General features: G+C 42.1%; 1 protein-coding gene and 1 long non-coding RNA gene across 3 annotated transcripts; both read left to right on the top strand.

The window, feature by feature from the left end:
* The first annotated feature begins 24,665 nt into the window (after positions 1–24,665).
* TFAP2C (transcription factor AP-2 gamma) lies at positions 24,666–34,623 on the top strand. 2 transcript variants are annotated; one of them, XM_067554192.1, is made up of 8 exons: positions 24,666–24,791; positions 27,387–27,863; positions 28,269–28,320; positions 29,307–29,345; positions 30,066–30,288; positions 30,981–31,099; positions 32,788–32,929; positions 34,080–34,623. In XM_067554192.1, exons 1-8 carry the CDS (start codon positions 24,744–24,746, stop codon positions 34,363–34,365), a joined length of 1,386 nt encoding a protein of 461 aa, XP_067410293.1. In that variant the 5' UTR covers positions 24,666–24,743; the 3' UTR covers positions 34,366–34,623. The 2 variants fall into 2 exon arrangements, with proteins under 2 accessions (XP_067410293.1, XP_067410294.1); XM_067554193.1 differs by lacking the exon at positions 29,307–29,345.
* A 7,098-nt stretch (positions 34,624–41,721) lies between these two features.
* LOC137157349 (uncharacterized) lies at positions 41,722–87,362 on the top strand. The gene is made up of 3 exons (XR_010921083.1): positions 41,722–41,797; positions 86,041–86,139; positions 87,149–87,362. It is a non-coding gene; the product is annotated as an uncharacterized lncRNA (long non-coding RNA).
* The last annotated feature ends 28,799 nt before the right edge of the window (positions 87,363–116,161 follow it).

The following is a 116,161-nucleotide window of genomic DNA, read 5'->3' as shown; positions in this document are numbered from 1 at the left end:
GGGGAGCTCGGAGCTTCTGCCCTGCAGCAGGGTGGTGGGGCTAAAGGATTCTGCCCAGTGGGGAGGGTGGTCTCAGGGAGTCAGTAAGTTGGCCACCTCTGGTATAGACCTACTGAGACTATTTCAAATCAGCCAGTTTTAGCCTTCCACCTGGTCTGGGAAAAGGTATGGGGAAATAATTTCAGAACGAAGCATGCACTATTCATGTACGTACCTGAAAGCAGAATGAAACCCTTAATGAACATCTGCCTCTAGCTTCTGCAGTGTTACAGAAGTCCATGAAAAGACAAGTGAGAGACAGCCAGACATGTCTCACTATTATGCTTGGGCTTAACGATCCCACAAGTGAGCGGTGGTTGGCCCAGACGCGGAGGATTTCGGCTTACACACAATTTACTTGTGTACTCTCATCTGAAGAGTGTGTGAAGCTGTATTCAGGAGTGAGGACTTGCAGCTGTGCCTGCCCACCCGCCAGGCCCTGTCTGAGCACAGCAGGCCCACTTCTTTCACTGACAAACAACTGATCTCTGGCTGCTCAATGCACATGCCTGCAGCTGCGATTTTTTTCTCTGCCTCCCTTGCTCCTGCCTTGTTCCCAGCTTTGCTCCTGTACTGCCCACTCCACTCCAGCCCTGCCTGGTTCCTTATTATGACTCCTGGTCCCCAACTCCAAGTTCTGACCGTCAGCATATTTCCTGGCCTCTATCTCCAGCTTCGACCACTAGGCATGACCATCTCTGTTCCAACCTCCTCTCACATCCCCATTCATCATGACAAGTGAAACCTATTCTTAGTTTGTGATCTCTTTAGAGCAGGGACCGTGTCTGTGCTTATAACACCCACTACCAGAATGGTGCTGGTTAAGGGTTCTATAACATTCATATATTTCAAACCCTTACTGAAATTAAACAATGTGTATCAGCCTCTCTTGGGTGTAAATATTCAATAGATCACGTTATTTTTGCACAGCTTTCAGCAAATATATTGCCGTGCACATGAGCTGCAGTTGATAACACTCTCCATTTGGTGGCGCCAAAAGTACAGCCCAGAGAAGCACAGTTATGTTCTGGTGCAGTTTTGTAGATGAAATCCTGTCATTTTCAACGTGCAATGAAAGAAGAAAACGTGACAATTGAGGAAACCATCCATAATGCTGGAGCAGAGCATTGCATTGTATAGCATACACGTTAAGGTATATATTTATGAATGAATATAAAAGTGCAAAAGAGAATAATTCTGCTTACTATCAATGCAGTGACAGCCTATTAATAAGCATTTAGTGTATTATCTCTCTGCCCTTGTCTCTTTTCATCCCACCACATCCTGGCCTAGCGCAAGCTACTCGCTCAGCTATTCCCCTTACTCTTCTCCCTACTGTACCCGCTTTAGTGATGACCCACCCCCTATCTCTGGAACTCCCTTCTGGACCAGGTCCACAATACCTTCTCCTTGTCATGTAAATTCTCTCATGTTCAGGCTTACCTAAGTATAGACTATAGCTAAAAGTATGATCAGTAAAGCCTTTGCTTTGTGTCGTCGCCAAAAAAAGTGGACTAACCTTCCATGTGATCATGTAATTAATATTTATTTATTTATTACGGAATTGCCTAGAAATCCATCAGAACTCTATTGCGCTAGCTAGGTCCTGTATAAACACAGAGGAAGACATAATAACTGCAGTGTAGCGTTTACAACTTCATTGTAATGACTCAGCTTCGCTCTACTATCCCTTCTCACGCACATCCCACCCCACACACCCAGCATTTTGGTTCCAGGGGGAATCTGTAGAATGAAAATCCCCTCCAAAAAATTGCTTTGGTATTACTGAATCATTTTGTTTTGACTTGTGTATTACATTATTAAAATATTAAATATGTGATAACATATTAAAAATATTAAATACACAAATCTAAACAAAATGAATCAAAATGCTAAAGTTAAAATGTTTAGACTTTTTCCCATTGAAAATTTTGCTGTACATGGAAACAGTACCACAAAACATTTACATCTTGACAAAAACTGCATTTTCTGATGGAAAACCGTACAGTTGAAAATGTTTCAACCAGCTCTCCTTTCAATTTTCACTTAGGGGTTTTTTTTTTTTTCTATTTTAAATATAAAATAGTGCAGCACTGACAGCCCAAACATTGAAGAGGAGTTAGCTGTTGCATGAAAATCCAAAGGTGAAGTTGAAAAGAAAAATTAAGCAATGGTGAAACTGACAAATCCAGTTGCATTGTTCAAGCAGAGAAAAATTGAAAAATGAATAATGAAAAGCAAATTAGATTTATAAAATTATTTCAGGTTTAATAATGGGATTGTAACATACATAAGGGCTGGGGTTTTAAATTTCAGTTTTAATTTGTCAATGTACCATTAAGTGTGGACCAGGATGAATGGTGCTTTTATGAATTTTCATTTTCATCATCATTAATGTATCAAAAACATAAAACAATTTTTAGAAGATGGCGCAATAATTTGACTTGCTTGGAAACTCAAACCCTGCAAAAGATGTTAGAATGAGGTGTGTGATTTCATACAATCACAGGGGGAAGGGGATTAGAAGGTATTAGTCTTTCCTCTCTTTCTCTTATGCCTTTTCCTCATGATGACTAAATACAATAGAGCCAATAGTAGTACTATCAGGTAGACTTTGCATCAGTGTTCGAATCGAGGATGTCATTGAGCAGGTCAGAGCTCCTGATAGACAGCCTTCTGGTATCTAGCAGCGTGGGAGGACCCTTGAAATCCACTGTATTATGATAGTGTATTATCCCAAAGGAGGCCATCTTGCCATTGACAGCATTATTGTAGATCTGTCAGAGTTATAAAGAAAGAAACCAAAATTGTGACACATGCCACCCTGGTGCTATATGCCTCCGGGAAATCAAAGCTTGTGGCAGTAACTTAAGAAACATCAGCAGCAGGGGAAGGAACTCTGGCTGGGTTATGTAACAATGAGCCTTTTACATCTGGAATAATGATTCAAATCCAGTCCACATCCAAAGTGGCTTAGCTGCTGGCATCTGCTGGCTGGCTGATACCTGTAGTCCTATTCCAGGTACACAGGTATCTTCATCCCAATTGCTACCCCTGTTGGTAGTCAGAACAGAGGCTGAGGATTGACTGTGCAGGGGTCCGTCGTCTTGCCCAGAAGAGCAATATGTGTGTGGGGGGAGGGGGGTAAGCTGGTAAACTGGCACTGCCACTGTCTGTGAAGTAACTGCTCTGTGGATAAACATGCTTTCATTTTCTAGTGTTCTAACCAAGCTGTCCCTTTTATATTCTTGCTGATCTTCTTTTTTTAACCTATACTAATAGTTATTTGGTTACACCAGAACCCCTCAAACATCTGTCGTATCCTTTCAAATGGAGCCTTGGGTTTTGCTGCCTGTAGTGCTAAGGCCTATGGGATTGCCCCCCAGGCAGTCATGTTAACAGCAAAAGCTTTGACATTTAGCTTGCATTGCAAAACTGCCAAGAAACAAACCAGAAGAGAGAGCGACCTCTTGTTTTCTCTGCACCATGTCATTCTCTGATTCAAGTGTTACCTTGAAAATTGCCGCATTCTTATATGTTGATCTTGTTCTCTTTCCTCCAGAACATACTGAAACAGTTTTATCACATGCATTAGGTGCAGAAAGCCATCTACTTAAGGAATGCAGTCCACCTTGCAATGATGGCAGATGGCTTCAGGCTTCATCACTCCTTTAGGTAAATCTATGTCACTAATATTTTTAGCTATTAACTGTTGATTTTTATCTGTTTCTAATCTAAAATTATGACAGGTTTACTTTAATGGGGGGTTGCAGGTGGTTTTATTCTGAGATGAAGATTCAGCGTTTGCCTGTGAAATGGACTTGCTCTGTTCAACTGGCTCTGGATTCAAGATTTGAGACTGTTCGTTTGTCTAGGTCAATTTGTATGATTTCTATGGTCAGTTACATCTCTGGGGCTGGCATCTATTTTCCACAGTAGACATTGTGCTGTAGTCTGCAATGGCTTTGCTCCTCATGGCCAGACATTCATCCCTGAATTTGTATCATGATCACATACAGAATATGTATTTTGTGCTGTAAACATTTGTATTGATATTGCTGTGCTCTGGCTTGGAATCATAGGTAAAAGGAACTCTGTAGGTGAGCTATTAGAATTCCCTATATCAATCATATATACTATACATTATACTACAAAATATTTTCAATATGTTTCTCTAACCTGCCTTCAGTGGGTGAAATCCTGGCCCCACTGAAGCCGATGGGCATTTTGCCATTGATGAGCTAGGATTTCACCCATTGTCTTTAAAGGATGTACCGTAACTCCCTCACTAGACAATCTGCTCCACTCTTACCAAACTCTACTCAATATCTGCATTAAACTTACTCCTTTTTAATCTTTGCCAAGATGAGTTTATTTAAAAAGAGACACAGATTAAAAGGATTAATAAATACTGCTCTAATGAAACAATCATGATCAATTATCTGTTCACATGGGAATATCACAGACTATCACATGTAAATAATCTGTGTTCATTGAACATTAATTAGAGGCAGCACTACATGATGTAAGAATTTCTTGCCTGTATATAGAGCTTTTCATTCATAGATCTTAAAATGCTCTCCAAAGTCAGGTAATCCACTACTATCCCTATTTTAAAGATGAGGAAACTGAGGCAAAAAAAAAAAAAGCGGGGGGGTAGATTTGCCCAACGTCACATAATTGGGAATTAGGTCCCAGGTATCCAGACTCATAGGCCTTTGCTAGTTCATAGCTACCTTTCTTACTGAATTGTTCATTCACAAATATTTCACATCATCCAATCACAATAGCACTCCTCCTTGTTATCAATATTTATCTATACCTTGCTCATCATCATACAATCAATCCCAACGTGAGCGGATGTGAAACCATACTCCCGTCCATGTGAAAGAACTTCTAGTTCTGCCACTATGACTAAAGAGTTGTGGCTGTGAGATGAAACTGGATGGACCGCATTACATTGTATAAATGGAAGCTCTGTTTCTCTTTAGAAAATGCAAAAAAAAAAGTATCAAGCAATCTTTTCTTTTCATACACCAGAAGTCGGTTGGTATCTTTTAATAAGTAACTAAACAAGCACTCAAAGACACATAATCACACGACAACATGTGCGATCACAGCTCTGCATTGTAAGGGATTAAAGAGAATTAGGACTTCTGTAAATTTCTCGTCATCTTTTTGCATAGATAGAACAGAATATTTTTAAAAGAATTTGATTGCAGAACTGTCTGGTAAGAGCCTTTATTCCTAACTGATTTATGTTGTGTGTGTATATCTCATTTTAGCTAATTTTTAAAAATTGGTATTACGAGGCTCTTTAATTTGTATTGCATATAAATCCTACTATGTATGATCTCTACCACATCTCAAGATGCTCTACACTTCTCATGAAGAATGACAATATGTCCCAGATTGGGAAGCAAGGTGTAAAAAAAGGTGTCATTTGCCTGAATGGGTCAATTTTGCAGTATTCTCACTACCTACAAATGAATGACAAACATTTTCTAAGAAGTGTCTGCCGCCCTATACTACATCGTCAAGAACCTAGCTACAACATGCTTGTCTTGTAGTGTAGATGGGACTTCACTGTGTCCTTGACTCATGTTTTAGCCAAGATGTTAGCCTAGTTTGGGAACAGGTCCTATTTAATACTCCATTGCCCAGTTTTACCCATGGTGGAGGGGCCAAGTGAGTCCCCTGACAGGTGAGCCCCCTATCCATCTGTTTCAGTCTACCAGGCTGTAAAATGGATGCAATAATACTTACCTACTTGCAGGTGTATTGAAGTTTTGACAGCTAAACATTTTGAGATCTTTGGACAAAGGATTTATTTTAAAAAATCACGTTTAAGGGTGAGATTTTCAAAAGTGCCCAAGTGGCGTTGGGGCACAAGTCCCATTGAAAGTTTTGAATCTGACTCTTCTCTTTCACTCTCTGGTGCTTTCCTCCATGTTGGCACCTACCCCCACTCTACCTGTAGCCAAAACACAAGCTGTATCCACATGACTCCATATACAATGGTATGAACATTCTGGTAAGCTGCTTTTCACCCAACACCCCTCTCTCCCCCGCCATAAAACCTGCAGCTGGAAGAGGACGTGCTATAGCAGCATTAATAGTTTGGAAGAAATACATATGGAATTTGTAGGGGTAGGGGGAGTTCTTAACGTACTAGTCATCAGGTCAGACCTCTGCTCTCTCACAAATCTGACAAGGTATTTGCTGTGGAATACTCAGTAACGCGTGTATCAAGAGGGGAGGTGGATGGGCCAATGCCCTGCCTGATAGTCAACAACAGGCAACTTCCAGCAGTGAAAAGAGGGAGGGGGATTTTCCAATCCATTTCAGTGCTCATATGTTTTGGTATGGCTCTCTGATGGAGGCTGGTTCCATTGCATTCTTATATATACACTTGAAGTGTTGCTTGTTTGCCACATTCAGTGGTGGTAACCTAAATAGGCTACATGGGGCGACGGGTGGCTATTTTTTTGCTACTTGGGTTTAAGTCAGACAGGGTCCAACAGTTTTAGTTTTAGCTTAAGGCCATACTGAAAAAGTTAATGTATCACTAGCAATATTCTAACTCGGGATAGTTTGCACCTTGCTGCCTCTCTACCTAGGGACACACAACATGGTACTGGGCATATTTACTAACACAGTCATTTGCATTCTAATAGTCTTGTTAAACCTGAAGAGTCACAGCACAGAAATACAGCCACCTCTGGGGTGGAAGGCAGCACCCACCAACATTATACAGCAGGAACAGGAGAAAGTCAAAAATAGTGAGGTGCTAATGCCTAGCCTTTGAAAAAGTTCCAAAGGCTCCTTAGTGTCCATGCAGAACAAGAAGGACTCTGGGTTTTAATCATTTGAGTTAAAATTTGAACAAAGATAGCACTTAAAGAAATGTCGATATCATAATTCTGAATGCCTGCAATGACATTAGTAAATGGATAGCAATACTAACAGAAAGGGTAGAGGTCTTCATTGTTTCATAGAATATAAATCTGATGGAACCCAAAGATTAAAGTCCTGCTATTCTAGCAATTACTCTCTTGAGCCTCTGGTCTTGTCTCCAGTGCAGTATATAAGCAATTTCTCATTGGACAGAAGCTGTGATCTTTACCTGCTGAGAAGAGACTGGTTACACAACAAAACACCTTGCCTTGAGCAACACCTAAAAAGGCAATGATTTTACTCTGGTTCCCCCCCCCCCCCTTTGTTTCTAGAATTTTGCACTGACCGATACTGACCCTGGGGTCAGGAGGTTTCAGTTAAGCAGCCAGGAAATGCCCTCCCCATTGGTCATTATTACCCATTTAACAACTTTAAATATTTCACAATACATTTCAATGACACAAGATGGCTGTTTTGAGGGGTTGTTTTTGCAAAGTGCTCACAGAGTTTGCATTTAAAAGACACCTACAGAGATGGAGAGGGATAGTTGATGCTTTGGTTGGTGCTAATGTCTCATTCTGTCTTGGCTCCAGACTCAGCAAGGTGGCACCTCTAGATCATTTGCTTACACTGGGAAGGAAATTTTCACAACCACAAGGGCTAGAAACATTTTATTTTTAATGAATGTATATCCTACTCACTGTGACAGAATCAAAGTGAGGTCACAAGATTCTGCAAGCAATGAAATATGTGTAAAATAGACCATTCCCTCTCTTTACTACCTGTCACATACAAACAATTAAAAAACAAAACCCCAAATCCTCACCCAATCACTGACCCAAATCAGCATGAAGCTAGGTTAAACAAAAGTCGCTTGCTTTTCTTTGCATAGGCTGGCTTTGACTACTAGTCTTTGACTACTACTAAATATGTCCAGTGGCCTGTGATGGGATGGTAGATGGGGTGGGTTGGGATGGTAGATGGGGTGGGTTCTGAGTTACTACAAAGAATTCTTTCTGGGTGTCTGGATGGTGAGTCTTGCCCATATGCTCAGGGTTTAACTGATCACCATATTTGGGGTCAGAAGGAAATTTTCCCCCAGGGCAGATTGGCAGAGGCCCTGGGGGTTTTTCACCTTCCTCTGCAGCATGGGGCACGGGTCACTGACTGGTGGATTCTCTGTACCTTCAAATCTTTAAATCATTATTTGAGGACTTCAATAACTCAGTCTTAGGCTAGGGGTCTATTACAGGAGTGGGTGGGTGAACTTCTGTGGCCTGTGTTGTGCAGGAGATCAGACTAGATAATCATATTGGTCCCTTCTGACCTTATAGTCTATGAGCCTAGGAAGGAAATTCCACCGCCATGCTCCACTATTCCAGCCTTTGGAACAGATAGTAGCACTGACTATTTCACCCAACTGGTACTGCAGTAAAGGGGTATTGAGAGTAGGGCCAAGGACTCAGGCTATTTTACAGAGATAGTGAAGCAGTTAAAAAGCTGCTACAAAAAGAATGCTATGTTGGGTGTGTCTTAATTGGAGTAAAAGGTTTGTTTTTACCTCCTGTTAACTAGCATGTGATATCCTAGTGAACACAAGGCAGTGTTAGCTGTCACACAGGTTAGCAGAATAAGCTAAAGATTGTTGGGGAGCCTAGGGTTTATCTCAACCAGAGAGGTTTAACAGAAGGGCTTTTTATGATTTAATGTCTCTTTTGGCCTCCCCGCTAAGGCCTTGTCTAAATGGAGGAGTTACTCCAGAATAAAGTAGGGTAAGAATGTAAAGCACAATAGCTATTTAGGAGTAGCTACAGTAGCTGTTCTGGTCAAGTTTCCTGTGTATACAAGCCCTTGGTCAGAGGTTCCTCCCTGCTTGGTGAATCCTGCAAACCCACCTTATGCTTTTGGGCTCAAGATGAAAGTGAAACTTACCGCACGTGTACACTCACAAGCTTTCAAGGACCTTTTGCCTGGAGTCTGGAGAGCTGGAAACAATTTGCTGCACCTTTTGATTCTATCTGTCCAGATTTGGTGTGTTTCATCCTATAGAATCAAAACTTTCAGGAGCCGTTATCTTGTATTTTCCCAAGAGCCTGATAACCATTATGAAAAAGTGCCAGAGACTAAGAGTTTGCCTATCTGGAGAAATTTACCGACATTACTATATCGGTAACAGTATAACTCCCTGTGTGGACACTTATTCCAGAACAAGAATGCCTTTTCCTGGTTTAGTTGATATCAGTTCCAAAGTTTTAAATAACTACTTCTGAATAGTGACATTCCGCTATACAGTTTGGAGTCCATACTGCTGTAATGTTACATTTTATCCCACTCCATAATACATCATATATATATATCATGGGGTGGGGTAAAATGTTGTAGCAGTGCAAGTTTTGGGTGGGCACTCCTGAGTGGTGGAGCCACGAGTGAGTTATGCAGGTCACCCCAACTGAGAATGCTACACAACACTTTTATGTATTCCGTGTATTCATGCCACATGTTACAGGAAAAAATATTTTACGACTGTTTTGTAGTTATAAAATCTTTTACTGACTCTCACTGCACCTGTGAAGCCAGGTGTCTTCATTAACATGTGACCTGCTGTAGAGGGCTCAGAGGGTACCATAAAACCTCTAAAAATGTCCTAAAATAGCTTTTCTAGACACAAAAGCTTTAAAGAATGTTATCTTGGTACCCTGCAGGACTAGAACAAGTGCTGTGTCCCATTGGGAAGCTGGAATCTCCTCTTCCCTGCAGTATAACGCTCCAGTTTCTAGATCTGCCATGATGTGACATTCAAGCTGGGGGTTAAACTCCTGACAATTTTAGGTTTAGGAAAACTTTCACTAGTACAGGAGTAAATCTAACGTCTCCTGGGCCTCTGGCTAGAGTAATTTTGAAGGTAAAATTCCATGCACGGGGTGGAGAGAGAGTTTGGAAGGAGGAAACATTTCTCCAGCAGGTTCATTTTTAAGAAGGCAGCTGTTTTAATCTCTTTCAAAGTTTGGAATGTTAGAATAAGCCCCAGCAAGATGGGTTATGGGGTGGAAGACAGGTGAGGTGTTCAAAAGCAGATGATAAATTGCAGAGCCATGTCATAAATGAATTTAACACCTGGATAGCATGTCCACAACTGGATACACCACATATATCTTCAGATAAAACATTAAGTGTGTGTAATATACATTGATTCCTATTGCTATATTGGTCTATCTATGCTGGGGAATATTTGTATTGCTGGAGCAACACAAAGATCACAAAACACTAGGAGGCATGCAAGTATCATTATCCTTTATCCCCCATGTTACATGTGGATTAATTGGGTCACAGATTGAAAGGATACTGATCAATTTAACAGTCGCACTTATGCCTGGAAAAAAATGTACCAACATTGGTACAAGGAACATCTAAAATGACCATAAGTGAAAAAAGAGACAATTTTTTTTGCTATTTTTTTCAGATTAATTTGTGCATTTGATGGCACTTTGTGTATAGCCAATAGACCCTGTTATTTGGTTGGTCTTTCACACTGCAACACAAGAGAATTTTTTTTAAGCAATTGTAAAACTATGAAAATTAGCGAAGGGATTCGGACAGGTGTAGTTCCTTTAACTCATTTTTTAAACTGTCGAATTTCAAGTTGATAGTGTCCTTTTAAATGATTTGTCCAAGGTCACAGAGAGAATCAGTGGCAGAGCCAAGTACAGAACCCTGGTGTTCTGACGCCCAGACTCCTGCTCTAACCACTAGACCATGTTTCCTTGGACACATAATGATCCTCAGTAAATAGCTGTGTATGCTTGAGAACATTTCCCAGCTATTATTTAAGAAAGCAATTATGAAATATATCTCAAGGTCCTGTAGCAACATGAACTTATGGAACTCACTGCTACATTCAAAAGAATTTGTAAAAAATTCAAAGTAGGTTAGACACATAAGAACAGCATTTGCAATGTTATGAGGTAGTCTAACAATTTACAAGGAGCGCCAGTCTTCACACTTCACATAAACGGATCACCACCTAGACACAGGAAGAAATGCCCTTGTATGATACTGCAGAAGTTTCCTGATATATGTGGGGATAGGGTCTCCTTCCCTAGAAACATCCGCATAATCCACTGGCAGAGGCTCAGCGGAGAACTGATCCTTCTCTCGCCAGCATTGCCTCTATCCCTAAAAACCTTGTCCATATTCTGAATAACTGCAATTCAGAGTGCCAAGGTGGGCGAGGTAATAACTTTTATTGGACCAACTTCTGTTGGGGAGAGAGACAAGTTTTCCAGTTTACACAGAATAACCTGACTAAGACCTATTATTTACCTCACCCACCGGGTCTCTCTAAAATCCTGGAATCCCCCTGGCTACAGCAATGCTGCATGCAATTCAGATTGTGAGCCTCCCCTTTTCCATTAGCTTTGTCCTGCCCAGATAGTGGCTATTTATTTGATATCAAAGGAGACTCTCTATGGTGCACCCTTCCTCTTAATCAAGCGCTAACGTTCAAGCATGGCCTTCTCAATCGCCGCCCACGTTAACCCTTTCACTGCTGTGCAGCATGGTGGAAACATGTAGGTTACCGCTTTCCTTCACTGCGGCTCGAGATACCTGTCACACTCTGACATCCCAGTGACATTTAAAGGGCCATTCCCTTGGAAACGGCCACATTCCAGCAGCAGTGAAAACAGCTGAGAAATTAGACCAGGGTTTTTTTGTTTGTGTTTTTTGTTTTTATTTAGAGGATCCGTGCCAAAGAGAAGAGGTGGCCAGGAGGAGAACGATGCCCTCAGTCTCCAACGGAGGCCAGGACATTGTTCTCTTTCTCAGTGCTGGCTAAATGCTCTGGCAACGTGTTCCAGAGTGAACCGTGGGTGGGGCGCATGTGAGCATAGCAGCCACCTCCATGTGTATCTCTTTGCCCTTGTCTGCCCTAGCACTTATGCAGGCAAAACTCTTGTCGCTCAGCATGTGAAAAAGACTCCCCCTTGAGAGACATAACCTTTGCCGGCATAAGCACTTGTGTGGACAGCGCTATGCCTCCGGGAGACGTTCTCCTGCTGGCATAGCAACCGCCGCTCCTTTAGGTGGTTTTATGATGTCGGCCAGAGAGCTCTCTCCTGTTGACATAACCCAAGCGCTGTTACAGTGGCACCGTGGGCCCGATAAAGCTGTGCCGCTGTAAGGTTTAAGTGTAGACAAGCCCTCTGTCACTTTGTGCCCTTCCCGCACCTGTTGCACCAGCCACTTGTCTCTAAGATGCAGTCCCACCGTGCACAGAGAGTGGCTTGTAGAACAGCTGGGTTTGGGAAGAGACGAGCAGAGCAGAAGTGTGATTTGCCACTGAAGTCCGCTCCCAGCACTCAGCAACTAGCTCCTCCACGTGCTCTGACAGGAAGACACAGAATATCCCGAGAACGCAGAATACTGCTGGGCACAGAAAGCCCATGAGGCCCTAAGCAATTGCAACAGCCACCCTCTTGGCATCACACTTGGGCCTGAATCAGGGTTCACGGACATCCAGAGCTAAAAGCATGAGCTGCCACAGCTTGAGCTAAAGAGCCAAGGCTTCGGGACTGGGGATTGTGACAACACAATGTGCAGCGGCACACCGGGCAAGTGTGCGATTACACAACACAATGTGCACTGGCACACCGGGCAAGTGTGCGATTACACAACACAATGTGCACTGGCATACCGGGCAAGTGTGCGATTACACAACACAATGTGCACTGGCACACCGGGCAAGTGTGCGATTACACAACACAATGTGCACTGGCACACCAAAGATCCTGGAACACACATTCACAGAGCATCGCAGTGGTCTCTGTGCACCCAGTTTTGGGTAAATCCGGTGTGGTCCTTAAGCACAAGATCCCATTCTGGATGCTTCTGCTGACAGATTGGCATTTGGCTAGAACGCAGCCAACTTGAACAGCGAATGCGGTGAGGGTGTGACACCAGTTTCCTTCGCAATTTACCAGCAAAATTTAAACTCTGTTTCTCTGAAGACATTTTTCAGACGTGCTACTCATGGAGGAATGATTGTCCACTGAGGAGGGCCTGGGACTTAGGAGAGCCAGGTTCTGTTCTAGGCTTCACCACAGATTTCCTGTGTGACCTTGGGCAAGTCACTTAGGCTTTGTTTACTTAAAAAGGTTTGCTGATCTAGATATGCTGGTAGAGCTATACTGACAAACCCCTCAAGTGGAGATGTAACTTGTACTGGCAAAGGACTTCTTTTGGCAGTCTAGTTTCAACCAGTTTCTTTAATGGAATAAGATATACTGCCAAGAGTACTTTTTTTAGCAAGTATAATCGCATCTACACTAAAGCTTCTGAGGGGTAGCCGTGTTAGTCTGTATACAGCAAAAACAAAGAGAGTCCTCTAGCACTTTAAAGACTAACAAATTTCTGCAGGAATAAGCTTTCGTGGGCTGCAACCCACTTTGTCAGATGCATGAAATAGAAATCAGATAGGAGGTATTAGGGCGGTGATTACCCCCCATACAACTAACCAACATAGCTATGCCACTAAAACTTTGTAGTGCAGACTACGCCTAAGTGTCTGTGTGCTTCAATTCTCCCATCTGAGAAGGGTGATAATATGATAATAGCACTTCCCTACATCACAGGAGTGTTGTGTGAGGATAAATGCATGATTGTGAGATGCTCAGATACTATGGTAATAGGCGCCAGATACATACCATAGATAGAGGCAGTTTGCCCCACATCAGATTCCAATTTAGCTCACACAAGAGGCAAATGTCATATTTAATTTGTAAGGGTGCTGCTACCACACCCATTGGCAGGGATATCAGCAATTGTCTGTGGTTTAAAAAAAAAAAAAAAGAGGAAGAAGAATCCAAGTTTCTTTCCTGCAGAATCCAAACTTAAATGTCAAGTGCCAAATTTTCAGCCAGCCCCCAACTGGCCTCCTCATTTGCAAAGTACTGATTGTGTCCCTGAAATGAGGCACCCTTCTGTTTTGTACATACAGGATTTGTATTGCCAGGTGCAGATAATTGTGGGCACACAGTGTGTGTGACGAATTCTACAGGCACAACCAACACTGCGCACAAATTTGGACATGGAATTTTGGAGGCTGGGTCCAGAAATGTGGCCTTAAAAATGAAATTCCCAGCCCTCTCCCTTTGTGCAGATAGTGTTATCTATACAAGTCAATGGACTGTTACCCTGCTAGCCCTGCCTTGCAGAAAGCTGTCTCCAGACAAACAATAGTGGTAGCAGTGCAAGTGTGAACACACCTCTCCCTTCCATTCAATTCAGAGTTTCACTGGGACTATTTAAATGCTACCATCATTAAACAGGGCAAGGCCTGTCTCTGGCCAGGTCTACACTACAAACTTGCTTGTACAGTTAGATCAGTCATGGTCATGACTTATGACCAACATAACTGTACTGGGAAAGCCCCTGGTGTGGGCACAGTTGTATTGGCAAAACTGTGGTTTTGTCAGCATAGCTTAATTTGCTCGAGGGGGCTAGAATAAGCAATACTATCAAAAGCACAGATTTGCCTGTATTATTTGTATCCACAGTAGGATTGCTTTGCTGGTGTAGAATATTGGTATAGCTATATTGGCAAAGACCCTTCTCCCCCCGACTTTAGACCTGGCCTAAATCACATCAGGGTTTAGCTACAGCCATGTAGCTACAGCATGCCCTTAGTGTAGATCAGTTCACTGGGGTAAACCATCACTTGCATTGGTGCAACTTGAGCTGGTTTGAAACCACGTCTGCTCTAGGGGTTTGCGCCTATGCAGCTGCACTGTTGTAACGACACTGATGTCTAAAGTCATGTAGGTAAGAAGGCCTAAAGAACAAGATTCAGTGAACTCGATGGCCTCTCTTCTGAGCATCTGGCCTGATTTCTCTCTGCAATGCCTCAGTTTTACAGTGGCGTGAATCACTGGGGTGAAGAATCAGGTTCATTGTCTTCATATATTCTTCAGCTCCTTCTTGCTCCAAGGTGGGTACTTGACTTACAGTTCTCTGAAGCAGGACTTTCCTGCCATGTTGAATAGGAAGAAGTGGCTCTTCATCCTATGTTCTCTCCCTCTGTTGCAATCATAGCGTGGCTCCGGACTTCCATCACAGAACAGCAGCATCTTGCTCTTTCCCGTAATTGCTGCTATGAACATCTTCTCACATTATTTGGCATAGGATACTCTGGGGCAACAAGGTCTACAGACACAGCAGGCACCTCTTGTGGCAGTACTTGGCTTCTTAAACTGTGTACACATGAGCCATTTTCCTCTACCACTATGGTAGGAAATCTAGATAGACAAGATGCTAGTCTGAAGCAGCGTTAGAGAACCCACCTGGTTAAAATGGCAACTGCCCGTCTATAGTAGTGTTCCTGGGATGGCTGCCACAAGTGCATAGCTGCACTGAGGGTGGCAATTTTGGGAAATCTTAAGAGAGGAAAAGACTAGTGTAGACGCAAATGTACAGACCTGCAGAATGTCTGCCTGAATCAAGGTTTGCGTTTGCGTTTGCCTTATGATTTTGAATCAGTTTAATTACTGAAAAGCATATGGGCTAATTTTTCAAAACAAGGAAACTTATTTGTACATCCCAAGTCACGTGCAGCCTTATGCACCTACATTTGTATGCACAAATAGTCTGATTTTTTTATGTAATTAGGGTAGCAGCATAATTGTTTAGAACCTAAATTAACACATGTATTCAAGTGCCTTATTTTTGCATTCAGTCACAATAATTTCGCATGAAATTGTGCACACAATTTTGTATGAAAAAGTGAGCCTCTTACATTAACTATATTTTTATTATTAGCTTTATAATAACAAAGTGATGCAATTGATTGAATCCCTGTCGCTATTTTCAAAAACACCTGCAAAATCAACCGAACCGCTTATTAGAGAATGCAGTGAGAAGCAGGTTTGGAAGAATTGGAGACTTTCTGCTGGGACCTGATAATGTATGATGCTGACAGCACTTCACTGGTGCCTTATTAGTGTGATTATAAATGACAGAGTGTGCTAGATGTAGAGTTTTGATTGATGTAATTTTTGCCAGCAGTGCAAATTTTTTCATATAGCACTGATTCTTCCTGCCATTTTATATAGCGCTATGGTTCAACAGTGGATCGATAACGGTGCAACACACCACAAAGGAGCAGAGCGGTGCCACTGAGAACTGTGCATATTTCCAGAGGATCACAATTAAACAAACACCTGTGCTACTCCATTAAAGGTGACACACAAAGGTAAACAATGTGCTTGTGCTCTTTGTTGCTGCTTTGTTATGCACAAAAAGCCTCAACGGTCTGTGTTTTCTGTGTATGTCTTTAAAGACATTGTCATTCCTGCTTTTTTTTTTTTTAAGTGATACATTTCAGTTTTTGTCTAACTTGTATTCGCTGGATGATTCCATGGATGACTGGAAATCTAGTGGGTTATGAGGTCACAAGAAATTGAAAGTTGTGCAGTTGAGAGAGGAAGTGACTTTTTAGTCCAATAATCTAGAGGAGAAATAATCCATTCAAAAATCACATGTAACCCAGTTGCTTACTACCGAGAACAGTCTTTGTGCTTCATAATCTTTATAAAACCCCAAAAATGAAGAGCAAAGGATGATTTTTAAATTATTATACCCAGTTTTTGGAATCATTTTCATCTTACCAGGTAAAATAGCTACCTATCTAGCTTTAATGCAATGGTTCTCAACCAGGGGCCCTCAAATTTCAGGGGGTCCACCAAAATAAACTACAGAGCAGGGCTGGTGTTAGGTTAGACTCACTGGGGCCCAGGGCAGAAAGTTGAAGTCTGAGCCCCACCAGCCTAGGCTGAAGTCGAAGCAATTTAGCTTCACGGGGCCCTGTGTGGTGTGGGGCCCTGGGCAATTGCCCTGCTTGCTACCTCCTAATGCCGGCCCTGGTTTTTAATCTACTGGATATGCCGAAAAATAGTTGTTGTGGCACAGGTGGGCTGTGGAATTTTATAGCATGTTGGGGGTGGGGACCTCAGAAAGAAAAAGATGGAGAACCCCTGTGGAAGAATGTAAGCTAAACAACCCAGGACAATATACAGCCCCTCAGTGTTCAGTGAAGTCATCATTTAATAGGCGGCTTTTTATGCATTGGCAAGATATGCCTTGAAGGCTGTGGAATTTATAAAGGGGAAATTTAATGAGAAATGTTGTTCCAGGAATAAGTGTAGATTAATCTGGGAAATGTGTAGATTCCCAGTGCTATAAAAGGTTATCTGGGGGAATGGGAGTCGGTAACTGGAGCAGTTATGTTAGCTAAGGCCTGGACTGGGGATAATACTGATTTTTGTGTTCACTTCTGGTCTGATATCTGAATTAGGAAATACTGTTAACTTAGCATATGGAATTCTGTCTTTGTACTGATGTCTGTAGTTAGGACTTTCATCCTGACTGTCATATAAACAAATGAACTGTAGGAATGTATGATCCATCCTGGCTTGATTTTTTAAAATTGCAAATGAGGATGTATCTAGAGTCCATTAGGCTCTTTGCTAATAGCAAGAAGAAAAACTCCCTGCCCCAAAGGATTTATAATCTAAATATTGGAATCCTGATTTCATAATTATTGCCATAGAACTTTCTCAGTGGAATGTGATTTTGACGGGAGCCCGCCTGCTGAGGTAAGCAGCGGAGGAGCTGGGTTATTCGCAGTGCAGTAAGAGCCTCAGAGCAACATTCTGACAATGGCAGAGGGAGTTAATGCAACTACATATTCAGAAGCTGAACCCCTGCTAGCTCGATATAGTGGGCTCGTGGCTTGTGCTCTTGCTACACTGACTGGAATGGGCTAAAAGAATAGACAGTCTCAAAATCTTTAGCACTGTATCTTCAAAGCACTGTAGACACATTAATTAGCCCTCCCTCTTCCTATGAGGTATGACCAGATTATTATCCCAATTTTACAGATGGGGAAACTGAGGTTCAGACAGGTGAAATGACTTGCTCAAAACCATCCAGTGCACCAGTGGCAGAGGCTGAGTGAGAATCCAGGTCTTTCTAACTCCAAGTCCTGTGTTCTGGCCTCTAGACCACAATCACCTCCCTGAGAGGAGAAGTCTGCAATAAATACCTCTTTACACCGTCCTTCCTGGGGTCGCCTCTCTCTCCAGACATTTGCCATGGCACTGTGGGGAGCAAAGCCAAAAAGGGACTCCTCACAGGTAGTTCAAGCAGCTGCATGGCATTCCCTTGTCTCTACATGCCTCAAGCCATTTTACAGTGTCATGTCATGTTATATCTAACCTCCAGGGTGCGATCCTGGTGTCAAGATCTGTGGCTTTATTTTCTCTGTAAAGCCTTATGTGCACATATGGTGCTATATATGCAGGTCAAATTATGACCAGCACCTGAAGTAGAATATGTGCCTTAATGTTGATGAAGATACACTGGATACAGGCAGCGGGGAAGCATTGCTAAGAAGCACTTACTAAGAAAGAATTTCTAGCAAGGGTATACCTTGGGAGGGGGGGACGGGGGCGGGTTGTTATTCCTTCATTATAACTTTTGTGTCCCTGGTTTATAGTTGGATAGTTTGTTTTGAGCTTGAAGCAGTACAAGAACTAACTTCAAATGCAATGGGAAATAGAAAGGATCCTGAGATTCCGGCTACATAACCTGCTCTTATTTTAACCATTCCCCCACCCTCCAATCAAACGGCTCCAAGTCTGTTCTTCACTGGCTTTTTTGTTGTTGCTCAGAAATGCAAACTGTCGATGTAACCAAATAAGTGTAAACAAAACGAGGAGATGTTTAACATCTCTTAATGTGCCGTGTGCCGCTCTGAGCGGTGTGAAATATTGGTGTCAACAGCTAGCGATGGCGGGAGCGTGGATTAAAAAAGATTTTTTTTCAGAGTCGTTTTGGCAAATCGGAACGAGTTGGGCTGCTTTTCGCTGTTTGAATTTAGCGACCGCTGTGGAACAGCGAAGTAAGAGTGGAACCGCTTCATGGGAAATGTGGGGAACTATTTTGAAAGCGGGGCGGGGTGTGTGTGCGGGGAATGGGACAGGTAACTTGCACAATACAAAGCAGAGAACTGGGAGGACGTGATGTGCTTTTTCTGAAGATCAGAAAGAAGTTAAGCATCTTTCAAACCAACAGCCACTTACACCAGAAAAGCTCAGATCCCAGGTCAGTTTGTGCCAATGCAGCTAATTCTCATGCACATGTACACGTTAGTGGGGGAAAGTAATAAAAGAATGAAATTGCTGGCTGGGGAGGAGATCATTATCATTAAAACGTCCTTAAAACCCCTTAAAAATGGCATCAAGCAAACTACTTCGTTCGCTAAGGACACGGAAATTCCCACCTTACACGAGAGAGACTCTCCATTCTCATCTGAACAAATCCTTTCCCACGTGGCTTCTTCTTGTAAACACTGAGGAAACAGATCGAAGTTTATTGCGACATGACACGTTACAAAATAACGCAAAGCTGCCCCGGGTCTGGGCATATTCCTCTGATCTCGCTTTTTTTAATGGGTGAAGAGCGAGGAAGTGCAGGAGGGAACCCCCTGATCTTGGCCAAACTTCCTTAACACTTGCTAAATGACAGCCAGGGAGCGTCTCCCATCGGTGGAGTTAATCCAGCGTGGAAAAAAGAAAACCCCAGACGCTGCCGCCTCCGTGCCTAACTCACACGCGTGTGAACTCGCTTCAGGCCAGCCTGCCCCCCGGCAGATCTCTGGTCTGGATTTGCAGGGCAGGGACGCACGCCTCCTCCTGTCCCCACGCGGGATGTATGAACTCGGGGAGGAGAGTCCGTCTGCCCGGCTGGAGTAAAGACAACCTGTTGCACTGGAAAGAAAATAAAAGCACGCTCCTTCCCTCCCCGGTGACTTGTCACGGCCGTGTCCCGGGGCGGGTGTCTGCACGTGGGCAGCGGACAAGGGGGGTCCCGCAGACAAGCTAAGACAGCGGCGCAGCGAGGGGCGCTGGAGAGGGGCTGCTCAGGTGGGTGCACCTCGCCCAGCCTCTCCGGGGGGGTCATGCAACCCCCTGAGCTGCCGCCGGGCGTGTGACAGCCCCAAAGACCCAGCCCGCGGTGCTCGGGGCTGCAGGCAGGCAGGCAGGGCGATGGAAGCAAGCGGCCGCTGGGTGCACAGCCGCTGGACTGGCTCAGCCCGGCCGGGGCAGAGGCGCGCGCGCGGAGGCAGGGAGCCGGCTCGGAACAGGGCTGGAATGTGTTTCCTTAGGTGACTCGCGGGAGCCGCCCTCCCCTGTGCGCAGGCGCAGAGGGCGCTGGTTCCCCTGCCGCCCGGGCGCCCAGTCCAGGTGTCTCGCTCGCGCTCGGGGGCTGCGGTGGAAGAGGCGAGGCAGCCGCCGGGGACGGGTCCCAGCGCTCCCCCTTCGCTGCCCCCGCCGGGGTGGCTCATGGCTCTGCTGGGGAGGATCGACTGGCAAGTAGGTACCTTCCCGTCCGCCCCCCCCGGTGCGAGGCGATGCCCCCGGTCCTCCCACGCCCGGCTCGCCCAGAAAGTTGGGAGCGCAGCTGCTTGGCACGTTGCAAGCCCCTGGCCCGGCTCCGCCTGCCTGGGAAAGGGGCCAAGCGGGCTCCCTCCAGCACGGCAGCGGCGGGGGGGGAGGAGGGGGGCTTTGCTGCACAGTGCGCGTCTGGGGACGGGGCGGCCCCCTGTGCCCCGAGCCACGCAGACAGACAGACGTGCCCTGGGCCAGCCAGCAGATTAGACGCGAGTCCCAATCACGCCTGAGCTGCGGGGTGGCCAAAAGTCGACTAGGTAATCTGCCCCCCCCCCCCACACACACACGCCTTCCTCTTCAGCAGCGTCACTGCAAGCGCAGCCCTCTGTGTCATAGCGGCACCACTGCACCCCGGGGAGCAGGGTTTTCCTGGGGAGGGAGGAAGGACGCCACACTTACTGGACCCAGCTGCACAAAGTTCCCCTGCAAGTCTCGAGTGGCGTGTGTCGAGGAGCTGCTTCCCACGCGAGAACCCCGGCCCTGCTGGGGTGGGTGTAATCTTTGTTCTGACTGATGCCGCCCGGGGCTTTGATTGCTATGGGGCGGGATTAATGAGACCCCCTCACTCTCTTTACGTTATAGAGGGGATGAAGGAGCTAAATAGGAAAGTTGGAGGCATTAATATCACTGTAAACGAGGCTTTGTCCCCCCTTCCCCCGGGCTTCATACCTGCATCCCCTTAAAAAAAAAAACCTACAGGGAAAGCTACTGTGTACGCATCAGACGTGCCAAAAAAACTGTCCCTGCGTTGCCATCAGTGTGTCTGTCTGTACCATGTAAAACCAAGGGCATGAAACCTACCAGCTAGGAGCCAGGAGCACACCTCTGCGGGGTCTCCTCTCTGTTGGCCTTTCTCTTCTTCCTCGCCTTGTCCTGTCGTCTAACTCACTGCTCGAGCCCTGGACTGCTCTTCACAGGATGAATGACACTTTTTCTCAATCTCCAGCTAAGAGTTCGAGGTTGTCCCGTCACAGCTCCCTCCATCCCAACGCGGACTGGGTGTCATCTTCTACCTGTGTGTCTTAAGCTAGGCTAGTGGAGAACGGATCTTATCTCTTGGTTATTAAAATGTTCGTCTGGACAATGAGGGGTACAATAATTCGTAGATCGAGCGACACCAAAATCAGTTGCAGCTCAATAGAAATGTCTAGCTACCTGTATCTAGAAAGTTACACACCTTTTTTGACGATTGTCAGATTTCTAGGTGTTGTCACATTTGAATTTTTTAAAAAAGGATTTTCCCCTCCTGAAATGAACCGAAAAAGCCCAGAATATCCCACGTGTTTATTTAAGGCGTTCAGTGCTCCCTGTACAAAAGCCCTAGTCATACTTGACGCTTCTGATTTTCATTCAGAAGAACTTGCTGCTGCTGTCACGGTGTGACAAAAGGCAAACGAAGAGCAAACCCAGCTCTGGTCTCGTTCAACCCCCTGTGAAATGGTGTCGAGAAAAACGAAAGGCAATAAAGGAACAGGTGACACAAAAGAAGTCCCTCGCCTGGACTGCTTTAAATCCCACATACAGTGGCCCCGTTGGAGTCGGCGTGCCAGCTGGTTTTCTTTTTAACGGGAGATCTTTTGAGTGGCGAACACCAGATCCAAGCAGCCTTGCATAGGATCCAGTCCCGTGAAACGTTGGTTCTGGTTGTAGAGATGGAGGCAGGTTTGGAGGCATTTGAAAGGCTGCGCTCGTTCCTCCTGAGATTTCCCTCTCTCATTAGATTTCCTTCTGACTTTCTGAAGGACATTTTTTGTTTTGTTCAGTGAATTGATATTTTCCTCTGATCCCTTGTTTTATTTAAAAAAAAAAAGGGGGATCGAAAGTTTGATTGATTGATTGATTTTTGCACCTTGGCTGTCAAGAAAAAAAGTAAACTGTCTGGCCAGGAAACCCCCTCCCCCTCGGACTTCAATGAATTCCGAGTATTAAAGAGCGAGGACATACTCCCAGTCCACCTTCCCATTCAGAGTTGCGCGCACTGGGCAGATTTTTTTTCGCGTAAAGGAATTAAAGTTACCATCAAAATTACCAGCCTCCCCTGAAAATACACAGACTATTGGATCGCCCTGGAGGGATCAGATGAATTGACTCCAAACGTAAATGCTTTGATTTCTGTTGTTAAGGATCCATCTTGTCCCTATAATACAAATGAGCTTTAAGCTCTCCTGGTCTTTTATTATTGAGATTCCTAGTCTTAATGACGCCAAGTGCAGCGCAAGCACACTTGTTCTGATCCTCGCAAGCTGCATTTCAAAGCAGCTGCCCCGAAAACATAGCCTCGTTTAAAATAAATAAATAAAGGCTCCACCAAAGATGGTAATGCGGGTTCCCTGCTGCTGTGGGGTTTAATTCAGCTGATGTGAATCAGCACCTGCGTGCCAGATAGACAGATAACGCCTTCCACAGTTAGTTCCAGCATAATCTTCCCCACTTCATCTTTATCTTCGGATTCTTCACCTGGCCAGTTGAAAGAAAAGAAAAAAGCAGCAGCTATTAACACACCTACATCTTAAACCCGAGTTCCCATTCCAGGCCCTTGACAACACGCAGCAAACGGATGGTTCTCGTGCGCAGAGAGATCCTAAGAGAGCATTGTTCGATGGATGCCACGAGAAACAAACATTTGCTTCTCATGCAAATGAGCAGCGATCCAAATGCACCTTAAGCACTAGGAGAAATAGTTGCTTGAAAACCAATGGTCAGTTTGTCAGGCAAACATAACTGCATAGATCCTATCTGGTTGCAGAGAGGTAACGATTTAACAAGGCTAGATTTTAAATGTTAGATTAAAGCTGGGATTGTTGTCTAAAACCAACGAAGTGTGTCCCACTTGTCACCGGGGCCAAAACCAGATTTTACAGAAGTCAAAGGGACAGGACAGATCGGATTTTCATGAAAAAGTCATTAATATCTTGAACCAGGGGCATAATTCACGCCAGCTAGATTTGAGAGGCTGAATAGATCCTGCTTTTGCCTAAAAGTTATTTAGCCAACTGCAATAATCTTGTGGGATAATTAACTAAATTATACCTTCAACATTGGCAAGTTGTAATCAGTCATTCAAACTCTTGACAATTATGCAAATGGCTTTAATACTGGTGTTAATGCTGCTGCTTTTGCAATAAAGCTTTGTGTTGGCTTTGCAAAATGATTCATCTAAAATTAGGACTTTTTGGTAAATGTTTGGGCTTGAAATCCAGTCACCGCAAGATGTGGCTTGTCAAAATGTTTTTGTTTTTAAACCGAATCTTTGTTGACTAGAGACGTACAACATCCAGCTCTGTTCTGTTGGAGCTGCCAGCACAGCCTTGCCCGTGCACATAATATAGTGCCTAATAGATGGGGATATTCGAGAGAAAGGGTGTGGGAGAACTAGGGATTAGTGGGGAGCATGGCAACGGTGATGCTCTCAGTATTTATTATGCGAAATCCGTTTTACCTCTACTCCAGCCCGTGCCAACGCGAGCTTTCTTTTGGCCACTTGGGGGCTGGAAGAGAACCACAGGAAGGGGCAATAAAGCAGTGTGAAGGGGGAAGAATTGCAACGTTTAGGATTTCCCTTTATCGTGGAGCGCATCATTCCGGGCATTTAAAACCCGTTCCCACCACTCTCGCGCCAGCTGCCCTCTGCCAGTGCCTTTACAACAGGCAGGCAGGTCGGTTCTGCTATCTGCCTCTGGGCTTCCCGCTTGCTTTGAGCGCATCCCATGCTGACTTCGGGGCTGTTGACGTGACTTCCCCCTCGGCACCTGGGCGTGTTGCTCCAGGGCAGCGGGGAGCCTGATGCAGAGAAGCAGCGTTACATCCGCGCCTGGGATCCCGCTGCAACAGCGCTCTGGGCAACTGGCCTCTTCCCAAGCCCAGCCACGCGTGTGCGCGCGCCTTGGCGGCAGGGCAGCCCAGAGCTTCCCCCGGCCAGCCCTCGGTGTGCGCGAGGAGAAGTCGAGCGAGCTGCAGCCTGCGACGTATCCAAGAGGGCGCAGAGAAGGAGTGGCTCGGAGCGGCGGGCTTCAATCCTGAGTGGTTGGCTCGGAGCCGCCCATGATGAAAGCCCAGGCTCCCAATCCATCCCTGGGGAGGAGTTATGATAATACTAGTGCCATTAAGGGCGTCTGGGCAGAGGAAAGCCTCAGTGAGTGACCATCAGAGGGAACAAGGTTAGTCCTGCACCAGTCTTCATGCCTGGCAACTAACCCAGCCCAGCGGGGGGAGAGCTGCTCTTCCCCAGCACCCACTTGGATTTACTGCTTTGGGGGCGGCGGATCTTTCCTGAGCTCTTAGTTTTTTTGGACACTGGACGCCATGTTGTGGAAACTAGCAGATAATGTCAAATACGAAGAGGACTGTGAGGTGAGAGCTAATGGCACGAGCGGAGGGAGGGGGGGTTCGTATCTGGGGGGGGGGGGGGTGTCAGCACATGGACAGACATAGGGCCCGATCCAGCGGCTCTTGCTTCCAAAGGGCGTCAGGATCAGTCCGCTTCTGTTACAGATCTTCCCCCGCTCTCTCGCAGGGGCAGTGGGGGGGGGGGGATCTGACTTTTGGTGTGCTGTTAGCTGATGCGCCCCGGATCATAACATCGCAGAACGCGCCGGTTCTGCTGCTGCGGCTTGATGACTGGAGCGGCTCGCCTTTCGGGAGCCAGGTTAAGGGGAGCGGATCCATTCGCACCTCTGCCCGGAGTAGACAAACGCGCCTCTGCTGCGGGTTTCAGGTCTGGGCTCTTAACCTGTCCTATCCCCCCCCGCATCTCTTCTTTCAAACCCAGGATTGGTTGGGTGGTGCGCGCCTTTCTTGGCCACCCGGGCCAGCTGAGCGCCAAACTTGCTTGGCCTCCTCTCGTGTGTGTGTGGTTCGGCCTCTGAGACCTGGAAGGAAAGGGACAGAAGAAACCCTCCCCGTGCAAAACCGAACCCCGTATCCTCCGCCCACCCCCCGAGTACGTGCCAGGGGAGACTCGTCCTGCTCCTGCCTGTCCCGCAGCGCCGGAGGAAGCAGAGCTGAGTTTTCTTCTCCCCGCACCCGAACGGATGTTATGAATCCGCTCCAGATCGCTCTCCTTCCCCAGATCGATCCGTGCCCCAGTCCCCCCCCAGTTAAGCCCAGTTCGGCCATGTTTGGTGCGTGTGGCGCGGAGCTGAAATCCACCCCCCGACGGGCCCGGCGGGATGGGAAAACAGCGCGGAGCGCACCGGCGAGTGCCCCAGCCTGTCGGACTGGTTTAGAGAGAGCCGGAGTCGGAGCGAGCTGCGCGGGGAAGCCGGGACAGGAAGGGGGGAGCTGGGTCCGGCCGGCAGCCGGGACAATCTGCGGGGCAGCGAGTGGGCGCTCTTGGCAGGGAAACCACTGAGCTGCCCGCCTGATCCTGGAGCACCCGGGAGCCAGCCGGCGCCTCTCCAGAAAGCGGGCTCCCCTCGCCCGGAGGGACGAGCGACTCCCACCCGGCCGCAGCCCTTTGCTTGTGTGCTGGGAAGGTGGATTTTTTTTTCCCCTCCTCATCCCAGATCCGGGGCCGATGAGCGACCCAGTGGGGGTGGGGCCGGGAGGGGGGGGTGCGCTTCCTTTGCAATCCGGATTCAAGTCCTTTCTCTCCTTTTCTTCGCTCTGTGTGACGTGCGGAGCCGAACAGCCTCCTTCTGTCCCAGGGACCCAGTTGTAATGAGCAGCTCAGAGCTCAGGTGCCTGCCGGCTCTGCCTATTCCCACGTTTCCCCACCCAGCCCTTCTTCCTTAGGAAACTTCCCCCCCCCCCCTGCTTTTTGATCTCTTTGAAAGCGGCCGCGTCTCCTTCTTTGCTCCATTGGTCATGGTCTGTGTGTTTGGCTCCTACAGATTAGCTGCCGTCCCCACTTCACGCTCCATGGGGACCCCATTGAGACACCCATTCTCCTCCGATTAACCAGCCCTGTTATTTTAATGACCGTGAAGCCAGAAGCTGCTAAATCCCGGGATCAACTCAATTTAGACATCGCAGCTTTGATTGTTGAGCTTTTAAATCGGGGCGAATTTCAGCGGGGAACGGCTGGAGCCCGAGCCGTTCTCTCCGTTGCCGGGCTCTGATCCGAGCCCTCGCTCCCGTGTGCTCGGTGCGGGCGCCCTAAAAGCAGAGCAAAGAGAGGGGCCGCGGGGGCTTAGGGGGGCTGGAGAACCAGCGGAGAGCGGGGCTGGAAGGGGGATTGAGCGCACTCACTTCAGCCGCTCTTCGTCTCCAGCGCGGCCGAAGTTTTCCAGCACAGCCGCGTTTGCACCCTCTTTGAAAGCAATGCCCAAGGTTTTGTTTTCAACTTGCCCCCCGCTGACCATGGACAGGCTAGTGGGACCGTCCCCTCTAACTCTGAAGCCTGGGCTCTGAAATCAGACGGGACAGAAGGCAAGGAAGGGCGCTCCCCCTCCCGCCCCCACCCTCTGAATTATTTTCTCAACTTCAATGAAAACTCCGCAGCCACAGCAGCCGGAGTTCCGCACTTTCGAGCCGTGACTTTTTTTACGGATCCCTCCCCAGGCTCGAGTCTCAGTTTCTCTTAGGCTGGGACGTTTATTTCTCAGGCCCGGCTCTTCATTACTAGTCCCGGCTCCCGCCCAGGCTGTGGGATGAGTAGTTACGTGGGCCCCTTAGACCAACTGCTGAAGGAGGCTATTCCTAAACTAAACCGAGCTTGTTCGATTTCTTCCCCCCCATTTGAGCCGTGAGAGTCTCCCTGCGAGGCGCAGGGTGTGGGAGCTGGGCGGGCAGTTGTGCTGGGGGGGGGGTCCTGACCCCATTCCACGCGCGGGGAGTTCCGCCGATGACTCCCTCTCCGCCGAGCATTTCCTGCATGTTCATATTCCTACGCCGCACGCGCTGCACCCAGAGCCGAGCGACGGGGCGTGGGGAGCTCCCGCCCCGCACTAACGGGTCTGCCCGCCCCGCACTAACGGGTTTCTATTCTCTCCCTTTGCTCCCCAGGACCGGCACGACGGGAGCAGCAATGGGAACCCCAGGCTCCCCCACCTCTCGGCCGTCAGCCAGCACTTGTACAGCCCGGCGCCGCCGCTCACCCACTCCGGGACGTCTGATTTCCAGCCCCCCTACTTCCCGCCCCCCTACCAGCCTCTGCCCTACTCCCAGTCCGGCGATCCGTACGCCCACCTCGGGGACCCCTTCTCCATTAACCCGCTCCACCAGCCTCCTCCCCCGCCGCCCAGCCAGCAGCAGGCCGCCTGGCCCAGCCGGCAAAGCCAGGATCCCACCGGCTTGGCTCATCACGCCAGGCCTGGCCTGGTCTCTCATCTCTCGGCGCTGGAGAGCGGCTTGGCCGGGGGCAGGAGGGAAACCTACAGGCGCTCCGAGGTCCTCCTGCCCCACGGCCACGGGCTGGACGCTTCCACGCTTGCAGAGAACCTGGGGCTGCACGAGATGGCTCATCAGATGGAGGAGGTGCAGGTAACTCCCCTCGCGGCGGCTCTGGACCGATCGATCCCAGCCAGAGCAGTGACCGGCAGGGCTGGAGAGAAAGCAATTAACTGGGGTCTCTGATCCATTGGAGACATCCTGGAGCGGGTGTGAAGGATCCGGGGACTCCGAGCCCAGCTGGGGAGTGGAGTGGGATGGATGCTACTGGAGGGGCCAGAAACTCTCAGCCCCACGGGCCAGATGCCCCGGTGTGGGTGTGGGTCTTTGTAGCCGCGCTTTGCGGTTTAGCCTCGACGTTTTCCTTGCTTGGGGGAGAACGAATCCCTCCCCCCCCAGTCAAAAGCTCCAGTGGGTGAGGGAGGTGGTGGATCCATGTAGATTTGCAGGATCACTTTCTCTAAAGGAAAACTATACTCCCCCCCCTTCTCTCTCCAGAATGTGGAAGATCAACACTTATTAATGCATGACCAGACAGTCATTAGAAAAGGTCAGTGGATGGCATTACGATTTACTTTACCTTGTCAATAGCTACAGTTTAATTTGTAGATGACACATTGGCTGGTTGATGCATTATTTGGTGCCAGTTCTTTAAGAGGCTCTGTCTGAAGGCAGGAAGCCCGACCTTTATTGCGTGATCTTTATAACTAAAGGAAGACTGGGTTCTCTATACACAGTGAACACGCTCTAAGGTGATATTTAAAGGTGGGGGTGGTCTGGAAACGGCTCTGCTTCTTTTGGTGTCTTGAGTACAAAAAAGTCTCTGTTTGCAAAACTTCCATTTCGATGGGAAGCAAATTACCCGAAATATCACTGGCACCATTTCTGACACCTGGATCTCTTCTTCTGGGGTTTTGTGATATTACCAATAGTCGAAATAGCAAAAGGATGTTGTTGCTTTTATTGCTTTCAATATTAACTAATGTACTTATCCAGGAACGAAATTGAAATGGTGATCAGGCATTTATCTTCACACCGACCCAAATTCCTTGCGTATAAAATGACACCGGAGCTATTTTTTGCTAAGAATGCGAGGCAGCGTTTGCTGTTTCAGGGGTAGCACAATCTCTTGAAAGGAAAGGGCTTGGCTTAAACGGTCTCTGATGGGGGAATTAGCCAAGAGCCGTTTGTAATCAATGGTCCTATAAAGCGGTTAGGCTTTATCTGGGCTGAAATGGTTTGTAACTGTTGTTTAAACAAGCGTAAAACGCGTATCGACTCTCAACTCGGTTTCCAATCTTGGTTTCCTACTTGCAAACAAACTTGAGCTTTAAAAATGAGTGCAAGTTTCTTCTAGAGACTAAAGGGGAACTTCAAATAAATATCTAGTTGAGGAAAAGCAGAAGTGTTTGTCAGAAACTCTGCTGATTGCCGAATTAGCTCATGGGGGAATTATTCTGTCAGATACACCGCTTAAAAATCTTCCTTTCTAGTGAATAAAACCAGCCTTTGCTGTTTAACCCTTTCTTGCATTAGGTGCCAATAGGAATGATTCAGTCTGGCTACATTTCGTTGGTAGGTTGATCTGATAGATTTACAAATGTGCTGGCACTGAGGTTTAATGTTTGTTTTGGAAAGTATGTTGCCCCCACTCCATCAAAACGAAAAAGCCATTCAGGCACAGGATATCTTGCTTTCCGTGTTAACTGTTCTCAGCTGTAGATATTGAAATACTGGAAAGGAATATATTGGAATTTAATTTAAAGGAGAGACTGAGCAGAGACTCCATATTTGTGTAGGCAGAAGATGAAATTCAGTGCTGCTTGTCAGCTCCCCTCCCATCATAGTTGTTCCTGTTCTAAGAACGGGAGACCTTTCTGTGCCTTTAGTTTGAAGGAGTGGTTTTTTTTTTTTTTTTTTTTTTTTTTGTCAATAGCCGAAGGATTTATGTCCTGCCATTATATATGCTTTACCGCCCATTTTTATAAGCCTGAATTTGCTAACTTCCAGGATATTCTATCACTGGTGCATGTTGAGTTTTGACTGCACACTTAGGGGAAAAAGTTATGTTCTTAATTGCATGCAACAACTCTTGAAATTTACTGAGACAACAAAAATAGCCATTCTCCATTATAGTCAGTTGTTTTGAGGCTAACTGTGGCATTGTAGGTCAATTACTCAGGACAAGATCCAATGGAGGATGTTTAACACAAAATGAATGTTTAGCTCCATTTAGACTTGTCTTTTTTTTTTTTTTTTAAATCAACTACCTGCTTTTCCACCTCGCTCCCACAGGTCCCATATCACTAACAAAAAACAGCACGTTGAGTCTACCCTGCCAGAAGGATGGAATAATTGGAGTGGTGATAAACCCCAATGAAGTGTTTTGTTCTGTTCCGGGGAGACTTTCTCTGCTGAGTTCCACATCTAAATATAAAGTGACAGTAGCAGAGGTTCAGAGGAGGCTCTCGCCTCCAGAATGTCTAAATGCCTCTTTGTTAGGAGGAGTACTCAGAAGGTAGGTAGGCTGACTATCCCCCCCCCCCCCCCATGACTTTGGTAATCCTGTTTTTTGTTGTTGATCTTTCTTGTAAGCTTTGTACAAAAAATGAACGTGAATAACTGTTTGTCTAAACCATTTTATGAAACTTAAAAAAAATAACACTGAATTCTAATAGGCTTTGGAAATAAAACTCCTTCTTTGCACCTCTGGCACTTCCCAAAGTGAAGTGCTATAACAGTTCTCACAACAAATTTTCATTCCCTGTTTAAAATCTGATTCCATCGCTGAAAATGCATAAGGAGCATTTTCTTATTTCAGGAACAAATCATCTCTCTGTGGCAGTGTCTTGGTTAGTATCTTGTGATCTTGGTATATTACTTATAAGACATCTTCCATCTCCTTATTTTTGCAAACTGTTTTAATTCATATTATGCCTCATTATTACAGCTGCTACATTTTTATTATGGTATAAACTTAAAGGCAAAACATATATGATTTGATTTCTGCCATATTTTACCCTGACTGGTATGCAGTAGAGCTTTAAAAAAAAGTAGGTCATTGAAAAACAGAAAACCTGCTCTTTTTTATCTTCCCCCTCCAATAGAACCTCATTAAATGTCAGTAACTTGATTTCCCATCTTTTAAAATAAGTGGTGTCCCCCTGAAGCTAAATAAGGGCACATCTCTCTCCTTCTGTCTACTTACAGAGCCAAATCTAAAAATGGTGGCAGATCATTAAGGGAAAAACTGGATAAAATTGGCTTGAATCTTCCAGCTGGTAGAAGGAAAGCTGCAAATGTGACATTATTGACATCTTTGGTGGAAGGTCAGTCTGTGGAGGAGGGGAAAGTGCTTTGGGGTTTTTTTTAATTGATAAAAGGGCTTTTCTGTGTAAGGCTCAGAAACTGTAATTCAAACACTGACAGGATGCTGATCAAGCCTAGAAAACCTATAGACAGAAAAAGCTTTTAAAACAAGTTGCAGATAAACAAACTATGCTGCCTGTTAGCCCTTCCAGCGCTAATATAATGGGATTATTTTTTGGTTTATCCTCACCACAAATCTAGTTGTTTATGCCATCCTTCAGAGCAAATATGGATATCTTACTATATTTATTATATGTTATAAACTTGATCATATCTGAACTGTGACTAGAGAGTTAAACTATTGCATTAACTTCACCATTTTCATTCACAGAAGCTATTCTGTGTAACCTAAGGAATTCTACATAGCCATTTCCATACTGCAGTGAAATTGACAAGTGCGAGAACAACTCCTTTATACAAAGCAGTTCTGAAGTTCCCAGTGGGACCTAGTGTGCTTAGTCTTTGGAGTATGTAGAGAAGGGATGGTGGGGGGGAGAGGAAGCTTTTCCAATTTTGAGGTCATATATTAGTGAGTTTGGTTTCCTATTGGGAGGCTTAAAAGCATAGGAGCCGCTGCCTCCAATGACTGGCCCTTACCTACCTCAAACGCATCCTCAGAAGTTTTCCTAATAAACATGCACATAAAGTGAGATTTACAGCTTTTGACTTCCTTATAGGAAACTGGTGGTCATTTAATATACAGCATGTTATGTGGTCCCTGTATCAATTTAGCTGGGCCAATGTTGCTTTTTTAAAAAGCAGCTTCTTGATATTGCTATAGTTAATGGAAATGGAAACAGCAATTTAAGTGTGAAAAATAATACAAAAAACCCCACCAAAAATCCTGACATTGCTATTTTCAAAGTAATCTACATTATCTCACAATACTGTACCAACTTTTATTTTATTAAATCCTTACAGAAAGGTAGAATTGGAAGACCAAATAAAAGAGCGATAAAGTATATCTAATATATTAGTAAAAACAATTTGTTAGTCTTTAAAGTGCCACAGAACTCTCGTTGTTTTTGCTGTATACAGACTAACACGGCTACCCCTCTGGAACTAATATATTAGTGTCTGTTTGTATATTACACATACGCTACAGATAAGCTACTATTTATTAATTAATGAAAGCTACTTATTCAAACAAAAATCCTGAATTTTATTGCGAACTATAGGTTCTCTCTCTTTATTATCGTATTAAAACTATCATCTGATAAGTTTCCTGAGTGTACAAAGTCTGTTTAACTTCTAAATTTTACTGACGTAAATTGAGATCAGTTGTGTGATCATCAGAAGAATATATGCCTTTTAATCATTTTAAGGTGAAATTCTATCCTTAACTATACAACCTAGTTAGATACAGAGACCCATATGTTGTCCTCTGATACAAAGGCAACCAGAACAATTATTTTTGAAGCACCTGTTATGCAGGTTTTCTCGGTGTGTCTTCCTGAAATTTGGACTATCTATTAATTAGAAAATAACACACAGTATGGGAGAAAAATACAATAGCAATGGCTCTTTCTAAAGTGGGGGGCACATTCTGAAGATTACAAGTTTTTGCCCTTATTTCTCTTTTCTTCTAACAGTGAAGGTCTAATTATTGGCTCTAAAACATTCACCTTATCTCCTGTCCTCATCCCAGGTGAAGCTGTCCATCTTGCTCGTGACTTTGGTTACGTATGTGAGACAGAGTTTCCTTCAAAAGCAGTGGCTGAATATTTAACCAGACCACACTTGGGCCGTAATGAGATGGCTAACAGGAAAAATATGCTTCTTGCTGCAAAGTAAGTATTGAGGAGCAAAAAAAATAAAAAAAAATAAAAATTGGGTGACCAGAAAAATGTGTTTCTGTAAAACACTATTTGATTTTTTTAATTTTAATAAAAAAACCCAACAAAGGTCCATATTTATTTGTAGTACCAGATACCAGAGTCAGCATACACCCTTATGGCATAGTCCTTCAAAATTTATTGGAGTTGAAACCTACATGGTCTATAGAAATAACACTAAACCTCTACAGAGTAAAACAGAAAGTGATCTTTTCTATAGAATTTTTACAATCAATTTTAATATTCTGTAGCAGGGATATAGGTTCTAATACAAAACCCCCTGGGGTCAAGAGAACCACATCAACTTCATTGGACTTTGAATCCGTCCCATAATATCCCTTAAATATAGCACTCCATTGTACTGTACATTAAGAGGTTTTTTTTGTTGTTGTTTTTTTTTTTAAAAGTTCATAAGATTGTATATCATGCTGATTCAGAGAAATTCACTCAGCGTATGTGAAATGAACAAAGTAATTTAAAAAATACATCTGAAACTTAGGTCCCCCCGATCCTGCAAGCACTTATGCATGTGAGTAACTTTGTGCTTGAGTAGTCCCATTGAACATTCACGTGTATTTTTAAACTGTATTGTTACACGTATAAGTGTTTGCAGGATTGGGAGCTTAGGTTTCTGATGAAGAGGGTAAATTAAATGCCCCAGTTCAGCTGCTTTATCCATTGTAAATCACTTACGTACATCTGTGGAAGTTCTCACAGGCACTATCCCTAAATTGATTTAAAAAAAAATAGAGCAAATGAAGCAGAACCAGCCAGACACCAAAGCAGGAAAGATTACACTGTGGGAAGTGTGTGCATGCGTGTGTATGTTTGTATATAAAGCTTGTCAGAAACTGACACTAAAAAACGGCTTTAATTCTATAATTAGACTGAGGAATATTCTTGTAGTGATGTAGATGTAATAGAGTGTAATTGAGTTCTAAGATCCCTTTGTGGTTGCAGCACAGTCTGAATCGCTGGTTATTTCATTTTAAAGGATCCTGTATCTTGCTTTTTCTTAGTGCTAAATCCTGTCACAGAGTGTCTTGCACTTTCCTGCATAAATCCCTGCTCCTGCGTAAAGTATGAACACTTTTATGTCTTACAGGCAGATATGTAAGGAATTCACAGACCTCCTTACTCAGGATAGAACTCCTCTTGGAAACACTAGACCTAGTCCAATCTTGGATCCTGGCATCCAGGGCTGTTTGACTCATTTTAGCCTGATCACGCATGGCTTTGGGAGTGCTGCCATCTGTGCTGCCATGACGTCCGTCCAGAACTACCTAAATGAAGCATTAAAAATAGCAGACAAAACATACATGAACACTGGCGACCAAAGTTCTGCAGAAAGCAACAAAAACATTGATAAAATGGATAAGCACAGGAAATAAAATGAGGAAAACCAGACTTTAAAACTGTTCTTCCTAAACACAGACTGGGATCTTTTTGCCTAGGGGGCATGTAAAATTTTTGTTACTCTCCCTTCCCCCCCCCCCTTTTTAAAAACAACAAAACATCTTATTCAGGATCTTCACTCCCTCTGGATACATAAGACAAGTCTTTCTAAAGCTGCAGTATCTCCTTTAACTGTGGAATTCGTTACCAGAAGATAAGTACTGGTGCAAGTGTATTAAAAGTGGTGCTATAAAGTCTTTGGTGGAAATATACTAAGAGATGCATAGAGTTTTCAAACATCTAAATATCTAGTGGTGACCAGCTACCATGTATATTTTTTTGAGATGTGGACTTTGGATGGGATACTCTTCATTGTCTGGAAAAACTTCAGGTTTTTAGTCTTTAAAGCCAACAATCACTATAATGCAGTATTAAACAACGGTATTTAGATTAATGTACATGATGTGTTTTTTATAAACACATGACAAATACTAAGATCATTCTGTTTTGCTTTATTTTCAGACTACCATAGAAAAAAAGCTGAAATCAGCATAGATGAAAGAGCTATTTGAGGCATTTGACATGCTTATTTTAATTCTTATTTTTTATGGAAACAATTCAGGCTTTTAAAAACTGCAGTTGCCTGCAGTGGATATTGTTTGTGTGTGTGTTTGGTTTTTTTTTGTTTTTTTGTTTTTTTTAAACAAGGAAGAGCTAGTGCAAACTGAAAATAAATGCTTTTAGAAATTCTTTTTCTAAGGATATTGCAGCTTTATTTACATATTTATATCAGGTCTTGTTTTTAAATTGAAAAACTTGAAAAATAGGCACAACTTTTTTTTTTTTTTTTTTTTAAGAAAATATTGTTTGCCTATTTAGGGGGAAAAGAATTCCAGAGAGGCTTTTTTGTGTACTAAGGGAAACAGTGTGTTGAATGTACATATTTATTTATGTGTAATTTAATGGGATTTGTAAATAATGGTGAACTTTTTAATACTTTTTTTTTATAAATGGGTTTCAAATTTTAATTTTGGTAAGTATTTCAAAGGTAATGGGGTAATCTAAATACATCTTTAGGTTTATGCACAAGTATGTTATACAGGGTATTTAAGTATTTCTTTTTTATTTTATTTTAAATTCTCAGTTCTTGCCACTGAAGATTAACTCTAATCTGCGGGGTATGTTCACAAAGCAATAATTTTGTGTAGCGTTCACCTGCTAACTGAGAAGACATGCAAAATGAGTGTGTGAGGTATGATGTGTGTATGTGAATAATGGAGGTTCTGAACTACTCTTTGCATATTTGTATATGTTCCCAATATAATTCTGATGTATATGATAACCTTATAATAAAAGTATTCTGGATAGAAACACTGAACATCTTGTTACCCAAAAAGTTTATTCTTTCCATATTTTGTCAATATGGAACACTAGAGGACGTTGTGTATTGTGTCATAATTACAGCACTTTGTTCAGATTAACAGAACAGAACAGAAATATGCAGTTGTTTGCCAGTAAAACTAATGGTTTCAATTAAATGAGTCATGTATCTCCAAGAACTCTTTTTTTTTTTTTTTTTTTTTCTTAAGCCATCCGTATCATGCCATCTGCCTATTTAAAACTAGAGGCATATATTAAGGTTCCTTTTAATAAAAATCTGACCCAAGCAGCTTTATGTTATATCTGATTAATCAGATCATTATACTCTATACACTTAATGATAAATGCTTGCAAATACCTTGAATGTGAAACTGGATATCTGACTTCCAGTATTAGCCCCATTTTATAGATTGGGGGGGAGGAACTGAGACATGGAGAAGTTTGGCTAAAGTGATTAAGTGACAAAAGAAGTCTGTGGCAGGACTGGGAACAGAACCCTCAACGTCCAGAGTCACAGTGTGGTGGTGCTTTAATCATGAAGCTTTCCTTTTGCAGAAATTGGAATATGTTCATAAAAAATCTTGGAAGCAAATATTCACACATTCCCATAGGTCCTCAGCACTCAGCTAGGATTAATGTATAGCATAGGATTTGGTATGGAATTGTGAGTGAAAGATGACCACACTGGACTTGGGTGACTGCATTCTAACAGCTCAAACTAGAAGGCAAATAAGAACCCAAAATGCATTTTTTACAAAGAAAAGTTCTTTTTTTTTTTTTTTTTTGCGGGGAGGGAAGGTGGCGGAGGGCTGATTCATGAAATTTGCCAACCCCACGTATTGAATCTTTTTTTTCTTCCCTCTCAGAGGGAAGCCAACCAATTGAAGTACAGGCTCCTGGAAAATATGCTTAAACTAATTGTACAGTAGTTCCTTGAGGCTCCAAAGTAGAGGGGGGACCCACTTTGCTAGGTACAAACACAGAGTAAGGATGTCGTCTGCCCTAAAGACTTTACGCTCTAAGTAGACGTGGCAGATGATAGCTGGCAAAGGTGAACTGCTTGAAAGGTCTCTGATATTTTTTTGGGGGGGAGAGGAGGGAAGGTGTGTGTGGGGGGAGGTTGGAATGCCTTTCAATTACATGGATTTTTTTAAAAGATTTTCCATTTCTGTGAAAACTTTGGATATTTTGAAAACTTTGAAACAACCTTCCCCCCCACCCCCCGTTTTATTCTAGTTGGTTGGGGGGACAATCCTACTTTCTCTCATTATTTCACTATGCCTCCCCCTAATACACAGAAGGGGAAAAGTGTGGTGGCTTTCCCCACTTTCCAGTGCAAAAAGAGGGAGGGGAAAGAAGGAAGCACCCCCCACCTCCCATGTTATTTTTTTCTTTTCAAAATCTTTCACAAAATATAGTATCCTTCTCCTACCTTCTTTTTTCTGATCATCTGTAGTAGGATGGGAAACAGAAACTTCCCAAAATGAAATGATTTGTCTTGGGTCATCCAGCCGATCGTTAGCAGAGCTGAGAAAAGAACATATGTCTGTCCCAGTTTCTGTTCAAAGTACAGGGCATTACAGTTTAATTTTTTTCTGCAGAACTGCACTTTCAGCTTACTACATCAGGATACTTTAGATTAGCTTCCAGACAATAGAATCTTGCTTTTTATTAATGCACAAAACCAGGCTCTGAAATAATTGCCCCCTGGGATCGGAAATAAGGATGTTTCCATTTATTCCTGTGTGCATTCAAGCAAAACCAGCCAATTGTCTAGGGGACTGACTAGTGTTCTATTTATATGTCAGAATATTAGGAAAATTGAGTTTCCATTAACTTAATGCCTTAGCTGTACTGTATATTTCAGATATTACATTATTTGAGGCTCAATTATCAAATAAGCAGTCCCCATGATATGATAGAAGCGAACATTGTTCTTGTACTACATTTACTCAACAGAATGGCTAAACTGTGTGACCTGAAGTTCTCTGTCATCCAAAATTATTAGTCCACTGAACTACTGTAAAGTTTTCCCTAACTTTTATGAAAAGCTTGACTCTGCTAAACAACGCTGTCAGAACAGTTAACAAAATACCCTAGAGAATAGCTGACATTCAAACTTCCTCAGAATTTCTCCTGCTGTGGGCACTATATAATATGAATACTCAGAGCTGTTTGAAAAATAGGATTTCCTGTTCCATGGGAAATCCTGAGATTATAAAATTTTATTTCAGCCCAAATCAGGATGAAAATTAGAAATCACAGAATTTTTCACAAAGAAATACTTCAGAAAATTATTTTGACTTTATCAAAAAAGGCAAAACATTTCATTTTGATTTAATTTAAAAATTATAACTATCAAAATGAAATATTTTGACCTTACTGAAATGACCTGGTTTGATAATTTCCCATTGGAAAGTGTGAAGAAAGGATACTTTTCCCACTAAATGCTTTGATTTGGTTAAATCAGCATTTTCTGATTGAGAGAAACATTAGAGCTGGTTGAAACATTTCTGACATTCTCAGCCAGCACCAGCTGCAGGCAAGGACATAGGGAGCAAATCAGGACCTTCCAGCTCCATCTTCAAGATTCAACATGAACAGCCAGCCCAGCTGTCTTCCTTTATCTGCAGCAGCTGGGAGGAGCTCTGACATTTGATGTTAAAGCCCCTAACTCCTGGAGTCATGTGATTATATGAGAATCCAAGCTTTCATTAAAATAAAAAGTTTCTAGCCCTCTGGATTGCAGAGAAAATAATTCCAGAGGGGTAGCCATGTTAGTCTGTATATAGCAAAAACAATGAGAGTTCTGTGGCACTTTAAAGACTAACATTTAATTTTTGTAGGCATAAGCTTTCGTGGGACTCAGCTCACTTCGTCAGATGCAGAGGTAGAAATGAGAAAATAATGAAAATGTGACTCATAAAAACGAGAAGGCAAATAAAAAGAACCCTAAATGCATTAGTTTAAAAACCAAAACCTACCTTTTTAAGCCCAGTCTCGTGTTCGGAAACTTGGAATCTGCCTCTTTCCCCTTCACTTGCTGTACTGCCATTTGTGGTTGGTCCTTCTTCATTCTATCCTTTTTCCACTGCAACACTTAGGCTTCCCAAACTCACACGCTTGCTCACCATCTCTCCAGCTTCTTCACTTTCCTTTCACAACTCTCCTCTCTTACTCAAGCAATCCCTCAAGCTGCCCTAAGATTTTTGTAGCAGAAATAAAACAAATATTTACATGATTATTTGTAAGTAGGACTGACTTTCCCTCTGTTGCAACCCTTTCCTTTTTCTGAGTGGTATGTTTTGAGAGTGTAAATTATTTTGGTGGTGATCTTCCACCTCCTGTGTCTGTTCACAGACTAACGCAAGGGGGCCTGGACCCTGAGTCTGGCCTTTGGGCGCCACTACGATAGAAAGAAACATTCTACAGCAATAATCCAAAATGTTACCTTACAGTAGTGGTACTGCAATGACTGGGGCAAGTTTTGTCAAGTACTTCCTTGATTTTTTTTAATAAGGGATAGGTAATGTCTCAGAACTTCTGTCAGTTCTTTAAAGAACGGCAGGAGAGCGGGGACAATAATACTCTCATCTCACAAAACTCCCAACTCCTTCAGGCATGTTTGCTTTTCAATAACTCAAAGTCACCATAAGGGGCAAAACCCAGAGAACATTTTGGTGAGTCGTTTGTGGACCCTTTGGAAATCTGCCCCTAAGCATGATGGTAGCTGTTGCGTCTGCAGATCTGCATTTGTTCATGCAAACAGGACTTTGCTCATAAACAACGGGTATAATAGGTGCAATGGGTCTGGATGTATTTTGCATTCTGCAGTTTGTACCTCATGAGTCCTACAGAAGCATTGTTAATGATGACTGGCTGTTGTTGTTGCTGCCACTATTATTTAATGACATATTATCACATGTACAAGTGCAAATGACCATCTCTCTGGAAATAACCTTGGGCCAATGCTGGAACGGTATTACTAAGTTGATACTTGCTGTGGGGTCTATCCTGTATCATCTGTTTTCTTTGGTTCCCTCCCTCTTTCATTTTCACTTCCATATAGATAAATAAATTTAGTTTAAGGTTCAGATGTCAAGACGCATTCATTGGATGTACTTACATTTCTTCCAAGGATGTTACAGTTGGTTCCCATGTGCTTCTATTGTGTATGTTCTTAGCCACAAAAATCCCATTTTTCCTTCCCATTGGCAAACGCCCCTCCTTGCTGAGTTCTGGGGAAGGTTCCGTCTGTAGGCTATCCCATGTCACATACTCTAAAATATCTCATCTGATCAACAACACCCTTACTCGTAATCTTAAATCTAACCCACATACCATATACGTACCGTACTAATCTAGTAAGCAATGTGGACATTTCTGTTTACCAATACAGAGGCATGTTTTGAGTTGCATGAAAAATAAAACCCCAGAAAGAACTTGGCTATTTCTGGGAAGTTTTAGAGCCCATATTTTCATAGTATTTTTAATTTTGTTGCAGGCAGCATAGGAGCAGGGGAATAATTGCAGTACAGTTTTTGGTGTATATTTGTTATAAAAAGAGTACTTTTAGACACGCCAATAATACAAATGCCCTGCTCTTATATATAGCACTTTTCATCGGTAGATCTCAAAGCACTTTAGAAAGGAAGTTAGTATCATTATCTTCTTTCACAGACAGGGAAACTGAGGGGAAGGGACTTGCCCAAGCTCACCAAACAGGTTAGTGGTAGCTCCAGGAAAAAGAACCCAGGATGCCTGTGTCTCAGTCTAGTGCTCTATCCACTAGACCACACTGTTCTGAAGAAAAACATGCAGTGCAAGAAAAGCATGCGATGGAAAATTGCTTTATTAAGCATATCGTTGCTATCTGTGCAATGCTATTATTTTGCCCTTGTCCTAATGCTTTGAGTTATTCAGAGGTGATACCATTATTTCTCATAACAATAAGCTGCAGCAAGAGCATTTGAGAAAATATATCCTACGCCTAACTGCAATATCAATATTCTAACAGAACACAAGAATTAGGAACAATGAGGCTATTACTGCAACTCCTTCAATCTCTTTCACGTTTGATCTTCCCCTTTCTCCAGGAGAGGTTGGGCACAGCTTATCATCAACTGGAATACAGTGATCTCAGATGAGATTGGGGCTCCTCTGTACTAACAAACAGTAAGAGACAGTCCCTGCCTCAAAGAGCTTACAATCTACATAGACCAAGAACTGGTCAGTGATGGAAGCAGGGTGGTTTAGTGGTTAGAGCAGGAGGCTATGTCCTACATTTTCAGGAGTGACTGGTGATTCTGGATGGCTGAGATGTTGGGCACCCAACTTGAGATCCTTTAAAAGGGCCCAATTTCCATAAAGTGCTGAGCATTCACCCTCTGAAGATAATACCTTTTTCAGATGTCTGAAGTTGGGCACCCAAAACTCCAGCCCCCTACAGGGCTTAAGCACATGCTTAGGTGTTTTCCTGCATCAGGGCCATAATGGGAAAAGTTCTCAAGCCCTTTTTTTAAGTAGAACTCCAAGTCAGAGGCCCCAGTTATAACATTGTTGAGTGTTGTAGTGTAGATGAGACCTGGCCATGTCCTGATAACAGGTGTAAACCTTTGGGCTGTCCAGAATTTTAACATGGTTATGGAGATACAAATAAGTCCTATAACATTGCATCTTTTAATGATGTGATAACTGGGCACCCTGCCTTAATTAGCAATGTAACATCAATAGGTCATTAATTATAGGTATTTTCTTGCTACACAGCAGAATTTATTGTTTCTCTAATAGTTACATCACATCTGCTCTTCCTAAATGGTCTTACTAAACCTGAGGTCAGGAATTAGCCTTTTATACCTTCCCAGCAGTGGTGGGTGTGGTCAGCTGTGATCTGATGTAAGGACTTTAATTCTACCTCAGACACTCCCCTATATAAATGAGAAGTCAAGCAACAGCTGTTCTTGAGGGTAGGTTTCCTATTCACCTACAATCATAAGCTCAGCTTCCCTCAGGTCTTGCTGTACTACCAGTGTTAGTCTCTTGGCTGAGGTAAGGAAGTGGCCTATATATTCCAGTTTGTCATTGAATCAGGATGTAGCCATCCAATGATATATGTAAGACTCCCTATATGCCATGCATTGCAATTCTGTACCCCTTAGTCCAGAGTTCTGTGAAGTCAGGAATTTCTGTGCTGTAGAGAGGTTACATTGCATATATAGGTATAGTTATTGTTCTGAAGGCTTTGGGTAATGCTGCTGCAGAAAAAAATTGCATGCTTCCAACTAAAACCTAGTGTCTGATAATTAAGGCCTGAAATACTGCTTTATATCTTTTAATAAAACATAGCTAACTGGTGCAATCCTCCTACTGCTCTGGTATACAAACTACTGCACACAATGTTTGTTGATAATTCTCTCTTTGCTTATCTGGAGTAGGATGTAAACAATGTCAAGTTTGCACAGCTCCTACTGGCACTATGAGAAAGAGGCAGTTCCTTAAAGACGAGGGGGGGCTTCTATTTTGAACTCTGGCTGTGGTACTGTTTGGGATCCACACTGGAAAAGAGTGGTTCTGCTTAAATTAGGTGGTGAACTTATTGTGGCTTATGCTAATATTCTTGAAGCAAGAATGGTCTCAGCCTGATATTTCTGAAGAACTTGGAAGATCAAAACAAATGTTAAAGTCATAGGTTAAATGCAATATAAATGTAATGCTGAGAAGTTAAGTCCTCCATTCTGTTTTGAGAGTGAGGGGTATAAGCTGATATACCCTATAATAGCTTTCCTCACCTTTTGAAACAGACAAGCTACTAGGTACAAAGATTTGGCTGAGGGTTAAAAGTCTGTTGAACTGATTACTAAGCTTCTGTGTCCCATGAGTTTTACTGGTGTCTCGCAAGATGTTAGCAAAAAAGGTGAGCTTAAAATTTGGATGTGGGCTCAAACTGCCCCAATTTAAGGATGATCTGAGCTGAAAGTTTGCTTCAGTTCTGCATCCCAATTCAAAATCTTATCCCTCACATCCCTGTCAATGTGCATCAGCCCAGTGTATTTGGTTGGCCATGCTTAGGCACTGCCTCATTGCTGACTCAGATGGACAGGGGCCACCTACTGAATCACCCACACCATTTCCTCTAGCACCTGGGTTCTCCTTGGAGGTCTCCCATCCATGTACCAAGCAGGCCTGAGCTTGTGAGATCTGACAAGATCGGAGCTCGGGGCAATTTGGCCCCAGGCCATAATTTTACATAACTCCTAAAATTGCATAACATTTATTTTATAAGAAGAAAAAACTGATGTCTTACTTTTGTACATTAGGATGAAGAAAGTAGGTGAAAGAGCCTTTCATAATGATATATTGAAACCTCAGCTCTTCCAAAGAGGATCTCTCTCAACAATTTGATGCTTTTTCAAAGGGGATTTTGCTGCATCTGGCTAATGTTGGAAGGAAGGACTTAAATTTGGGACTCTGATGTGGCATGTATGGATTAAAAAGCACCCAGCAGCAGCAGCAAAAGAATAACAAGGGCAAGCATCCCTTTTGAAAGTCTGCACGTTTCCATTTTCTAAATGTCTTCTATCTACATGAAGGGAAACCACTTCTTTGCAGTTAGGATCATGACATGGGATAATCTCCCTGAGCTGTAAAGCATACTCTGGCTTAATAGTACCAAGTCAAAAAAGAAAGCATTCATATTTTCCCTTAATCACAAAGAGTGAAACTACACTAATGCAGATGTCAGCATGCAGCTTCTGTGCTTCTAAAACCAACATACACCCTACTTAGACTGTAAACTCTTTGGAGCTGGGACAACATTTTTGTTTTGTGTTTGTACAGTGCCTAGCACAATGGGGTCCTGGTCCATGACTTGGACTCCTAGGTGCTACTACAATACAAATAATATTTGGAGGGCTGGAACATTGCCAGGTCTTGGGCTGGCATAGAGGTGCATCTCAGGCACAGGCTACAGTGGACACTGGTTTGATAGTCTTTGTTCTATTTATTTGGGCCCCGTGCATATAGCATTCTGCTGCAGGCTCTAGTGTTGTGGAAATGCATTTAGTAAATACGTGGCTATGAGCAAAATGGTCATCGAAAACCACAAAGCCAACCTGGAACTGAGCCTGGGCTCTGAAAGTTGGTGGGTGTGGCCTACTGCAGTCCACATCTCCATGGAACCAGTCAATCTTCTTCCCTGTAGCTGCTCCACCCAGAAACAAATCCAAGAAACCCTCCTCTTTTTTTAGAGAGAGTCCCATAACAAAACTTGGATCTAAACACTCTCAGACTTTGATGGTGTTCAGATACAACTGTGGCCTGCCTGGCTCATGCTCACTTCCCCCAGAGGCTTGTAGTGGATGGTGGATGAACATAGAGATGGGACTTGTAGGGTAGAGGTTGCAAGGAAGAAGGGAAAGAGGAGGTCTTCTGGTAGGGTTCATTTTGGCTAACCCTGCATGTCAAATGGTAGGCTTTGGTTCACTAAATCCTTTGTGGACCACTCCATTAAGGGCTCCTAGAAATGTGGTCTACTGCTCAACTGTGGGCTTGACGTTGATGGCCAAGCTATCTTGCTGTGTGATATAGTACGTGTTCTGAGGGTCAAGAGACGATTGTGTCTCTGGAGGACTGTGATTGAGAGAGAAATGTGTGTGGGTCTTGCAACATCTAGCTGCTTTAGGAGCTGCGGGATTTTGGTTCCTAAGTGCCTAAATCCTTTTTAAAAATGAGATTTAGGATCCCAAATCAATTAGGCATTGCAATGCTAAGCATAGCAACATCTAAATACCTTTAACAATTTGCCTCCCTTTGACTCAGTTCCACATCTGCTCAATGAGGATAACAGCTCTGCCCTATCTCATGGGCTGTAGTGAGGATAAATTCGTAGAATATTGTGATATGCTCAGATACTACAGTGATGAGGGCCAAATAAACACCATAGATAAAGGAAAGCTACCCAGGCAAGAAAGCGTTTCCTACTATAACATGACTTTACTGGCTTTCATTTGGAGCTTCCAAAATATGATTCAAAGTCATTTATAAACATGTGCAAAAGCACCTGGGCAAACTTGTCATGAACTCTTACCAGCCTTCCCTTATACCAGGATGCTGATTAAAAACAGACCACAACAAACCCAAAAAACAAACCAACCAAACAACACCTCTCTCCACCTCCTAGCCCCCAGAAAACTCACTTGTTGAAAGAAATACTTGCCTGGAAGAAGTGGATGACCTGAACTCTGAGCCTGCAGTAATGTGGCTTATTTTAATTTGCAGCCTTTTTTTTTTAACATTAATTTTTGCAGTATCTACATTTCCATCTTTGGAAAGGTATCTCCTTGTGGTTCAACAGGGCAGACTGCACCGCTGTTGACATGAGGATACAAGAAAAGCAGGCTCTTTAGTAGATTCTTCTCTTGTGGTTTCTGTATGCAGCTCCCTGAAACCTGAGACTGGCTTGGATTGGAGAGCTCTCAGGGTGCCACCAGACCTTTCCGGTCAGAAATGTGGAGCGTGCTTATTATATAATACATCAAAGTCTGGCTGTTGTGGAATATCTTCTCTCAGGAATTTAATAAACAGCAGCACAATAACAGGTCAAGCAAGGCAGGCTGTTTTATTCTTGCTGGGTGTGAGCACTGAGCCTGGATCTAAAGTGCCTCTGCCGAAAATCTCTTAGCGGTGCAAAATTTTGTGTTCTGTTCAGATTTCCAGTCTATAAACCAAATACATAGAAGATACTTGCAAAGCCAACTGGGGGAGTGGAGCCTGGCTATCTTCTGGACGCTGTAAATTGTGATTCCTATTTCAGTTGATAACTCAGGAATGAACAAATAATTATCATCAGGGTCTTTGGGGTAGGAATGTGAAAACTCAAAGTCAGGAACTAGCTGAAAAACGAAGAGCAACTCATCATCTTTCTCCATTCTCTTATTCATTGCCTGAATATATTTACTGAAATCTTTCTGGCTGGGGCAATGATGGCTGACTCCTCACAATGCCAGAAGCGAGGAAACAGTGTCAAGGAATCCAATTGGTTTTCCCTCTTCTGGCTTGAAGTCGTCTCCATCCTATACAGGGTTTACCGTTTCATTCAGTGGCTTTCAGCACCCCCCACTATAAAAATTGTCCCAGCGCCACTGACTTATACATGAGGGCTGAGGCCTGGACACTAGCTGTGATAACAGACATCTAGTGGTGGTTCTGCCAGTAGAGTAGCTGGGGAACTGTCCCACTTAAAAAGATGTGACAAATAAACTCACAGCAAAATACATTTGCCTTCATCCCAGGTTGGTGCACCGTTTCCAGGAGAGTTGTTCTTCCAGATGAAGGATTGGTATTAGATCAGCTGCTCCTTCGCCCCAGCTGGGGTTGGGAATTGGGTCCCAATTCAGCAGTAGCAGGACCTCTCTGAATAGTCTAGCAGCCACCGCAGAATGCTCAGGGCGAATTTCAGATGTGCTCCACAACTAGTGAACACATTGGCAGCGATGGTGAGCCAGGGAGCTGCTAAAACTTTGTCTAGAACTGCCACGGGGTTGAAGCCATTTGTATATGTCTGTTTACAGAGGCTATTCCTGCTTCCCTTGGCAGAGCCAATTTGGGGTAACATGACATTGCTGGCTGCCACTATCTGCTCCTTGAGGAGAGGGATTTCCAAGAGTGATGTAAAAATCATGCTGTACCTAGGATTAGGGGTTTATTCAGGCAGTAGTGTTAGTTACCTGCACCAAAGCCAATAGTCTCCATAAACCATTCTGCCATACTGGATTCATTTAGGGTGTTGGGAGGAGGCTCCCTGTCTCCTGAACTAACTCTTAAACCACACTCCCTTTTATTATCACAGGATAGCTTCTTTTAGCACAAAACATAAACTTGCACTCATTATTCTGAGTGCAATCATAGGCATTTGGACATTCCACCTTTTCTGCATCACAAATGCAGCCTCTACCTTACTTTTGGCACCTACATGGGTTGATTAAAGCACAATGGTGCGTCCCGCTTAATTTCCTCTATTTCTCAGTTCTATGTCCTTAGCAAAATGATGGGCTAGTCACTAAAAACGGAGTAGAATGGAAGGAACAAATCCGAATCTGATGCGTTATTCTTTCTTACTCTTCTGGTGCTAGTGAAATTGAGGGCATTGTAATCTCAGAGCCACAATGCTCCAACACTGTTTCTATCCTCCTCTGATTTTTATTTAGTGTCTTTGTTGGGAGACCCCTCCATATGTCCATAAGGCAGGTGTTCTGTCAACAGCCAGACTACTCTCCTTGAAGCACCAGTGGAGTTTCTCATGTGTAATGACTAGGAGCTCATTAACACAGGCCCTGAACAAAATCTGCAGAGACAGAGTGCAGGTTGCCTTGCACAGATTGGTCTGTGTGTGATTATTCCTCCCCCTCCCCCCAATCAAAACAGGCTCTCATTTCCGCATGATCTCCCTCTCCAGCTTTATCACTCAGGGCAGTCTGGATGGACACAGAGAAGAAAGAGAAAGCACAGAGGTTAGCACAAGGGGACTCTTCTTCCTTGCAAACTGTCCTTTGTACGGAGAGGCTGTGGCAAATGAAACAGAGTCTTCACAGTGTGAAGACATCGAATATATGAAAAGCTGCAATCTGCTATCATCTCCTTTCCCCCATAAGAGAGAGTCATTCATTTCAGGGGCTGGATCTTATAGTAATGGTTTCTCAAGGTCACTAAGTCAGCCCTTCATTTACACGATGGCTATGCTTACGCTGCAATTAATGGTGTGACTGCAGTCCAGGTAGGCATATCCCTGCCCAGCTTTCATTTAACTCATATGGGTAATGCAGATGGAGGCAAATAAGCGTCAGCATAGCATAGCCACCTGAATATGTACCCAGGCTTCCTGGATGGTTTGTACTTGAGTGGCCAGCTCATGCTGAAGCTTGTGCCACCATGTCTACACGACTGTTTTACTGGTGCTGCCCAAGCCACCTTTGATCTAGCTATGCCTATCCACGCTACAATCACACCTTCGCTTATAGTGTAGATGTACCCTGTATCGCCTGGCCCCAGAGTGCTTTCATGAGAGAGGTTTCCGGTGTTTGCATCACACACCAGTTTATGGAGCTGCACTAAGATAGCTAATTCAGCAGGAAATTATCCAGGCCTTAGAAATTCCTTCATCAGTAGGTGGGGAATATGGCAGTTGAGGTGTTCTGGACTTTGGGTTCTGGGTTGCATGGGTGATGAGGGAGATCTAATGGGATGCTTGCAAAATGCCCATTTTGTGTGTTGGGATCATTCTTATGCAAGAGAATTATTAGTGGCAGCACAAGGAAGCCAATGGCATTGGGCAGCCCAGACTGCAGAATGGACTTCTGTGCCTAGAGGTGAGTGAATAATTCCCACTGAAGAACTGATGGGAGGAGTTCATGAGTTTTCTGCTCATGGAATATGTGAGTAGATTGCAATTTCCTTAAATGTATTCAGTGCTGTCTTTTTGGACCTATTTACTCTATGGATTGATCACAAATATTCAAAACTTACAATGCGATTCTTGGCTTGATAAGTTGCATGGTGCTGTTTCCGCTTCCTGACTGGATAAGTGCGTGGTCACTTCAGACACATGTATTAGCTTAAAATTCATTCTCCGGTAATACACTTGCATCTTTGAAAATGACTATGTGCATATTTGTGCCAGTAAGCCTCTGTTTGCTTGCTTGGTCACAAATAGTGATATGAGCATCGCAAGAGTGAATTCATTTCCAAACTTAAACCAATATTTATATGCAATCTTTTACAAGTATTTGCCCGGCTCTAGTTGTGAATGTCTTTGCAAGTGATTAGTAGTCTGACCAGGTATGTATCGTGCCCATTTTATAGATGGGGAAAACTAAGGCAGAGAGCTAGTATCACTTGCCTAAGGCCATAGGAGGGAGGACAATTTGGAAATGGAGCTAAGATTTGGGAGTGCTGGCTCCCAGTCCTGTGATCAGGACATCAGTAGTTTGCAACATACTGTTTTTTGCTCATCTGTTGGGTTCTTTCAGCAATGATTGTAGTAGACTGGCATTTCTATAATGCTGACATAGCACTGGTTATTTTCTCAAGTCAACAAGATCCATATGGGGTGCTTTATTGAGTCTCTCAGTTCCAGTGTATCTCAGCAGTTGTTTGTGACTTCTCAGTAATGAGTCATTTTTGCAACAATAAGATAGTTACAAGTTTGATGTTTGTTATAAAACGCTTTGTATGAGCTAAGATGTGGCTAGCTCACATAATAAAGTATATGACAAACCTTTCCCACAAGCCTTTGCAATCAACCACACCCTAAATAAGCACTTCCTCAAATATCTATGACTAACATCTCCAGAAATGTGTGCAATTACCATGACTTGTGGTTCAAATCCACCCCCCAAAAACTGCCATAGTAAATGCAAATGGCCAATTAAACATGGGATTCATACACTTACTAGGGCTCCACATGCTATCGTGATAATTGTGTGTGCAAATGATGCACACGTAGCTCACAGATTTGCACATCCAATTCAGAACATTTGGGCTCATTCCTGAGATAGTCATAACATTCCTTCTCCTCCTTTGGTTTTGCTGTAACTGACAAAGCTGCCTGACTCAAGCAGTTCTGAGAAGCATTGCTGAAATCTGATGCTTAACATTTCACTGTGGATTTTTGGCTTCAAAGTGATTTTGTTATGTCCCCAGAGCCTGGTTAAATCCTTAGTTATAATGATTGCACACTGAAGGGTGCTGTTACATAGAAATGCTGTCCCATAATGGCTTCGTTGCTGTGGAAAATCCGATGTTGTTTGGTCATTCGCTATGAGTTCCCTAAGCCATCAAGACATTTGCCTCAAGGCTACAAACACAAAGCTACAGGCAAAACCCTCTGGACATAATGAGTGGGCATTTATGCAGAACTAAAAACTGGAACAGCTGAGCAGTAGATCTATGAATAGTAAGCATGTCTCTAAGCACAAAAGACATCATTCTGGAACAAGAGGTTTTATAATGGTTCTGACGTCTTGTATGTCAAGATCATGCTACGTTGTTGTAACTTTTTTATGTTTGTTTGTTTGAACCACATTCCTTAAGTAAGATTTAAGCAATTAAAGGGTATGAAGGAAAGCCTATGGCACTGTTAGAAACGAAAATTAGGCAATTGACATTTCTGGCATGATCCATGGTTTTCATCGTAATTGCTATCGAACAAACCTATTGCTTCTGTGCTGTAGGCAAGGATTTTTTTCAGGGGTTCTTTATACCCTAAAAGGATTGATTCTAATGTTAACTGAGAAGTGCCTTCTGATGGAAGGGAAAGGGTAGGATTAACCATAACCCATAAGGTCAGGGAGTCAGGCAATACAAAGGAGGGTAATCAAATTCGGAGTGACTGGGATCAACAGGGAGCTGGAGGAATTCAACACTGAGAAATGTAAGGCAATGGGGCTAGCCGAAAAATCATCCAAATGTACCTCTAATAGCATGGTAAGAGGTCTAGAAGTGGAAGGTGTATCCCGCTCTTAAGCCATTAACATAATGAAAAATGCAGCAGAGAAGGGCAGAGTGAAATAAAGAATCTGTAAAAGGAGCAAAGGGGGGTTGAGGACATGGGGGGAGAGAGTCCGGAGGGGGAGAAGAGATACATTTGCACCATATACTGTGTCTAGCAGCTACTCTTGCTAGTCTAGCCTTTGACAGCCTTTGGCTATCTCAAACACATGGGCTTGCTTTACTTTTAAAAACGGTGACCTGCCTTGGGGTTGGGGGAGGGGAGGGACAATTCTTGATGTGACTGCAAAACTTTTTTGAGTTGGGATAGATATTCCAATCCTTTCAAACTGATTCTGGCATTTCTAAAACCTCAGACACTGGGGTTTGCTCATCTCTACTACAGTGATCCTATCAACTCTGATGAGAAGAAGGCTGGCCCAGTTGTTAGGGGGCTACCCTAGGGCATAGAAGACCTGGGTTCAATTTCATTGTCCACCACAGATTTCCCGTGTGACCTTGACCAAATCAATTAAAACAATGAGAGTCTAAATACTTTTGAGGGGCTGGGTGTTAGTCTCTCTCTGCTTCAGTTCTCTGTCAAATGGGGACAACAGCGCTGCTTGATGATCACGGGGTGCTGTGAGGGTAAATATATTAAAGATTGTGAGGTACTCTGCTATGGCGGTGATGATGGGCCACAGAAGTACCTAAGATAAATAGACACAGGGACTCAAGAACTGCTTCTATTTAAAAAAGGCAGACATCCGATTTCCTGATCCAGCCTTTGTTTCCCCCTGCTTCTTTTACCAATGCACTGCTAGTGTTGTGAGCTCTCTCTGCCTGTGTAGAGGTTGAAATCCCGGGTCCTGGGTAGGGTGATCAAGGTGGCAAAACAGCTAGGGCTGGCCCTTCCTGGGATCCAGTGCTCAGACCACGTAACAGTTCTTCCTTCCCAGGGTGTATAGTGGCTGGCAGTGGAGTCACCTTACAGAGATTAATTACTGGAGCTGGTCGGAAAAACTTAGCTGGAACCATTTTCCATTGGAAAATGCAGTTTCAGTCAAACTCAAAGCTCTTTCTGAAATTATGTTAATTTTGGCAAAATTTCATTTTGGAGGGAAAAAATGGAAAATTATTTTCTTTTGGTGTTGAAGTTACTTTTCATTTCAAAAGCTTAATTTTGTGTTTATATTATGAAAGAAAGCTGGAATCTGAAACATTTTGTTTACCCCAGAAATAATTATTTCTGGAATTTTGCTTTGGAGAACTTTTATTTTTTTTTAGTTTCATTCTGATGTGCAAGTATGTCAAATTTCAAAATCCTTTATGAAATGGAATATTCATGCCCTGCCCAGTTCTACTAATTATACTAAGCGGCTGAAGAAACCTCCTCCGTAGAAGGCAGAAAAAGATAATTCATGCAGCCTCAGTCACTGGTCCCACTCTCCCTGCTCCTGGACAAGTGGGGCCCCAAACTAGCTGAGTGTGTGTGTGTGCTCACAGCTTCCCCGTTTTTACCACCCTCCTCCCAACATGTGTTGTTCTGCTCCATGGCTGTCTGGAGATGGGATTTACTCCATTATACGTAGTGACTGCATCTGCAAGCAAAGGCTTTTATTTTCACCTGGAAAGCGTGTTTTTCTTTCATGTACCACTGTGGGAATGCTCTTGTTTCTTTCCCAGGACTGAACTGTTGGCAGGGCGACTTCAATGGAAGGGCCTCGTCTTTGACATTCACTCCCCACCAGAGTCTGAGCTCTGCAATGTTCAGGATGAGGTGCAAGTCATATCCACTTAATCTGGCATTCGAGCTGGCAGGGGATTTGTTATTGGTTGGTTGAGAAGGGGGAGGGTGATTGGACTAGTAGGATACCTACTGACCAAGAGAAGGGGTGAAGGTTTAGCTGTTTGACCCAGAGAGATTTATTTTTTATTTTTGTATGGGCACCCAGATACTATGTGAAAATGGGGCATATGATAAACTACTTAAACGTGTCAGTAGTGACTTTTGTCTTTGTAAATCATATGATGAGTAGAAACAGAAGACTGGAAGTACCAAAGGTCACAAGTAGTGAGTCCTTCCTTCCTCCTCATCCCATCATAGCAGAAAATTGATCACATATATGTCCACCTGATCCTAATGGATAATTATTACTCATTTCCCAGAGGAAAGGGGAAATGAAAAACCCAAGGGCCTTAGCAAATACAGCTGGAGGAAAATTTCTTTGTCAAACACATGGATGGTATCAGTTCAGTCCTGTGCACATGAGCAAGAGTCACTGTGGTTCAGTTTCTAATCTCACTTAGGCCCTGGGATAGGTATCCAAATAACTGACTCCCTTTTCTTGTCCATTAATGTGGATCCTGACAGGAGTTGTCCCTAGCCTAGAACCTGACCATTCAACTGCTGGGAAGGGTAGTGGATTTAGGGCTTTCCCTTACAAAAGAACTTTAGCAAATGAAGATTTATCCTTTCTGCAAAATACATACCTTATCAAATATATAGTCCACAAACTGCGTAATAACAATGTAGCTTGAAGTACAATTGCAGGCTTATTTTCTTTGTGAATTGTGGTTGGGTTGCTGCAGTCTAGTGTTTACCAATGTAAGGAAATTACTAAAGACATGCTGGTATTTACATTATCTGTGGCTTTTGGGATATAGTCAAAAGAAAATTTATAGTAAAACCCTTTATTATGTGTCTCCCTACCAATTAGAATGAAACCCAAAGTTTATAGGACAAAAGTTGAGCAGATTTCCACTGCTACTTGGTCTTTTTCCCTTTTATAAGACTAAGAAAAAGACTTTTTCCACTCAATTTTTCAAGGAGTATAGGTGTACAATTGTAGAGGCAGAATGTTTGCAATTATGTATCTAATTTGCACACCTTCTTTGCTACCTAAGAGTCAAATCCTTATTCATGTTGAGTAAAAGCTTAATCTGCGAGAAGTCCCATGGGAATCTGCAGGACTTCTTGAGGAGTAAGGGCCTACTTATCTTATCAGGAGTAAGGGTGCCAGGATCTAGCCCACAATTACCATATTTGCCCATGAAGATCACAACTTCATGTGCAAATAATCAGTTTGGGTTACCTGTGCACCCAATTACTTGTTTTCATACACTTGTGGTTACTGTGCATGCAAATTGAGGGCCTGATCCAAAGCCAATAGAATAGGGCTTTGAACCAGGCCCTTGGTGCATAAATACTATGCAATTCCATGTTCATTTTGCATACGTACACTATACGCCTAAACAGAGCCGGACAAAATTTGTCAGTTCAACAACATGGAAGCATTTCATACGTTGGTGTTAGTTTCGCCAAATTGTTTCAGTTAAAAAAAAAAAAAAATCAATGTTTTTTGTTTTGATTTTTTGTTTGATTGAAACTACTTGGTCTCAAAATATCCTATGGTTTTCCATCAAATTAAACACATTAAGTGGTTAAAATTGAAACAAAATGGTTTTTGATTTGTGTCAAAACAATTTCATTTGACCCAAAATATATAAAATTCAATTGGTCAAATTTTGAAATGTCATGTTTGGTTTGATCCAAAACATTTTTTTTTAATTTTTCATAATTGTCAGCAATCTAAAAATATCCATTATTTAGACAGGTCTAAACCTTAACTCTGAAAATCTGGCTGACATTCTCAAGTTCTAGTTCCCATGGCATGAAATATGTTAAAAGAAGTTATAAGTTCTTTCAACATATTTTAAAAGCCTTTGTCTTTTACAATACAATTCTCACAATAGTTTTCTCAGTTGGCAATTAACTGTCACAAATCAACATTTATTTGTTGACTTAAGCTGAGCCTTGTCCACCTTGATGCCAAACTGTGATTTGATGCCACTGTATATATTTGAAATTCCAAGAAGTTAGGGTACTTTGTATGTGTCTTAATGTGTGTGTTAATTCCTAGCACAAGCCATTCTTTTTCACTTTGGTTTGACCTGTTTCTGGACCCTAAGACTCTGCGTTTACAATGTTTGATGTATGATGAAAAGTAATGTAAGATTTGTGGAGACGACTCAGTTGCTAGAGTAATGGATCCAAGAAGCAATACTTGGTCTTTTCATGCTATAAACCACAAACGATGCCCAATAAAGACTAACAAGCACTTTGTGTGGTTCAAATGGTTGGAGATCTTCTGACTTCAAGGGACGGCAAGTTATAACTGTATAAACGCCTTTTGTTCTTCTGCCAAATCCTAGCATTTGTTATCACCTCTATAGTCTTTAAATTTGGTGGTAAATTTTGACAGACTTTGGGGCTTGCCAAGATATGGGTGGATTCATGTGTTGTCAAGTCTTCATTCAGAATGGCCTAAGCACCACACAGAATAGGCACCTCTGTAGATCTTCTGCAGGTCCTTTTGCACACTGAGCAATGGAGCTGCATTCTGGGATGTGGTCCATGGTTTTAATACTGATCACTCTCTGTGGCTATTTTGGTTATTTTCCTCTTTGTCCTCCTGAGAAGTGCTGCTGTAGTCTAGAGCTGGCCTGAATAAGGGTGCAAAATAACACAGCAGAGTCTGTGTTAGTTCAGGCTTGTCCTGGCGTAAACCTGAACAGAGACAGAAATTAGCTCTTAATATTTATAGCATAATTGTTTCTTTAAAAAATATGTATATATATTTTTTTATTTTAAACTTTGCAGTATAAGAAACAGGCCTGAACCTGTTGGCTGAGTTATAGAAACTGTTTGAGAAGATTAAGGTCTTTTAGCTGATTACATGCAAACAGGTGTGACTTAATCCTAACCTTCCTCTGATGAATTAATAGGTCCTGTTAGTTAGGCAAAAAGTTGCCACAGAGTGAGCTTGGTTGAGCAACCAACTTCACTTGCAAGCAGATCTTCCCTCATCCCTACATCATTGACACTTCCAGCATGAATGCACCAATTTACTCTGTCTTTTCTGAAGGGCTCTTTGCTAGCCTATTAAAGAAGTTTTGGCAACAGGACATGTTCATCAATCACGTCATGACATGAGATGAGAGAGTGGGATGAGATGTGTCAGAACTGTGCCGTGTCAGCTCATGCTTTTCATAAAAGCATCTTTCTGAATTTTCTGTTTTAAAGAATGAGGGATTTACTCTGACTGAAACACCTACTGTTTGCACTTACTCAAAGGATAAAGGAAGGCCTGGGCAGACGACCTCTTATAACTTATTGCTGCCTCATCAGCTTTTCTTGATAAACTTCACTTGAATCTCTAGAGCTGCAGGTGGCTCTTGAGGGGGACAAGACCACGGCCCTGGAATCTGTCTCAGGTGCCAATCTGGGAAGAGAGTGTTGCCTCAGAAGCCACCATTCACATGAAGAAGTCACCGAACAAGTAAACGATGCAGACCAAAAAGACCAGAGACACCAAAATTCCTATCTGTCCTTCCAAGAGTTTGGGATTCCAGAGGAAAGCTCTCAGGAGGGTGAGAAGGAAGTGATGTGCTGAGTAGAGTTGCAGAGAGTCATGATGTTTTGATATTGCAACGTCTGTGCTGAAGACCTTGTATATGTGATGGTGTGTTGCATGCAAACATACAAATATTGTAGTACGGTGCAATGAAATCACTCTCCTATTATTCGATGGGTCTCCTAGTAATTATTTGCTGATGAAGTTGTTCTTTTAGTCTGCAAGTTGGAGGATGCCTGGTTTAAGGTGTGTGTTTACTAGCAAATTTTGCAAGATGATGGTGATCTAAAATTAGTTTAATTGCTTAAGGCCATATGTTTCGTAAGAACAAGGACTCAGTTTGTAATGAAATATAATGCTCTTAGCTAATTTACATTTTATATTTACTTGTTTTAAAGTCTATGGCCAGTCTTGAATTAAGTGGTTGTGACTCTGCTGACTTCAGTTACATTTAAATGGTTTGAATTTGCCCATGTGAGCAAATTATCAACTATCATGTACTTCTAGGGGGTTTGTAGTGTAAAAAGAACACACAAATTTACTCTATCAGGAACACTTAGAAGCTTCCCTCTAAACGCAGATGCAGAAGACACTTTACTAATAATACATTTCCACAGCACCATTCACCCTTCCTCCTTAATCACTGGTTGGCCCCTCTAAATCTCAAAGTATAAATCTTATTCTCAGTGGAGCTGACTGTAAAAAGATCCATTCAGAGATTTCATAGCAGCTACAAACAGTCATGTCATGAGACCTTAAGCACAATCCATATAAACTGACTGATTCTGTTGATTACAAAAGATGTCTTCAATCCTTCCTCAATTTTTAGATTTTATGCCCACTTGTTTGTGCAAGGAGCAGCTTCTTCTGAAGTGTCCTCTTCCTTCAAGCATTGCCTTACAGTCCACTCCTTTTGCAAAGCTTTCCATTCTTGCTCCAAACACTCTTGATTTCTCCACCTTCTCATATTGCATCTGAACTGTAATCCCAAGCATCATATTCCTGAACTATGTTGTAAACTCCTCAGGGCTTATTTTAGGCTGAGGTGTTCCAGGGAGCCTAAGGGATCTGGACATTCAACGTGTGTGTGTGTGTGTGTGTGTGTGTGTGTGTGTGTGTGTGTGTGTGATTTTTTTTTTTCAGAAGCACATGAGCGCCTCAGTCTCTTAGGCTTCTTTGGAAATCCTAGACTTAGGCCTGGTCTACACTAAAAAGTTAAGTTGAGCCACCTACATTGCTCAGGGGTGTGAAAACTTAATACCCTAGAGCAACGAAGATAAGCCGGCCTAACACCCAGTGTAGACAACACTAGGTCAGTGGAAGAATTCATCTCAGGGAGGTGGATGAACTATGCCAATGGGAGAAATTATCTCTATGTAGTCATCACAGCACTTTAACGTAATCCTATTGAAGTCAATGGGATTTTAAGGACAGTGTCATACTTAAAGACAAATGCTTTTCTGAATTGGGGCCTTGGTGTTTGCACATTACCGTACATTTCACATGTGTATGAAAAATCATTCTTCTAGCAGGAGCTGGATTCATTACTTTAGGAAATTTGACGTTTGGTTTGCTCAAATCAAAAAATACTTCAGGCCAAATATTGTACCCTGCCTTCAATGCTCTTGTGTACACAATTAACTGCAGCACACATTAGTTTTATGCAGGCAAACAGCCCTTTGCATATACAGATTGGAGAAGTGGGCACTCTTCTACCAAACTTGTGTCTGCTACTGTGGGGCTTGTACATGCAAAATGGGTCCATGCCCACTTGTTTGTATGCAAACCAGTTGTTGGCAAAACCTGTGCAAGGCATGGCTAAAGAAGGGGAGGAGTTTCAAATGGGTTTCCAAACTATTTATTTAGTCCTAAGGGTCAGAAGACATTTCCCACATCTTCTTCAATTGAAAAAAACCCAACACAATACACTGAAACAATTCTGCACTCCAAGGTGTGAATGGTTATGCAGGAATTACTGGCATTTTTCTTGGCCTCATGCCTCAGAACACAGACCAGGCTGTTGCAGGTGGTTTACAAACATGTAATTTTCCTTTACTTTTTTTTTTAATGATCAGGAAATTGATCAGGAAATGTCCCTGAACGCTAAGAATGGTCTATATTATTTATTTTAAATTTTTGCTTTGCATTTAGGAAATCAAACTGCATAGCTCATAAAAAAGCCTAAGTGAGCAGGCTACTGTTCTGGCACAGATGTCTGCTCTCAAACAGACCTCGCTCTGTCAGTCTGCCCAAGCAACTCTGCCCTGCTTTTTTGACTGGAGAGCAGAGTTGCTTGGATGGATTAACTGGGTGACATCTGCTTGGGTTACAGACATTCATGCTGAGGAGGTGCTATTTGTACATCTTTGTTCTTTCTGGAAATAATTTCCAATTACAGGAGATTAAAACCTTACTGCATCATTATTTCACTTGTGATGTCAATTCCAAGCACCACAGCATTCTTGGGAATAAACCATCACAAGAATGTTTGTTGAAAGGACACATTTTCTATGTATAGCAGTTGTTATGCATTAGATCTTTTTCCAGGATGGCTTTATATGTATGGAAATCCAAAATACTGGTTTCTATTGTAAAGGGGATCAAATAATTTTTTTAAAATGGTGAAAAGTTCACTTTTAATCTAAATATGTAAATTGTAGCAATGATTTTTTATCTGCAGTAAATACTGTTATACCATTCATGGCAGTATTATCTAATAGTCACTCTGAAGAATTATGTTAAAGTAGAAAACACCATTGTTACTTCTTGTATAGGAAGACAAGCTATTCTATATTCTTAATCAGAATGAGGGTTTTTTTTTAATATATTAAAAAGAACAACAAAAGAAAGAACAAAAGTTGGATCTCTGAGATCACTGTGTAGCACTAACAAACTGCAGGTGCCTCTAACTGGTCTCAGTTTAAATATGCACTACATAGAAAATTCATCAGCCATATAGGATGAAATTCTGGCTCTGCTAAAATCAATAGAAAAACTCCCAATGATTTCCTTGGCGGAAGGATTTCACCCACAACCTATGTACATAATGCCAGGACTATGGAATTCCTTAACTTGCACCAAATTAGAGATGGGCACTAGCAACAAACCAGATTTCTAAAACCCTAAAGTTTGGGGGTGGTGTTATCTGAGGTTCTGGATCAGTGCACTAAAGAGGCAAGGTAATCATTTTGCAAAAGTTGGACTCAGGTTGGGATTCTGAATACCGTTGTCCATGGTAGGGATCATCCATGCTCCAGACCAAATAAACCAGTTAATTATCCACTAACACCAAACAGGCTAAAGTCAGTTTCAAAACAATAGTAATAAAACAACCCCCCTTTGTTGTAACATACTTTTTAGATGCAGTGAGAAATAATCCATTACAGGAATAAAGTGTGTGTATCAAAGAAAATCAGCCAGAAAAGCAACAATAAAACTCTCTTGGGCAAATACTGACAAAGAAACCCTAATGGTAGCCAAGACAAGGTTTCTGTTTGCTCAAATTGGTACATAGTGAAGTGTAACTGTTCTGCAATCCCATGACAGAACAGTCATGAATGAACCAGACTGATAGCTCTCCTTATTTGTCCTTATTTCATGTCTTTTACAAGTAGAGAAGCATTTTTGGTGCTTAATAGATAGTGATTCCCCTCTCCCCTTTTAACTACAAGTGCAAGGATAGCATGTACTTTGTCAGGGCAGTGGAAATTCCCCATAGGCAGGGGACCTGTTTCTACAATATTTCTGAAGTCTCAGGTTTGGAAGGATAGTTTCTGAAAACCACATAGCTTGCTGGCTGAGACAGGACACGTGACATTTTAATATGTCTTTGCATCAGTAAATGTCATGGTAGGTGGGATTTTCTTCTTCAGAAAACTCTCTCTACAGGCTAAAAGTAGTCTCTGAAATGAGGCTTATAGTTTAAGGAAGTATTAAATGTATCTTTTGTGGGAGAGACTTTCTGGCTCAGGTGACATTACTGCCTTTTAACTTGAGGAAGGCTGGCTTGAATCTGACCTGGATTGCTAATGACTGAAAATTGCTGCCATCAGCCTTTTTGGTTTGGTTTTTTGTTCTTTGGCTGCTTGAAATGAATTAGTGGTCTCTGTTCCAAAGGGGCGGATGTCCAAATGACAAAAGAACTATCTTAATTGGTTAGTAGTTGACAATTTCCCCCCCAGTTTTATTCATTGCTGAATAACTTCTGGAAATACCTTTTTGGCCTGTTGTTAGTTCAGGGAAGAGTCCATTCTAGTGTTTTGATGTTTGAAATTCTAGCTGCATTGGTTAGTTTTAATCTGAAAAAACTGGCTACATGGCACTATTTCTGCTCCTTAGTTGGGTGGCCAGAAATCTTGGGATCCATTTTCTGGTCCAAACACTTATTCAAAATTTGCTGTCTGAATATTCTCTAGGATTTGAAAAAAAAAAAAAAAAAAAAATTACTGTTTCCATTACAATTCTGCCAGTAAATTCATTAACTAAAATATTAATAGAAAGTACACTCACAAGAACTGGCCCTGAACTGAAGCTTTTTTTTATTTGAGCAAATATTTGCATAATTTTTCTGAGATATTTGCCCTGCTCCAATAATCAAACATGTCTCTTACTAACTAAACGTTCTTAATTACTAGGCCACTGCCAACTCAAGTCACATTTTGTCCTCCAAAAGAGAAATAAATTCAAAATGAAAGAATTGTAGAAAATCTAGTTTCCTTGTCAGTATTTGTATTTTGTTTACTCTTTGCACTATTTTAAGCTTGGATAATAAAAATCCACTAAATCGGTTTTATATTTGTATGTAGTCACTTTCACTTCCAGTTCTTAGTGCTGAAGGGTTAGAGTTTCAAAAGCAGGAGCACATATTTCTTTGTTTGAACTGGATTATTTAAAAAAAAAAAAAATTGTTTCCACAATTCTAATAGTCTTCAGTTTTATGAAAGACTTTTATTTTAAAATAAAATTAAAAACGAGGCAAAATTTAATTTGACAGCATCTCTTTAATGATAGTCTTGTTTATGACAGTATAGAGCAGAGGCACAAAAAGTCAGAGGTCATTTGTTATGGTATGAAGCATTTCTTATGTACGCAAGAATGTCTGGATACATAAAGTATCTGTACAAGACTGAGTCATCTTGTGTCTCATGGGATTTCTGAGGGCTGTTGCTATAAAATCTGCTTGTGACAAACACATCTTAGATGGTAAAGTTTTGGCACACTTCATCGGAATCATCCAGTAAAGCAGTATATCCCGTCCCCGGGGTGTCTACTGGTGACAGAGAAGAAAATCTCCTAGATTAATACCGTATTGGGTGAGCTCGATTGTCCATCTAGCCCAGTATCCTGTTTTCTGAGAGTGGCCAGTGCCAGGTGCTTCAGAGGGAATGAACAAAACAGGCAATCATGGAGTGATCCATCCCGTCATCCACTTCCAGTTTCTGGCAGTCAGAGGTAAGGACACCAAGAGCAGGGGGTTGCATACCTGAGCATCTTGGCTAATAGTCATTCATAGACCTCCATCATGATGGGACGCAACCAATAAGTAGTTATTTGCAGAAGCAAGCAGTACAGCCCAGACCTTCGAAAGGTATTTAGACACCTAACTCCCATTGATGTCTATGGAAGTTAAGCACCTAAATATGTTTTGAGGATCTGGGCTTATGCCACCATTGTGCGGTGGAATAGGCAGATGGAGTTACATACACTGACTGGTTATAACCCAGCACAGGTCCGCAGTTACACAGGTGCTGGCAGGATTGTGCTAACCTGGAGGTAAAGCCTAGGCTTTGTCCTGGGTTATCTGACATAACCTGGAACTTGACCCTCAGACAACTGAGGGATTTGGGAATCTAGAGAGGGGGTGAGTTAGAGGGAGCAACTGAGCTATGACTCAATCACAAATCCTAATCTAGACAAGGCCCAGGACATCTTGTTGGTCATAGCTTATTGAATGGCCCCGACAAACTAAGCAGAAACTAAAGGCCAGTTTTTCCTCTCCATTTTTGTGTGTCTGCAAAGTTGGCACACACTAGTTATGTGCCTGCAGACAGCCGTTAATGCATATAACTCAGCTGTTATTGATTTGTATCAGTAATTGGGTATCCAGGTCAAGAAGCAGATCAATTGTGTTAGTGTTAATTCAGTATCAGCTCTGGGTCTTTGCTACCGTAGGCAAACTGAACTATGTATATCATTCAATGTGCGGTCACGCACACAACAGCGAATGGTTAGTAATTTTGATGGCTGTAAAACTGGGGGGGAGGACAGGAGGGAGACATTCTACTGAAAATGTTGCATTCTTTGCCTAAATTTCAAATGTGGTGTTGTAATTTGGGCCAATGTTACTGAGCTTGATGTACAGCTGGCCCAGATGAGGAAACAGATGCTGATGATCATAAAATCCATAGCTTTTTTTATTACAGAAATCTGTCCTGCCAGAGTGGGCAATAAGAAAAGATTATATTAATAAATAATATACAATTATGGTATACTTTATACATTGTATCACTAATAATCTTACATTTAGATTGTGCTTTTCATCCCAAACTGTTCTAAATACTTGTCTGATCTACAAAGTCCAGTCCCCATCCTGCACTCAGATCCAGGCAGGCAATCCTTAACACCCACTCAGGATATGTCCACACTGGAATTTAAAACCTGTTGCTGGCCTGTGCCATCTGGCTTGGGCCAAGGGGCTGTTTAATTGCAGTGTAGATGTTTGGGATCAGGCTGCAGTCCGAGCTCTGGGACCCTCCCACCTCGCAGGAGGAGTCTGAGCCCAAATGTCTACATTGCAATTAAACAGCCCCTTAGTCTGAGCCCCTTAGCCTGAGTCAGCCAGCCTAGGCCAGCCCTGGGTTTTTAATTCCAGTGTGGACATGCTTTCAGAGTACTTCATCAGCAAAGTGTGAAGCTGAATGCAGATGAAGATGAACAAGTGGAACTCTGTGCATTGCTCTGTCCGCGTGACTCTGCTGCTTCCAGCCAAACTCTACCCACTTCCTGTTTTCCTGGTGTTCCCTCAATAATAGTCCTTCCAGGGAACATGGCCTTGACTCCGGTTCCACTGACCGTGATACACCGAGCACTGCTGATTTCAAAGGAGATGCACGCAGGTGCAAGGGATCACTGGCCCAGCCCGAATAGCAAGACTGAGGCCCCAGTGGGTAGATCTAGGCTGCATACTCCTTTCAGCGGTGTCTAGAGTAAATACGCTACGCGACCCCCTAGCGTGGGTCTAAATAGCAGTATAGTTGGTGAGGAACTGGCTGCTCAGGCAAATAGAGTAAAGACACTCCTCAGCTCTGTGGATATGCACCCGACAGGGCTCTCTACTCTCCCAAGCAGCACCTGTCTGTCTCCACTGCTACTATTAGCAGCATAATATCCTACTGCCTCCATGCCAAGCCTTTCCCTGCTGCCTCCTCCCGGTCAGAGCCTTTCACTAACTTGTGTAGATACACATAGCCTATGTGCCGCAACAAGAGGTGTGCAATGTAGACATAACCTTAAGGTCTGACTCACCTTACCCACCACTGAAATGCAACCACTCCTGGAGTGAAAGATGGCAGCTGTTTAGCGAACAGCAACAGCATTCAAGAACTGCAGAGAGGAAATGAAGGAAATTGAAACTAGACAGGAATTTGGGGGAGACAGGGTTTACATTTCTGAATCTGAAATAGTTCCACTCCTACACTAACAAAGGGTTGAGATTAGTCTGCAGGAGTTTCTGAAAATCTGATGATGGTGAATGTCTTTTAAGAGATACAAGTTACTTGACTGTTTCTAGACAGTCCAAGTTAGCAAGGGAGGTTGTGAAATCCCTGTCATTGGATCCTTTAAGGATAGGTTAGACAGACACCTGTCAGGGATGGTCTAGGTATGCTTGCTCCTGCCTCAGCACAGGAGGGATGGACTATATGACCTCTCAAGGTCTCTTTCCAGCCCTACTTTGCTATGATTTCTATGAAATTGAATATCAGAGAATAATCATAGAATCATAGGACTGGAAGGGATCTCGAAAGTTCATCTAGTCCAATCCCCTGCACTTATGGCAGGACTAAGTATTATCTAGATGTGCTTAAAACAAATGAATCAATCAGCTGTGCGTTATTCTACATGGTAGGGCATGAACATTTTGCTTGGAGGAGACTGTCCGTTTTTTGACCTCTGACAAAAGAAGGGGTAAACAAAAATCATGCAACAAAACAGAAGAAGATGGAGGGGGAGGGGAGAGAGAGAGAGAAGATGGTGTTTCAGAAACTCGCTGAACAAAACCCATAACAAAGAGAATATTCCACTGTCTATGCTAATGTATTAGGTGATGAAATAGGCAGGCCATTAACTTTAGACACTGTCTTGATATGGGCCCTCATAGGAGCCAGTACTGAATTTATTTTAGAAGACTGACTTTTCATGCTGCTGTCTCAGTTTGAGATGACTTCTCATCCGTCACAAAAGATCTTGGATTGAAGGATTATTCTGATCTGTTCAGTGTTCCAAAGGGGTTGATTAATCTGAAAAACCTAACAAGACAGCTGAAACTCCTGCCAAAAACAGTCATCCATTCAGCATTCTCAACTGCCATCTCTCTGTGCCTTTGCTACAGAGACAGGGTTGCCTTTAAAAATATAGATTGACATTGCCTAATTCGGTAGCAACAGGGTAACTCTCTGGGAATGATTTAGTGGAATCTGAATTTTCCTTCTACCTTGTCACTTCCTAACAATTGATCTCTTCTAGTAGCAAAAATTAAACATTGGCAAATCACTTCACATAATATAATGCAGTTGGTTCAGTGGGAGTAGGGATGGATCTCGGAGTCTGCCTGAGGGAAAGGAGGCCTCAGTGGAGAAGTGTCCAGGACAGCAAGGGTGGACTCTGTAAGCCTGATTGGCCCCTGCCTTGCACCCGGCAGCATCATTTAGAAAGTCTGTGCAAAGTGAATGTAAAGCGCCACCAAATTGGAATTCTTCACACTCACGTGTGCTGGTGGTAGCATTTTAGACCCGCAGGTGTGAACGATGACACGAGCTGCAAGAGAATCAGGCGCTTAGAGTTTCAAGACTGGAGAATTGTGAGCTTCAAACAGAGGAAATTACCAGTGGGAGAAGCAGAAGCTAGGGGCATAAACCCTTCATGTCTAACCTGCATCCTGTGCTAGGGTAGTTCAGTATGGCTCTCTGTCCCATTCTTGTGGCTAGGCTAGGTGCAGAGCTTTGAGTTGATGATTGCCTTCAAACCAGTGCAGCTGGTCCTTAGCTCAAGTCGTAGAAGGGAATACTTTCAGGTCCAGAAGACTTGGAAGGATAAGCTGAAGAAAATAACGTTTTAAAAGAAAACTATATTTATAACTGCAATCAAGTACTTCAGGGGGTGTTTAATGGAGCCACTAATTAATGTCTCAGGCAGCTCATGACACTCCGTCTTTGGTCTCATGCTTCACGACACACCAGAGGTGCATTGTAATGAACCCATAAAACATGCCCATCAGGTCTTAATTTTTAAGTACAAAACACTCCTGGATAAAAGTGGTGCATCTAGCATCAAACCTGGGACAGGCTGTGCTGTGTGGCTTATTTAAGGTCTCTCTCTTTATGGGGAAACCTGAACTATTTTTAGAATTTTAAATAATATCGAAGCCCTCCCATTAAATGTGGAATAACCTTCTTAACTTTGCAGATTACCTGCATACCAGCTTTCTTCTCCCACCCCCTGTATGCAAAACCCTGGACAGACATAAATGCCTCCAAGTGCATCTTTCTGTCTTCACTATATATGGGACCAAAACGCATTGCTAAGAAAAAACAGTGCCCTGTAATACAATCATTTCTGTTCTAGCTCTTAGATAGCAAGCTGTAGGCTGCTACAGAAATCCAGAAAGTAGACTTAGATTAAATACACGCCCAGAAAACTGGCTTCCCAGTGCCAATTAACTTGGAAATGTAGCAGAATTTTATTGCTTTTAGGAACGAATGGCACTTATTGGCTTCTTATATAACAGTTTGACTTCCTTATCCAGTCAAAAAATAGAGCATCTGTTCAACTATCAACCCATAAACGTCTTCCTTACAGCTGATAAACAGACCATGGCAAGTCACCCCTCAGCCCGGGGGCTGGACTGGCTCCACAAATTGAACAATTGGGAGCTTACTATGTAAAGGGGGAAATGTACTGTATAAAGTGAAATGAGAGAGCACTGCAGGGATGTCAAGACGTGGTGCTGAAACGTGGTCAAAAGGACTCTTCTTTGTCCATGATAAGGAGCAAGGTACAGACACAGATAAATGTCCCCTGAGTTACTGGGAATAAGCCTAAATATAATATTATAGCAGGCCCTGATCCTATGAAGAGCTAAGCAGTTTTGGCGAAGCTCAGCTACCTTGCTCTCTCTGAAGTCAATGGGAGTTGGAGGAGCCCTGTGATTTATAGGTCTGGGCCCGTAGTTGATGTTTATTCCTAAGCCAACTCCCATGCATTGTGGTTTACTCGCAGCATTGACATATTGTCTCTTCCTCACCAGCTGACTACCACCCTCAGAGCTTTGTCCACAGACAGCAATGGCCTGGGAGATGTAGTTTCTGTTCTCACCCTAGTAGTCCTCATGCTACTAGAGTTTGCTCTCTGCCCACCATAGTGTTCTCTGATTCTGGGGTACCCTCCCCCATAAACAGGATAAAATGGTTAGATGTGCAAACTTAGCTAGCGGTATCAGCCCAGGCCCACCAAGAAGTCATACGCCGGGGTTGATGTTAGAGGCTGCAACAGTTTAAGGTCCAATAGGTCTTGAACCTGGGCCTGCAGAGCTGCCACGCAGCAGCCACTGTACCCAGCTTGTGTTTATCTACCCATAACCTGCTGTGGACACAGACCAAAGAACTCCCACCTTAAAGAGTCTAACAGGCTGCAGCCTCATGGCTCCTGATTGGCTCCCTGCCCTATATAAACCCCAGGAGGATTCCAGGAAGTGTCCAGGCAACAGCATGGATTTTCTGTAGCTGCCATGACGATTCCTCATCTGGAATTCCTGGCTTTTACCTTGGCTTGACTTGGACCTTTACTCCTGACCTGGACCCTGAAACCTGACTCAGGCTCTGACCCTCGGCATCGACCCTGGCCTGAAACTTGACTGTAAGTTCCTCCACTATTCTCAGCCTCACGTTCAACCTTAGTTCTGACTGCCTTTGTCAGGATCCTGATACAGAGCAACTCTGGTTTCAGGTGGTTCCCATGCAACTCTTTCATGTGGCCCCAATGACAACAATTTCCATGGCAACAGGCTGTGATGTTGTAACAGAGGCTTATGACTTCATTCCAGGGCAGGCTGTACAGTGAGGGATGGAGGCTCTTAGTCAGTTACAAATATTTGTAACTCTTAGCGAGGGCAGCCAACATGAAATGGAGAAGATAAATGGTGGGTCTTCCATGGAGTCTTCCTCCAAAGTGCAGAGACATGCTCTGAACTTCCAAATCTTTATACCGGCTTCTGAGCTCTGATTTAAAAAAAAAATCTTTTTTAAATTCTCCTACCTTAAATGATACATGAACTGAGATGTTTCCATTCCACAGTGCAGATAGCAGAGGTAAAGCTAAGCCAGTTCAATGCAGCCTGGCACTAGGGGAACACACTTCACAAAATGCAAAGTCACCTGTTACTAATTAATTCCAGGCTAGACTAGGCCGCAATGTGTTCAGAGAGGCTCCCACAGCAAACTCCACCTTTGTTGCATGTTTGAATAAAAAGCTCTAAACCAGTGGTTCTCTGCATGTGGGCCTCTTGTAGCCCAATCGGCACACAGCTGCGGCCCATGTGACAGCCTCAGGGCCATGCAGGTAGTACATATATTGTGTGGATGCATCCCACATAACAGAGAGAGCTGCATATGCGGCCCACAAAGGTAAATAGGTTGAGAACCACTGCTCCGCACTAATCCCCTGACAAAATCCCTCAAGCTTGAGCTGGCCTCTATCTACTAAAGTAAATGAAAGAGTGGGGAGCAAACCAAAAATTAAGGTTTGAAAAGAGCTCAGATCTCACTTAAAGAAGGCCTTGGATTAGATTTTTTTTGAAAGGCACAAATGGCAGCTGGGTGCCTAATTCCCATTGACTTTCAAAGGGAGTTAGGCACCTAACTGCTATTCGTGCCTTTCAAAATCTAGCCCCTTTTCTATATGAGAAAGTTGTGCAGCAATTTAACTCCCCTTCCCTTCCCCCCATGGATACTTTCTTATTTCAGTTTAAGAGCAGCTTATTTTGGTTCAGGTTAAACCAATTCCTCATTCCTTTAAACTGAACCAAACCAAGCCTGTTTCAAACTGAAATAAGAATATTAGTGGTGCTGAAAGTATGTCTACACTAGAAAAGCTACACTGACAGGATGGGTTCTTCAGTCACTGCAGTAAACCCACCTCTCCAAGAGGTGGTAACTAGGTCAATGAAAATTCTTCTTTCAATGTAGAGATGTCTATACCGGGGCTCAGGCCAGCTTAATTACATCACAAAGGGTGTACAATTTTTCACAGTTCTGAGCACTGCACTTCAGACAATCTAACTTTGTTGTTTGGTTGTGAGACTCATGGTATTTACTGTGTTGTTATTATTATTATTATTTTTTTTTAAAGCCCCAGCTCCTGGAGATATGTGATTAGGGGAGAATGAGAACTTACAACAAACAAAAGGTTTCTAGATGACATGACTGCAGGAAAAACTTCAAAACATGAACCAAGTGCATTGTAAAAGCTCAAAACACAGAAGGCAAATAAAGAGAAGCCCAAATCATTGTTAAAAAAAAACCAAATACTTTTTTAAAGCCAATCTTAAGTGTTTTTTGTTTAGTTTTTTTGGGGTGTGTATCATGATTTTTGAATGGTTGGGCTTGGCAGTCCTGGAGTGTGCATCCAGCCCTTTGTGCTGGTTTAGCTCAAATTAGTTTAAAAATCCCACCTTTACTTAAATCAGTTCAATTTTCTCTGGTGGGCAAGGCCGAAGAGGCCCGGGCTGAGTCTCAAACGTGCTCTGTAACCAGTAGCCACTCATTTTTCTTCATGTGAGTGCTCAGCTCCTCTGGAAATCTAGCTGTAAAACTTTACATTTCCTTTCCAAGGGTCTCTCACTGAGTGGACACTGTTACAGAGTGCTAATGCTTACTTAGAGTCTGAGCTCGCTTACGCTGAAGTTGATGGAAGCTAGACTCCTAACATCAGGATTAGGCGCTTAGTGGAGTGACACCGCCATGGGAGAGCAGTCTATTTTTTATACTGGAAGTGAGATTAAAACCCAAATGCCAGACTGGCAGAGGCAACTCTGCCACCGCGCACCCACACATCTGATTTATCTCTGCCCAAGCCTGTTACAGCAAGGGGTGGTTCTCGTCCACACAACAACCTATTGTAACTAGAACTTTGAAAGAGGAAAGAATTTGTGACGAACATAAGTGTGTTCAGTTTAAGAAAATAAAAGATGAGGTGAAAGCTGTAAATGGGGTAACTATGCCAGCTTCTCCTAGTCCACTTTTGCTGAATTCTTGTTATACAATAGTAAGAGCTCTAGCAGTTAGCACTGTTGAAAGATGGAGGATTTAAAAGAGAGCTGTGATGGTTGGTTTGGATTTCTGCCTATATTTGGGTTGTATTTATTATTCCACTTCTATTAAGGTGCTTAAGTTATTCATAGTTGGGTTTAGACAAGAAATAAATAGCTAGGCAGCTGTGACTACATGTCTGTTTGCGATTAGTCATCGCTACAACTGTTGTAGAATGTTTGGAATTAGCAGCAAACTGTTAAAATTACCACGACTGGAACACAGAATAGTGACCAATTTGGTGTTTATTGTAAAGTGAAAAGTTGAATTTTGTGATGTTGGACTTGTTATAAATATGGCTGGAATACAACCTAAAGAGTATAAAGTTAGAGACCTGAAGAACAGCTCTGTGTAGTTCTCGAAAGCTTGTCTCTTTCACCAGCAGAAGTTGGTCCAGTAAAAGATATTGCCTTGCCCACCTTTTTTCTGTAAAGAAGAGAAACAGTGAGATCACAAGCCTGGGACTGAGCTAATTAATAGATACTACCGAGCAAAATCTTATTTCATGTAACACCTTGTCTGGTTCTAATGCAAAATTTAAAATGGTATGCAAAGGTGTTTAATTACACTAAATGCAATAGACAGATGGGCACAATTAGTGTAATCTAGGTAAATATGGGCCTGATCCAAAGCTTGCTCAGGTCAATTGGCTTAGGCCCTAACAGATTAGAAAAGGAATGATTCCACTGATGCTTCAGAGGAAAGGGAGAGAAAAACAAAACAAAAAAGGAGAAAAAACACCTATTCCCAACCCAGAATACATTGAAAGTGGGGGAGGAAGAAATCCCTTCCTGACCCGTTAGGATGGCTGGCTGAAACCTTGAAGCATGAGCTTTTATGAAAATTAGACACAAACTGGAAGTGAACCCCAGGGTTGTTGAGCCCTGCTGCTGGTTCATTCATTTCTTGTTTAGTCTCTGTGTCTGCATTCATGTATATTTCATTCATAGGCTCACCAAATTTACAGGTCATGGGAAACAAAGCTTTGAGTGAATGCTGTATTGTCTGCCATCACTGTAAGGAATAATTTAAAATGAAATACTTATTATTCACACATGTCAGAGTATCATGTGTTCTGTAACATTCTTCAGTGTACAAGCCAGTTCAGTCAACTGGCTGAAACAGGGAACTCCTGGTTTCGATGGTTGTGCCTGTTACTGGCTAATCTGACCTTGGGGAAGTTTGTTAACTTCTCTGTACTTCAGTTTACCGCTTTCTACAACAAAAGTGTATTGAGATGCTTGCACAACATTTGCAAAAATCCTTTAAGATCCTTAAATGCAAGATGCTGCAAAACTTATTCATAAAAAGTGGCAATGCCAACTTCTGAGTTTTGTTCCCATCTTTCCCACTTTCTCGGGTATGGGGAAAAAAATGGGGGTTGTTTTTAAAAATCCACCCTGTTCTTTCTGACAAATTAATGCAATGGCTGAAATGGCTACTTAGAAAATGGTTGTAGACTGGAATGTGATGGGCTGTTGTGTCTGACTGCTGCAGAGTTTTGACTAGCAGATGTGTGCAGGTGACGAACCACAGAAGTAAATGCTTGACAACTGGTCACATCTTATGCCATACTTATTGCTCTGTAGCTGTTTAGATTCTGGTCTAAAACAAAAGCAATAAATGAAGGGGCTTAATAGAAATGGAATGATAAATACACAAACCAATGGCAGTCAGGAATTTCACCCTCACAATCCAGAATGCTAAAGATGCAGTAAATGTGCAAGTTATTTCTAACTCTACCCAACTCTGAAATAAGAGGTGATGCAAAGGCAATTCGTGATGTTGGTCCAAAGACTCAACAAAATACTATTCCTCGTTGTTCCTATAGTAATTTTCAGGATGAGTGAGGGGATTTACTTTGTTGATCTATCAATGGGGCATGCTGAGGGGGTGTGAATATTTAAGGAAAAATGGCAGATAATGATCCTACAGCTTTTTCCACCTAAGGTGCTATTTATCTTAATACAAAATTAAATGCACTAGCTAACGGGGCCCTGTGTTTTTTTGTAATTTTAATGTTATCATGATAGAATTTGATACTGCATTTGAATGAAAACAAAGGCACAGAAGATCTAACTTTCTCTAGATTAGAAACGGGCTTTCTGTTTTTATTAGAATGGCTTTGATATGCCAGACATGAGTTGACTACTGGACTTTACTCTTACCATGTTGGTATTGTATTGGTGCTGGCAATGGTTTAAGGTTGCCTACCACTTTTCATTATAAAACCCTGTTGCTTATAGCTTTTCTGAACTTTAATTATTCTGTCTGAAGTATCCCATGCTGGATGTCTGCCTCAAATGCTTAACCCATAATTTTCACAATGGCCACTAACTGTGTTCTAGCTTTCTGGGTTCCCAACTTGAGACACTTGAAGTCTGATTTGCAAAAAATACTGAATGCTTATAGATACTAGTGATGTCAATGGGAGCTGGGCATTGAACATAAAAGGTGCTATTAAAAATGCTAAGAACTCTGAGAAATCAGGCCCTAGCGGTGTCAAGATGGGCATCTAAAACTAGCAGGCACTTGACAACTTTGGCCTTAATCTCTTTTTGCCTTAGTTCCCCATCTATAAAATACCACCTCATCTCATGGGGGTGTTGTGGAGATAAACTCATTCATGTTTTTGAAGCACTTTAATACTATAGTGCTATGAGTTCCTTTAAAAGCCAATGAGGAAATTAATAATTGTGTGTTCATCACAGGCTTTGGATAGTGTACGGCAAATAACGTGTGGGATCATACGCTGAATGATGATACCCATTTAGTGAGCACTAGCAATTTTGTGAACTGGATGAGGCAGGGCTCCTGTGGGGAAAAGAAATGTGACCTTATAATTAAAGACAGTATCATGATAATATGTAGGCACAAGGAGATTAAATTAAAGTTGCTTAGGAAATGCTAGAATGAAAGCTTGTCCAACTTCGGCGTGCTTAGCTTTGCAACCTTAAAGTCTTTTAACATGGTGTTCTTTCTTTTTGATACGTAATTAATTATTTGCACCACGGTAACACTGAAGGTGCAAGACACTTTCTAAGCTCATAGGAGGGCAGGGTCCCTGCCTCGCAAAAGGGGTTTCTGCAAGTGGTAGTAAGACTTTTGCATCTGCTCAATTATTTGTTTTCTTCTGACATCTCTTAATGTAAATTATTTTATTAATAAAAGTATGCATGAACATTAGCATCTGTAGTGTTTGTATGCTCATCTAGTAGGGAAATGGAAACAATGCCATGTGACTTATCTTCCCATATATAAGCAACGTAGCTCAAATTTTGAATGCCAAGTATCAGATATTCAGTGATCTGATCTTCATCAATCTACTGAGTGTGTATTTGGGGGAAAAAAATGGTTAGAATGAATTCAAGTAGGACAAGACTGTGGCTTGGTTTTTGTGCCTGAGTAGTGGATATAAAGTGATCCTTTATGCCCTTGCTTGGGGTATTTGCGTTACAGGTCATAACATCGGGGGAATGGCAGAAAGTAATCTTAGTAGACCTGCTATTCTTCCTCATGGGCAGGAAATGGGCAGATCCTTGGCTCCGTCTTCTTCACCTTTTTCAACACGCTAGCAAGCACAGTGAAGCTGGCACTGGTCAAAAGCTGGGGCTGGTTTCTTCCTCTCCACTCCCTCTCTTGAGCAAGAATGAAACCAGGGACTGAGTCAGAGTTCATTACCTGATTTGTTTCTGGGGGAATGTACACACTGATGGTGGCGAATTCGCCACTGTCAGATCCATCTATCTGGATTGATTGAGCAGCAGTGAAGACCCGCTCAATCAATCCAGAAGTCGATTGAATTAAACCGCCTCCTCAAAAGGCATAGTACTGCGTTCACTGGAACACATTTCCCATTGGCGCAGCACAGTGGAGATGGTGAGCTAAAGGGAAGTTAGGAAGTCGATGGGAATTACGCAAGCTACTCTGTGTAGCTTGTGTAACTCCCATCAACTGCTGCCGAATTTCCTGATAAGTGTATACTAAGCCTGGGACAGCAGAACTATGTGAACTTGGTCAGAATAAATAGAAGGGAAATTGCCATCCACACATGCAATATCCATGAGCAGGAAGAGGGCAGATTATTCTCTGTGAATTATTCTCTCAGCAGTTGCTGAGATGTATTCTTCCACTTTTTTTTTAAGTGACGTTTCTGAAGTTCTGCATTTAGTCATCATTTTCTGTTTCCAGACTTGAAACTAGATGTGATGCTGAAGTTCTGAATAGGATGGAGAATACCATGTCTGTTTCCTTCTATGCTGAGTCTCTGGATTTATCTAATAAGATATTTCATGGATTCCATATAGAGTTTAAGGCCAGAAGGGACCACTATGTCATCTAGTTTGACTTTCTGTGCATCATAGGCCACTAAATTTTTCCCAAGATACCTTTATACTGAGTCCAATGAGTTAGACTAGTCTTCTGAGGACTGAAACATTGTGTGCCACAGGCAGTGAACAGGAGACAATAAGGTCCTATAAAAAAACATTTTGGGGCAAGTTCTTAGTTGGTGTAGAGCAGCGTAGCTCTATTAACTTCAATGTATCTGTCAGTTTACACCATTTAAGGGTCTGGCCCCTTTTGCTTAAAACAACTTGAAACAATTTGCATTTTGGTGCAAAATAGACCTTGTCAACAAGTTGTTTTGAATAATACCATTTTTAAAAAAACAATCTTTCCATACAAAATATAAGCAGATGTGTTACTGGACTGTGTGCAAGCATTAGTTACTATGGGCTTGGTCCTGCAAATACTTATTACGGGGCATAGTAATGCAGTGGATGGCCTCATTGAGTTCCCAGTAGTAAACACTTCACCAGTAGTGTTGGCAGGATCGACCCTGCTAAATAAATTAATAAACCTTTGCGTATCACCAAAAAAACATTTACTAGTTGGGGCTGCACAAATTAGTGATGGACCATTGTGTTTTGCTCTTATCTCCATAATGGTCCCTACAAACAACGAGTGTTCAGGTTTGTCATAGTAAGAAATTAAGAAGTATAAACCCCCCTGCTTCAGAGCAGAAGTCAATCTCTAACTATAGAGATATTAGAAGAAAAGTTCCTTGTGGGTAGGTTGTTCCATAATTCCTACCACAGGGTTTCTGTCTCTGAAGCAGCCTGGGCTGACCACTGTGGGAGATGGGATACTGAACTAGATGGACCACCCATCTGTTCCAGTAATGCAATTCCTATGTTGGCTAATAGCCTGCATTTGAACCCACACCCACTTTGTGAAAGTTAGAATCTAGGTCTGAAATTTACAGCTCTAGCACAGATATACAGGTTGGTATCAAAAGGACTCTTTATCCTAAGCCTAAATAACAGTCTTAAAAATAACCCCAACAAAATTGCATTTAGGAGGCCTTCTTCTCTTGTAACTCTAACAAGTAAAAATAATTCGGATGTATTCTCCATATAGCAAATGAACTCTTCAAGAGACGGTCGACTTTCGGCTATGCATAAGGTATATGTACAATTCAGAGAATGGAATTCATGAACAGACGTCCTCGGGAATAGATGAAAAGCCCGATAGACACTGGGCATCAAGTAGGATTGTGACAAAGCAATGGCAGGGTGGTTGGGTTTGACAACCAACAACATTCTGAAGCTCTGACAGAATAAGAACTTACATGTGGCGTCAATCATCCCTTGGGTGCCACTTCAAATTCATCTCTTCTCAGGAGGACATCTATCCCCATTGGCATCCAAAATACATCTATCAGTGTCACTAAGCCAAGGACAGAAAACATTGGAAGTAGCAGAGTGTAGGATGTGTTGCCCGAGTGTAACACGGGAGAAATATGGCTCTGAGACAGCATGTTATCTCCACCCCGAAGGAACTAATTCATAAATGTGAACTAACAAGAGAGCAATGAATAGTACTGAGATGGTCACTGGAGCTCTGACTTTGGTTATCGTTCTTTCAGAGATTGGAGGGACAGATTAAGAACAATATCTGAATCTCTGCTTTATGGACTGAACTTTTTCCACTGACACCAACAACTCCTTTGCTGTTAACATTGGAAAGTACAGAATCAAGCCCCAAATGGTCCTTGTGCCGGTGTGCCGTTTTCCATGAACGGCTTTGGGATCCCCACATGAAAATACTTTTTAAAAGTGGGTAAATATCATAGTTCCCCTTTAGAGACTGAGGCACAGAGATACATGTTGTCCAAAGTCACACAGGAAGTCCGTATTAGAGTCCGATCTAGTGCCTAGAACTTTAAAGGCTTTGTCTTCCCTTAAGAAGGGTTTGCTCGTATAGCTATAGCAAACCCTCCTAGCAGAGATGCAGTTTATACTGGCAAAATGGATCTTTTGCTAGTATTGCTTAAACCAGTTCCCCAAGTGGAATAAGCTATACTACAAAAGGGTTCCCCCCAACATCCCCCCATTATAACTGCATCTAAACTAGGGATGGTTTTTTCACACTCCTAACTCCTGACATAGCAATGCCTGCAAAACTTGCTAGGGTAGACCAGGCCTAAATTTCAGTCCTGTGCTTTCTGCTACACCCTGCTGCCCCTAACTAAGCCATGGGATTACCTTGGCCCTTGTGTTCAGAACCCAATTTATATTCTCTCCCCCACTCTCACACCCCTAAAAAAAATGCCATCAGATTGTTCAGTGTAGCTGGTGGAATTTTTTCATCAGAGTCTTGTAGTTGGAAAAATGGAGTTTCATGGAAAATGAAATTTTGAAAGAAAATAATTTTTGACAGATTTATTTTGTTTTTTTGAAAAAAAAAATAGAAATGAGAAATTTTTAGAAAAAGACGTGAACTTTCCTTGGAAACTGTGTGGGTTTGGAAGGAAATGCTCAATTTATTTTATTTATTTATTTTTTTTAAAGCTCAAGTTATTTCCCCCCGAACCAATTTTTGCTCATTCTCTTACTACTACTACTCCCCTCACTCCCACTTTTTTCCCCAATGCAGGGGCGGGGAGTGAGGAGGATATAAAAAATAAAAATGGAATTTTTCCTTTCAAAACCAAACAAAATAAAATTTCACAATGAAACTTTTCAAAAAAACCCTGTTCCAAAATTTTAGTCAAGAAATGAATATTTTCCAAATGTTTTGAAGAAAAATAAAACCTTTATACTTAACTTTTTTTAATGGTGGAAAGAGAGGAAATGACCCCTTTCAAGCAGCTCAAGTATATCGTGCTTTATATAACCATGTGGTCCCTGATCTCAGGCGCTTACTTTGTATGTTAGGTAAGGTGGTAGCCGTTCAAAAGCAAGAAAGTGTTGGCATTCTCCTTTATGTATGTATGTATGTATTTATTTTTGAAAAAAACACTTTCAGCAACTTACAATATCTTGTAAGCACTACTGAGCACGTAGGCTGTACAATGCACCTCACTCATTTAGGACTCTGTGCCACCCTAGACTTGCATAGCTACCAACAATTAACATCAAGGATAATTCTATGGAGAAACATCAAGGAGGATACGAATCTTGGATGGGCAGATATTAGAAGTTAAACCCACTGGAGATCAAGACCCGTGATCTCCTTTCAACACTGTTCATTTGGAGGTAGTACTTTTTACAACACTTAGTCTTTTTTCACTTACATCTTGAATGACCATCCCATTCTTTGGAAATGAACACATTTTAGAGATAAAGAAACACTAATAAGTGAGAGAGTTTACTTAGGAACTTCTACTTTTGTGCCTAAAGGCACGGGTGTGTGCTCTTTCAGATCCAGGACCAGTTCTTTTACATCAGTTGGTTGTACCACAACACAGTGTGCTACCATTGGAATTCCCTCCATAAGAGAAAAAATCTCTGACACTAGGGGATTGATCACTTATGTGCTCTAGACTTCCACTAGGAGCTTTGGGTGTCAAGGTAAGTAGCATTTGGCCTTTTGAAATCCAAGTAGGAAAGTACAATTTGATAGTGGAGCCGCAGTTTATTTTTCTCTCTAAAAAGTCTTTATTAAATGTAGTCTCAATTTAAAACTGAGTTAGAATTTCCCCCATCTACCTTTTTCTCAGCCGGAATGCATAGGAGCAGTCATTTAAAATGTGGGAGAACCACAAACCTTTCAGGCTTTGATATCTCAGTGATTGGTGCTACACTGAAAACCTAAGACAGAATTTTTAGAAAAACTTGAATCTTCAGAGTTTTGTGTATGCAAAGCAAGTTTAGCACTTATCATATAAATGCATGTGTAACTGTGGTAGGCAAACACACAAGCATGTCTAAACTGTTGCACATATGATCAGTGCATTTGCTCACGGTTGCAGTAACTGTGTTTGTAAACTGGGTGTGCCGATTTGTATATTTGCCAGTGTACTGGGATGTGTGCAATTCTGAACAGTTGGTAAAAACAATTTGGGGCTGGAGAAAGACAAAAGCTGTTTTACCAGCTTAAAAAATTGGATCCTGTCTATTCTACAGCCCAGTTCATCTCAGTTCAATTTTTCTAGCTAGCAAAAATCCCCATACTCAGATTCCAATGTGCTCCAAAATAATTCTGTCCCCTCCCCATCTTACCCCACATTTGCTTAGTGTAACTAAGGTTTGTTGCATTCATAAAGCATGGTGCACATGTTCTGTCTTCTCTGGATGTTTGTGCTGGATAGAGGTAAAATAGTTATACCACAGCCTTAGGCAATGTGTGAAGTGTGCATGGTAGTGACAGCTCTGAGTGGAAAGAATGACTGTGTGTGTGTGTGTGTGTGTGTGTGTGTGCATGTCAAAGGGCAGAAGGCAACGCTTACAGTGTGTTCTCTTGCCAATGCATAAAGCTGACTGGATAAATGAGGAGAGAGAAATTACAACTTAAAGTTTGTAAAGGATTTCACTCCAGTTTTGGATTTGCTGAAGAGAGGGACCCTCTTGTAGGCCTTGAAATCCACGTATATCCTGCCACCCATCTTAGATTTTATACTGTAGACTTCATTTACATGATATAAAAGGATATAATTGGAACACTGTTGTGATCCAGTAAAAGCTCCTAAGAATGATCCATCTCTTTCTCTGGAATTTTACAAACGGTAATAATAGAGCACTGCTATATTAATTTCAAAGGAATATGGGCCCAAAGAGTCAAAGGTATTAACATGACCCAGTCACCACAACATTTACAGTTAAACAAGGTTCACGGTTTCAAGTACATAAATGCTCTGAGCACTTGTGACAATCATGTTTTAAAAAACACACTAATAAATAAACAGATCCATCAATTACCCCTTGATCAGATCAAATACTTACTTATGATGTTGCTGTGTTAAGAGCCATCTGCTGCTATTTATTAACCCCCTCCCCCCCACACACACGCATAAAAAGCACTCTTGGAACAACAAGAACTATTCAACCTCCCCAACAGAATCCCACACCTTCGCTTCACAGCCATTCCCAGTACCCATCTCCTTATGGGGAAGGGTGAATAAATAAGATTTGCAGAACTCCCTGAAGGCTAATACATTTAGACAATTATGGAGCTGGGGTGGAAGCAGGTTTCAAAAGTCTATGACCCTAATGGAGTTTTTATTCTGAAAGTGTGGTTAGAAGAGACCAAGCCAGGTGGTGTGCTGGGAGCTGCATTTCTTTGCCATGAATTGTCTGTATGAAATCTCTGAAGCCGACAAATTGTTTTTTTGTTTAAGGGACAATAGAGCAAAAAAGGCATATAAATGTAGTAAGAACTGGGACAAGAGCTATGTTTGATCTTTTAAGAGCACTTAAAAAAACCAAGTCTGCTTGAGAGACAACATCTCTCCTGAATGTTTACACTGATCACCCAATATCATGTAAAAACACAGTTGGCAGGGAACGTTTGGACGCTGATTTTTTTTCTAGCTTAGATGGATAAGTTGTGCTGTGTTTAGGGTATGTACCTTCAATGCAGTAACTTCATAAGTAAACTTCAAAGCTCTTGTTACAGAAAACACTAGAGAACCAAGAAGTTTCACGTAACACATCTCTGTACTGCATGTTTTACATGTACTGGATGTCTTTTGGCAACACCTAACTCTGGAGAAACTTGAAGATTCTGAACTGTGTGTAGTGAAACTAGAACTATGAATTGAGAGATGTGGCTTGCTCACTTTATCATCTTGTAAAATATTTCCCTGGAGCTTATTGGCTCCTGATTAACCTGCTTTACATGACCCGAAGCAACTGGCATCCATGAAGCATGTGGTGGTTTAATGTTTTGATTACAGTAACAAGCTCTTGTAGGTCAGAGTCAGCGTCAGAAGTGACACTGCAGTGTAAAGTTTAAAATTAATAGTACAGTAAGTAAGGGTGGTTACTGTGAGATCGTCAATAGCATTCTGGAGACAAGTGAAAAGACTTCTTATAGGCTTCAGTGGAAAAACACCGATGTGCCCCTCTTGTGTGACTCGTATCTGATTCTTGCTGTTACCTTCACTTTGGAATGTTTGCTTCCATGGTACGTTAGGGCTAGTGTGACTACAGAGATGTTTTTAAACTCGCCTTGAAGAGATCAGCTCTGCAGGGCCATTCTCACCTTGCCCCCCACCCCAACAGTCCTTGTAAAACTGGAGGTAGAGCACTTTTCTTCTCTGGGCCTGCAGTTTTGGGGGATGGGGACTTTGGGGCAAATGACCCCAACTAGGTTTTCTCTCCTCCTTGGTTGCTCCTCAGAATGCAGCCGTGATCCATGGCACGGCATTAATATCTTTGGGCTGATGCAACTGTGCTCTTCCCATTTGGCCATTAAGTGATGGGTCGTCCTCCTGATGTTAGGATGTGGGGAGCTCTCAGCTCTCTTGGACAGGGACTATGCTGCCTTTTGTTTGTACAGGGCCTAGCACATTATGGTTGCTATGGAAGTACAAATACTCATTCCCTTTATGGTGTGGTATATATGGATGTAACTGAAAAGAGCTGGTGCCAGAGTTAGGGTCAGGAGTAAGGATAAGGTTTATGTTTCTGTATACTCACTCCTTAAATATACAGGAGTCTCACTACCTGCTTCAGGAAAGCTGCCATTTTGTTTCAGTTCATAAAATGTAGGACGCCAGTGAATCATGCTGTCTTGTCCTTTTATGGAAATAGTAATCTGCGTTGGGGTCCCCATTGTGCCAGGTGCTGTAAAAACCCATAGAAAGACACTGGGCCCTGCCCCAAAGAGCTTACAGTTGAACTAATATAAAGCAAGACATAAGTGAGGCAAACAATAGGGCAAGGGGACAACTGTGCTAACAATAATATCACCGAGCTACGTAGACTTGGTACAGCATGTGGACATCATGATGGTCCCAAATTATAAATAAATTCGTACTCCTGCATGATTTTTTTCTTGGTGATGCCATGGCAGAAGACGGTCTTGGAGGGATTTGAAGGAGGAAAGGAGTAGGTGAAGGAGTGTTGTGTATAAAGATCAATATGGATAAAATCAAGAAGATAGTTATGAGAAAGGCAAACCAACAGGCGACCGGGGTGGGTATCACTGGCAGAGCAGTGAGAGCAAGGGTGGTGTGATCAAAGACAAGAGCAGATAAGTAGGGAGGGGCAGATCTGTGGAAGGCTTTGGAAGTGAGGCCCAGAAGCTTGAATTTGATGCCGTGGCAAGTAGGGAGCCAATAGTTGTATTCAAAGTGGGGATAAGGTGATGTGGCCAGAATGAAGGATAAGGGAGGTGAACTCAGTAGCTGGAGTTTCTATTGACTGCATGTGGCTGTTGGGAAGACACATACATTTTGTTCCTTTATTGTATGTTTTCTGTAAACTGAGGTAAATCAATCTAGACAGAAGAACATACCTTTTGCTTCCAGTGTGTACACAATTGTAATGTCCTTTTGTCATTGATCACTAGTCTGGGCAGAGGCCTTCCACCTGTTAGAGGACTGGTACGCAAGCATGCACACACACACACACTTGCACCAAAACAATAAAAGTTGTGAATGAGAATTGATATACTTACTTTGGTGCAAGTTGGTGTGGGGACATTCTTATTTCAGAATAAAAATGCCTGAAGTGGACTTTTGCTGAAGTCACTAATCAGTTTTAGGAAACCAATTCATTTAAGTCTATGTAAGACTCCAGGCCACAGAGAAGGGGAAAACTTCGTGTGCTGCTTTATGGCTGGTAGAGGAAGTGATACACCACACCATAAACAGAAGCAACTTCAGTGTCTACACATGCCAAGAGGCCCTGCTGGCTTCTGTGAGTAAAGAGCTCCTTTTTGCCTTCCAGGGCATGAAATTTTTCATAGCTTCTAAAATCTTTCTTTTTTTTTTTTTTTTTTGACTTGTTTGCAAAATGTAGAAAATGCAGCAGGTCCAGAAAAACTGGAACTGTTCAGTGCAATTATTCAAATGACTGCTTAGCACAAACGCATCTTCCATATTAATCACTGCTTGGGAAAAGCTATGGACACAATTATTGTGTAATATGAAAAATGAAGCTCTTGTCAACCCCCAATCATGGCTCAGAATGAAGCCTGCCCCCTAACTTTTTGGTTAATATGATCCACTGTTTATTTTAATTACTGTTGTGACTTGTATAAAACACCCTTTCAGCGACTGTAGGAGGACTAGAGGAGAGCTAGACAAGGTGCTTCCCCAGATGATGCAATTTATCGGATTCCCTTTGGAAAAGTGACCGTCATGGCTAGTGCAGCATAGCCACAATAACTTACTTTTGCCTTTTGTGTCCTTAGAGTGGATCATCATCAAAACTATGCAACTGCATCACATGCTGTCCTGAGGTTTCCTAAAATCTCAAGTAAAAATGGTACCTGACTTTTCAATTATTAAAATATTTGGCTCTCCCTCAGCCCCCAGAAAAGGATAGCACTTAGACCCCGATCTTCAAAAAGCTAGTTGTGCAAGTACATGCATCCACAGTTGTCTCATTTGTGCACATGACTTGTTAGGCTTCATGTGGAAATCTCGTATGTGCATGTGCAGATGGCCATTTGCATGTGCAGATATTAATTTGCATATGCAATTGCATTAATTCTGCCTGACTCTTTGAAAACCAGGTTCTTTCTGTACCATTAACTGGAGAAAGCATTCTATTATGTAGAAGATCAGGAAATTGCTTTCTATCTTTCATGCATGCTCCTCTTTACATCAGGGGTGTCCATGCAAAACTAACTTAGTTATAACCTACCATCTTATGGTAGAAAACTGCATGTGTGTGCACTATTAATAATCATTGTAACTTCTTTCAACGTTCTTCTTAGCAAGGTCAAATGCCTCTAGCTTTTTGGCTCTCCTTCAAACCAGTCTTGTCAGCAAGAAAACCATATCAACCTGAAGACTAAAATCAATTGCCCCAGGGATACCAAGTCCAGTTTCACTTTAATAATAAGATAGAATCTGGTGCTTTTTTTGCCAGGCAGGTAGTTATCATCTAGATGAAGGAAGTGTCCTTATGGTAGATCCCAAATTGTGTTCAGCTGAGATACAAGCTGACTCATATACTGTGTCTCATCTGCTATACCCACCTACTCCTGTCACATGCAATGAACAGCCCGACTGAATGAAAAGTCAAATGCTGGCCTGTCTGCTAGCACCACCTTCCCCTCCTAAATCATGGTTTTGAAGTAGTATCCCTGGTCTTCTAGCCAGAGGCCAGAATCCTCAGTTTCGTGAGTGGTTTACTTTAATCTACAATGGCTATTTTATGTGTGGCTGATGCTGTCTTTTCTTCCAATACAGAAGACTTGTGGACTAAACAAATACTTGAAACTTTCAAGGAAATCCTCTTAAATCTCTCTGCAGAGTATACTCCTGTTGAGACCTGGATTAAATTGAGTACTATTGGCCTGGTCTGTTTTAGTCCAGGGTCACTGCTTTAGCTTTCACTTACCTACCATCCAATGAGATAAGAGATCTGAGAGGATTCACATAATGTATTCATGTATAGGTGCACCTTTCACACACTACTTTTTGTTATGATGATCTTGACAAACGTGAGAAATGGTCTGAAATAAGTAGGCTGAAATTCAATAAGGACAAATGCAAACTACTTACACTTAAGAAGGAATAATCAATTGCACAAATACAAAATGGGAAATGACTGCCTAGGAAGGAGTATTGCAGAAAAGGATGTAGGGGTTATAATGGATCACAAGCTAAATATAAGTACCTCATTCTGGGATGTATTAGCAGAAGCGTTGTATGCAACACACGAGAAGTAATTCTGCCACTCCGTTCAGCACTAATAAGGCCTCAGTTGGAGTACTGTATCCAGTTCTGGGCACCACACTTTGGGAAAAATGTGGACAAATTGAAGAAAGTCCAGAGGAGAGCAACAAAAATGATTAAAGGTTTAGAAAACATGACCTACGACAAAAGATTGAAAAAAAAATGGGTTTGTTTAGTCTGGAGAAGAGAAGGTTGAGAGGGGACATAAGTCTTCAAGTATATAAAAGGTTGTTATAAAGAGGAAGGTGATAAATTGTTCTTCTGAACCACTGAGGACAGAACAAGAAATAATGGCCTTAAAGTGCAACAAGGGAGATTTAGGTTACACATCAGGAAAATATTGGTAACTGTCAGGGTAGTTAAGCACTGGAAAGAAGTAACTCGGGCGGTTGTGGACTTTCCAACACTGGGAGGTTTTTAAGAACAGGTTAGACAATCACATAGTAGGGGTGGTCGAGATCAGGGGTTCTCAAACTTTTTTTTGCTGGGACCCCCTTTGAAAATCTTTCAGGCTGTGATGACCCCCCTCTCCAAAAATGTGAGGGACCCCCCCATGCCATGCCATGTCTCCCTTACTTCTGTGCTGCTCTTGGGGGCTGCGCTGCTTTCAGAGCTGTGCGCCTGGACAGCGGCTCTCTGGCCACCCAGCTCTGAAGGGCGTGGGCTGTCAGCCCCATGCATTTCTGACAGCCAGAGCCCCAGCATACATGGGGGAAGCTACCTACGTCATTTTTGTCCGACTCATGAATGAATCATTCTCTTGCTAGTGTCTCGATTCCCCAACATAATATAGCCAGGGTGCAGCACATTGAGATCCACCCTAGAGTTTTACCTCAGTAATTCCATAATGCTACCCTCATCATGGGTAAATATTTGCAAACAACCCTGGTGGAACAATAAAATGAAGATTGTATCTCCACACTTCAGGAGATCCTAAGTGATTTCTTGCTAAGTACACTGTCACTTTTGCATGCTCTAGCTTGTTTTTACAATCACAAAGACAAATCCAGACTGTCTCTTTCTGAATGTTGCTGTAGTTTATGACATTCTGGAAATGAGCTCTCAGTGGCTGGTTAATTGCAATGTGGGGCACATGTTTCAGTGGCACAGTAGGATTGAAGGTTGTCAGTGGGGCTGGAGCAGCTGTTGGCTATAGTTTTAATTGCTGGCCTACCCTTTCGATTAGAAGGAGAGGGGGGAAAAAAACCCTGCTGGGCTGAAACTTAACAGCTCCCCACATGAATAATCATTTTCTACATCCCGCTCATTCTTTTGGTTGAGGGGGCTATAGTATTATGCTCATTATCAACCCAGCTTCACAAGTGCAAGGCGCACATGGCATATTGCTGCTACTGAGTTCTTTCTTTGAACACCACTCCTCAGGGTAGGCCAATCAACAAGATCAAACAGCTAGACCTGTTGGGTGGTGAACTAGAGACATCTTGGGCTGCCGAGTATCCCCAGAATCCAGTTGCCCTGGTACAAGTGGAATTCCCCTTCTCTATCGCCTTGCACCCACCAAGAGGAGAGAGAATTTCTAGCTACCTGACTAGTTTTTTAAACAAGTTGTGTATAACAAAATGCATGTTCATATTTCATGCTCCACTTGCACACTTAGTGACTGTGATTGTGCATGTGCACCTGTACATCTAACGTATTGGAAATCCTTGCCCCCTAATGATTTGATTTCTCAAGGCAAAAAATGATGATACTGCAACAGCATTGCACTCACTTTGTACCAGAGATAAAATATCAATAGCTTTGCCTCCCAGTGATGCCTGTTCATTTCTTATCCATGGAGGCTATTTCCTGACGAAGCTGCTTTGTCTCTTCTTGCATCTTCATATTAGTAGCAAACTAATCTTTGACTTACCTCTCTCTCTTTGAACGATGCTTCGTCTGTCACAGAAAATGTTGCTCAGCAGGATCTCAGCTCCGTTCACCTCCTGCTCAGGATATAGGTTCTCCCACACTGCAATATCACACGTGCCTTGAAGTTGGAGTTTGTGATCTCATTGATTGAGCAATGTGGGTCCTAGGTAGGATATGCTGCTGCTTTCATCTTTGTACGGCTTCAAGCAATTTGTAGGCCTCACTATTTCAACACTGGATTCCATGAGTTTGCTCAATCATGGTCAATAAGGTCTGGTCTAGGGCTGGTGGGGAAAATGGTAAATTTTTTCTGTGGGAAAATTTCAGAAAAGAAAATGTTCCCAGAATTAAAAAATAAACAAACACAAATAACTTCACTGTAATGAAATATAAACTTGTTCTCTCCCCTTTCTTCTCGCCCCCACCCCTACTGAAAAAGAGGTTAAAAGAGAGCGTCTGGAGGAGGAGAACCACTTTTTTTTTTTTTTTTTTTTTTTTGAATTGCCAAAAAGAAATTTAAAAAAAAAAGTGAACTTTCCCGTAGCTAGCAATTTCTAGTCAAACTTCTTGATGAACATTTATCTTGCCCATCACGAATCTATTCTTTTTACATTGGTTCCAAGGGCAAGGGAAAAATAACAGCTATGTACAGTAGAATCAAGCAGCAGAGCTGACAATTGTGCTCCTGTTTTATAGACACATGGAGGCATTTTCCTGTAGGCTTGATGAACCTTGAAAATACCAGCCTTTGTCAGTTTGCTGAAACAAATCAAACTTTGCCCTTCTTCCTACTTTTATCAGTTCCATGGAACGAAACACGAGACCAGTGCCCTCTTGTCCATTCTCCAGGAATGTCACTTGATCAGACTGTCTTCCATTTCTACCACAACAGAGCATTCAGTAAGTACCTAAAAGCCATCAGTGATGATGTTTGTAAAGATCTCTTCACTTTCCCCCCTGCTTTCTGGGTGAAACTGTCTCTTTCCAAGTGATATTAAATCTCTGACGTGTACGGCCCTCAACTGACAAAACTGTGCACTGAGGGCTTGATCCAAAGTTCCCTGGCATCAGTGGGAATTATTGCCTTCAGGCTCTGTGTCAGAACCTTAATCTGTCTCATTTCAGACCAGTTTTGTCAGGCTCAAGGAAGTGATAACACAGGTTGGATATAAGTACACAGCTACTAAACTGAGGATTCAAATCAACCAGCTGTGCGGTGTTTTACTCACTCACTTACCAACCTAAAAGCTAATGCAGACAGGGATGCAGCCTGTAAAGTCGTTGAATACTTTCTGCGAGACTAACCACATGTTTAGCCTGAGGATGAAAGAGTAGTTGATTATATATATTTTTTCCTCATCCAAAGCAACAGGAGCCTCCTTTTTTCCTGAAGGCAATTTCAAGCTGTTATACAAGAATGAAAATTGATATTAGTTATAGCTGTACTCTGTTGATCTTAATTTTAGTGAAGCTCCAGGCTAACAAATATGAAAATATCAGGTTAAATGCAACAGTTCAGGGTTCTGATGAAGTAGCAATTGCTGGTCTTTGTTGGTGCTTAGCAAAGAGCAATTACAATAGCAATGCGTTAAAAAGCTGGCTTTGGAACTAAACAAATTTGTGTGGGAATACAAGTCATGCAGCTTTGTGTGTGTGTATAGTGCATTGTATATTTATACACAAACACGGCTATGTAATAAAGAATTGCATTGTAGCAAACGGTTTTGTTCTTTATGCTAAGAAAAATTCCCCTGTCCATGCACTTGGTTGCATTTCTACCCCCCACCAAATTAAAAATCCAGTATTAGACTGAGTACACCGATGTTTCACTAACAGCGCTGTTTCAGTGTATTACTTAAAGCATTCAGCATTATCAACTGATACTTAACTTTATATCTCCTGTCCTAAGAAGAAAATCTGTTCTATCAAATAATACTGAGGAGAAGACGGATGGCTTGGTGTTGAGAAGACTGGAAGTCAGGAGACACGAAGTCTGTTACCTTGGACAAGTCACATGCAGAACTTTCACCACCTGTAAAATGGGGATAATGATACTTGCCTATTACTCCAGGGCTTCTGTGAGTCTTTATTCACTTCACTAATACTTATAAAGGATGTTCAGTTCTTCCAGTGGAAGGTGCTTTAGAAGTGCAGGTTACTATTGTTAAAGCAATTTGGAGAAATTTAACTCACCTCTGCCCACAGATTCCCCTGTCCATTATGAAAACTGAACTTGAACCACACCTTTCATTTCTCAAATTTTCATAATGGTTTCAGCTCCAGCCCCAGCCAGAAAACAGGACTGGAAGTGCCCAGAATATTCCAGGAAATGGCTATTCTACCAAACTTCCAGTCTAGTTTTGCAGTTCCCGAGATTGAGGTAATTTGGAGGTGGTTTTCAGGAATACCTGAGCTTTTGGATGTCATTTCAAACTAGAACAGTACTGTAAACTTTTTTCAGGTCATGCTTGTTGCTAATTGCCATTTTGGGGACTGATTCCGATTCCCAGTTCTACTGTCCAGAGTAGCAGGAGTAGGCTGAAAATAGAATGTGAATGCTGCTACATAGACGTGGACTTAAAGACTGGGACAGAGGATTTCATTCAGATGAAGAGATACACATCCCACTGTTTGCATTTGTTTAAGAGAATCACTGGGCTTGGGCACGTTAGTGGATCTTGTCCATCTCCCTACCAGCATTGATGCATGACTAATTTAACTGCATGAAAGTGATTCCACCCCTGTAAAGGCAGAGTAATGGGTGATCTCACAATACCCACCTCCAGGCAGTGTGTAAGGCCAGGACTCTAGCCTCTTACCTGGAATAGAGACTGGAGTTCTCAGTGCCACGTGTACTGGTGTATCAGTGAAAAAATCTGATGAAGGAACCTAGTTGGACTCCCCCTTGCCTAGCTGTGCTGGCTTTGCTGTAAAATCCAGTTTTTGCAACTGAAATCAGCCTATCTAACTCTGAACAGGCTCTTAAGAGCTGTTACCAGAAGGTGCCACTTCTACAGAGACTCTTTTCAGAGTAGAATTGCACTTCATTCACGTCGTGTAGATATTTGCAACGGAACTTAATCACAGGAATAGGTGCATCGGTCAAATGAATACTGAGAAGTTGGAGTACTACCTCATGCAAACTTGTCTCACATACATATGCTTGGAAAAGGTCCTATGCTATCATCAAGAATTAATTTCTCTACAAACTCTGTTCTGAAGGCATGGGAACTTTCCAGCTGCAGAGAAGAATTCATACAGATAGCATCTCCCATTTATTGTCATGCCTCAGGATTTTGAGAGTATCTGATAGAATTGAAATTGAGAGCCTGTCTGAAATTTGCCCATCCCTTCTCCAGCCAATCGACAGATGTTTTTCTATAATATCCCTGCACTACCTTATCTAGATAAGGGAGAAGAAAATGAGAGAGAAGGTTGTGCATTGTTAGCATCTTCAGCATATTCAGATTTTATGGATTTGGTCTGAAGTATAACCACATTTATCAAGTGTTTTCCTCTAAAAGAACTATGATAAGACCCAGAAGCAGTTTAAATATTTGTTGCACATCTTAAGACAGTTCCAGGAATATGTTCTATTGGCATACATGTAAAGAAAAATAAGCATGGAAACAGTTACTGCCCAAAGGTTGTAATCAAATTTTAAGAGCAACACACAAAGATGTTTATGTAAAGTCTAAGCAATATTCAGATAGTGAGAGGAAGGACTTGCATTTAACACAAGCATACAAAACATAAGAGCTGACTGCCTTAGGGGAAGTAGAGAGGAAAATAAGGGAGGCACTTAAATACTATGATGATAAATAGATAAAATATGAGTCCCAGTGCTACAAAGACATACACACACTCTTTTCACAGGATCAGTGGTGGAACAGCAGGCAAGAATGAGGCCCCTATATGTAAAACATTATAAGCCTCTTTACTGACAAATTTGTGGTACAGAAGCGAGGATAGATATTACGGAAGGACAATCAAGAACCTACTCCTTTAATGCCATTTGTCCATTCCTCCCAACCTCCTCATTCTTAAAATGCTAAACTCTTTTTCCAGGAGTTTTTCCTATGCCCATCACTGGCCCTACTTTATATTTGTTATTCCTGCACAGCTACTCGTTGAGGTGTCTCTGAACACTTCACAAACACTAATGAATCAAGTCTCTCAACCCCAATCCCTCTCTCCCCTTCTGACAGTTGAGGAACTAAAGCAGAGGAAGGATAAGTGACTTGCTGAAGGCCACATGGCAAACCTGTGGCTGGAACCAAGGCCTCTTGGCTTCCTGTCCTGTACCTTAGCCACATGACTAGTCTTCCTCTCTGCTCCCCATCTCCCACTTTTATTCCTGTTTTGAGGGTGGCTTTACCTTACTTAAATTTATAAGATTTAAAACCTGCTCTAGGGTGCAAGGCCCAAAGCCCTTTGTTCAGAGGTGGGGATGTTTTTATTAGGCAATATCTGCAAAATTAATGAGTTCCAGCCTATATTCCCTATTTTTCAAACAGAAGGGTATAAATGACTCGGCAAATGGTATGAACCGTGCTGCTGAAGCCAGACTGTTTGTCTCTAAGCATACAATAGTTATCCTGTTTTAAAGGCCTAAAATGGGGGCTTTCTCTGCTTCACTTCAGCTTACCTAAAAGCATGTTCCCTTGTCTAGGTATTATCTGCTATACAAATATTGGCCTACTCCTTAAAGCTACTTTCATAGAAAGTTTAGTGTAGTCTAAGGGGGAGAACATGTCCTTTTATATGTGTTGGATAAGGTAAATGATACCAAATAAAATGCAGGATTAAGACATGCTTGAGCTTGAGGTTATATATATATATGTAAAAGGACAGGATTTATTGTTGACTTACATTTTTCAATTGGGTGTGTACAATCAGTTTGCTAAGGATTAATGTGTCACATCAATAGTTTTGCATCCTGTGCCAACTCCCACAGCATGATTACATACCAGAAACTTCCATCATTAACGAGTTAACATATCAGAGGGGGACGGATGAGGGTGCATGTGTGTGAGAGAGACAGCTTCCACTTTACATACTCCTTCACTGCAGAGTTAGCCTGGGCTCTTTTATCTGTGGGTTGCCCCAACTCCCCTCCTGTCCACACACACAATCCTCTTATCCAAGTTAAGAGGTATTTTCAACCTGGGCAGTATGAGTTAGATCTGGTAACATACTCACTTCAAAGTGAGGACACAAGCTAAATCACTGAGTGCTGATGGTTCTCCAGTGCCTTCCCACAAGGACAGAGAAATTCTCCCACAATTCATTGAGAAAGAATCAGTGTCTCAACTTACTGAAGCAGGACCTTCTTCATTTATTTTAACAGAGGAATGTGAGCGTGGTGCACTGAAGGAGTTAAGTCTCAGAGGGTTCCTCTGTGATGTGCACTTATATAAGATTTCAGCAAACCAGCACAACTCTTTGAAAGTAAATAGCCTTTCAGAAAGTACAGATCTTAACTTCCTCATTTTAAAATGGATATAAAATGTCAGTGAACTGATGTGTCAGCTCACCTAGTCTGCTTCAAAAAAGTTAGTCATTTCAGGCACTACATCTGCCTCTGCGTCTACCTGCCAATTGCTGTGCCCTTCCAATTGCATTATCCGTAGTATAAATGCTTTTCTCTTAACTATTGCTCTATGAAAGACTCACACAATCGAATATCAGAAAACTACCTATACAGTGAAACAGTGACAATGATGGTACTCAAGGTTTTGTAAAAAACACAACACAGACAAACTGGAAAAAGCTGGTAAACTTTCAGAAGGAAGCAGACATATATTGATGTTTCTTTAATTTAACAGGAACTATTCTTATAACACTTACCGCAAGTTTTGTTGTATTGTTTGGAATGGTTCTCATTGAAATAGGAGACTGGGTAAGATGAAAATAAAGAATAACATCAATGGGACTGCTCCCAAAAAACAAATGGGTAAGCAGGATCAGGCCCTTTATTCTACCGCAAAACTAAACATTTATCCCAATACATCCTATGCCCCCTGTTGTCTTTGGGCATTATGGTAGACCTGCAGAAAGCCAACATTGGCAAAGTTAAACAAAATAGGAATGAAGCCTCCCCCCGCCCCCCCCTCCCAAAAAAAAGAGGTGTTTTGAGAAGTTACTTATTGTAAATGTGTGAAGTTCAACCAAAACATTAAAAATCAAATGCAATGGACAGAAACCTTGCTAAAATACATGTATTTACAAATGTACAACCACAAATGTTTGAAACTGCAAGAATTTTCTATAAAAAAGCTTAAACAAAAACACCCCCCCAAAGATTTCAGTAAATACACTACGTTATGAAGTAAGGTAAACAACAAAATAAATCAAATCCTTTCAAAGATATTCATGTACATGAACTTAGTTCCAATAGCCAGTAAACAGGAATACAAAACCCTTGGGTCAAATTCCCTCTCAGTTACACTGATGCAACCAAAAGCCAATTAGATGTAAGGAGCCAATTTTTTATATGTGGGAACTGAGAAAGGAGATGTCGTAGATCGGTTAACGACACAACAGGAATTGTGCTCAGGTTCTTGTAGAGCCTACAGACACAAGTGCTGCAGTTGGAAGCTGAATTCAGGCCTTGAGTCTCAGTAATGCTACGAAACTTTTTTATTCTGATCTTGCAGTGGATCTTAAAGTAGCCTATTTTTATATTTAGACAATGGCTCAGTTGCTTCTGGACAATCACGGCCATGGATGACTGCTCTTAGAAACACCAGGCGATACAATCATCAAAGCCTCTAGCTATTTCATCACTTTCCTCTTCCGAGACAGTGGTATTTAGGTTGCTTAAAGTTCTGAAGGTGCGGATTGGCTGTATTGTTGGTAGGATGGATGCCCTAGGAAGGAAGGTAGTGAGTTGTTCCACCTCTGCTCGGTCTTGGAGAGCTTCGAGTGTTGCGTATAGCCAGTGGCCCAACACAATGCATGTAAGGCTATATAGTATTCTGTTGCAAAAAAATGTTTAGAGGCTTGCACCAAGGATCAGTAATAGAATGAATGGGGGAAAGACAATTAGATTGATGCTTCTTTCACTGAAGCCAAGTTTTATGCTATTGAAACTCCATTGACTTTGTTGAAGTTACTCCTGACTTATGCTGGTGTGGCTGGAGAATCAGATCCAGTCTTAGTTCTGGATGTATGGGGAAAAAAGTAATGCTTTTTCATGGAGATCCTCCCAAATATGTCTAATTGTTTTCCATATCCAGAGCTGGTGCCATCCTATGTTCCTGGATGTAGATATTGCAGTGACGGGCTCTTCAGAAATTCTTGAGATAGATGTGTCCAGATTACTCTTAAAACTGAGCCCCAGCACTCCAGTGATCTCAGGAGTGACCAAAAAAAAAAAAAAAATGGGGGGAGGGCGATGGCAAGAAAAAAGGCACATCTTGAATGTTCCTTTCCTGACGCTTGCACCCACCACTCCCCTTCATAATCAGATCTCATTTTAACAAGCTTTTTGTAAAATGGCTTATGTGCAGCAAAATTCTTTCAGAATGGAAAATGCTGGCAGGAAAAGGGGTAACATAGCAACTCGTGTGTACTTTGGGGAAAAATGTATGATATCTGACTGTCTTTGTCTCTGTAGTGATTCTGGGTGTGGCAGCTGGTGAAATTTGATCCACGGACTATTTACATAAACGGAGAAGTGTTTGCATAAGAACCATGGGGCAAGGACAGAGGCGGATAAAGGGTTGTAAAGAATTCGCTGTAGAACTATCCCCTTGTGCCATGCAAAGAAGCAGACAGATGCTTATACAACAGATTAAAAAACATTGTTTTTGAAGACCAGTTAAAATCACTTTCCTAGCTCACAGTCAACCCTTTTGTCCTCATTTTCTTCCCAGGGGAGAGGGAGGGAGAAGATGCAGATGTTCTTTCCCACCAGCAGTAGATAATATTTATATGCCTTAAAAAGTCATGATCATTTAGGTCCAAATTTCTGAACAGACTTATACTTGGGAGTACCTAACACTGAAGATTTGCAGGCACAGTGTTGCCTGTCCACATGCTGATTTTTGTGCCCATATCTCTGTTGTGCCAATCCTACTGCTATTAAAGCCAATGGCACGACTGTCTGCCTTGACCCATGCATGCAGATACAGGTCAAAGCCGCTGAGTTTTTGCATGTACAAAAACTTGTTTGTGAAAAATACTTCAGACTTGTGGATGTCAAATTTACAAAAGCAACCCCTGAAACTTCAGGTGGCCACATTTTTATAAAACTAACTGTATAGTTATTGGCTGGCTACTGGATTTGCAGCTCAAGCTCAATTCTACTATCACTAGCCAAATACACCTCTGATCGCTAATTTATACCGATGGAAATGAGTTCAGAATCAGCAATCGGTGCTGGTTTCACTTCTGCTTTTGATCAATCGCTTTGATCTACTGACACGTGTTTTGTAATCACTCCAGATCGTTGTGTCAAATCAACAAAAGCATATCCTGTTCCTCAGGGGCGTGTGCAGGAATAAACATTTGATTGCTTTTGGAGGAGCACGTTCTATGCCCCCACCATGGCCTGGAGTAGCTCGTTTTCCCCCTCCCACAGCCCCCAGTCTGGAGAAGCTGTCAGCTCCCCCCTGCAGCCCTGGGGCCAGAGACGCTGGCTCTCCCTACACCAGCCTTGGAGGAGTTCTGTGCCCCTGCTGATTATTGGGGGGGCATGCTCCTGCTTGGCCCCCCCTATGTATGCCCCTGCTCTTCCTAGTAGAATCAGTATTGGACAAGTGATCACTTTTCCAATGCTGATTCTACTAGGAATAGCAGGGACATGCATAACCACTGTAGCTCCCACCACTGTAGTATTTGAGCATCTCAGTCTTCAATGTATTTATCCTCATAATACCCTGTGAGGAAGGGAAGTGTTGTGGTCACCTGTTTGCAGATGGGGAACTGACTTGCCCAAGGTCATCCAAGGAAGTCTGTGGTGAAGCAGGGAACTGAACGCTGCTCTTCTGAGACCTGGGCAACTGCCATAACCACTGGACCATCTTTCTTTTTTCTGATGGGAGTTCAAATGAGCATCCTTATCTCTAAATGTAGGAGTCAATTCAGACGCTCCTGGTGTCAAAATCCGAGTCTGTGAAACCCACGTGCTATATGACCCGACACGTCCCTTTCTGCAGTCATTAGTGGGGCAAGCGCTTTGAGGAGAGTGAGTGGAAATCTTAACAGCCCAGCGCTATGCAAAAATCAGTGGTTGTGCGTCGCTTCAGCTTTAACCTGATCTGCTTGTCTTTTGGCTTGGCTACCCAGCTTTCCTGGGTGAATGTGAGCGAGGACAGAGTTAATCATGTAAGCAGCAGAGGCCGTGCTATTTTTATCCAGGGAGGATCCGCTTCTGCAAGATACAATATGTGCATATCAAGATTTTAACTTTGTTTGTTCTGGTGCATCCAATGCTGCATCTGCCCATAGTATAGGGTACAGCTTGGAATAAAAGGTGTCAGCTCATCAAGGTGACACGAACACCTCATTAATTCCCTCCAGGGTGGAAAATTGGCAACAAGGAATTAAACAATACCGTGCATGGAGGTTTTCAGTTAGATATTAGGAAAAACTTTCCAACTATCAGGACAGTTAAGCACAGGAATAGGGTTCCAAGGGAGGCTCTGGACTCCGTATCCTTTGGAAGTTTTTAAGAGCAGGCTAGACAAACACCTGTCAGGGATGGTCTAAGTGTCCTTGGGCCTGTCTCAGCACAGGAAGGCTGACCTGGAACACCTCTCAAGGTCTCTTTCAGCCCTACATTTTTATAATTCTATGAAAGCTTCTGCCAATATTAATGGCTAATTTTTTTTTAAAGCAGTTGGTTTTAATAAAGGCACAGGCCCTTTCAGCTGACAGAGCAGGGTGACCCGGGTATGCACTCAGTCTGAAAGGCAGTCTGTGAAATACACTTATGGCTTCCCATAGACTGAGCTTGGGAAAGGGTAGCATATATTTTCCCACTCCATGACAGGTCCTGGCACTTCCTGAAGCAGATCTCTTCATTGGGTGAGTGCTGTTTTCAGTCAAGCAGCAGGAAAAGGCTGTGTGTTGTCTTCAGAAGTACAAAGAAATTTCATTCAAAGACTGTACCATTCTTAAAAGGCTGGTGTTTAAATTAGACCTGCCCAGACAGGCCTAGCATGTTTTGACCCCCTTTAATATGGATCTTGCAGTTATAATTTACTTACTGCTTCCATTTAAAATAAATCAAAGAGCAATTTCCATAGAAAAAGTTGATTCATAAAACGGAAACAGTCTGGGTCAATTCAACCAGCTTCCAGCCCTGTTTCTGAGCACAATTTCATGATATGGTGCTAAAAGCCAGTGCAGCTGCATTCTTGCTTTAAAGTAGGCACAAAAGTCGATTGTAGACAAACTTAAAGAGGCTGTGTGGTCATTGCAAAGGAGAGCTGATGGGTGTCTGATTTCTTCTGTTTGGGTTTAGTTTTCTTTGAAATTATTCGGACTTGGATGTGTGAGGATTTGCACATACAAATGGTACAGATGGCCAAGCACTTGGGAGCATAGTGATATGGGTTTGGGTCTCTGATGTGTTTCCCTGAGGCACAAAACTCTTTCGATCTGTATCAAGAGAATAAGCCTGGGTGTACAGAAAGCAACAATCTTGGTTTCCCATACTTTTTTTTCTCTTCCTCTTGTGTATTCTTCCTTATGCTGCCCTACTGCACTCTTTCAATAGTACACATTACAAAGATGAGTCTTCAAGGTCACCAAAACTATTTTCATTTTGTCTATAAGGAAATACTTTTAGCCTTCAGGATATATAACTTAAGGAAATGGCAAGAGGGTGCAGAATATTTCCTATCTGATTTGAATACAGGCCAGGAGGGTCTGTATTTAAAGTTATATAATAGTTGTTCAGTGTCTGAAAGGAATTATAATTGGTCACAGTCCACCTCCTAGTTGCTAAGTGTCCACATCAGAAAAGCAGACCCTTCTGAGAAGTGGACATGCATTGAATAGGCCCTGGAGACTGTGGTGTTCCCTTCAGGAGAGGTTTACTCATACTGGTAGTCGCTATGAGTCGCGGCCCATGCTGCACCTGTTCTATGGAAGATGGAGGAGTTCAGCTTCAAGGGCTGTTAATCTGGTGCTCTAACCAACACTGAGTTTCACCGGGTTTAGAAAACCACACCAAGGGCCCCTGCACCACTTCAGTCTGTCACTTCATATTTCTATCTCCACAGGGAGAACAGATGCCTCTTCAATCCCTGCATGCCATGCACACAGGGAGCTGATAGAAAGTGGGCAGGAGGAGAGATTGCGGGATCAGTACTTAGATCTACACAAGGGTCCAAACTCCCACACAAGGGTGCAGAGGGTGCATCAGCCAGGCAGGGGACTGTGTCAGAACCCCTCTTCTTGATTTTCTCCATTGGTTGTGAAAGGGCCCGGAGTCTGTTTCCTCCCCAAAGCCTTCTCATGACATGTATGCATGGGGTTGTAGAGCGGGACGTGGGGAAGAAGAAAGTGAATTTCATCTTGGGAAGGGAAAAACACTGGTCTAACTTCCATAGATATGTAACACTTGCTGAATCTGAAACTTTGCGTTAGGCAGTGATGAACCAGGATTCCCTTTCCTTCCTGATTTAGGTTTATGACTCAAAAATTATTCTCGTCCCTCGGTGGGCTTCAGTTGAATCCATTACAAATAATTCTGGATCCAAAATCAGAAGGCAAAAGGTGACATCAGAGAGTCTGAAACTGCTCCAAAATGGGAATGCCTCAGGGGTAGTGATGAGCAAACCCTGATTTGTCGATCAAGGAAGCAGAGAGCATATGGCTGACCCAGGAGTGGAGTTCATGCTGGGGAGATAAATGGGGCCTGGCTGATAAGGAACCAGTCTCCAAATTCTTCTAATATCCGAGAAACCCGCACAGCAGTGAGCAATGAATAAGGTGGCAATGGTCCTACACTAGCGGTGTTTAGAGTGCAAAGGAAGTTGCTCACTTTATAAAAGATTCTGTGGCTCTGCATCCTAGGAATTTGACTTCTCGCTACAGACCTCTGGCTGAGGTAGAGGAAAAAGGGTTACTCACTTATATGATCTTGGTATTGAAGTCTGCAGTTACAGCCTCTGCTACTCTGTTAGGACTCGCCAAAATAGCAGCCAAGTCTAGGCTGTGCATGGGAACCCTGATTCTGTGCTCTCCTGTGGCATCTGTTCTCTGGCTCTGTGGCTGCAATTCCGGCAGATCTTTCCTTGGGGAATATTTCTGGCGCAAATTGGCTTCTTGTTGATGTAGTGGCCCTTTGCCGTCCTCTTGCAGCTCCTAGAGGAGCAAGGGGAGAGACAGGCAGTAAACATGGCTGGAGCTCTTTGTGCTCCAGGTATTCTGGCCTGGTGGAAGTGCCCAAAGGGAGCCGTTGCAGAAAGTATATTCTAACTTATCTGCTGGTATAACTGCAACTACGCTAGGGCTATTGTTAGTCTACAAATGTTGTAAAAGATTGCATGCCTAACTGACAATACTAGAGCAGCAAAATTTTAAGTGTAGACCTGACCTACCTGGGAACTGCTCTGATCCCCAGCTGCCTTCAAAATCCAGGAGGCATAGAGGTGGTGCGCTGTCACGTTTGCCTCCCTCTGGATGCACATCCTGAGCTGTGGGTCAGAACTGGGGGATATAGGGACTGATTCTGCTCTCATCCAGGAGATAATTCACTGAGGTCAATGGAGCTGCACTGGTGTGAGATCAGAATCGGGCTCACGTGCGAAGTTTGGCCTTGATACAAACCCCCTTATTACTGCAGTGTCTCTGCTGTTCTGATTTTCCTATCTTTCACAAGCAGTAGAGTGTCCCCTCACCACAGATGGGGGAATGTTTGGCAACTGTAAGTCCCAGATGCCAAATGCTGGACTATCTCTTTCCAGTAGCAGCATCTGAGTCTCTTGCTAGTTCATCCTTAGCTGCTATGGTGCTTCTGCTGGCAGCTGTGGCTGCATGTGGAGCTTCTAGAGACAAGCTGCTAAGAGAATGGTGAGAAGGCTGATTTTAACCCAGTGGAACTCCAGCAAATCATTTAAATGCCTTCGAATTTTGCATTGGGTTGGGAGACTTTGCAAAGCTAGAAAGAGTCATTTTCTAAATGAAATAAGAGGGCTTGTTTTACAGTGCCCAAAAGTGCATTAGGAACATTTCCAGTGCCGAGACACATTCATTTCTTAGTTGTAAATGGTCTATCCTTTTGCTCTGTATGAGTAATAGAAAATCAGTGTTTTGCTTTCATACTACCGTATTCAAAGCTAGTTCAATTTATATGCATGAGGCCATGTTCAGGCAAAACTATGTGGCCCAGAAAACAGACTTCTGGATTTGGCTGAGCAATTAAACTATAAAACTTTTGGTTAAGCCCTGTGAGTATCTTCCATACATTGAGCCAAAGTGATGGAAAGTCAAGGATAATCATTCACACTAGATTCTAACGGGCCAAAATAAAAAGCCTTCTGCACTCATGTGGTATAATGATGATCCCTTAGTTAATCCAGAAGGATCCAAAATTGCTTTATATGCGGTATAGTGGAGAGATCTGTGTGCTAGACATCAAACCATCTGAAAACTGGTAGGAATAAATGTCATCCAAAAATGTGCTAAGAGCAGAGCTAAATTCCAGTGGGTAAAGTCTATTATAGTACATGAGTCAAAACATACCATCAAATCACACAAGAGATTTTAAGGCTAGAAGGGACCCTTATGAATCTCCAATCTGACCTACTGTATAACACGGGCCATAAAATTTTACCCAGGGAATGCTGTACTGAGTACAATGGCTTGTGATTGATTTAGAGCATTTCTTCCAGAAAATAATTTTTGATTTATAAACTCCAAAGCAGGTGTTTTAGCTTGTAGTAGAAAAGGTGCCTTTACACAAGAATCTCGAGGAAAATGTACTCAGGATTTTAACAAATATATTTCTTAATTTAAATTAGTTCAGAAACTTTTTCTAATTCTGAAATGTTAGTGAACCTCTCTGGGTTTGAGAGTGAGGGCCAAAGACCTTACACGTTTTCTGTTTTCAGATAATTGCAGTATTTGTGCAGGCAGAAGCATGCATGTAATTTGGGGGCATCAAACTGGCCATCTGTACGCACAACTTAGGTGCCCTCACTAGCACACACGTTTTTCTGAAAAACACTTGCATTCCTAGCAATGAATCTGTCTTCATCTGCAACAAGCTTTCTCTTTCACTGCTACATAAGGCTTGAGTGAAAATTACCTCTATGCTAATCTGTAATGCACAGACACACATGTGCTAGGTAATCGGGTGAGTTTATCAGGGTTATGCAAACTATACGTGAACCAGGAGGCTAGTCTAGTTTGTCTCAGTTACACAGTTTACATACTCCAAATCTCATCCTTGAGAATGAAAGTGTTAATTGAGAGAGGGGATTTTCAACAAGCTTCTCTACCGAAACAGGCTGACCCACCAGATCCACAGGCAGCCTACAGAGCACTAGCCAGAACTGAACTCAGAAAAAATAATTGAACGAATGCCAAGTAGGAAGCCAGCCATACCCCCAGATGCCTCTACTGGCAACAATGAAAGAGTCCAGACTGTTGGCACTTGGGTCTTGCATCTGCCAAGCTTTTGCCCTGTGAGCGACCACAAGTGCTGTCTAAAATAATAGAGCATATTAAGGTGAAGGGTTAAAGTGGAGCATACAGCATGCTTCCAGGAAGAGGAGACCATGCCCAATTCACTAGCAACAGCACATGTGCACGTCTTGTTTTCTGACCCTGCTATAGTTTAGGAATTTCTAGTTCTAAAAGTATATGTTAATGATGCCTTTTTTCTTTTTGCAACTTGTGGAAATTTAAATATTTAACCGAAATAAATAGACTGGTCCCCCATTAATGTGGCATCAGAGCCCTCCCGTAAACAACCACATACTGCCATCCATATGGGATATTCAAGTCCTCACTGTGCCAATACTGACTGACATGTCTCATCTCTGTAAGGATTGCGTTTCCATCATAAATGCACCTTATGTACGGGAGGCCACCAATCTCCGCTTTCTGAACAATTGGGAAAATGATCCCTATAGACAAGGGCGCTTGGCTGAGATCCTCCTGCCTCTGGTACTAAAGAGTTCTAATCTAGGAGGTAGTAGCTGAGATGTCCCAGTTGATCTGACTTTCTTGGCAAGCACTTGACTGAATTGTCACTGGGGGACTTCGTTCTTGGTTTATGGAGGTAGAGCAAGAAGGTTTTTAGGGATGTATAACAAGGGTCCTGCCTGTTTTGGTCAACTTAGTTTAATGTGGTTTGTCTTTAATCTGGATGTCATGGTAAGGGGTACATACCTACCAAATTAAGATGTCCGTTAAGGTTTAACTTTGAAGACTTAACCGTGAGCAAATGTGCTTCTGCAGACCCATCCAGAGACAGTTTAGTTATTCTAAAATGATGGGTTCAAGAACTACAAAAGACTTAAGTTTCAGATAAACACATCTAGAGCTGGTATATTTTAATTTTGGATTTTATGCATTGGCCCAGCATAAAGCAAACGTGTGTTGGTCTTGTCTTAGCTGGGCTAGTGGCTTAATTATTTTTTGTAGTGTGTGTTTTAAATGATGTAAATGTGCTTGGTGCGCTAGGAATAGGCACTTCTGTATAAGTCAAAATAAATGTCCATCTTTTCCTTCAAATTTCCATATCTCTAACATATTTACCTTACCTTTCCCCAAACTCTGGCATACTGCTATAGATAAGTTTCACCAGATAAGTGTAAAGGTGACCTGCAAATGAGAGAATTTGTTTGTGCCGTTTTTGCTTCTTATATGGAAGTCTCGAAAGGTCTCTAAAGGATTTTCTTTTCTGCTGGGATTTTACCTTTAAAAATATCAGGAACACTAACTGTGGTGTTCCTAGTTTTACTGAGAAATCATTAGAAGCATTATATGTAGATTGTGAGCTTTATAAGTCCCTAATTGAAGGAGTAGAATGTTGAAATTTAAGAAAGGCTTCTTTTCTCCTAATTGCTTATTTCACTCAAATACATGATTTAGGTATTTTAACAAAAACTTGTGGGCACTGTAGAGAGTGGGGACTCAAACACTTTGACAAAAAGAACTTCTTCTCTCAATCAGGTAGTGCTTACTGATGTCTCTGGCATCATCCTACTGGTTCACCAGTCATAACTTCCAGATAGAGCATAGTAGACAAGAACTGAATTTATAATGTAAAAAAGCACAAGCAGGAAGAAGAAAAAGGCCTAAACACCATTTAGGCTGATCCTGTACATCCTAAAGTAGCAAAAATAGGGCACATGCCTACTTTTTAAAAAAACTTTGCAGGTCACCTTTAATTTTCACAGTATCTGTAGTATAAATCTGAACTATCACTTCCTATATTACATAGATCTGGAAGACCTTAAATTGTGCCTTAAGGTCCTCACTGAAAGCTAGTTGATGTCAATTAGGACTAGTCACGTGCTTAAAGTTAGGAATGTGCTTAAGTATCTCACTGAATCAGGGCCTAAAATAGGATGTAGAGTAAAATTAATTTGATTGGTGGTAAAGGTAACTATTGTAGCAGCACACGATTATTGCCTTGGTTGATTCAAAAGATCCTGAATCACCAAATATCCATATATCATTATTTTATTTGTATTGTGCTAGTGTTTAGGAGCCCTAGTTTTGGACCAGGACCCAATCGTGCTAGGTGCTGTACAAATGCAGGACAAAAAACAGTTCCCGCCTCAAAGCATTTACAATCTAAACAGGCCTTTATATCTTATTCCAAAGTGTCATGCTTGTATGATTTGCCTACTTATGAGTTGTGCTGTTTTGTTTTATCATTTTCATATGAAAGTTACACCTCCTGCTCTTATTGAAAACGTGTTCAAATATCCATACCGCATAACTAAACAACAAAAGAGTAGTGTTGACATCTGACAGGTCTGACAGGTGCATTTTTAAACTGGATTCAGCTTTGTCATCATGCATATAAAGGAACATTGAAAGTGGAAAAATAAGATTTTTTTTTATGTGCAAGTTTGTAACTTTGCCAAATGTTGCTTCATTAAGAGCTCCAAACATTGTTATCTTTCAAGCAGAGTGATTCAAATGCAGACACATATTTATTTTGTGTGGGTGCTTAAATATTTAATTCTTTAGCAGAGTTTACACAGAATCTGATTTTGCTAGTAGGGAAGGAATTTGTCTTCTTTGATTTAAATAGAACAGTATGACTCCAAAGTTCTCTAGTCCCTTTGAGCATGCTTCTGTTCTGTCCCTGTGATTTTTCACCACAAATTGGCTTGACTGGTTCAATGATTTTTGTCATTGAGCAGGTCACTAGTGTTCAATCATAATCTGGAGCAGAATATACATTTACAGACTTTTAAAGGATCATGTTCATACTTTAGAAATAAAACCAAAAAAAAGCAGTTTGTCATTTGCTTTTAACTCTGATTGTTTTATTTTTCTGTCTCCTAACCATAGCCCCTTTGAACAAATATTTTTAGGGTATGCACAGGTTATTACTTAAGGGATTGGAGAATGTTAGGGACTTGTTTGTTCAGAATTTGTTTTCTGCAGTCAAGGATCTGGAAAGATTTATTTATGAAGAAATATTACAACAGCTAAATATGCATAACTTGGCTATGGGATGACCATATACAAATATGAATAGGTGCAAAGTGGACAGGAATTATTTAAGGTGTTACACCTGGTAAAACTAAGAGGAACGGGATGAACTTGAGAGGAAAAATTTGGGGCAAATACTGAAAAAATGTTTTGACAGTATTTGGCTATAAAATAGTGTCCAAAGAGAAGTTGTGGAAACCCCAACACTTGATATAGTCTTGGAGAAAACTCTTAAAAAATGTTTAATGGGCAGAATCTTGCATTGGCAGGGAGATGGCTTGATGGCTGAATCCACCATTTGTAGACCCTGTTCTTATAACTGAACCAGAGAGCACATGCCAATAGACCCAGTTGAGGGGGTCCCGATTTCTATAGTTTTGGTGGCTCTTAATCAAGACAGAGAATTAACAATAATGACAACCCTTATAGATATGGGGGAATTGATATAATTTATGACCAAGTTTTAGAAGGGCTTTCAACTAAGCTCTGTGACTTTAGAAGCCGTCTGTTTCTGAGCACATAACACTGAATTTTAAGTGCAGACAATGTCTGGGTGCCAATGAGGTTGTTTAGTGCCTAATAATGTGACATTTTGACTTGGATAATTACACCTACAGTTTTAAAGGCTAATTTTTTAAATGTGGCCATATATATTAGAAAAATGTCCATGGTGGTTTTGTTTTTTTTAAAGTATTCAACACAAACATTCAGGCATACCTAAGAATTGTTTGTGTTTTACTTTCCTCTTTTTAAAAATCTGTGCTCTGAAATATATTATTTCTAATGATCCCTTGAACTACGGGTAACTTCTGTGAAAGAATGCTGTGCAGCTCTAGTATTGAAATGATGTGACAGTCTGAGATGCTACAGAATAAATAATTTCTTGGTGCTGGTCCTACACAGACTTCATATGCAATGCTTCTGCCTCCTTTGCCAACCTTTGAGGCTAAGAGTCTGCCTCTATCCTCTTTTCTCATCCGCTTTCTGACTTGGACCCGGAGAAAAGGGGTCAGGCTTTCAGCTTCACAGGTCAGAGCGGTGAGCGGATTTAAACTAAAAACTTGTGGATTGAATGTTGAGAGAGAAGAAAGCATCGGAATGTGGGTTCTCCAATTCAGAATCAGATGGAAGGCATTCCTGGGTTCCCCTTGTTCATGCTATCAAAATCGGATTCTGCAGCCCCACCGTGGGCTCAGTTCTCTCAAATGCCGAGCAACTTCAACTCCTGCCAACTTCAGTGGGCATTGAGGGTGTTCAGTATTTTGTAATATCCAGCCCCACGTGGCTTCAACTGAAATTCTGTATAGGATGGGGATATGGACTAAGATCCTAGGAAAGGAAAGGGAAAAGATCTTTCTTAAGGCATAAAAGTGCAGTGTAGTAAAATGACCCAGCAAAATGACTTTGTGAAATCTACATACAATACTCTACATTTATTTATTTCTAGTAGTTTTAAATACCCCCACCCAAAGCTCTGGGTGCAGTTATACACTGTTCATTTTAAAAAAACAAATCTACGTACACTGGACCAACATACAAAAAACTAAAGATCTTCCAAATTCCCATACTCAAAACTCTTCCCATACATTCTCCTAAAATTGGACCACAACCAAAATCCACACTCCATCTAAGGATCTTGAAGCATCTTTATACATAATGATTAAACCTCACAACTTTCCCATAACCATTCTACAGGATGAATAAAATGAGGCACAATGAGGTTTAGCCGCCTGCCAAAGGTCCCAGATCAAATCTGGCAATGCTGAAGATCCAGGCCGAGAGTTCTGATTCTCAGTACACTGACTTGATGACTTTGATTTCCATACTGAAAACGTTAGCAATGCTTTAAATTAGGTTAAAAAATGAATGCTGTACTCTGCTTCATGTGCCTTTTACATGTGAAATTAAGTTTCCGAAAACGGACACTAATACTCATCTTGCACTGGTGTAAATCAGGAGTAATACCATTGATGTCAATGGATTTATATTGGTGTACAACTAGTGCAAGCACCAAAAAAAAGAGATAAAAAGAAAAAAAAATAATCAGGCTCACAGACTGCAAGGAATTAAAACTGAATTGAGAAAATCCTTGTTAACCTTTACTTCATGCCTGTATTAGGAATGGGTGAACATCGGATGGCTTGGAAGTTCAGACTTAGCTATCTACTCAAAAGTTTGCAAAAGTAGTTGAAATATCCTTGAGTTTGACCATCGCTCCCATGAGATCCTTGATACTTTTCTTCAGTGTTTCTATGACATTTTCAAAAAATGCACTGCAAGTAAATTAATGTATAAAAATGAGCTAAAAGAAATGTAAAAATCAGTGGAAAGAAAAACAAAATGTGCCCTGAAGTCACTCAATATATGGTCATATGGGTAGAGTATGGTCGTAGACTTCCAGCTTGATATGTTCCTGACCTAAGAAAAGGCAGAAAAAAACAGATATATAGAAATATTCAGTGCTAAGTGTCCCAGGCTGTCAAACAACTATTCGTGAATATGATTAACTGTTCATTGTTACACAACTTTGGATTATTGAATGAGCATGTCTAGTATTTAATGTAAGCAGGAAAGGACTGGTTTGCATACTCTCATAAAAATAAATATTGCAATAGCGGAAGGAGATAACAACATGTATTTTCTTTTTCTATTAAAAAAAAAAAAACCCACCCTATGGCAAAAGCTCAGACATGATTCAAAATTTTTGTTGAGAGTCCCTTGCAGTAGGAATTGGAAATTGGCAGTTGTGGGTATAGATTAATAAATAGAAAGTAGAGAAAGAGTTGGTATTAAAATGAATAATGGATCTACTTTGGTCATGCACCAAAAGATTTCACTTTGGAGTGTTGCCCCAAAAATGTTTGTGATGAAGCTTACCCAGCCATGTCAATCCATGATTAAACCAGTAAGATGAGTCAATGCATTACTACACGGACCTGGTATCAAAAGAATTCTGTATACATATGGCAATTAAGCAACAGGGAATATCAGGAGTTATGTTAAAAGTGCTTTTGCAACAAAGGCAAACTAGAATTTGCTGCCTCGTTGGTAGTGATTCATTTCTTGCTAGGTTTTAAGTTCGTTAGGAAACGTAGGTTGAATTGTATCTCATTTGTTGGTGTGATCTGAGGATATATGGATGCAAATAAGCAAGAAACAGAAATTTCTTCATAAATTAATATTAACTTGGGGACACTTTGGTTAGCAAAGAGCTATTTAACAAAACAAACAAACAAACAAAAAAAACCCAAAAAACAAACCCCTCTTGTCTGATCCAAAGCCTTATCTAGAGAGTAGGGTGGGTTTAGTGTATAGGAAACGTGGATTCACCAGGGAGAATTTTATTCACTGTGGACAAGGAGTTTTAAGAGGGGAGGGGAACAAGAGAAATTCACTTTGAGATTCTTGGGTGAGTGGGAGTTGGTTGGGGAAGGGGAACATAGGCTTAACACTTGTTGTTTGTCGAGGGTATCTGCAGTCACATAACATTTAACTCCCATATAATACTTTTCAAAAGTAGATCTCACAGTGCTTTAGCAATGGCCAATGTAATTTATCCCCATTTTACAGATGGGAAACCTTGAGGCACAGGGAACTGCAGTGACTTCCCCAAAGTCTGCCAGCAGGCCTGTGGCCCAGCCAGGAATAGAATCCAGGTCTCCTGAATCCCCAACCAGTTCTTTGTCCACTAAGCAAGATTGCTTCCTCTCAAATTATAAGTAACATTTTCTTCTTAACTTCAAAGTTGACTTGTTGGATGGAGTTCTGTGAAAGAATCACATGACAGTTAAAACAGCTACTGATTAAGCATCTGAAAGCTGAGACTAGAAATGTGCCTGGAGACAAACAATTCAGATCTGAGTCCCAGTTTCAACCCCTCCCATGGGTCTCCTTGTACTAAGTTTGAATGCACTCAGATAGGAAGCAGGCAGCCAAGATTCACCAGGCTGCCTAGCACTGGGGCAGGTTGCCGAATTCATTATTTATGTATAGGTGGGGAAGGTTGTTGGTTAGTACAGCAGAAGTTCCTCATCTGCAATGAGACAGTTGCCAAAAAAAAGTTGGGAACTAGATAAAATGGGGTACAATCTTTCTGTTGATTAATGAGTTAAAGTTTAAAGAAGAAATAATATTTCAATGCTTTATTTGTTCTTGCTGTGTTGAACCTGGTTTGCAGGTGGTGACAAAGAAGTAATTTTCTGTGAAAGCAGAAGCTGGTCAGGGGAAAATAGTAGGGATTTTCCCCCCTAAGTGAAGTCTCCCGTTGCCAGGAGGGGCATCCTGTGAGGCAAGCAAACCTACAGGTTTTTCTTCAGTTGTTAGATTTTATGTGAGCTCATGCTATCCTAAGCTTGCATAATATGAGTACAAAAGAGTGATTTTGTATATAAATGTGTATTGCTACACTGATCAATAAGGGCTCCAAATGTAGTATTTGTTATGAGCAATATCTTATACATTCTATCTGTACAAGTAGTTTTTCCTTTTTAAAATTTGATGTGATAAACCACTAGAAAACATCTGGGATGGATAATTGGTCTTTCCTATCTCGAACATCTAAGATTCTAAAGGCAACATCTTATTAGTATAGGTGTATTCTCCACACCTTGTGAGACCAGGCACCAGAGCTCATGCTCTGGGATCATGATCAAACTAGGTCAGAAACTGTTTAAAAAATATGAATTTAGGAACCATCAAGTCACAGAAAAAAGATTCAGAGCGGCATTAAGAAAGCTTATCAAAGGAATTTAGTGGCATGCTAGCATTATTGTGTGCAGTCCAGCATAGGAAATGACACCCACTGCCTAAATCAGTGGAGATCAAGTGATCACCATAGTCATGATTGACTTCTTGGAAGGGAGGGGGCTTTCCTATTATCTGTTTAAAAATGTATATTATCTTTTATCCCATTCAGTGTGTAAAAAATCTTTCCTCTCAATTCCTAATTGTTCAATCCTCACCTCAATTCAGATGTCTTTGGTTTACAGCAGAATTGTATCTAAACATAACAGAGATCTTCTAGAAATGAAGCTTTGGGTGTTCAGTTAATGTATAGAGTCATGTACAATGTAGCATGGTTACAGGAAGACTGGCCCAAAGGTTCAAAATGGTATAGATGCAAATTTTTGCATTACATTTGCAAGTGCCCAACTTACATGGGCAACTCTGATTACCCATTTGTGCAATTACCTAAATTGTACACTCTATTGTGATAACTATGCATAAATCAGGCACACAAATATATGGATATTTTGGCAGTACACGTCTGTAAATGTGTGCCACAATCTCTGCTATAAAGGTAAATCTCAATCTCATTACAAGCAATGGGAGAACAAGCCCTAAATAAAACATCTCAAAGTCCTAAACTCAATTAGGAGCATGTAAAATGAGCTACCAATGGCGGTATTATATGCAGTTCCATCATAATATCAAATCCTTTTTAGCTTGTATCAAACACCTGAACAAAAACACTTGCAGATCACGAGCATTAATTAAATAAAGCCTGTTTCAGTGTAATGAGATTTGCTTGAAAAGACCCTCCAACAGCTATTCCACAATAATAGAATATTTAGCATAGTGCCAAACCTTTCTTCCCCACTCAAGAGGTGAGCAACTGCCTGTGCTTGAATACCTAGCTTCAGACTGGTTTGTTCATGTACATGTTGAGGCACTGAAATGTGTCCTTTACTGTATGTTTAGCACAATAGCTCATCAAAATCCTCTCTCTTCACGCCCCTCAGGAATTGAAGTATGTCACTGCACTTCTTACAGCTCTTCAGGCTTCTGAAATACCTTATCTTCTTTTGGCCTAGTCCTACCTGATATTGAGGACTTTCCGTTCCCATTGGCTTCAACAGCCGTTGTGGGTTCTTGGCATCTCTCAGGATTAATCCCTCTCTCCATGCTAGGCTAAAAACTACCAGGCCATCCCAGAATGCAGAGATGATATCAGTATGTGAGGGTATTGCACATCTGATTTAGTCTAGATTGTTTATCTTTTAAACACCATTAACCACAAATTAGCTGGCTCTTCTGTGGCCATAAATTAATAGATTCCATTAGTGAACAGTCAATTAAAGGATGATTATTTTTTCCCTAGCTCATGTTTTCAACGATTTGTGTTTGTGGTGGTTTTCTTTTGTCCATAACGCTGATGAGAATGAAGAGCATTGAGAGCCGAACAACTGATGGCTGATCAAACACTGGTGCTGAATCCAAATAAACCCATCTGCTCTGAAAAGACTTCCTTGTATTCAGTGCCTGGTATACAGGACAAGATCCTTGCTAATTTACACAGACTGAGGCTCTGGCTTCTGTATATAACAGCAGAGTCACATTAGCATAAAACTGGGGTAACAAAGTGGTGCACGAGGACCAGCAAAGATTTCAATTTCACAATCCTATATAAAAGCCAGTTGTTAATAATCTACTTCACCCTCCTGCAATCCTTAAACAAGCACAACTGTCACATTCTTCAGTGGGTGTTCTGCTTGCGAACATATTGAAGGATTAGGCAGTACAGGCCAGATCCCCAAATACACGAATATTTTTCATTTAGATATTTATGACCCTACTGTCCATTGATTTAAGGGGAGTTAGGTGCCTAAACACGTTTGAGGACCTGAGCCTAGGTTACTCACTAAATGTATCCCACAACCACAGTGTGGCTTTCTGTCCCTGTCTAATGACTGGGCCACACAGAATTATTGGAGTCTATAACAGGTTTTGAGTTAGTCCCTGTAGTTTAGTCAAGAGTCTCTTTAGTTCAGTCTTTTTAGTTCAGGCAGCAGAGGTTTACTCAGATGCCAGGTTCAATCCTTGATGGCGATGACTCACCCAGGCATGTTTGGTTACATGCTGGGAGTGAACTACAGGCTTGGAAATCTGGATTTCAAACCCCCAAAAGTTTGAGGATGTTTGGATCCAGGGATTTGTCTTAAGATCATCCCTAGTTAGTATCATTACTGACTTCATTCTGGAAAGAAATGAGGTTTGATCAGTGTCATAAATCTAAACTTTTCTGTTATTATCTATATAACTCTTAATCTCTTATGTACAAATTGTCTTGTACTTGGAACATCAGATACAGCAGATGAAGTCTGCAACTATGGGGCAGCTTATAGATGTTCTCAACACTTCACTCAAAAAAAAAAAAAAAAACTTGAACAAAAAGATGTAACGGCCTGATTCACCGTTGCTAAACACCTGTTCAAAGCCAATATAAAACACAACCAGTCTGATAGGATTGCCTTTTATAGCACATTGTGTATGTCTAAACAAAAATATGACCTGGTGGTGAAAGTAAAGAGCAGTAACTTGTGCTAGAACAAGAAAAACAATTGTTTGACTTTGAGAAAAGTAGTTTAAAACTGAATAGCCTAAGGTCTGTTGGCATATGTTGTTCACCAGTTAGAATTTGGATGTAACTCTGCCCCACCTCATACAAAGCTAAAGTAATGCACAATTGTTCACACTGGTTTTCTGATTTCTTCTTTCCTCTGAAGCAACTGGTATAGGGCATCGTGATGGAATGATATCTAATAGGTGGATGTTTCTTTGGTTCAGATATATTAAGCTCCGTGGTTTGGAGTGTTGCATTTCATGCCTGTTTAATAGCAAGATATTGCTAAATGGCTAAATCATGCTATTTCAGCACAGCTCCGTATTGCAGGCAGAATGGAGCAGCCCTCAGGAGTTCCAACCAAAAGGCTCCAGTATTTGGCTGTTTGTGCAAAATGAAAGGGCGGGAAGGCACTCCCTTATGGGTTCTCCGTCCCATGCAGAGCAGTAAGGCACAAACTGGTCCAAGATGAGAAAAGAAGTAAATGCTTGTGAAGCAAACCCCACCCTCCAGTACTGAAGTAACTAGTCCTGTAAATACCTACATTTCATAGCTTCCCTGAAGCACTCGGTATTTTCAGCCTCCTTAAATACAATCCTATTCTTGCTCACAATGGTGCAGATGAGAACAGGAGTATAATTGGCTGCTTGATGACTGTTTTTAAAGACATGATCCTTAAACACAAACTGTAACTCAGTGTTTTGAAGGAAATTGGCTCTCCAGATGTCTATGGCAGGATTAGGACCACTGAGGGGAGAACATGCATAAAGCTTCTTCTAATTCTCTGCTTTTCAAGCCGTTAATAGCTCGACAGCAACATTTTAATAACAGCTGACTAGGCCCAATTTTGGCATGCAGTGTACACGGAAACAGTTTTCTGGAATCCGTCCATGCAACAGTAAATTCCATTTCTGCAGGCTAAAGGCTAAACAAAAATCTCAAAGCTTGTGTGGAGATAGAGTTCTGAGATATGCTACTTTGAATTCAGGACACTTTTTTTCATAGCCTGATTCTAAAGAATGTTACAGGTTCTAAATAATCTATGGGTTACTTACTCATCATTCCACGGAAGAGGTGTGTGCTGCACACACGTCTTTATTTTTAAGGTGTCTCTTTATTGACTTCTGCCTTTGCTAGCATTTCCGCCACCATTTCCCCTCGCCTCCCCCAGGAAATTTTAACTGCCTGAAGTATAAAGATAGGTGTGTTGGTTTGGAGGAGGGTTGTCTTTTGTCTTTCTTCATTCCGCTGAGTCAGATCTTCTGGAGTCAGCATTTCCTTTCTTGACTGTGCAGACTGGCAGCTGCTGCTTTGGCTGGAGTTAGTCACCTTTTAAAAATCATTCCAGTTAGTATTTGGATTGTGGATTCCGTGCCCAGAACCCCCATCCGTTACAGGCTGTATCGTGTACCATGTTGTGAAGAGTAAGTCTCGAACACCAGAGGGGCAGTTGTACTGCTTGAATTGAAGAAGAATCTCAATCTGCTGTTCCTTGTAATCCCTTCTAGAGGCATGTGAGTGAAGACTGGAACCTTGTGGACGTTAGCTACTTCTCTGAAAGGGCAAAGGCTTAAAAAAGGACCATACTCAACAGTATTTAAAGGGACATTGCTGAAGTAAAAATCATAACTACTGATAACATCCTGGGTCTGATTCTCTCCTGCCTTGCACCTTGTATAGTCATTTACACCTGCAAAACGGAGTGTATAAATGTTGATATCTGGACAGAGTGAATGTAAAAATGTTGCGAAATCAGTGTAACAATCTCACAAGATTCAAGGCAGTGGAGAATTGGGGCCCTTTAGGGTCTTAAAATTGATATTTATGGTCTTGTTTATCTTGGGGTTGTAGCCACTGATGCAGATGCCTCGGTGCAACCGTCTCATATTGATGGAAGTCTGCACAGTATCGTTTACCCTTGCTTCATTTACTTTTTGTCATTTATGTTGCTTGGGGTTTTTTTGCATTTCATTCAGCTGGAATATGGCTCTTATGCACTAATCCACTAATCCACCTTGTACCTTGTATAGAAGTGATGGGGTGTCCACTCCACACATGACTGGAAGGGGTTAAGGTGGCCAGGTAGGCCTATTAACTCCACAGGCTGCACCTGGAGGGAGAACCAGGGAGCAGGTAATTGATTGCAAGCAGGTTCAGCTGTGCAGGAACAGGCGGGGCCTATAAAGCTATGAAGCTGGCCACAGACCGGGGTTGTTGCTGGGAAAGGGCAGTCATTCTCTGGGAAGAGGGAGGAGGGTTTTGGAGGCTGTAGAGATGTGTTGGTTACAGTCACTCCTTGGGAAGAGGGTTTGGAGCTGGTACTCCCAGGGAAATGGGGGAACCAGGATGGTAGGAAGGAGCCCAGGGACGGAGCAGTGAAGGCTGGGAGACTAAAGCCCAGAACTGCTAGGTTGAGGGTTCCCAAACTGGAACTGGTGGGCCCAGGTTCCCCTACCAGCCACTGATGGAATGGCACCTGAGGAAGTGAGTGGGAAGGCTGCCTGGGGCTGCTGACGGCAAGACTTTGATACACCCTGGAAGGGGGGAATGCTGAGTGACCCGGCCAGACATTGAGTCATGACAAGGATGCTGTGGTTCCTGGCATGAGAGAGGGACTGCAGACCAGAGAGAGAGATGGAGTGATGATTTATAACTGTGGGATTGGGCATCGACCATATGACCTAATCGCCAGAGCGGCCAGGAGGAGGCGCCAGTCTAGTGGTGAGTAGTATGCCCCGTCACAAACACTCATGCACTAAACAGCCCACAGTCAACCACTGACCTTATACCACGTGGATGAACCATCGTGGACTAATGTCCTAAACGTATGCAAATGATGTCTGACTAAAGTACACCTTTCTTGGCTGGAAAAATTCTGTATTTGTGCCCATATCAGCTGCACATCAGATGCTGGAAAGCAACTTTACCCTCCAGTAGTCCCAGTATATCCAGTTCTAACATGAACCCACACTTGTAGGCAGAGAAACACAAGACACATTCATTAAAACAATTGAGTTTAGGTCCATTTTGCACTATTACAGCAATTCTGTGCCTTTATTTTTGGTTTTGTTCACTTCATTTTCTCTTCCAACCCCTCATTTCATTCCCGTCCTGAGCCCTCGTATATCATCTGTATCCCAGGGCTGCTCTTCTGGCTCAGAGAGCAGGTGAGCAGCTGCCATTGGCAGTTCTGCACCTTAGTCAGCCAGCGGGGCCTGCCAGGGTTAATCTCCCAGGGACTCTGCATGGCTTTTTCTCAACAAGTTCAGCCACCAGGCCAGGCATTTTTTCATTAGAAAATTATGCAAAGCTAGAACCAAACAACTGAACCATCTTTATGACCGGATGTTGCCTCTAAAAATAAAACCAGCTAAAATGAATGGCTTTCACGAAACTTGAAAGATGATGGAACTCGCTAATGAATTTCAATAGGCTTTAATGGGAGCTGAGTGCCTAGAACAACTACAAGAGTGAGCTCTTGATCTCATGAAGAGGGAAATCCTCAGGATCATTATTCTCTGTATGAAAGGCAACACTTAATGAAAGAGGAATACAATGGGCACAATCCTAACAGGCAATGAGCACCCTTAACTCCTAGTGATGTCAATGGAGTTGCAGCCACTTGCACCAGGTCTGAATTTGGCCCATTTGCTTTACCTGTATTTGTTGTCAGTTATGTTGTAGTGCTGACTGTTTCATCAGGCTTTGAATTGCATAAAGATATTCAGCTTTGCCATCAACATTTACTGGAGTGAAACTTAGAGTTGGAAACACTTATTTGATTTTAACAGAGCTAGGAATGTTAAGATTAATTCAAACAATCAGTTGCACAGGATATTGACAAGGCTTTTTACAGTCATGGGTGGATTTTCCTAATATTTTGAATATATATCTATCAATAAGAACATATTCTGGACACAGACACACCAAGATACTACAATGAAGGGTGCAATAGATTAGACCAGCTAGATCCTTCTAGTGAGCTTGGTGGTGGTTCTGAGACAGAAAAATGCAGGAAGCTCAGCTTTTTCTATTTTAACAAATATCTTTCACTGTAAAAGTAATGAAAACATACATTACAATGTAATGAAGTTTATTCTGGTCCTGGGACTTTTTTTTTGGCTTTGTTTTGGTGTTTTTGGTAGTAAACAGACATGATCTGAATAAAACGGATCATTCAGCAGTTTGTATATGAACCATACACTTTAATCCCTGTTACTAATAAATCAACTTTTTTAGTTCAGTGGTATTCTATTTGTTTGCCTTTCCTTAAAAAATGCACACGATAGGCAGAGGTATGTTGATAATAATGCATGGTGAATAGCATGAAGGCATTCTCTGAACAGCGTACTGTATCATCCCATCATAAAGGCTTTTCCCCCCTTCTTTTGCTAATGGCAATGAATCAAATATTTAAATGTGATTGTTAGACTTATGTGCGGCTAGAAGGGTATGTCTGGCAGGGAGGAAAAAGCTTGTGTGATAAAAAATTTGGTTATAAAGTGGCTCTTAAACTGGAGAATTGGTAATGGACATGGATCTAATCAAACTCACAAAATTAACATTTGAATCTCCACTTAAAATGGTTGCTAATTGGTACCTCTTGGGATATGTTTTGAGCTCATCCAACATGATTTTTTCTTTTTACTGAAAACAGTCAGTTTGGGCTGACAGCACCTGGGTCATAGTGAACTAGAGATGATGATGTATTTGGCAGCTTTTCTAGTTGAGCACTGACAAGTCTTGTTCTCTAAAGAAAAAAAATCAAAACATATCAATCCACATGCTCACTGTACTGAGGAACTTCCTTGTCATATCTTTCAAATTGTTTTAATGTTTCAGCACTGCAGTAGAGAATGCATAACAGAAGGAGACAACTATATGCAGTTTCACTTTGTTGAAAACAACTACATAAGGGAAGCAGAACATAACTAGCAGAGCCTTGATAAGGTCATGTCAAACAAATTAATGGAAGACTGAAAAGAACAGCTTAAAATATCATTCTTTTAAAAGGATTGTCCTTCTGGATGGAAAACTAGTTGGGCCAGTCAATCCAGTCTTTCTCTTAACTTACAGTCTCTTACATCCCAGAATCCTAGGCTGTCTAGATCTTCCTACTTTATTAACTAATTTTTTTCTAGTGTGTTTTGTGTGTGTGCTGTATGTATGCTTACTCTCCTGCTATCAAGACATCAACAGATCAGTGCCGGTTGACTCTGATCCAACAAGCCACCTCCTGCCCCTAGGCCCACCAACAGCAATTCCAGGCCCCGGGTCAGAATAGTCAATGGCCCCCCTAGAAAGGGATGGCTGAGGTCCGAGTGGGCTTCCTCCGGAAGTTTTTATTTATTTATTATGTGCCCTGCAGGTTCCTGAGGAGGCTGAGGAGGCCGTATCTGCTATTTATCTTCCCAGGTCCCTTGGACTCCCCAGGGAGATTATTGATGAACCCAGGAAGCTGAGTAGCAGATACCATTTCCTCAACTTCCCGGGAACCTGCGTGGTGCATAATAAATAAGTTTGGCTCATGGGAGGAGTGGAGAGCGTGAGCGGCAGGTACCTCAGGGGAAGGGGGTGTGTGGAGGAGGGGAGGATATGTATCTATCCTCCCATCCACCCGGGCCCTTTTAAATCACCTGGGCCCCATGGCAGTTGTCCCCTTTGCCCTCCCCTCCACCCCACCCCCTGTCGGTGGGCCTGCCTGCCCCCTTTGCTAGCTGGGAAAGAGACAGGATGAGAAAGACATCACGTCAATTTAACATTACTTTTGGATTTTAAATGCCCGTGTTTTTGAATGCGAGCTCTTGGTATATACCACGTATAACAGCACTGTATTAGTTTTAACAGCTAGAGACCCGCTTCAGCATCAGAAATGGATTTGCAGAGACACCCAACCATCTCCTGCTGATGCTGCATTGTAATCTTTGTATCGCCATA

Source organism: Emydura macquarii, unplaced genomic scaffold, assembly GCF_026122565.2.
Source record: "Emydura macquarii macquarii isolate MOO-44397 ecotype Brisbane River unplaced genomic scaffold, CSIRO-AGI_Emac_v2 contig_1483, whole genome shotgun sequence".
NCBI lineage: Eukaryota > Metazoa > Chordata > Testudines > Chelidae > Emydura > Emydura macquarii.
The sequence above is the reverse complement of the archived record's forward strand: the minus strand, read 5'-3'. Positions and strand labels throughout refer to the sequence as shown.

What these genes read in the sequence shown, in the direction of transcription:
- TFAP2C (XM_067554192.1), top strand. Translation starts at nt 24,744, where the DNA reads ATGTTGTGGAAACTAGCAGATAATGTCAAATACGAAGAGGACTGTGAG. An exon ending in AATACGAAGAGGACTGTGAG is followed by an intron (nt 24,792 to 27,386) that starts GTGAGAGCTAAT and finishes TTTGCTCCCCAG; the next exon opens with GACCGGCACGACGGGAGCAG. An exon ending in ATCAGATGGAGGAGGTGCAG is followed by an intron (nt 27,864 to 28,268) that starts GTAACTCCCCTC and finishes TTCTCTCTCCAG; the next exon opens with AATGTGGAAGATCAACACTT.